Source organism: Melospiza melodia, chromosome Z (genome assembly GCF_035770615.1).
Source record: "Melospiza melodia melodia isolate bMelMel2 chromosome Z, bMelMel2.pri, whole genome shotgun sequence".
Taxonomy (NCBI): Eukaryota; Metazoa; Chordata; class Aves; order Passeriformes; family Passerellidae; genus Melospiza; species Melospiza melodia.
In genome coordinates, this window is record NC_086226.1 from 58,224,160 (window position 1) to 58,368,338 (window position 144,179).

Consider the following 144,179-nt stretch of genomic DNA (forward strand, 5'->3'; position numbering starts at 1 on the left):
AGGAGAGGAGAGGAGAGGAGAGGAGAGGAGAGGAGAGGAGAGGAGAGGAGAGGAGAGGAGAGGAGAGGAGAGGAGAGGAGAGGGAGAGGAGAGGAGAGGAGAGGAGAGGAGAGGAGAGGAGAGGAGAGGAGAGGAGAGGAGAGGAGAGGAGAGGAGAGGAGAGGAGAGGAGAGGAGAGGAGAGGAGAGGAGAGGAGAGGAGAGGAGAGGAGAGGAGAGGAGAGGAGAGGAGAGGAGAGGAGAGGAGAGGAGAGGAGAGGACTGGTTTCAAAGTTTTATTTCCTTTACAAAAAAAAAAAAAAAAAAAAAGTATTTCCTTTGCTCTTTTCTCAACCTCTCCCTTGTTCCCTCAAAATTCCAGGAACATGTATATGTATATTCTTCCTATTCCTCTGTTAGTGCCCTTGGACCATCTAGTCTAGCCCATCAATTCTTTCAGGGAGTTGAGGTGTGAAATTATCTCTGTAGGAGGAAAAATGAGAGGTGGGATAGGAAAGAGGAAAGTGCACTGAGCAGACATCACTGCAGTCTACACTAAAACATATTTCATATAGCTGGAGATACAAATTCATAATCAGCTTGCAAATTTTAAAACACTTACTGTTTGTGAAACCAGTAATAAAAAAAATTTCTATCAGATCTGTTCCAAAGTAAGAGTACATAAAATTTAGTTGTAGGGTATGAAATTACTTCTGCCTTTTACACACATAATAGGATACACACCATAATTGCATGACAACACATTATTTCTCAAATAGCATAAAATGTACTTCTTGACACTATAATCTTAAATAGTCTATATTTTTCTCTGGAGTTTTAATGCACCTATCATGCTGTACTGAATGCTACTATATGCAATCTGGACTTGGAGCCCATTAAAGTAATTTAGACAAAAGGTACACTGTAAATGATTCTTACACAACATAAAGCTGAGTAAAACAGCAAGAGTAGCAGTGGAAATGTTTTGATATACGCACAGTTTTTAGGCTCATTTTAACTGCAAGTTTCTTAACTACTGACAGTTCTTATTGAACTTAAGAAATATTTTGCTGCCTGGTGACAAGAAATATTTTGCTGAGAGTACACACTAAATTAGTAGATTATATCGAACAGCAAGTTTATCACAGATGGAGACAAATTCTGTCTCTTACTAAGATTCATTTAGCAAAGGAAATGAGAGAGGCAACCAATGACCACCCATGATTCCTAAATTCCCCTCGATCTTTCCTATACTTAAGTTAGACCTGCGTCTCATGTGAAATAAGATCCTGTGGCTAACCAGATTTGCTGCACTACTAATCATCTAAAACTTCAGTGTCTAGTCCACATTCATCATCTAGGCTCCAGCCAGTGAAGAAAAAGAGCCCTATACAGCAGACAATTTTTCCAATTTTGAAATGGGGTTCTGAAAGAGATGAGATGAACTACATTCAGAAGGGGTCTAACTTATTACATGAACTGAAGAAGGAGTTGAGTCAAATTCATCTGTTAAATGGCCCCAATTTCAGTCTGATTCAGGTGACACTAATATCAGATTAAATGATCACTGGCACTCGTCTGCCTGTCATAAACCTTCACGGCGCCATTGCAGCACCACCATCCACCACAGTTTTTCCAACCAGGAAGCTGGCATTGGACTTACAGATTAAGCAGCATTACCTGTGAAAAACATCACTCTGCTATTACAGCAGATAAATTATCTATTCAGATAAAAATTAATTCCACAGGCATATACTGAGTGACATCAGGGCATTAGCAATGGCAGTAAAGCATTCAAATAATGATTATACAAAAGGAGTGCAGTTAAATGCTCCATTAATATGGCTCATGTGATCAAGTCCTCTCACAAGACATGTCCCAGCACAAAACCCCTTCATTCAGTTTTCTAACACTCAGTCTCCACAGAATACACAGAACACACTCATTGAGTATCACACACCCGCTCCACACCTACATCTTTAGGTTGTGAAAATACAAAAAAGTGTCTGCTCTCACTCTCTACAGTATGAACTGTTGCAGCCAGAATTGCTGCCAGTAAAGTCCAGGGTAAGGAAGCAAAAAGGGCTTTTGCATAATATCCACAGATGTTTATTTAGCCACCTGGTAAGGTGTTGAGGGTCCCAGGCACACTCACAGGGAGACTCCAGGTTCTCTCTCCTGAGGGACCCTGGGGGTGAACCTGGTCAAGTCCACCTCCATAATGAAAGAACCTTCCAATCCAATAATTCCCACTTCTTCTAATTAAACAATCATACTTACAATGGGGATGAGGGGAATGGCCTTTCCCAATGCCTGTGCCCTCCCTCCCCCCCTCCCACTGTCCCCTTTTCCTTTCCATTGTTTTATTACCCCTTTTTTATATTCCCACAAATTCCGACCTCCTTTTCTCCTTTCCATGGCCTCCCTCCTCCTTTTACCAAGAGTTCCTTTGTAATACAGAGGGAGCATGATTGGGAGGGCAAGAAGGAAAGCTTCCCTAAAGTAACTATCTTTTTTTAAAAGTTAATTTGGATTAAAAGATTTCTATTTGGAGTTTCCAACAGGCACATCACCCCCTACAGTATCTCATACAGAGCTAATCACAGACAACAACACTGCCACAGGTGGCAGAGAACCAGCCCCTGCTGAAGGAGCCTTCTCCTGACTCAGTTTCTTTAGTATAAACCATACTAAGAAAGCCATGCATCCATCCCGCCAGCTCCAAGAAAATCTGTTTGGACACTGGGGACTCAGAGTTGTTTGCATTTTGAAAACTGTCTTATGGGCGCTTTTGATTATTTTTGTCATTTGTGTTGATTCAGTTGATCCTTCAGAGAAGCATTCTTAATAATATCAAAACGGGGAGTTGTGGGGACACAGCAATCTTCCCTGGGGGGCATCCCCCAGGGCTGGGGAGACACAAGAATCTTCCCTCAAAAAGCTGTTAGACCCCATTGGCTCCTTCCCCTGTTCCTGTGTCTGTTCCTATGTCCTTGAGCCACTCCCTCCCTATTCCCTGGCTGGCCCTCACCTTTGTACTGCCCCGAGACCAGGGTCAGCCCAGGGGCCTCAGAGAGAGAAATCTGGACCCTCCATGTACGTGTGCTTTGGATCCTGAACATCTTACCAGGCAGGTGAATAAAACATCTGTGGATACCATGCAAAGGCCCTTCTTTCTTCCTTACCCTGGACTTTACCAGCAGCTATTCTGGCCGCCACAATGAACTATCTTTCAAGTTGTGACAAAATGCTTTCAAACAGTGGCTCATCTTCAAAGGTTATTATTTTTCTTACAACTTCTTTTCCCTTTGATGTGTACTATGTTTTCAAGCATTCTTCTCTTTCATCAGTCCAAAGATTAAAAGGGTCAGGCTGAGACCCACATATTGTCATCATTGCACAGTGTCCAGTAAGAAATGAATGGGTGAATCCTGTTTGAAATCTCTCCAAAGTTTGTATTCACTATGAAGTGTTAATTCAGGTGGGCTAGCTAAGTCTTTTGCCCTCTCATTTTTGTCTCAATTTTTCATGTAATTTTAAACACGACTAGAGTTTGCAGCCTTCTCATTCTTTTCCTCAGCAGCCAGCCACCACATGTAGTATAAATGTCTTCCCAGGTGTTCCACCTGTAAATTAACAGTGTCTCTACTATAGCCTTTGCCACTGGCAACTCAAAATTAGCTATTCCAACAATGCCAGACATGTGACTCTGAGCCACATGCAAGATGTCTACCACAAGATAATCATAGTATTACTTCTTATAATTTATATGTTATCTACCTGTATTTGTTGCAAACTCATGGTTACAACAGCTCTCAAATACAAACTTGCAGTTTGTTCTGCAAGATCTCAACATTACAGAATCATATAATCATAAAAATAACAATTTTTATTAACATTTTAGTGCAAAAGGAAACATAGAGTTTCAAAATTTTACAAATAAAATGGTTGCAAGATTGTTTATGCAGGAAGACCGTTTAAAAATCATTCAGTTCAAGAATGTCCACATTGTTTAATTTCTCATAAGTCTTCTCTCAGTATTGGTATTGTTCACAAGACTTGTGATCCTGGATGTCAAATATTGATAGTATCCTTTGAAATTAAAATTGTCTCCACCATAGAACCTAAATATTTTTTATGCTTCCAGATTTGTACAATCTACAGTAGGATTGGAGGGAAAGAGATCCTCACTGGGGAATTGTTTTGGTGTTTACTTGAGTTCTGAGCTTACTTTAAGTGCAGACTAACTGCCATTGAGACTTTTACCAGTATGTAGAAGCAAAATGTGATAGAGCCCCCAGACACTTTGGCCATACATGGAAACTCTCTTGTAAGCTACCTATCAACCAATATTTCATCTTAGCTATTAGAGTTTCATAGTATAAAAACAAACAAATAAACAAAAAAGCTATTAAAAACTATTATTTGATAGAATAATTAAACAGGGCTAGATCAGTTCTTGGTTTTGTCTGTTGCATATGGAATCAAAAGAACAGAAGTAATGAATCCCTATGTGTTCTTTACCTTGCTTCAATGACTCAACACCTCAGATTCTGGGAAGAGGGATTTTTCTGGCAACAGGTGATGGAAAAGAGAGCTTTGGTTGGTATCCTGAGCCGCATCCTTTTCCCACATGCCATTCAGAGAGGAAGTGGTATCTTGCCGCCAGCTCTCTTTGAAAATGCTCTCCTTTGGAGACAAGTGAAGATATTTTTCCTGTCTTGAACAGATTAGTCCCCTGATACTTCTCAGTTTGATACCTTGGCACTATAGTAACATACAGATCTTGATAAAGGTGAAGACACAATCCTACTGCTGATTTGCAGTTTTACAGTACGGAGTAAAAATTAAACTGGAAAGCATTGATATCATAGTTTATAAGATTGTCTATTTATAAGATTGTTTATCATGGAAGATGAGCCATGTTACAAACATACTTTTAATTTTGATGACACAAGATAAATCTTTATACTGAAGATTAAAGCAACTATAAACAAGGCAGTGAAGGATCTGCTACTTTGCAGATATCGGATATACTAATATTTTCTTCATAACGTATTACTTGCTTTATTGTCTTAATTTACGTCCTTTGACTCCTTGGTATATTTCCTACTTCCTTAAGTTGTTTTTACAAGTACAATCCAAGATGAACACTTGCAACCATTCCCTTTTTATTTCAGGGGAATAAGTTCATTTCTGCAAACCACATTATGACTCAAATAAATAAACAAATAGATACTTACTTCATAAATAGATATTAACACAAATAAATCCAACCTATTCACTTTGCATTAGTTTTAGGTTGTCCTTGCAGCCATAGTTTATTATCATGCAATGTGCCTATTTTACAATGAATTAATTAATTCATTAACCTGGAGAAAGAGTGGAGCACTTGCAAAGACCACTTTGAGTCTTGCTACAAGTGGAGAGAATAAAAAAGGTATTATCAAACAAGCAGACAAACCAAAAAAAAAAAAAACCCAAAAAAAAACACAGCCAAAAAAACCTCCATCAACAGAACGGGCCACTTTTCTCTAAGAATTCTCTTTAGTATCCTGTACAAAACAAACCTGAAACTCTTAGTTCAGTTCAAGCCAAAACTTATGCCTACCCATAAGTAGCATTTAGTACCTCAGATTCATCAGAGCCACCAAGTAGAACAAGTTAATCCTATATGCATACTACAGAGTCATCATTAGTATTATTTTTCTTTCATTAAATGCTTGTCTGCAGTAAAATGACACTTCGCTCAGAGGAAAGCCAGCTTTTCCTAGGACTTTGTGTTTCGAAATGCCTGTAAGCAAAATCAAGTCAAAGAAGATAGGGAATGATCTTTTGTCTTGTGCCTCCAGCACATGTGCTTGTCACAGACAGTGAGCTAATACAGCAATTCCCTCAGAGATACCTGCTGGATAATACACTCTTATGGGGCAGCATGTCAACAAACCTTTTAATTGTCCTGGAAAGCTCATGGTAATTGTGTACTGCAGACAGAAAACGCCAGTCGGAATCATCTGAGCTGCCCAAATTCAGCCAGTTTGTGTGAGGCCATTTTACATATGCCCATAAGTTTGTCCTGGTTGACAAAAAAATCTCTTTTTACAGCAAGGTAACCCACCCAGATGCTCAATGGAGGCCAATTGACGTAATCTTTTTTGGGCTTTGGTTCTCTCAGAATCCTTCTGGACCAAACATCCAGCACACAGCTGGATAAATACATCTTGTGATGGGTGAGCAGCTGGCTCATGGGTCAGGCACAAAGGATTGTAGTGAATGGGGCGACGTAAAACTGGGAACTTGTCACTGGTGGGGTTCCACAGAGTCCCACCCTAGGGCCAGTGTCCTTCAATACTTTCATAAATGACTCAGATGCAGGACTTGAGAAATAGTAAGTTTGCTGATGATAAAAAATTGAGAGTAGCTGTTGACTCCCTCAGAGGCAGAGAGTCTCTGCACAAAGCAGAGGGCTGGCAAATCACCAGCTACATGAAGGTTAACAAAGACAAGTGCTGGACTCTGCACCTGGGATGGGTCAGTTCTGGACACACAGACAGACAGACTGGGGAATGAGATACTGGAAAGTAGTGCGTGGAAGGAAGATGAGGACAATGGTCAATGGAAAGACTACAACTTCCTCATGAGGGGAAGTGGAGGAACAGGCACTGATCTCTTGTCTCTGGCGACCAGTGACAGAACCTGAGGGAATGGCATGAAACTGTGCTGGGGGCATTAGGCTGGGTAGCAGGGGAAGGTTTTTCACCCAGAGGGCAGCTGGTCACTGCAACGGGTTCCCCAGGAAGCGGTCAAGGCACTAAATCTGCCAGAGTTCAAGAGCAGTTCAGGCAATGCTCTCAGGCACATGATGTGATTTTTAGGTTTGTCCTGTACAAGACCAGGAACTCAATGCATTTGATGATTCTTGCAGGTGCCTTGAAATTCAGGACATTCTTTGATTCTATGACCTTTTTATACTCCTTCAGAATTTAACATGGGAACTTTACTATTGGGAATGAAGTTGAAGCTCCAGAGCCCACTGCTCCCTCCTCCCTGTGGAAGTCAGCCGCAAAGGTGGGGCAATACACTCCTGTGAGAACTATCTGAAAAAGGAGACATTAACTCAGAAACAAAAGATGAGGCAATTCAGTGCATTGTCTGAGAGATCTGTGGAGTACCTGATACAGCCTAAAGCCTCTGTTCACTCTGTCTTCCCTTTATGAATTATGAGTCCCATGGGACATACATACTCCCAATAACACATGAGGGGGTAACCTGTACTCTGCACCAACATCAGTGGATCTAGTTTTTTATGAGTTACTCCACAGAGACTAGTAGATATTTCTTCATGCTGCAACTTATTAAAAAACTTTTAAGACATAGCCATTGCCTCAAGGAAGTTACTCTATATGGCAAGCAGACTTACAAATCTAGAGGGAAAATTGAACACCAGATTTGAAATTCTTCTTGAAAATAGTCTTACATTTGCTTTACCATGATGAGTAACAGATATAAACAATATTTTGACAACAAACTATAGCATATATACTTCCTTAACTAATACTATTTTGCATATCTGAATAACAGTTTTACAAGATGAAAGACCAGTTAATTTGCTGTAAAATAATTTTTGTTGCAAAATCATGACCTTTCCTTGTAAAAAAATTACAAAATCCATACTACTGATGCAGTAAGAGCTGTCAAGTCAGTTTGTTCTCAGGCTCTGTGAAACTTCCCAGGTCTGATTTGCAAATATGTGCAACTATATAAAAATGTGGTTTAGGATTTCTTTATCCCACTATATACATATCTTTACTGGATTAAACACATTGAATTTTTGTATCTTGAACTTCCAGTACAAGGAATGACTACTATTTTTGTATCTTGAACTTCCAGTACAAGGAATACTTCAGAAAATAAGAAAATAAATTTTCTATATTCAGAAAAGGGTGATGTTCTCTGTGTTTCAGTTTGAATGTTTTATATTTCTGACTACCAGAAAAGAGACTAATATAGTTAATTTCATTCTATGGAAAAGTCATAAACTTGAAAAATCTAGAAAAAATTTCTAAAAACTGTTACTGTAGTAAAAAAAGTCTTTGTGTGAGTTATACTATTACAACAAGTATTAGGAAATGTAGAGCAAGATTTTTAAAATTTCCATGTTAGTTTGAGAGATATTACACTGACTGGATTAAGGTCTATGCTGTCACTGTCACTGTCATACAAGTGGTATACTTCCAAAATGTCCGAGGCAAGCAGAGCTTAGATGCAAACACATGTTGTTCCACGCATTTCCAGCAAAAACATGGGGAGACAAACTGAGTTCGGACTCTCTGCTCAAACATCACCTCAGAAACATCCTAATAATGCTCTGGTGCTGTCTCAGAGACGCAGACAGGAAGGAGGTTCATCTGCTTCTAAATTTTGTGCCATGATTTACCACATCACTTTTTGTGCGCAACGAGTCTGCACTCTGGAATTGGAAACGTGTTTCTACACAATAACTGTAACAGCAAGGAAAATATTTTTCAAAAGGAACTTGTGATTATCATAATCAATGCTATTGACAGCACAGTTGCTACTGTGCTGTTGTAATATGTGCTATTGCACGTGCTGCTGGCAGAGAGGAGGCTGGAATGGTCTCTGTCTTGGACAGCCACAGGGGCTGCTGGCAGCAATGTGCCTGCAGACAGGTTGTAGTGGCAACAGTGCCTGGAGACCTCCCCATGCAGCTCCTCACTGTTCACTGCCTTACTGATTGTATTTCATTTGATTACTGAGGCCCACTTTCTCTTAATTGTCTCCTGCTGTCTTGCCCACTTTACATGCTGGTGTGGGCTGCATACAGCACTTGCCTGGAAGCCTTCAATGCCACGTTAATGGAGGGGCAAGCTGGTCTAGTGGAAGGTGTCCCTGCCTGTGGCAAGAGGGTTACAAACAGATGGTCTTTAGGTGTCTTCCAACACAAGCTGTGATTCTCACAGCACCCAAATAGCAAAAAGCCCCTTGAATGTCAAGGGGAAGTCAAGCCAGAGAAAAAAGCATGGTTCAAGTGCACAGCAAATAAGTGCATAACACAGAAATACCTTATGTAGAGCACAGAGATGCTCGTTGCTGCTGGTTGGCACAGTGGGCTCCAAAGTGCATAGGGCCCCATATTGCAGCCTGACAGCAGTCCCTGACAGACAGACGGACAGACCATCCTGCCTAGGACACCACGGCCCCGGCCAAGCTCCCCAGCATGGCCTGACCCAGGGCTGGGGGAGCCCAGCTGCCAGTGCACCCTGTGTCTGATGGGCCGGACCCTGCATGTCCTGCCTGGCAGGCCCCCTGGCTGGTCACTGCTTGGACCCACCACCTCCCAGTTCCAGGTACAAGGATACAAACATTAACCATTACCCTTCTGTATGATAACAATATCACATATAGATGGCAGATTAGGACACCTGCTTATGCGTTTCTTCACCTTTGTAGTCTTCCACTGCATGTGTGCCAATATGGTAACTTACCCTCTCAACATTTTTAGCCAACTCATGCCACGCAGAAAAGAGAATCTGAAATGTCCACTGAAGAGCTGGAAACTGAATGCAGGCAGCAAACAACAACGATGGCAAATTTGTCTTTTTGTTTATAACTTGTAGTATACTGTTGTTTTCAAATACACATTTCAGCACTGAATGTATTAACATTTACTTAAGCAGGAGTCAAGAACGAAAGTCATCAGTACCCTCTACTGGTCTTCTTTATAGTAGCAGGCAATCTGTCCGTCCTTGTCTTAGTGGCTTCTGTACAACTCATCTTCTTAATAGGATCTATGGCTAATTAAGAGAGATAAATATTCCTGAATAATTTAAAAAAAAGGGAGATGGAATTATAAAAAGAAATTAAAAGTTGGGTACAGTCTGATAGGTGGATTATTCAGAGCAAAGCTCAGCTTGGAGTCTGTTACAAAGTCACGCCAATCCAGCTGGATGTACCATGAGAAAAGCTGCCACAGTCTCTCTGCTGCTTTACAGGAATAATGTTCCAGGAGTTTTAAAACTCCCTGCTTTCTAGCTTTTAATAAAGTGCTTAAACATGATGATCATCATGATTTTTCCATTAACAGCATATTAGCTTTTCTTGCTTTCTATAAAAACCAGTCTCGAGCACATAGAGATAAGGATATCAATGCAAAAGACAGAGATGTGCAGAAAGCAGAGCCTCTAAAGTCACTGCTTATATTGTAAAAACTATCTGCTTCCCACTCCCAGCCAGCCAACCCCCACCAAGGCTTCTGGGTGAACCCATTGTCCAGCTCAATCCCTGCTTCAAGGCCCTAAATTAAAGAATGGTAGCCTTTATTCTGTGAGCCGTGGTACTACTTCAAGCTACAGAGATACATCTCTGAATCAGAATGTCACAGTGGGAAATGGAGGACTGAAGAGAGAGGTGCTAAAAGCTAGTGGGGAAGATACACTGAGCATTTTGTGCTATATTTTCACAGTCTGGAACATAAACAATCACTATTCTCTCCATCACTGACAACAGAGGAAAAGAATTTTCCAACTAACTAAATTATTTCTGGATGGTTTAACATATCTGTGATGATAATCAAAAGGAAAGATTATGTAACAGCCATCATTCCGTAACAAGAAATCATAACTTGTTATGATCCACTGAGCTCCTTTGAAATCTCCTGCTTGAGCCCTTTGCTAAGATGTTATTTACTCCTGGGGACCAACAAGCCAGATCAACAAAAGATTAGGTAATTGAGAAGGAATACAGAAAACTTTGTAACTCCAAACATCCTTCAGCCTTCACAGGTAGTTAGAGTAATTTCCTTCTTTAAGTGCTTAGAAAGAGATGTACAGAGAGGCGAATGAGAATGATATAGTTTATTTAATATCTTAGCAAAAAGCTAATGTGCAGTACCTGCTGACAAAGTTTAGGGTAATGCCACAGGAAATACCAATCTGAAACAACATTTTTAGCTGGTCAAGATCCTTCAATTTCTATAGTAATGCAGCAAAGTTTTCCAAGTTTATTAGAGCAAAAGGCTCTAGGAGACAAGAACACAGTACAGTCCAAGCAAGAGGAGGTGCCTTCTGTCTTTCTAGTCTGTATATTTTATTTTAGAAACAAACCTTAAGCCTGAGTAGATCTCAAATGTATTTTTGCTTTAATGCTATGATTGTGTACTATTTGTGCTAATGACAAAAGTACCTAAAGATTCCAAAGATGATCAGCACACGTAATTCTAGATACTGGGTAAGCACATTTAACTTAAGGCAAGCTGACAAGTCTTAATAATTCATGATGAGTTCATATTTTGATACAAAAATAGTATCAGTGTCCACTGTTACAGAAATATCAGAGGATGCTTTTAGCAAAACTGTGACCTACACCCTAATCTTGTCCTAAACTCGTCCCTTAGTCAAGAGCTACTGTCCCTCTTTAAATGGAGTTGCATTATCTGAGTACTGGCAGGGTAGACCGATATGAAGATGAAATTCTATATAGGATATGTGTTTGTCTATTCAGACATCACCCCACAATCTAAGGAGATCTGAACTGAAAAGCTTTACTTAAGAATATGTGTAGAAAAAGAGATCTGAATGTAAACTGAAATAAGGAAAATTTACTTTCTTTGTAATACAGAACTCATCTTTCATTAACTTATCCTGACTTAAGACTCTTTCTGAATAAAATTCACATCTTCATATTTACTTTGCTCCTGTGAGTCTGCAGAAGAAAACTGCAGAACTGCAGAACTGCATCTCACATCATTTTAAAGTCCCTTAAAAACATCAATAAAATAAATTATTTTCTGAATGTCAAGAACTATAGTGACAGCTTCATCACCTCAGAAGCTGTGGTCACTACTTAAGAATGCAAAGTTCTGTTGGTTTTTCACAAGTATTAAAGGAACTATTTTCGTAGGGATTTTTCACTAGTGCCCATAGCTTCCTTTATCATCTGCTATGCGTGTGATTAAGTGCCTTGCTTGATGGTAAATTACAGAAGGTGAAAAAATGAGAGAAAACAGAGATATAAACATGAATGGAGACAGATTTTTAGCTTGTAGCATGAATTACAGAAAGTAATTTTAATGTGAGAAATACTATTCCCATTTTAAAGAATCCCAATTTAAAGAAATTCCAGTTGTTTTTTTTTTTCCAACCTGAGAGACATCTCTCCTCTTCAGGAAAATCTTCCAATCGTAACAACTTAAAAATGGAATTAGAAGCATGCAAACCAAAATACTCTTCAGCAAGAGAGCTCCACCATTTGCAAGCCTTGCTATACCTATTGAAGCACATCTACATTGAGTAAAATTTCAGCGTGCCAAAACAAGAGGGTATGCATGATACCATCTACAATCTAATGTCATTGCTCTAATAGGCATCTTAACTCATGATGAACACCAGTAAATGTTCCTCCAAAGTGCTAATTTTGATACAAAGGTGGCTTTAGGGTATGAATCTGAATTAAATTTTCTACAAAAGGCTGTGATTGACAAGACTTTTTGGAAGGAAGTGCTCTCTGCCACAATCCAATAGGTCAGAGCATGAATCTGATCCAACACTTGGCCTGATTTGGATCAAGAGCTTGTATAAATTTTCCACATCTCTGGACAATGCCTGAATTGCTTGGTAACATGGACTTCCTTTTTTCTCTATTTCCCTATTTTTCCACCTGAGGCTATTTTGCTTCACACAGCTAAAGAGAATTTCCTAGGAAAATTGGTAGGAAGAAGTAGAAGAGATAATACAGTTGTTAGAGCAGTCATTGAGCCAGTCTAACCCCCAGCTCTATAAAATATTCATAGAAAATTAAATCATTTCACAGAAGGAAAAACACAAGCCTGGAGTATCTAATAAAAGTGTGGTGTATTAGATCTCTTCTCCAGATCAGAAACTAAAGGCACTTTAGAATCTAGCCCATTAAATGCTCTAACCCCTAGTTTAAACAAAATAACTTTTGTATTTTGTTTTTTCTCATTAGACAGGATTGACCCCAGCTTTAGGATAGGGTTTACTGCTGAGTAGCATTAGATGTTTCCTTCTATTTTGGGCTTAACTAGCTAATTAGCTGTGTAGAACAGGAATCACACTTTCATTCATCTCCTTGGCATTCTCTACTCATTAGGAAAGACAGGCCTTTTCTTATATTGCTGGATCCACTGAAGTTCTGCTTTGGATTCAAACTTGCCAATCTCTGCTAGAGAAGGCACTTACTGTTCCAACTAAGCCTAATGGTAGAAAAGACACACACAGGAGGCTGGAATAGTTGGCTATACTGAAGACTTGTCCAGGAACTGGGAATTGTGTCTAAATAACATGTAAAGACTTAATGATCTTAACATCAGTGTTATAACACTTCAAACAAATTTTAATTCCTGAGCAGTTGGAAAATATTTGTATGTCAAATATGCTTCAGTACAATATTTAAGAAGTTGATATGAAATCAAGTCAAGGAAGAATCAATATCACAGCAGACAAATTTTTTTGTAGTTCTGCCCAAATCAAGAAGTCGCATTCTACATTGCTGAAATAGTTGTAATTAGACTTTAATCCAAATTTTAAAAAGATGATAATTTAATTTATATTGCTGTTCATATGCAAAATATTGTGCAACACTGGTGATTGCAAACCCTTTATGATGAGGTGCATATTTGGAATCAGGCTTTTAAGCAAAATCCTGCGGAGAGGTACATTTCAGTTTATATCATAATGAATTTAAGGTAGAACTGAACAAATTCCATGTGAGGCTATCTTCCAAATTGCTTAATTAAAACTGTAAATTGTGGATTTAGTTATACACCTTCTTGCACACCAGAGTAGGAATTTCACACTCAAAGGCTTTCTCATTTTTTGTCATGATAGGAGTTTAGATTGATCTTGCCTAGAAAACCAGATTTAGAAAGTGTGCGCAAACATTTTGGTGACAAACTGTATTCTGTATGCGAAACAGATCAAGGGTTATTTATATACATCAGTGATCCCACCTCACATACCATTTTGAGAGAGCAAACCGCCCTATAGACCCAATAGAAGGGATCCACACTGCATTACATACATTTGAGATATATGAATATTCTGACTCAGGCTGTTTCTGCTGTGTGCAAAAGGAAAATTGTTTGTGAGAGAAGGACTGGGAACTGTATCATTGCAAGAGAATTTGTCTGCTGGCTGTGGGGATAACAAACCAGGCCTGAGGAGCTGAACTCTGAGGTTCAGAAGCAATGACAGAGAAGGGTGCTTGGCAAGAGGAAATATTTGAGGCAGAAAATGAGAACATGAAGAGCCATGCAAACAGCTTAAATGGCTCTGTTCAAATAAGAAGCAGTGCAGCACAAGTTCAGCTTTTAAGCCACTACTTTTGCGTAACGTGAAGAATTCTGACAGCAGCTCTCTGACACCCTGCCAGCACCAGCTGGGCATAAAAGCAGGAAGAAAATGAGTGATTGCACAACTGGAATCATACTGAAACATAGAGTGCAGCCTCTATGGCTGCCTGGCAGCAAAGTTGCACAAAGACAGGTAAAATTCTGAAAAACTGGTAATTTAGGACCTGAGCCTTCAGTAGCTGGCTAGGAAATTAAGAGTTGAAAATAAACAAATACAATAAAAAGTAAAATCTCATAGAACACATTTAATCTGTGTTTTAGGTATTGGAGATAAGCTTGGGAAAACCAGCTAATTGAGCTGTATAAAATGCAAGTTTCAACTTTGCATGTTGGAGGAGCTGGTTGGATGTACTCACTTTGGAAAGAGTCATTTCATTCCACTAGGCCCCACATACGCAGTCTAGCTGCATGCACTGGCATTCATTCCTCTCTAACCATTACTAAATCCAGGGAATTATATTAGCATGCTCAATAAAGGGCTGAACACGTTCCATAAAGAGCATATTGAAGATCTCAGATAGAATGAGTTTTAGTGCAGGTGGCATTACCTACATTACTTGCAGAGTACAAGTGGCAGTGACAGGTAGGGTACAAAGAAATTGACTTGCTATCCAGGATAAACACCACATCTTTTTACTTGCAAATTGAAAGTGTTAGATATGGAAATTAGGAATAAACAAGAAATTCCAGCTGTGTCTTTTAGGAGTAGATTTGTTCTTTGTTGTTTTGTTTGTTTTTTTTCAATATTTTCTTCTCTCATATATCTAGCCTGTCTTAAATCCACAAAAATATCTGCATAAGAAAAATCTCCAATAGGAGGTCTTGCTTTGCACCTGATTATTTTTTCTCATGTCTGTAATTTTCATATCACTTTGAGGCGTCTTGGCAAGTAAAAGTGAGAACAGCAAAACTTTCTACATTCTATGTAGCATTTAAAATAGGAAGGTTTGGAGTCTTTCTCTGACTAGTTTTCATTTTTCTCTTCTGTTCTGCCTAACACAGGTGTTCTGCCTAACAGATGTTCTGCCTAGGTTTTACTCAGTCACATTAATTCCGAATCCATTCTCTCCGTATAGGAGACTTTCACACTGCTGATCACATGTTTTTTTTTCTCCAGGTCAACAAGCAGAGTTGGAAGGTCAATGTCATCCCCGGCATATACAGTCACTGCACCAGCACATCTGTCAGTGTTGACACCAGTATTTGAATGGGCTTAGCTAATGGTCTGCAAGACCTTTTTGACAAATCATCCCAAGAAAGCATTGCCATCTTGTCAAGACAATTAGTTGCAATATTTAATAAACCAAGAGGTGGTTTTCATAAAATGGAGAAAAGCTAAGCAGTTAATCCTCACTCATGGAGATATTCTATGCCTCCTTTCACTACTGTGAGAAACTCAAGGCAAAAACTTTTCCATTTATAGGGCAATGTAAGCATAATGGAATGGGTCACCAAACATTTTTTTTTTCCTTTCTCATACACTCAATTACAATTTTCCTTTCTCATACACTCAATTATAGTCATCAAGCTTGTGAGATCCATGCATGTAAACCTTAACAAGTTGAGCAGGGCCAAGTGTAGGATCCTACACCTGGGTTGGGGCAATTCCCAACACAAACACAGGCTGGATGGAGAAGGGATTGAGAGCAGCCCTGCCCAGAAGGGCTTGGGGGTGCTGGTGGGTGAGAGGCTGGACATGACCCAGCCATGGGCACTCCCAGCCCACAGAGCCAAACGTGTCCTGGGCTGCATCCAGAGCAGCGTGGGCAGCAGGGGAGGGAGGGGATTCTGCCCCTCTGCTCTGCTCTGCTCTGCTCTGGGGAGAGCCCACCTGGAACCTGCATCCAGCTCTGGGCTCCCAGCACAGGGAGGACATGGGCTGTGGCAGCAAGTCCAGAGGAGCCATCAAGGGGGAGCACCTCTCCCATGAAGGCCTGCTGGGACAGAGATGGGGTCGTTCAGCCTGGAGAAAAGAAGACTCCAGGAGTACCTCAGAGCCGCCTTTCAGTATCTAGAAGGTACCTATAGGAGATGGATGCTTTACAAGGGCATGGAGCAATACAACAAAGCGTAATGGCTTCAAAGTGAAAGAGATTAAATTTAGATTAGTCATTAGGAAGAAAGTCTTTACTGTGAGGGTGGTGAAGCACTAGCACAGGTTGTGCATGGAAGCTGTCTCCTGCTCATGGCAGGAGGACTGAACTAGATGGTCTTTAAGGCCCCTTCCAACCCAAAATATTCTATGATTTTATTGTCAGGGACTGAAACAAGGGACAGAGTCAATCTTATATTTTGTCTTCTTTTAAACACCCAGACTTCTAACCATAAAAAGACAATACTGCTAGCAGCAGTGTGGTCAGGAGCAACAAGACCTTGTCAGGCATCCAGCACCCACCCAGTCTCCAGATGATGATCGCAGGCCATTAACTTGGCAGCCTGCACTCTCCTGCCCACCCTCTGGCAGCCATTTCCTCCATGACAGTACTAAACCCAGCTGCTGTCATAATGACAAACTGGTCCTTATTCCCTTTCCGTGTCAGCTAACAAATCACAAAATGAAACTTAGGTAGCTGAAGTCTCCAAACCCAAAGAGTAATTATCATATTTTTCACAGAATGAGCTGTCAGAGCATTACCAACCCAGATGCTACTAGATTCCAAATTGCTTAGTATATAATCTAAACTATATTGTTTCTGGAATATCTGCAATACATTCTGCAGTACCTGTATTACATATGACAGCACAGCATTCCTCGTGGACTGTAGAACTCCAGGTAAATTTTGTACACATGGTAAGTTCTTTGCCAAAACATAAACATGGTCAAATGCGGAGCTGTTTGGGAATGGTTTTGCTGTTTTTTCTTGAGGAAATACAAATGGACGTTGCAGACCAAAATACCTCTTAGATGCAAGATGGATTAAGTAATCAAAGCAGTAGTTCCTTGGTCCAGAAAAGGCAGCTGGTCAGAGCATCTACCTGGGCTTGGCAAGACAGGGTATGAATTCCTGGCCTTGGTCAAGAAGAGCAGGGTAACACCTGGGTTTCTCATATGCCACATTAGTCCTCTCTTTCAGACATCTTTTCTTCCATTTTTCTGCAGAAAAAGAAATCTTGGAAGTCCAAGGCTTTATTTCAGTGTAAGTTGTCTATAATCCCAGATTTCAAGATTTTATGGAGTAAAAAAAATCTCTACTGTCTGGGTTTTGTAGAAGATTGTATACTTTCCCTGGGGTAGTATGAAAGTATTTCAGTCTTAGGGCAGAAAAATGGTTTGGAATGTTTTGTAGGATCAGTTTATTGTTTTATACTGGCTAGAGAACTCCCAGATTTATTGGTCTGAATTGCTTTCACACTGATGAGTCAGTCTTTTCAATGCTTCACCTCGAGACTGGAGTTTAGAGAACAATTTGTAGTTCCTTTCAAGGTGGCAAGTGTCCCAAGGAATGACAGTTGAGAGTTCACTGGAAATAAAATAATTTTAATTATTCAAAACAATTCCAGTCAGTTTCAACCACTCCAGATTTTCAAACTTGTTCCATACACATGCTTTTATATGCAGAAAGTAAATACATTATTTGTATGTGCATAACTTTGGCTCAGAGTAAAAAACCTCAGGGATCGTATGCAGCTCTGAATACATAGGTTACAAAAAAATTTAATTTCTAAGCTTTTAAGGCTGTATTAACTCCATATTAGTTTTTTCTGCACTTCTGCCTCTCCAGATGTAGAAGCAGAGGAAACAGTCCAGGAGGAGTTTTGATGTCACCTGTCAGTATTAAGTGATTTGAGCTGCAGCCACAAACTCCACTCCACAGGTAAAAGTCTGAGGACCTCTATTTGTGGGTTTGGGGCCCAAGAAAAAATGGGTTTAGCCTAGACAGTGCAGATATATTCTGCAGTATACATTTCTGCTAAGGTTCAGCACAGCACAAGAAATAAAACCCAAGCAAGATAACATGTAGGATGAACACAGTGAGGTGTAAGAGATGCAACTGTCAGCTGCTTAATGAGATTGTTCCATGTACAGTGATATGAAGGAATAAAACTCTGTCTGAGCAAAACAGGTGGACTCAGTGCATACCAAATACCTGGCTGCATAATCAGTTATCTTGATAGTCTAACGGCCAGAAGGAGTCAAATCCCAAAATGAAATATGAGTAGAACATTTCCAACGCTAATGTTCAAGCATTGAATAATGGAAACTGAGAATTGTTTCGAAACTCACTGTGCCTGAAGACTGAAGATCACAGATTCATTCACAAATCATGGAAGAATGGCAGGCTATATCTGCAGCTGTCCTGCAGATATCAACAGGTCTTTCAGTGAAGAAAATTGTTCAAATATTTCAGTTCCCCCAAGAATACTGGTATTTTTCCTGTATAGTGTGATAAAGGGTTCATTTCTCACACAGGGAATGGACCATTTTTACAAATTCCATACCAAACAAATTTTCAGGAAAACATTTCCCTGATAACAATTCATCTGCTAATTCTGAACTGTGAGATTTGAATTCAAACATTTTTCTGCTCTGTCCTGCAATGAAATAAACAGACCTTTCTAACTTTTTCTTTTAAAACATCCCACATTCCAGCATCTAGAGCAATCATGTGGCCTTTAAGATATTCCCATTTAAGTTTGGTCATCTTTGTTGGTTTCAGCTAGAGTAAAGTTAATTTTCTGCAGAGTGGCCAATGCGGGGCTGTTTTGGATTTGTGTTGAGCACAGGGTTGATAACACAGAGAGGATTTTGCTATTGCTGAGCAGCACTTACTCAGAGCTGAGGCCTTGTCTGCTTTTCACACTGCCTTGCTGGCAAGGACATTGGGGGTGCAAGGGAGGCTGAGGGAAGACACAGCCAGGACAGGTGACCCCAGCTGACCAAGGGGTTTTCCAGACCATATGGATCATGCTCAGGATGTGAAGTGGGGGAAGAAGGAGGAAGGGAGGGACATTTGGTGTGATGGTGTCTGTCTTCCCAAGTAACCATTGCATGTGATGGGGCACTGCTCTGCTGGAGATGGCTGAATAGCTCCCAGCCCATAGGAAGCAGGGAGTTAATTCCATGTTTTGCTTTGGTTGTGTGCAGAGCTTTTGCTTCCCCTATTTAGGTGTCTTTATCTCAACCGATGAGTTTTCTGCCCTTTACCCCTCTGGTTCTCTCCCCAGCCTTGTTGGTGGGGGAGTTAGTGAGTGGCAGCATGGGCCTGGGTTGCTGGCTCCGGTTAAACCATGGCAACTTCAAATTCTCACATGTACTTTCTATCCTGGAGTGAGTTCCATTTAATATTTTCTTATTAGAAGCACTTCACTTGGTACAGATAGTTATTGAATTGAGATGAGATTTGAACTTGAGTGCTGTATAAGAAGTAAGTACTGTTACCTCTTTTCTTGTAATTTTAATACAAGACTACATCCAATGGACTTTCCGAAAGTTCAGCCACACCTGCTAAAGCCCCATTAAAATGCATTTTGTCAAAATGCATTTTGTCAAAAATACTCATAACCAATTCACGCTTTCATTAAGGGGTGCCTCACAAAGGTGTCTAAGATGCATGATGGGAGCCAGACTTGACATGGAGAGACAATACCAGAGGAAAAAAGGACTCTCAGATATTCAGCAAGGTATTCTCTGATTCCTTTAAAGCAATTCCATCTTTTCTATTTTCCACTTAAAAGATGGGGTCAAAAATGTGGAGACTTTTTTTCCCTTCAGTGCCTTGCAGACATACTTAGGTATTGCTGATTGCTTCTTCTTCAGGAGGTAAAGAAATATGGAAGAGTCCTCTGGGAATGAGTCTCTCTATTCCCTTATGAAAGATAACTATTTGAAACTTTTCATGAGGGAGAAACTTATATAAGGTATTTCATGGAGATTTTGAAAAGTCATGCTAAGAAATAACAGTCCATCTGGTATTAGAGATCCATCACCCTAGAAAAGAAGTAAAAAGGGATTCCTGCAGGTCTTTTCCTGATTAGGGTCAAAACCTTTGAAACAAATTAATTATCTAAATCTCTTGCACACACTGCTGAAGTGCAGATTATTTCCTTAGAAATAGTCCATGCTCATTCCCTGAAGTCTTCTTCAAGCTCTAAATTTAGAATATTTTGCAACTATAATGCCACCTTTAAATAAAACTGGAAATTCTAAAAAGAAAATTTGACAGCCAGGAGAGGGAGCATTAGCAGATGTTGAACAGCTCAAAAGCAACATGAAGAATAAATGTGTGATTATACTGGAATTTACACCAAAATATTCCCAAAACAAAAAAAAAATCCAAGGAATTATGAAAGGTGCCATAAAGGCCAGTAAAAGTTCTTAATTCCTTAGAGACTACTGCAATTTTGTTTCTTTCAATAAAACTCAGAAGTCCAGTTGACCAATATTTCTGTCAGAAAACATACACGGAAAAATTAGTGTATGGGAAATATTCTCTTATTTTTTCTTCCTCAGAATTCACATTCCTGCACTTAAATGTTATTTTTTCAGTTCTTCTAAGGCTATTTCAAGGCTGATTCTAGAAAGACTATTTTGGCCGAAAGACACCCATTTCCATACCTATGGGTGACTCTGACTGTAAAAAGAAAAGAGACTGCAGTAAGAAAGACATTTCATTCTTGACTGCACAAGTAAGAAAATGGGGCAAAGAGCTCTGTGTGGATGAACAAGGGACCCCAGTCACTACTCAAGAATTAAGCAGGAAATACACAGGGGATGGAAGCACTCAGGCCACTTGGAATGAATATAGAGAATTTGCAAAGCGGAAAGCAGATGAGGAATGCAGAATTTAATGTCAAGGATGTCAAAGACAACAAGAAAAGCTTCTTCAAACACATCAACAACAAAAGGAAAACAAAAGATAATGTAGTCCTAAATGGAGGGGGAACCCTGGTAACAGAGGGCACAGGAAAGGCAATGCTGAATGCCTTCTTTGCATCAGTCTTCACTGACACGACCAGAGATCAGGAATCTCTGACAGGGGAGATGGCAGGGGCGGGTGGGAGGGAGGAACCCACCCCAGTGAACTTGATATCCATGGGCTCTAAAGGGATGCATCCCCCAGTGCTGAGAGGGCTGGTGAACACAGTAGCAAGGCCATGCACAATCACCTTTGAAAGGTCATGGCAACCACAGGAGGTGCCTGGGGACTGGAAGAAAGCAAATGGCACCCCAGTCTTCAAAAATGGAAGAAGGAGCCACAGGAACTACCAGCCAGTCAGCCTCACTTCAGTCCCTGGAAAGGAGGCAGAGCATCTCATTCCGGAGGCCATCTCTAGCCGCATGCATGACAAGAAGGTGATCAGGAGCAGGCAGCATGGATTCACCAAAGGTAAATCATGCTTGACCAGCCTGATTGCTTCTAAATGAAACAATTACCCATGTGGAGAGCTGTGGATATTCTCTACCTTGACTCCAGCAAGACTTTCAACACTGTCTTCCACAACATCCTCGAAAGGTACACTCAGGAAGTGTGGGCTGGATGAGTGGACAGTGAGGTGGATGGAGGATCACAGAGAGCTGTAACTAGTGGCACAGGATCTAGTTAGGGGTCTGTTATAAGTGGTGTCCCACAGGATGCCACAGTGGGCCCAGCATTGTTTACTTATTCATCAGCGACTTGGATGAAGTGATGCAGTAACATCTCAGTAAGTTCCCTGATGACACTGAGCTGGGAACAGTGGCTGATAATCCAGAGGGATGTGCAGCTCTTCAGAGGGACTGTGACAGGCCAGAGAGCCAGGCAGAGAAGAATTATCTGAAATTCAACAAAGGTAAATGCAGAGTCCTGCACTGGGGAGGAACAACCCCAGGCACCAGCACAGGCTGGGGGTGACCTGCTGGGAAGCAGCTCTGTGGAGAAGCACCTGGGGGTCCTGGTGGACAACAAGCTGTCCATGAGCCAGCAGTGTGCCCTGGGGGCCAAGAAGGCCAATGGCATCCTGGAGGGCATCAGGATGATCTTTGCCAGCAGGTCAAGAGAGGTGATTCTGGCCCTCTGCTGTGCCCTGGTGAGGCACATCTGGAGCGCTGTGTCCAGTTCTGGGCTCCTCAGGACAAGAGAGACAAGGAGGTCCTGGAGGGGGTTCAGCGCAAGGCTAAGAGGATAAATTATTGGACTAGGGAGCATCTCTCTTATGAGGAAAGACTGAGGCAGCTGGGCCTGTTCAGCCTTGAGAAGAGATGACCGAGAGGGGAGCTGATCAGTGTCTGTGAGTATCTGAAGGGAGGGTGTGAAGAGGATGGAGCTGGGTTCTGCTCTGTGGTGCTGTGCAATAGGATGAGAGGCAATGGGCACAAACTGGGCCACAGGAAGTTCCACCTGGAAACAAGGAAGAGCAGGAACATGTTACTGTGCATGTTACCAAGTACAGGTTGGATGTACTGGATGTACTGGTACAGAGAGGATGTGGAGTCTCCCTCACTGCAGATACTCGAGAACAGTCTGGACACAGTCCTGTTCCTTGTGCTCTAGGATGGCCCTGCTTGAGCATGGAGATTGGACCAGATGGCCAACTGTGGTGCCTCTCAGCATGTCTCATTCTGTGATTGTTGTAATCCCAACAAAACCCAGTTCCAGGGTACCAGGTTGAAAGCCTTCCACAAAGGTGATGTGCAACCAAACCATGAGAACCAATGGTATTTCCAAATGAAGGGAAGTATTCAACAACAATGTGCCTAAGGAAATTCACAGTGGGAAAAAAAAATGTTAGATGTGTATGTCCTAATAATTAAAGTAAAACACTAATTAGAAATCACTCCAATTTTCTTACTAATAGGAAGGAAGGGAGGGAGTAAATTATTATCACTAATAGAGGTATTAAGAATTAAGGCTGATCTCCTGTTTTTTCCTTGATGAGAGATAAAGGCTGACTGCTGCTCTTAAGGTCTTACTTGGTTGCCAGAACTGGAATTCATACACACATCATGGATAAGAAAGCAGGCTCTGCCAACAGCTGCTTGGAGTAGGTGTCTCCAGAGACCCAAGTGATCATGATCTATCCCTAACATATATCTGGCTGCCATTGTGGCCATAGAAGGCAACAGTGGGATAGATGTTGCTGGAGAAGCTGGCCAGTTACAACACAATCCATGAGGAAAACCCTTGATCTTGCAGATGCCAATTCCTCCACAGGGAGAAGATAGATCAAGCCCAAAATGCATTTTTCTTGATGACTTCCCAAACCAGCTGCAACTGATTTCCAAACTCATGGGCCTCCAGAAAGAACACACTAATCAAAATTCACTTTTGGCTTAAATTGTTAGAAAGACAGGATTCTCATATTCTGGAAAATAATTTTTTTTAAAAATGTCCCTCTGGATTTGTATGTGTTCTCTGTATGTGAAAAATAACACTGAGTTTACTCAAAGCAGAAAGGAAAACACCAGTTTTGTTGTTTCTCACAGCTACAGTAAAAGCTTATTCCTCTAGAAATCAGACACAAAATAATCAATACAAAAAACTGCTGCAGTCTGGAGAATACTGTAGGTTGATGATTTGGTGAGACATTTATTCACAGGTAAAACAGGCAGTAAAGAAATACCGTTTGAAAAGCTTGCAAATTACTATGTGTAATGCACTGGTCTCTTTGGAAGACAGTATGTTTGGGCCTAGAAAAATCTCAAACATCCCACTGTCATTCTTACAGTGAGTCAAATTACCACTCTTCCTATGCAGCCAGCAAGAGCTATTTTCTCTGCTTTGTTTAATTCTGTAGTCTAGTTAATGCCATACAAAGAGCATCTTGTAGAGAAAGTCTGCCTTGGAAAACAGATGGAAAAATATTTATATGCTTTGTATTAATAGTTAATATCAGTGGCTGACTGTTTCTTAGTTTTATGATAACATACACCTCTAAAATAAAAACTACAATAAATGTAGATCTTATCTTAGCACTGCTATGAGCAGCGTGAGAAAATTTCCATTCATTTTTATTATCTTTTCAGTTAACTTGTCTCACATTATTTTAAAGATCCCAGATTGAGTAGAAGAGCACAAACAATAATTAAGACTCCTAATCTTTGATGATACTCAGGATGAACCAAGCAGACCTTAATGTAGACAAAAAGAGGTATTTTGCAACTTCTGTCATCCTAGAGATTACAAAAATATCTCATATATCTTGTAAATACTACCAGAAAACCTACCTTGTATATTGTTGAACACAGTTTCTAAATTCAACACAAAAATATTTTTTCACTAGAGGAAAGAAAATAATGTTTTCCCTATCTAAATGAGAAAACTGCAAGGGAAAAAGGGACAGGTTATTCTTTATATTGTCGTAAAATTCACATCACTGTGATCAAATTCATTCCTGATTTCACTAAGCTCTCAAGAGGGATGAATGTGGCAAATGTGACAGTTTTAAAAATTATCTTCCAATAGAAATATTAAAAAAATTAATCTTCCCTCTAAAAAAAACTGACAAGATCAAAAGCAAAACAATTACTACTTTTGCATTGCAAAAACAGAGAGTTATTCATAGCTATAATAAAACCCAAAATACATCAATACTTACAAATCTATGAAATTTTATATTTCAAGGTGAATTCTACATTGCTGTCATTTTTCTACATCTCATGCATTAGAAGGAACAATATAGAACATTCATCTGGAACAGATGAAGATGTACACTGACCAGCAGGATCCCTTAATATATATTCACATCTTTGTTCAAGTTAATGACTTTGAGAGTTTAAGAGTTCGATAAAATATTGTTTGCACGAAATTTATACTTCAATAAATAATTAGGCAAATAGGTGTGACCTCTGGTATTCAATTTCAAATGTGAATGCTTGCCTGAATTTTTCCAGGCACAAATGTGAATGCATGCCTGAATTTTTCCAGTAGAGAACTGACCCTCAAAAATAAGTGTACCAAGTATTTTGTAACCATTAATATCATATCTTTTCACAATTACAAACTTAATTGGAATTATGAGAAGTATAAAATATCTCCTCACTTGTTCCCAGATAAATCAGTCCCATTGGCACCACTGACTTGCAAAACACAAATATTAATTTACAACAAGTGCTTCTGAAAACCTAATTTCCACAATAACCCTTAACTAATTACAGAAAATCCTTGCCAGAGCAATAGTGCAAGAAAAAAAAATAACAATACCACCACCAAAAACAACATAAAAAACCCATAAAAACAGGAAACCATTTTCAGTCATAAATTAATTTACTTTTGATCATTTCAATGCATTCAGCAAATAAATTTTAAGCAGTAATACAGGTGCAAACAACTAATAAATATGAAATAAGTGAAGCCCTTCCAGGCCTTCAAAAATTTTGCTGACTAAGTCCACATTTCTAGAGGAGATAAAGGGGGGTTTCCATCCTTATCAATGTATAATTGCATCTTTACCCTAGCTATGTGAAAAAATGTTGAGCCCTCATCCCACCATTTGTTTTTTTTCAGGATTTCACCTCGGGATGGCCAGGAAGCCCAGGTCCCCAGATGGCTTGTCACAACGGAAAAGCTATGAATAGACTAATGTTTTATTAACTTTGGGGTTGTGTTATGCAAGGCTATCAGCCCCTAAAACAGGATGCCTTTGTCACAGAATCCAGCCCAGGAACCAGACTTAAATCAATGCATAGGATCTTATGAATTCAGCAATTTTCTACCCTTGAGGGAGGCCACAGAAGAAAAAGTCCTCTTAGAAGCTGTTATCATCTCTCACATAGGACCCATCATTCAAGCCAAAATGTTGAAAATTCTAAGAGAGAAACTGTTTCCTGGTGTTTCCCCTGCTCTCCACACACTCGGTGGACGCAGCTTCAAGAGAAGCTGTTCCTGCATGCTGCAGGCTTGTGCTCATGCCTTCATCATTACTCACACGTGACGACAGCAAAGGTGCTGGAAATCCTGGCCCTTACATTTAATAATAAAGCTGGTTCACCTGGGCTGTGCAGTCCACACTCTCAGTCTGCTGACACAGACTTCATAATTAAGCTGTGCTATAAAGATTGGCAGATCAGTAAAATACATCCTGTCCGCACACTGCCCAGATGACAGGCTCTCTTCTTTATCCCACATGTTACACTATGTGGAAATGCATGTTTGAAAGTGCAATCAATACCAGTCCTTTAAAATTTAGCCCTAATAGGGAGTGTTATAGCAAAAAAAAAACCAAAAATACAGAAGATAATGACATATTAAATCTCATCTCAGAACTGTAGAGTAGTGGTATTATTCATGAGAAATTTTAGACCAGAAGGGCAGAAGGAAATACTGAAAGTTACTGCTGTGTTCCGAGATCCTATACCATGGTACAGGCCATGAACCTAAGGGCTCACTTTAATTAAACAACATCAAAAAAAAACTTAAATCCCAAACAAATTGAACAGAAAACACACTGTACCACCTACTATCTTGTTCCACAACTTTATTGCCATTGGTGACAATGGCACCAATGGTCTTCATTTTAAATACATCTGAATACATCTAAATTCAACTCCCAAAACTTGGTTCTTCTTTTATAACTTCAGTCTCTTCTTCTCATATATTTCTTAGAAGACATCTGTCCTTTCTCAGATATCTGTAAATTACAATTCCTCCTCTTTCTCTTTTACCTGCCATATATTTTCTGGAATCTCTCAATTTACAGCAAACTTGTTCTTTTCTTGACTCTTCACTGAATTTTCTCAAACCTAACAACTCCTATTTTGAATTTTGCACACTCATAAAAGATCCAACATTCTGAAAAGAATTGCTCTAGAGCTAAATACAAAAGTAACCTATCTTCTGATTTTCTTTTTATATATCTCTGATATACACTGCAGTTTAGTTAAAATAATTAGGGATATACAATCAAAGTTGTCTGTACTAATAAGAGACAGAATCAAGATAAAGTGTACTTCAAGGGCAGTACTAAAATGATGATTTACACTCTAGCCAGTAACTTGTTAATTTTCAAGCATCACAGATATTGGTGAAAAGATAATGGGCCAAGAAAGAAATTTAAAATAATCTCAGTACTTTAGACTCTTTTTTGGGGAGAATGGCTGTGTTTGAAGTTTTTTGGGGTTTTGTAGAATTACTCTTACTAAGGAAAGAATAAATCAGCTATTCTCAAAAGTTCTCTATTTTTAATATGCTATCACTCACAACCTTTTTAAGATACTGATGCACTGTAATAGTGATGAAGAAAAACCTGCTGTATTGCATGCATGTGTGCTCAGCTGCAAGTGAGAAATAAAATAATCCTTAGAAATGCAAATGCACAGAGAAAGTATTAAGTAATCTTAGATTTGAACAGATTATAAAATAAATAAAATGGAAACTGGATAGTCATACCTGAAGACACCATTAAAAATTTCCAATTTTTTTTTAGCTGGTAAGTTTTCTGGATCAAATCAAGAAAATTACATTTTCTAATTCTCATATTTTCATGTTCCAAACTGAAAGAACAAGAAGAAAATTCTTATTTCTTTTGCAGGTACAGCAAACAGTTTAATTGCAAATGAAACTTTTTAAATAAGATTTGATATTGTTAAAATCTACCCAGAAACTGATCAGGTGCAGTGAAGCAGAGTGTGGAAATGATAAGACCATCTGAACCAATTACATTTCACAGAAATGACAACCACTAACATAATTTTGTGCCTTGGAACCAGTTTGCTTACATAACTTATGCCTACTGTTGAGGCCTGTATTTCAATAAAGCAAATGTGCAAATGGCATGATTCCTGTTAGAATAGAGTCCTCCATCAAGTTAAATAGCTGCATAACACACTAAAATCCAGATAGCTATCATTCAACATCATTCTTGCATCTGTCTAAATTCTTGTTGCAGTAAACAAGATAAAAAGGGGAAGTGGTTCAGAAATAAACAACCTTTCTTGTTTTTATTCCATTTGTTGGCCTTTCCAAGACAATGTCTGCAATAAACATCATCATTAATCATCATCATCATCCTTACAGTTAAAAAACCCTGACTAACTCCAGAGACATTATAGAAATAGAACTATACTATAATGTGGACTTCTCTGAGAACAGCATGGGTAGACAACACGCTCTTTCTACAATTTTGATAACTTTTTAAATTAAAAGATCCCTTATTGCCACCCTTCCAGTCTTCTTTTTTTTCTCAAGAAAGCCAGATGAACACCCACAAAATAATGGAGAACTACAATTAATGTCAAAACAGTAATAGACACTTGTTATTAATCAATGCAACAGCATTCAACATTTAATCACCATAAATTCCACCCATTTTGTTGTGCCTGTTGGCCCAGCTCTTTGCCAAAATTGAGCACGTCATTTTTGCTAAGATACTTCCAGCAAATTCCTCATTCTTTCAGGAACCTCTCAGAACAAAATCTTTTCATGAACTCTTGATAAGCTGTCGTGCTACCATTTCAGGGAAGGTGCTGCCTTAGGGACCTGGCAGAGGAGAGAAAATAGAAATTCAAACTATTAATTTAGCATTAGTAATCTATTTTGCAGCTGCAGTGATCTCAGGAGAAGTAAACTAGAAAGCATAGGGTATCAAAGGATGACTAGATTTGCCATTTTATGATGATATAAAATTCCTCTAGCCTGTAATAGCAATTTTTGCCCAGCACACTACTTTAAGAATGTAATTTAGCAACATGTTGTTTAGATTTGATCTCTTCTGTGGTCTGTTCCATGGGAGCAGACTGTTTTAACTTCAAAAACCCTGGAGTATGTGTCTCAGCTTTAAGTGCTGCTATAGTTTGAGATCATTAGCACAGATTTTTTGAACACAGCCAGAAAAAAAATATAAACAAATCCCAGCATCTAGAAATTGAGAAGATTTTTACCTCAGGTGTCCTGGTGTCAGAAAAATCTTTGTAATTACTCTAAGTTAAGCCCATTTTAAATGTTAGAAAACAGAGTTATGTTATATTAGTAAGAAGGCTTTTCTATGACTTCACTAAAAAGCTTCCCTCCTTTTAATGAATGCTTATGCAGGAAGAAAAGCATACTTTTCATCATTTGAGCTCCAACTTCTTCCTTTGTTTCTCAGTGAGGACTACCGAAAATTAATCCAGGACAGAAAGATATGGGCTGATTTAACAGTCTCCTAATTTCCTAATTCCTAAACATTTCATTAACCTTTCTAAAGGGAACAGTTTCTCCTAAGAGAGAAGGCATGTTTCAGATAAAAGATAAAAGGACAGAGGGAGTCCATGATCGAAGAAAGAGTTTTCATATTAAAGACTGGTTGGCAGGTATCAAAATCAGCATGAAAACCCAAGAAATATGGAAGTAATTAAATACCACAACCTCAGTCTTCTTGCTAGCATTCCAATTGTAGCCAAGCTCCACTAGGCAAATCGCTGGGTGGAAGTCACTTTTTATTTTTAGATAAAAGCTCGCTATGTCTAATGTACAGCTGTACATTTTCACATATCTATTCCCCCTGAAGGTAGCAATTTTCCTAAAGCAGGGGAATATTCATGTGTAGAGGAGTCCTTTAGTAGATGACTTCAGTCACTGAGGCCCAGATTTCCCCCTGTATTCAGAGGGTGCTGGGCCACCACTTTGGACTAGCAAAGAATTGCACTCTATGAAATTATTGGCTCTTTATGCTGAACTTATTCCATGCTGAAGCTGAACTTCAAGACATCCTCCTTCTTCACCTCTGCCTTCTAAATGCCTCTGTTTAAATTACTATTATTTTTCCTTTTAACATTTCTTTCTTCACCAGGGCCTTGTTCTTTACTTATTTCTCAAGTTACCAAATGGCAGCAGTGACTACAGTAAAAAAAGGAAATACAAGCCCTGCACAAGACTATTTTCTAACTGGACAAATGACAAACAATATGTTCCAAAATCTTACAGATATAAAAATCTCAAAAAATCTCCACGCAATAAATGTACATGAAATCATTTCTGACACAAGCATGATTTCTCTTCCATAATCCTCTCAGAATTGAAAGCAGGCATTTATGTCACCTTTCTGTTCCCCAGTCTGGCCTTTTCCAGGACAAAATATATGACTTTACAGTGCAAAATACTAAGACCGTTTTTTGTTTGTTTGTTTGTTTGTTTGTTTGTTTTTAAATCCATTTGCCCAAGTGCTTCATTCATTTACATTTTCTTTTCATATTGGGAAATAATAGATTGTGACCACTGCATTTCATACATGTGCGAGACCACCTACTTACGAGAAAGAGATCTGGCAGCAATGAAAGAGCAGAGTGAATAAAGGGTGTGTATCTGGTGCATGAGCACAGAAATGCAGCCAGCTTGTCCTGCCGTTGGTAGCCCCCCTCAGTACACTATTTTGATTGTTTGTCTCCCTTGATTAATAGCCAAAGGAGACATGAAATTATGCCTTAGGAAGCAAAGGGTAGTACATAGGCCTTTGAATGTGGGGGAAAGGCACTTGAAATAAGTGCAATGAAGGACACCTACACTGGGGTTTCAAAGAGCTGACAGCACTGTCCAGGCTATTTGCAGATCATTATATAAGCTTCATTTTCAACACCCTGGATGGTCTGAGGTAAGTGAAAGACATTTAAAATCAAAATTAAAACTAAAAACACTGAATCAGAGAAACAAAAGAAATCCTATAAGAAAAGGTTATTACTTTAGAAACTATTTCTGTCCACTGCCCTTCCTATTTTCTTGCTAATCTGCACTGGAGCCTGAGCAGTGAAATATTCAGAAGTGCCCAGCCCCACTGAAATCCAATTTCTTTTTCTATTTTTAAAATTAAAGGTCTTGAGTCAAACCATGATGTATTATGCAATGAATCTGTAACAGGAAGAGCTGTATAACATTGCCAGCTAGTGGTCACTTGACTTCAGAGCACAATAACTCAATTCTAGCACAGTTTAAATATTTTTTGAAATGTAATAAAACCTTTTATAGTTGTAGCTTAAGGAAATGACAAATAAATTGCAAACATATTTCAGTACCTTAGCCATCAGAACATAAAATTCTGCATGAAGGTAACATTTAGTTCATGAATATGCTAGTTCTTCATTTAGGTTTAGTTTTCTAGTAGAAAATTACATGGAAGTTTTAAGTTCATTTCAGCACTGATTCCAATGGTGCAGGAAACTATATGATATTTTCATTAATGTTGTTTAACTTTACTATGTCATCTCTGAGCTGTATCTTCTAACACCTGGATAATAATATGGTTTTGGGTTTTTTACAATTGTTGCTGCTAAAGACTGTTTATTCATTAGAAGTGAAGCCTTACAAAAGCACAGGCATCAGCAAAACAAACATGTAATGGATACAAAAGAGACTAAGAAAATTCAGGAACCTGCATTTATAACGAGGCATGCATTTATAATAATTATACTTAAAATATTAATGATGCATTTTTCTGAATTCTCTCTGTAATCTAAGGTTTAGATTCAAACAAGCTGTTTTTATGAAGATATAAAGCTACATGAACACCAAGTAATGAATAATACACAGTAAGAGGAGAGAAAGAGTGGATCCTAACATGAATGTTATGTCCTGCAAAAACATATACACTTAAATGTTTCTATAGATATCTTCAATAGCTACAGTACATTTGCAAAAATTAAGTCAGCTGGCATTTGTGTGTCAGTATGTAAAGGTCATAGAGCAGAATATACATTCTGGAAGGCAACATCTCCTTCAGATTAACATAAGAAAAAATGGAAATTTTAGGGAATTATAAAAGAAATTAAAGGCAAGCCTAGGATGGTGTAAACAATTATCACCAAAGTGTTCTTATTAAGACATTGTTGGTCTTAATATGTTAAAGGTTTTACCTATGTCATCATTTGAAGCCAGTTTTAAAATTGCACTTTTCACACTTGGATCACAATTGGGAGCAATCATCCCCTTGCGAGAAATCTGTGTTAATTCATCCTGCCCTGCAGACAGATCTATTGTGTGGATTTCATTCCAGAGCTGGCTGTGGTTATGGGACCCACACAGTTCCGAATGGGAGCACACCATGCTCATACTGGCAGTATGCATCAGCGGGACCAACCTGGTTTTGCCTGTAAAGGACTGGGCAAACATAATCTAAAATCAATCTATTTAAGGTCCTTCTAGCCTCGGGACATCATTCTGCAAAGATTTATATGCCCATTTAATTGTATTCTGACCTCAGCAGGACTAGCCATGGGTAAGTACAAGCATGGCAGGCGGCTTTGCAAATGACTCTGGGAGTTGGGATAATTCTGAGGTGTGACCTGAGATACTGAGTTTGAGGGCCAAGTCCTCATAGTCTGAAAAATTGCACTGCCGTTAAAATGTGAAGACTATCGCTAGAGGAACAGATCTTTCAACAAAGGCAGAGAGCTACCAAAGAGGCCTTACTCAGAATCCTTTAAAATTATCCGCTACAATGGAAGACTTAATTTAGAACATGTTTTTAAAAAGAAAAAAAGAAAGTGAATTTCACCTTTTAATCTGAAAGAGGGGTTAAAAAACGTAAAAGAAAATTGTTCCCTTTAGGCTAAATCCACACCAGCTATTTCAGAGCAGTTTGGAAGCCCTTCCCTTAGCCCGCTCTACTGAAGAGTTTGCTTACACGGGATGGTTTTCCTGTACACTGGACAAATGCCTTGGGCATTGCAATTAGTCCCTCTTTCACAGTAAAGTCTAGTCAGCCTTTAAACATTTCATCTTTAGATATCTCCAAACTACCTGTGTGGTGGAGACTTTTAGCATAGGGGACCAAGCTAGACGTAACTCAGAGTAAATCCCTTGAAAAATAAGTGTAAACAAAACTAGAAGTCCAGAACAAGCTTCCAAATACCAGTCCCTTCCTGATGTACCATATGATCTCCTAATGAAGATATAAAAATAGGTATTGGGTCAACAAAGTCTCCTCCTTCCAGAAATTACTACTATCAAAATGCATACATATGATTTATTATTTTTTAATATACTTAAAATTTTTGTTGATGTATACTTCCCTTTTGTACAGAAAGCAGCATTCCTAAATCTTCTCTAATGCAGTTGCACAGCTGGATCATCTGCCTGAGATAAAGGAAAGACATTAAAACCAAACTCTCAAAGAGCTAGCATTGCCAGCAATGCAAGAAATGGTCCTCTGACAGACTTCCTTCTTGGTAGCACCACTTGCTTTGACAACACAAAGCAAAGTCCTCTGCAGTCATCATCCAATCTGCTAAATTGCCAACAGCCATGGCAAGGCTTTTAACTATATTTATGAGAGGTTAGTGTAGCAAAACTCAATGCAAGATGTTACAGAAGAGGGAGGCGATTTCATTAAAGAAAATTATCTCAAATACACTGTGCATGCAGCTGCATTCTCTGAAGTACCAAGGTATGGTTTCTCTTTTTCTTTTACAGGCTGGGGATGAGCAGATGCAGAGCAGCCCTGCCCAAAAGGGCTTGGGGGTGCTGGTGGGTGAGAGGCTGGACATGACCCAGCCATGGGCACTCCCAGCCCAGAGAGCCAAACGTGTCCTGGGCTGCATCCAGAGCAGCGTGGGCAGCAGGGGAGGGAGGGGATTCTGCCCCTCTGCTCTGCTCTGCTCTGGGGAGAGCCCACCTGGAACCTGCATCCAGCTCTGGGCTCCCAGAGGACAGAACAGGTCTCACAAGAAGGACAGGGACCTGTTGGAGTAAGTCCAGAGCAGGCCATCAAGTTGATCAGAGGGATGGAGCACCTCTCCTGTGAGGAAAGGCTGAGAAAATTTGGATTGTTCAATCTGGAGAGGAGAAGGCTTCAGAGTAACCGACTTGCAGCCTTTCAGTACCTGATGGCAGCCTTAGAAGAAAGATGGAAAGGGACTATTTACAAGGGCATGCAGTGACAGGACAAGGAGGAATGGTTTCAAACTGAAAGACAGTAGGTTTAGATTAAACACTAGGAAGAAATTCGAGGGGAGTGGTGAGCACTGGAACAGGTTGTCCACAAAAGATGTGGATGCCCCATCCTTGGAAGTGTTCAAGGCCCGGTTGGATGAAGCTCTGAGCAATCTGACTCAGTGAAAATGTCCCTGCCCATGGTAGGCAGGTTGGAATTAGATGATCTTTAATGTCCCACTCAAGCCATTCCATGGTTCTACAGTTCTGTGACACCTAAGCAGCCTGGTAAGAATCCCTTGGGTTCACCATGTGTGAGAGTCTTTCCGAATTTTCCCTCATCTGCCTCAAGATCATCATTGGGGGACCACTGAAGAGAAGACCCCACTGTCTAAAATCGCTGGCTCAGAAGGAGAAAGTTACATGCCAACAAGGCCCTGAGACCTGAGAGCATTGCTAAGTTATTGTTTTCACAGGAGTGTTTGCTGTATGCTAAGAAGGGTCACCATGCCCCATTTGCAACAATAGCAGCTCTGGAAGCTGTCCCAGCTCTCAGCGTGGCTGACTTCTCCTGAGTTTCAGGTGGTCTCTCCCACAGAAGATCCTCACCTGTTTTACAACCACCGTGACAGACAGACTGAGATGTAAGAAGCTTCTCCATCAAGGACTGAGACGTGAAACCCCCATATGAAAAGGCCTCTCTCCTCCTTCCAAGGACTGGGACTGAACTCCCCAATCCTGGGAGGTGTGTGTGGGAGAGGCAAGCTGACCAAAACAAGATGGATGTTGCAGGTGTGAGCATTAGACCACGAAGACTGGCTCTCACCCACCACTGAAAACAGACTGTGTGTACCCTTTCCAAATACCATTCCCTCCTTCCCCCATCAAAAAAGAGTATAATTAGAGTCCAGATGGACTACACCTCTGAGATCTCCCAGACGTAACAGGCAGATCCTCAACTGGACTGGACTAAAGGACTATGTCTCTACGTTTGGTAGCTATATCCCTCCCTTTCTCTCTCTCTCTTTCTCTATCTTTTTCTCTTCCTTAATCCTGCTATCACATTTCAATAAAGGCGCATTTGTTTTGATTATTACTGCATATCCCCTGTGCCGTGTTGGTTTTTTGCACCCTGAGATCAAATCCATGAACCATCACGAAACCTGTTAGTAAGGACGGATCGTGACACCACGGAGCACCAACACTGCTCTCTACACAGCTCTCATACATCTCGATTTCTTTTGGATTGACTCCTGCACACTGACTGGGCCATGTGCTAAACATATCCTATTGCTCCACTACTGGAGCAAATGCCCAAGACTTGTTGTTCTTTTCATTTCCTCTAGGAACATTTTGTGGCTCCAGATCTCTCAATTTTCCAGCAATAATATTGCAAGTTTTCCCTTCTTGCTATCTGTGTTGGCTTTGCACAGCCTGTTTTTTCGGTAGCGAGGGAGCCACAGAGGTGGGTACTTTGACAAGCTGCTGGAATGTCCAACAGAGCCAGTCCCTGGTGGCTCCAAAGTTGGGTGTGCTGTTGGCCAAGGCTGAGCCAGTTATAAATGGCAGTAAGGCCTCTGTGATAACACATTTAAGAAGAAATCAAAACACAGTTGATGGAACAGTTTTAGTCGTGAGCAGAAAAAAGCAGAGTGAGAACACGTGAGAGGAACAGCCCTGCAGACCCCAAGGTCACTGAAGAAGAGGCAGGAGGTGCTCCAGGCACAGAGCTGGCATTCCCCTGCCACCTGTAGTGCAGCCCATGGTGAAGTGAAGCAGCTGTGCCCCTGCAGCCCATGGAAGTCCATAGGGATGCTGAGATCCACCCACAGCCCATGGAGGAGCCCCAGGCTGGAGCAGGTGGATGCTAAAGGAAGCTGTGACCCTGTGAGAGAACCGTGGAGAGAGGGGCCCTGCTCCCCTGCTATAGCAGCCTCTCCTTGAGGGACTGCACCCCATGGAAGAGCGCCCCAGGCTGCAGCAGTTTTGGGAGGACTGTGTGTCCATGGGAGGGACTCACATGGCAGCAGGTCACAGAGAGCTGCTGCCCTCGAGAGGGACTCACATCAGAGAAGGTCAAGGAGAACTGTCTCCTGTGGGAGGGACCCCATGGTGCAACTGGGGAATGACTCCCCCTGAGCAGCAGGATAAACCATGGCTGATGAATTTACCATAATCCCCATTCCCTGTCCTCTGGTACCACTGGGGTAAGGAGGTAGAGCTTGGGAAGGAGGGAGGGGTGGGGGGAAGGTGTTTTCAAGAGCCTTTTTACTTCTCATTATCCAGCTCTGATTGTGTTAGTAATAAATTCACTTTATGTTTCTAATTTGAGACTGTTTTGCCCTGATGATATTTGATGAGAGACTTCTCCTGGTCCTTATGTCAATTCATGAACCCTTTGTTACATTTCTCTCCCCTGTCCAGAGGCAGAAGGAGTGAGCAAGCAACTTTTGTGGGTGCCTGGCATCCAGCCAATGTAGACTCATGACACTGTCATGGAATATGAATGAAAAACTATATACAGCATTCTGCAGCAACTAACACATACCATACCCCTGGCTCAGCTGTTTCTAAGGTTTTAATACATTCTTCTGTTAATGCTTCAGTTACACCATTCTTAATATTTTTGGTATAAATATCTATACATTCTCTAAGTTAATTATCTTTGTATCCATTTGTTTTTCAATAATGGGGCATGTGCTAAATATCTAGCCATCTAACCTCACAGAGGCGTGACTCCTTCTGTGCCTGACTACTTTCAGTTGCAAGTTTATTTAACACAACAGCTGACTCTTGCCAAAGGTATTCTGGTATTTACAACATTTAATTATAAAACAGGAGTCTATTCTACTTGCCACCACCTGCTTCAGCAAACACATTTCTACTGCACAGAGGGTGAGTATTTTTGGATATTATTTAATTAAATTCTTTTTCAAGATTGTGCAGGTGAGGATTTTTATTCTATCCACAGGATGCATTAATGACACTGATCTCAGATGTCACAATCTTTCAAAGAGACAACAAGGTGCTTTCAAAGAGACAACAAAGACTTTTCACTTCCTCAGTATGTCTGTCCTGGAGGTTGTCTTATTTAGCATTAGCACCACAGTTTGCTCTCAGTTGGTAAAGGTTTTTGTGGTCCTTCAAGTTTAATGGTGATGCCAGATATAATTTTATCAGATAGTTCAGTATCTTTTTGATATAACACTGCTGTTCTATCGTCTAAAAAAGCTGACAAGGTCTCAGACTAACATCGAAGAGGCATGTATGATGTTTTACCCAAGTATTTGAAGCTCAGTGCCTTAAGGCACTTTCTAACTCAAATACCACTCTGGGGATTGTGGATGGATGTACTACTTCCTCAGCTAAGATTTTCTTCTATGACTAATTTCTCTTAGGAATAAAGTGGTACTATCTTTTTACAATGACACCTGCACCTTACAGTACTCTTGAGACCACAACGTGAAAGCAGACACTGTGAAAACAAAAGCCAAGATTTTCTGGTATTTTTTGCTGCTAACAGTAGGCTTTCTAGACATCTGCAACTAGCAGTGACAGACACTTTCACTCCCTTCTGCCAATGGCATTATCACCGCAACCTTAGGCAGTAAAGAAACAATGCAGTCAAGTCTTAAGTGATCAGCACATTCAATGCTCTAAATAGAACTGCTGCGTCAGCCTTCCCTAAGACTTTAAGGTCTTTTTTTATGCAGGACAAAAACTACACAAGACAGCATCAAACTAACAGTCCTTTGATAACAAGCATGTGAACGCTCCAATTAAAGCATGGGTATTTGCTGCTAAACCTGTCATGTGCCAAAAGCTACAAACCTCAAAATTTGCATGGACAGGAAAGAATTGTCATCTAAGGGTGAAAACAATATTGCATCATGAACAAATAAATAAAAGACATTTTTGAAGTACTGTAGTTAAGAAATTGTATCCTACTGGAATTAGTTGCAAAATGGACACTTGAGACTTGTGGCATCTTCCATCTTAAAGCAGCCTTCCATCTTAAAGAACAAGTTATCTAAAGGTGTAAGTTTTCCTCTGTTTCCTGTAAGTTTGTGGCACACAGTATCAGAGGAAAATGGGTATGTCAGATGGGGATGAATTGTCTTCTTTGAAGGCCATTTCTCAGTTTTCACAGATCAAGTTTGCTGTACAGATTTTCTTATTTGCTTTTGATTCATAGGTATAAATTCAAATGTCTAGGTATATTTCAGATATAACCTTCGCCAAAATCATTGATCAGTGTCATGTCAAAAATATTTCCATTCAAAGCTAGGTCTGCAAGGAAAACACCTTTAATCAAAATGATATTAACAAAACTTTCTGCAACCAATGTTAATCTTTTGCATCACTTTATACAGATAAACCTTGCTTCCCTCATGAGGTTTTTTATCAGGTTTGAAAATTCAGTTGGTTAGAAAGTCATGCTGTCTTCTTTCCCTCTCTTTCTTAAGTAATACCATGCTTTCTCAAATGCACTTTTAATACACTTAATTATCCTATCTGCACTCTGCTCTAGGTAGCTTAGCATTTCGTGTAATCATGCAAGAAATACAATAACATAAGCCAAAACTCTTAGGTTCAGTTTGGAGCCTTTGCAAATAGGGAAAAAATTTAAACAGAATTTTAAACATTTACCTCTAAAGGTATACATCTTCACTGTTCCATTTTTACTGCTCTTTCTCCAAATATGACTATGTTTAACACTGAATAAAGCCAAATAAATTCAAATATATTTACCAAGGGCTCTTTCCATAAACTTAGAGATGAGCTTTTACTTTTGTGTATTTCATAATAAAGTAAAAGACCTCAACCAACTGCTTGAGGCAACTGTGCAGAACTTTTTAATATGATTGCTACATGGTAGCTTGATGTATTTTTCCCCCTAGAGATGGAAGAAATAGGGCAAATGAGTTGTTTTTACTACCTTCAGTTATTACCTGGAGTCATGAGTTGTTTTTCCTTTTGACAGACGCTGTAATGTCAAGGTGGAACCAGCCCACCCTTGGCGAGGCTCTATCCTAGGAAAGTGTTTTGTTCATAATAGGCTGCCTGACAGTCTGACCTTTATCACATTTTTCTTTCCTGTCACCTTCAGGAAGGGCAGCTGTGGTGTTGTTGATGTATTTCATACACAGACAAATAATTTCAGAATTATTCTAAAACTCTAAAAATTAAGTTCTTCTCTTGATCTTGCAACATCATCTGGTTTTTGCAATTTGCACTAAAAATAAGGAAAAAATCTGAATTTATTTTTGATTACTTGGTTCCAGGATCATTAAGAGTTTCTAGTGCTCTGTATTTCCCAAGGTGCTTTCCCAAACATGCCTTCATGTCTGAAAAATGAAAGCTAACTCATTGGTAGGGAGAGCTTACTTCTTGAGGAAAAATTGAAATCTATTGTCCAAGAAGATTAAATCCTTAACCACTCAGTAAGAGTCACAAATTATCAGCTCTGCAAACAGCTTTTTCCTCTAAGGACTGCACAGAGGCCTGCAACATCTCTCCGAGGTCAAAATGTGTGCCTGACAAGGATATGCAGAATGCAATTCACTTCAGGTGGCATAATCTAGTGAATATTTATATTTCTTAATCTTCCCTTCCAGTTTTATTTTTCTTTCAGTGTTAAAAAAATATATAACGTATACCTTTTGAATGCATCTTTAAATATTGTACCTACAATATGCTACTATTCTTAAATACATGTTTTGAACTTTCTGGAACCACTAGATGCACTGAAATAACACAAAGCATAGTAGGAGTAGGTAGCTGGGCAAGTTTGATGTTTCAGCTATTTATAAGCCAATTACAGATGATGGCAATGATGAAAAAATACATTTTGTTTATTATGTAGGCATAAAGAAGTAAGACAGCAACAAAAAGCTACTTTTGGGCTTTAAGCAATAAGGAAGGGTGCTTAGACCTGCACATGTAACTTTTTTCTTCAGTGCTTAACACTTCAGTCTCTAACTGAAACGATTTTGTCATGTTTTGCTTTTTTCCCTTCACTGCTTTTCAGAGGATATTTGAACCACTACACTGAGAAACAGCATTAAGTTACCAAAAATGGCACCTGCATCTGATAAAGCAGATGCCCCCATATATGATTAAGTTTCTCTTACTTAAAGAGAACTCATCAGGACTTCCAGAAAAGAATGCAGTAAAAGACTACATTTTGACTTGCTTCAAAGTGTAAAATATGCTTAAAAATACTCTTCATCAAAACTAGGAGGAGGAGAAGGGAAAAAAAAATAATTGCCTTTAAAACTTCCTTTCAAACAGATTTTCTGGACAAAACAATACAACCACTGCAAAGTTTTCAAGATCAACACTTTCCACATGTGTAGAAAAGTACTTTGTCATGAATAATGTTGCCTGCCTGTTATTCACCAACAGCTTTTCTTCCATCATCACCAAATAAGGTCCTGATTAGCAGATTTTTGCCTACATTCAGATGATCGGAGCTAGCAGCACAGTTTTCTTTACAGCCTGTTTCTTAACACAATTATATTGACACATAAGCATTAAGGTGTACATCAAGCATCAGTCAAGGGACACTTCAGATAGAAGCAATTTTCTGAAATCCATAAGCCTAAGCTCTCACTGGGGTATGCAATCAGAAGTGGCCATTTTTTCATGTCAACAGAAAAAAGGACTATAAAAAATATTGACTTCCAAACTGCTAGCACATAATGCAGTCAATTGCACTTAAATCATGCAGCTCTGTACTTCCCAGAGATTCAGCTGGTGATGCAGCATTTACTTTCAAATTAAGGAAGGATTTTAACACATTTGCTTTAAGGTGCCAGTGCTGAAAATGCAATATGTAAAGGCACTTTTACAGCAACAGAAAATGGACTGCAAGGGCAGCTGAGTAGCAATGCTAGGCCTGGGACTGTACCCTGAACCATGCCTATCTTCCATTCTCTTATTGCAGTGTTCTTTCAGAAAACAGAGCAAGACTACTCTTTTTAGACAATGGGAGAAGACAAACAGCACCTTCTTTTCTGTACGACTTGTTCAAGAAAAATTGTCTAGGAAATAAACTGATTTAATTTAGTTACACATGCTGGATTCAAGATTTTACTCTTAGATCAATCTCACCACTAAGCTCCTGAAATGAAACCCATGAGACAGCATGCCACTAAACAGAGGACTAGAAGTCATGCTCAGTCTCCTCAATCACATAAAAATAGGCTATTCTGCAGATCTATTCATCCTGCTTCACCAACTTTTTCAGGTTGACCAGGAAGGGTCTCAGGTTAGCCATCCTGTGAGTGAAAGCTTTTGGACCAGAACAGAAAAGCATGACCAAAAATTTTAAACAACTCTTAAAATCAAATTGTCTTCTTGTTAGGGGACATAATGATGCTAGTATATATATAACAGATTGCTTTAACATGCCTGTTAAAACAATCTAAGTATTAAGTTTATTTATCACAGGTTTTATGATTATCTTCTAGTTATTATAATCAAAATACAGCAGCATGTTTTCACAATAAATGCACATACACAACAGAGCAAAATCTCTGAGGACAGAAGTTCCCCAAGTATAGTTTGCCAGATCTTTGTACTGTTAATTCATAATGTCTTTCCCTGCTTTTTTGGTTTGTTTTTGTTTTGGTCTTTTTTGGGGTTTTTTGTTTGTTTGGTTGGTTTTTTGTGTTTTTTTGGTTTTTTTTGTGGTGGGGGGAGACTATTTGTTTTCTTCTGAAAAAAATAAAAAAAAAAAAAAGAAAAAACAAAGGTAAATTTTATCAGAACAACTAGAACTTTGTTTCTTTGGATCAAAAGCACGGCCCCACACACAGATCAGCAGCTGCCCCAAAGAAGCATGCCCATTACTACACTGAGGAAGTGAAGAACTCTTATTGCATGTTGTAACATTGCAATAAAATATGCTCTGGAGCAATGGTCTCCCACATAGAAGTTAAGCACACCTCAGGGTGTGCAAAGCAGGGTGTTAAGCACACCTCAGGGGTACAAAGAGGAAAGCTTTAGTTAAAGGTATTTTATTTACCACCTAAAAGTATTAAGAATTACAACTTTACTAATATATAACATATCTTGACACTGCACTCTCATTTGTGTGTATGCCGGACAGTCACACTCAAGGCAGACAGAACACAAGGTACCCTTGGGGAAGACTGGGTGTTTCACAATGCAGAAAGGAGTTGACAGTGATGCCCCCACTCCTTCTTTCATTTTCAGTGTATTGACATTTACATGTGCCCAGTAAAGCACATCGGTAGACTGTATTACCTATCTGCAACTAAACTAACTCTCACAAAATTACCTGGTCTCTCAAAAACAGTCTGGAAAAAAAAAAAAAACAGTGCAGATCGAAGGTAACACAAATGATACAAGCAGAAACAGACAAGTTCCAGAGGTGATACTTCTGCTTCTAGTCCAAGTCCTTCAACAACCACTTTGCATGGTAATATCACCGACAATGTAGTCGATTTGAGAAAAAGTTGGTCAAAAAAACTGAAAACAGTCAAAGTAAGTACTTGAAATACAAATCTACTAGTGCTATTTCTAACAATGAATGTCTTTTTAAGTGTATATTGTACCTTTAGTCATTAGCTAACAATCGTACAGAGCCACAAGGATTAACAGGGCATTTACAAATTAGCCATTCAGGACATGAAGAACAACTTTTGTAAGTTTTTTTCAGCAATGTTTGATGTCCTGTGATATTCAATGCATTATTTCACAGATTTCACAGAAAACACTCTGAAGTTTGAAGAAGAATGCCGAAGGCTTGAAGAAACAAATATTAGAACAAGTTATGGGTTGTGGGAGATTTGAAAGTCGAAGTGCTCCTATCCTGTCTCAGTTTAAGATACTTGCTACCCTTAGAAAAAAGGGATCTAAGGATAAGGTTACAGCAAGAGTGAAATTTATTCACTGGATCACTCATGTGCAAGCAGGTGTGGCAAAAAAACTGGAGACAAAAGCACACAAACTCCTACATTGTCATCAGTGTGGTAATTGTATAAAAACAAGACCTTTCAATATTAGAATCTTTACAGTACTTTGGAAATAGATGGGGAGTTACCATGAAAGTCTTTTATGCTACAGGGGTTCACTGGTTATCCCATGTGAAACTTACATTTTTCTTCCATGGAAAGAAAAGCAGTTGCTCCACATCTCCTGACCTTTTCTGTGACAAAAAAGGCCTGCCAGTACTATGCCAATATTTTTGAAAAATAAAAACATTCAATGTATCTCTTCAAGATAAAGGTATTGTTCTAACAATAAGCAAGGAAAATTTCCTTTTAAAATAAAGGTATTTTATGGAGGGAGCATTTTGAAAACAGAAGTTTGGAAGTGTTTCCATCATCATGCAATTATGTTGCAAAAAGAAGCGCAGAAGTTTCACCCATAAAAACCTCTACTATTTGTATTTGTACACTTCTATAGGGAAGTAACTTTCTAACCCATTTAAAAAAATCTTCCAGAGGGAAGTTTTTTAATCAATTTGTAAACACAAAAATTCAAGACCTTTCAATTAGCTTGCAAATCCAACTGACATCAGGGAAAATGGAAACTTCCTAGTTGAGCATTAACCTGAATATTAATACACCTTTGCATAAGTAGTGGGCAGGACAGAAAAACAAGGATCATGATTTCGTAAGCACAGCCTTCAACACACCTTCCATTTGGATAAATATCTTTGTGAGGTATCTATTTCAGTAATGACAGATACTAGAAACAGATATTAAATACATATTGACGTTTAAAATCAATATAAATTAACTTAGAACTAAATCTTAAAATCTCTGTACCACCGTGTTGAACAAAAATTCCAAAAAACAATGAGGCATCAGTTATTTCTGAGCATCATTAACTAATTTTCTACTGGGAACAGAAAAATACTTTACTCAAACAATTTTCAAATATTTTTATATCTCATCTATAACTTACCTTTTTACATTTTTATTGTGTACTTAATTAGCAGAATAGCACATATAATAATTTATATAGAGTAAGGATGTGTGCTTAAAATATTTTTTTTTGCATCCAGGCCTGGATTCCCCAGCACAGGAAACCATAGAGCTGTTGGAGTGAAGAGGCCACAAAGATGACTGAAGGACTGGAGCACCTCTCCTGTGAAGACATGCTGAGAGCTGGGGTTGTTTGGGATTGTTCAGGGTTGTTCAGGCAGCAGAAAAGAAGGCTCTGGGGTGAGCCCTTCAATATACAAAAAAGACTTTTAGGATAGGAGGCAGCTTTTCACCAAGGTATGTAGCAACAGGACAAAGAGTAAGAGTTTTAAAATGAGAACAGTAAAGTTTAGTTTGAACAAAGGGAAGAAAATCTCTGCAATAAAGGGTGGTGAGGCACTGTCACAGGTTGCCCAGAGAAGCTGTGGATAATTAATTCCTAGAAGTCCTGGATATGTTCAAGGTCAGGTTGGATAGGGTGGCTCTGAGCAACCTGCTCTAGTGAAAGATGTCCCTGTCCCACAACCTTTAAAGGTCCCTTCCGACCATTCTGTGATTTTGAGATTCTACTTCAAAAATCCAATCCATTGCAGGGATACTATAAGCAGTAATAAATTTGACAACTGCTACTTTTAACACTAATATATCTGTATTCTATTCCATAGATCAAGTTTACGACATTCTAAGCTGGGATCATGCAAAACTTACCCAACTGCAGTTTGGCCTGCAGCAAAAAAAGATTATCCTGCATAAAAGCCCAGAAATTCAAGAATACAAGAAAAATTGAATTTTCTACGTAAGCTTCCTCAGAAAAAGCTATTAATTCTGCAGTAGTGTTCAGATCAGAAATTATTCTCAGTGTTTTTTGTACTTTCATTCTCCACTTCTCCACCCCAGTGGATAACATGTCAGGAACCCATGGAACGTCTAAGCAAAGCATGCTTTTCACCACTCTTGATAACACAAACACAACACAACAGAACAGGAATCCAGGTACTAGGATTCATCCAAGACTAGGATAAACCCACTTCTGCTCTGAAGCAGCCAAGGCACAACAGTGAACTTGGAAAAACAGACACGTACTCACAAAACCTAGAAAGCTTGGTATTTATATTTATTATGCATTAGGAAGCTTACTAACTTAAAAACCAACCTGCATAAGTACAAAAGGTTTCTTATCTGTGCTCAACATGGAACAAGTTTCAAAATATATATTTTTAAAATTTGTTCAGTCAATACACAAGCCTTTTAAAAAACTGTATAACTGTCTGTACCCTCATTACATTTATAAATACATGATTTACACAGCACCCCATCTGGAAAAATTAAAACTCCTTACAAATATCTACATATATTGTATACATATAAAACATTCATAGGAGTACTTCATCAAAGTTGGGTTTAATAGTCCATTTACACTGCAGCAAAATACATATAAATCTCTGTGTTCTTCATAAAATGTCTCTAAAAATTAGCACATTTGTTATAATTCATCACTCCTTTGAAGCATCTTTTAGAAAAAAAAGATATTCATATATCTATGATATTCAGCAGGTAAGACAGTGATATGAAGGCTGAATATGATTAATAACTGAACACTAAGAAGCAGTTAAGGCAGCGGTCAAAGGAATTAATAGGAAAAATTAGTTTATATGGCAGATAAAGTGACAAAATGCAGTACATACATATATGTTTTGATGTAAAGTACTCTGGCACCCACTCAGAATTGTCTATTTCTGACACTGCTCATTTTAATATTAAAATATTTTTTTATAAGCAAAATATTAATGGGATCTGGCTCTTCGGTGCCCACTGGATTTGTTTTAACTGCACATAACTGATTATTGCAGAATGTGGCTTTAAGGTTTCTGCATGACCTTCATTTATGGCTAAGTACTATCCTGTGTGATCACACACATTCACAATTCTGCCATCTCATTTACATCACTGCTTTCTGGTAACTACTGGAGTTCTTGCTAGTAAATAATACTTGAGAATTTCATTGAAAACCACTATCTCAGGTACCAAAACTATATAGAGATCAGTGCCTTCCATGCTGTGAAGACTACATGTGGCATAGATGCAGACAAAAAGGCATAAGAAATGTAAAACAACCTATTGTAGTGATGGCTGAAATTGTTCTGACTCAAACCTGTTTATTTTGCATTAATTTGCAATTTTGGGAACTAAACATTCAAACTTTAAAAAAAAATCTGTCTCTGTATTCAGATTTCTACCCAATATCAGAATTTGACACAGCATTTGCAGTCCAATACTGGGTAGAATCACACCAGCTTGTGACCTGCTGTTCTAAAAAACCACTCCTGCATGCATGACATCAACCTCAGGTAGCATACAGCAAGTGACCTCCTGTCACAGCTGCCTTCTCCTGAAAGGCAGGATACTCTGTACCTCCCATCAAGCTTCCAGAGCCACAATTCAGTGCATGAATTTGTTCCATCGGCCCCTCAGAATTTAGCCTTCATACAGTGCTATCCTGCAGCAATGGTTCAATGTCCTCTTCGTTACTTTGGTCTAGGTTGTTACTCTGACTACTGCTGATGCTGTTGTTGTGTTTTTTGGTACTGCTGGCTTTGTTCTCAGGAATAAATAAGGCAACTAGAAAAGCCAGGAGAACAATGCATGCTCCAATCAGGAAGGCGGGACCAGGAACGATCGCTCTCTACAGGAAAACAAGCATAATAAAGAATTCATGTTTCAGACACTGACTTCTGCATTATGAACTACACCACTAATGCAGGAGATCATGAGAGACACATTTATGGGGACTATAAAATTTTTGCAAACAGGTTCATATGTGCACTTTAAAGTGAATTTTCTACATCTAAAATCCCCACAAATTCCTCACCTGATCTCCACACTGATTGAAAAATGAAAAACACATAAAATTTTCAATTGAAAGTATGATTGCCTAGATAATGAAACAGATGTTGACTTGATGCTTTTTTGTAATTTATTTTTTTGCTTTAGGCAACATGCTTGTTAAATCAACAAGACTCCTCTGAACATTAATAGAATAAGATTTCAACATTCACAAGTACAAGTCTCAATAACCTTAGCTTCACTTTTCCATGGCTGAGATATCTAGAATCAAGTTATCGAAATAAACAAGCATCCCAAAAAAAAATCAATATATGGGTGAGCAAAGTAACAGTGAGACTATTCTCACTGCAGACACGTGTTACTCATGTATGACAACTCAGTATTTGGAGTTATTGTCGCTTGCTTCTAAGCAGTTTATTTTAAAGTTCAAAAACAAAACTTATCCTCATTTCCTAACCCCAACTAAAAACAAACACCAGAAAGGTTTTAACACAAATTTTAATCAGCCAGGTTTGATGGCAAACCTCTACAAAAGAAAAATGTCAGCAATCCAGCTTTTTTTTAATCTTTAACAACTTTTCTGTATCTGTGTAAACTAAAACTAGATAAAACCAAAAGTGAAGCTTGTCAATCCTGTGTACTTTTATTCTACCATATTAAATGTAGGAAGTTCTTCTCAAATAAAGTGGGAAAATACCTGAACATAAGTATACAGTAACCGGGTATTTCCCTTGCCTCAATTCTTGTTACAATCAGAGGCCTAAATTTTCAGCTGATGGTCCGCACATATAAACAAATCAAAAATATGTTTTGATGATATTAAATCTTCAAGAGGTGCTACACACACAAATACTCAAAGAAGAAATGAACTTCCACAAATTAATACACCCTCATTTGCAGTATAACAGGTAATTCATCTGAGCAGCTTTTGAGTGTTAACCACATAATTGTGGTTTCACTGAGAGGAGTGAAAATCTTTCAAAAGCTGCCCTTTGTCACTGCATTGCCAAGTGTTACTATTACTCTCCAACACATCCGACAACTCCTCTGTTTGCTGTAATATGTGGAAAATCATAATGATGCAACTTCACTCAAACTTTAGTTCCAGTAAATTTACATCAAAATAAGTTACCTGGCACTGTTACAATACCGAAACCAATGCTGCTACTACTGGAAATCTAAGTATTTACGATCACATTCAAATTATCTTAATCTGAATTATTTAATAAACCTGAAAAGTGAGAATTAAGAACAAGAACATCTTGTTCTTAAACGACTTAATTCTCACTTTCCAGGTTTATTAAATAACTAAGATTTTAAATCAACCAAAAAGACAGATTTCTGGCACAATGAATTCTACACAGGAAACTCCACACCAAATTTTGAACTAACCTTATTACTGGGATACTGCTGTGTTGCAGTTTCAGAAGTGTTATCAGGTAGGAATTCATTGAATTCCACATGGAAGACAAAGAAAATAAGGCCATACAGTGCTGGTCCCAGGCCATTGCACAGTCCTCTTACTCCAGTTATTATTCCTTGGACAACACCTAATGAGGAAAAAAAACAAGTAGGATTATCTTTTTTTAAGCAAGGAAGAAATGCTCAGAGCCAAGAGCTCTGAGTGTATTCTAATAATTGTTCCAAAATAGAGCATATCATAATTATTTCTACATTCTAAGATGTAAGAAGTTTATTGAAGACAAATCTGTTGGATTCAAATAATCCTCTGCACACCATAGTCCTGTCACTATACTTGCAGATTACTGGAAGAATTATTATTTTTATTATTGGATAATATTTCATTATTATGATAAATAAATTTATGTCTAGGTTTAATTTTTAATATTAGAGTTCTTCCACTCTCACCCAAAGTCTGCAATGAATACAGCGAAGATAGCATTTAAATGTGGTTCCCATTAAATTTATTTTCAAGTGAAATTTAGAGTAATGCACCTAAGTGTTAAGAATTGTGATTGGGAAAATAGGCACAAATTGTGACCAGTATTTATTTAAATACCAAGCAACCTATTCAGGGCAGTAAATTAAGTATACAGCAGTAAATTCAAAATACTTGACTGACTGCACTTCTATAATGGATTCTTTTTAAACCTTGATTAATCAAAGTGCTATAGGTACACTTCTGTTTTGATTTCATTAAGTAATTGTGGCAACAGTGCAAAAAAGTGTTTTGATGATATTAATCTCACATAATAAGAGTCCAAAAATGCTATTTGACAATATTAATAATCTGCTTCATCCTTAAGGCGGTAACTTGTAAAATGGGAGGAAAAGAAAACATGCAAAAAAAGTTTTTACTTCATAGGTTGATGATAAGAAAGTTTAAAATCTTCATGCCACTAGGTGGCAAAACCTCACTCTTGAAAGCCTTAGCTATTAACACCAGTTTCCTCTATGTAAAATCAAAGTTCAATTGCTTCTGTCAGCTTAACTAAACCAGTAATTTCCTGATGTAAACAGAAGTCTTTAAAAATCTTTAAATGTCTCAAAAAAATGGGAGAGAGGGGAATAATTACAAAAACCCATGTAGAATACCATCTTTTGCATCCTAAAACAGAAATCCACCTCCTGGAACAGTATCTCCTTGGTAATTCTCAGATTTCCTGCATTTACCTACTTCATGTTGTACAAAGCTAAAGTATAACTGATACTCAAAATTTATATGTAAGCATTTTTTAAAGAGAATACTAAATTCAAGTTCGAGAACAATACAAAGTCTTTTTACCAGTGTTCTAATTTGTGATGACTTCTCATTTCACTTTAAAGGAGGACTAATTTCTGACTGTACATTGCTTTTCATATCAAAAACAGTAAATTATGTGTTTTCTCAGTTTAACTGGTTATGTTGGCATCCTTTTCTACTCCTGGAAAATCTGAAGTATTGTATCAAAAAGGCCCAACTTTTCTACAAAAAAAAAAAAAAAAACTTCTTTCCTTCATTTATTTCAATCTGGTAAAATGTGTAATTAAAAAGGTAGTATTGTTACATTAATCCTCACTGTTTACTTAGAGAATACTGCATATAATAAAAGGAAGAGAAAAAAAGAGAATGTTTTTGTTGCCTTCATAGTACTTTTACAGAAAGAAAGACAAGAAGTAGCTAATCAGAAATTATGTCTTTTACAATGTAAATATGATAAATTTGTGCACTTCCTTCCTCCCTACATGGACTAGCAGACTTCCACAGGTACTACCAAGTGAAAACACACAAAGATAATTTGAACAGTACACCTAAGTAACTCTTCTGCTTTCTAGAGAAAAAAGCAGTCTGATGCAAAACCAGCAATTTATCAAATACTCACCTTGTTGATCTGCCTCTGCATTTCGTGAAACCAGAGCACTTATTGCTGGAAATGTAATGCTTGACATCGCTGCTACAGCTCCCGCTGCCCACATCATCCTGTGTTAAATACATAATTTGAATTTAAAATGACACTGCCCTTATAATTACTCCCCACACTCCCACAAGAGCACCCTTATTTAACATTTCATTCCTTTCAAAATATACATAATAAAACACCTAAAGAACTGGAAATTATCTGGTTATCTTCCTGCTCCCTTCCCATATATTATTCTGAACTTGCTGAAAGAGAAGCACATTGGATTTGATTTTATCCTAGCAGAGAAAAAAAATGGGAATGGGAGGGAAGCAGGCTTTCCTCTCCAAACATTGTACAAAGAAACAATTTCCCAGGGTGTCCCAGAGAGACAATTCTCTAGTTTCTACAACTGACTAGGAAGTACTCTTGATAAATGACAAGCACTCCTCCCTCTCAGCAGGACACACTTTGTAAAGAGTAAGATTTTCTAGCTTATGGTTCCAATTGTCTCTACTTAAAGACAGAAGAAACTCTAGACAGTTTCCAACAGAAGAAACTGTAGATAGTTTCTAAGACCAATGATAGTTGGAGTAAGAAAATATGTTACAAAAACAAGTATAGGTCCAATACCTAATGGGTAAAATAGATCTAGTGGAATTACTAGAGAGAACATGCTACTTATTAGCTTGTGAGTTTAAGAAAAAGTTTTAACCACATTCATAGACTTAGTACTCAGTGGAACAAAATGTTGCAAAGACTCCCTTTTCCAAAGGGCTGTAAGTACACAAAATTCTATCATTCCAACATATGCAAAACACAGACCAAATTTTGGTAGAGTAATGAAAATGGGAATACTTAATTCACAGAACATTCAAATACCCATGACAACAAAAGTAGAATTTGTCGGGGGAAAGAAAAAACCTTTCAGCTCCTTAACAAGTGTCTACATAGCAAAATGCATGCTTACCAAGACTGAGATCCAAAACCATACCAAGCCAGCTGAAAGATCTGAAAGCCAAGACCAAGGAGAACTGTGTTTTTGTTCCCTATAGTTCTCATCAAGATACTGAGAAACAAAGTCTGCAAGAGAAGTAAGTTCAACCAAAAGTTGTTTTAAAAAGTCAGACTTGCTAAAGTAATTTCTCCCATGCAAAGTAATTCAGAGGACCTTTCAAATGATGAGAAAATTCACAACAATTGTCCTCTTTCTCCTCCTGTATTAAGCCCAAAATACAGATAAGTAATTTCAACATTTAATGTACAGATATTCTTAACACTTAAAGGGTTACTACTTTGGGACATCCAGAACCATATGTACTGCCTTCTCTATGTATATTAGATGACAGTGTCTATTTCCAATGCAAACAGGCTTTCATTTTCACCTCTACAAGCCCTAGTGTATTACGGAATAGAGCACTCCACAAAATAAAAGCAGTTACCAAGCAAAGACAGTGCAGGCTGGACACAACTTGAATTTACCAGTATTTACAAATACTAGAGAAAAAAAGACTGCTAGCTCAGAAGAAAGTAAACTCCTTAGGTCAGCTGAATTATTTTGCAAATTTACATTTAAACTTACAAGTAAATCCTGCTGCTTTGTCACCTTCATCACATACACTGAAATTTGGCCAATTCCAAGGCACCATTAATTACATTTTCTACTGACTCTTTACATAACTGACATGACCTTTTCATTTGCACATGAAAGCTAATCCTAATCAAAGATCAGTATTTCCATTTTTTAGAAGTGTTACTGCTGAGGAGAAAGGAGATCCCAATTCAGATACAAGACACTCAGGGCAAGAAGCAGACACTTCCACATGGACAACTTGATTCAGTTAATGGACCACACACTTTTCTTTAACAGGAGAAACTCAGCAATACTTCAGTAAAAATACAGAGAAAAGGAATCAGGACTGCAGAGCAGAATACACTTCCTCTCTTCTCTTCCTGATTGTCTGTCTGAGATGGAGTTGATTTTCCCACAGCAGCTCTGACTGGTCTCACTGGTTGGTAGCTGGAAAGGTGTTGTTAACACACCAGTGCTCTGGCTACTGCTGAGCAGTGCTGGCACAGCATCAGCGCTGTCTCTCAACAATCCCCCCATATCAGCAGACTGGGAATGGGTAAGATCCTGGGAGGGGACAAAACTTGGCCCACTGACCCAAACTGACCAAAGGGATAACTCATCCCATATGGTATCAGCTCAGATACCAAAGCTAGAAAAGGAGGAGGAATGGGGCATTTGTTATTTATGATGTTTAATTTTCAGGGCAACTGCTACGTGTGTGGAAGTCCTTCTTCCCAGGAAGTGGCTCAACACTGCTAGCTCATGGGAGGCAGAAAATAAACCTTTTTTCCCCCCCTGTTTGTGCAACTAAACTTTTGCTTTTGCTTTAATAAGCTACCTTATCTCCTAAGAGTTGTTTTTTACTTTAAGTTTTCTTCCCTGTCTGTCTGGAAAGGGGAGTGCTGGAGCAGCTTGGTGGGTATTTGTCATCCAGCCAAGGACAACTGCTCACCCTAGCTTTCTTGTTTTTCATTTCTAGTTTGAATGCTACATAGAAAAAATACGGTAATTCTATCTTCAGTTCTTTCTTACCCAACATGCCAACACAAATCAGTATTTATGAAGCAAAGATTATGTCAATAAGCCTAGATTACTAAGCTGTACTCTTCAAAAAGCTCAAAAATCAAAAGATTTTCCTCATTTTAACACTGAAAATTATAAACCAGAAGGAAAACCATCTTAGAGATTTTTAGAAAAATACTGGTCAGCATAAAGTATGACTGGCAGATGTGAGGGCACACAATAGCCTCAGAAAAAACCACAGCACAAAGATTAAAATAATTTCTTGAATTGCTAAGGAAGGCCACAACTGACACTAGGAAAACCAGTAAACATTGATGAATGTGTTGTTTACATCAAAACAGTAAGACCTTCGTTCAGCTAAGAATGGCAGCAAGGGTACAACATACTCCATATGCCATTCCTCCTCTTGTCATCAGAACAGGAAGACAAACTGCATCCATAAAGATACCAAAGATCGCATAATAAAAACCTGGATTTACAAAAGACATAAAATCAGCTCACTGTTGCCAATTAAGAAATATGACAAGAAGATAACAAGGCCTCACAGCTCCTCAGCCTCCAAGCGGAGCCTAAGTCACCCTGGAAAGACTGCCTGTATGCAAGTTTGATAGCACAAACCAACTGAGCAGGTGCAAGTAGCATGACTTTTATTTAAAATAAGGCACTTCCCTTTCAGAATGCCTTGCATTTAGTAACAAATTTCCTGTATTGTTTTAATAATTTTAAGTCAGAGTTCCAATGAATTTACTGATCCAAGTCAAGCAAATTTTATCTTTCTGATATCCAGATCCAGTATTACCACGGAAAGCTTATACAAAGTAAGAAATTTACATGGACTGTATCACGAATACAACATTTAGTGAATGCAAGATACACTGACATTAGAGCAGGTAAAAAGTTTTTAGATGAGCTTAAATGAAGCATTAAGAAACAGAGCTTACCTGAGCTATTATGGACAGAATGCCCACCACAGCTATAAATGCCGCAATGCTAGCAGATCCAAAGCCTATAACCTGTAGAGAAGCAGAAATTGTGTGAAACAAATGCCAAACACAATGCAGGACAATTAGTAGCAGGGAATATCTTTTCAATGAAAACACTCATCCCTGCTTATACTCTAGATTTATACAGGATCCATTCAGGAAGTGTCCACTTTCAAGAATGATCCCTACTTGACTCTTTGCCAAGAAAAGTATAAAGGGGAAAAAAAAACCTGCCTTAAAAAAAGGAGACAAAAGAAGTCATAGATCTGGAAACTAAAGTTCTCTATCCCTCCCCAAAACACGGCTGGTCTTTGACAGGCAAGATCCCACTTCAAGACAGACTCAGAAACTGCTGTACTAAATGAGAACAAAGGCCTGCTTAAGGTAAACACGTGCTTAAAATACTGCAGGGTTTATGCATCAGGAGTCAAGTGTTACTCAGTTTTTGGCTTAGCAAATCACCCTGCTTTTAATCTTAAAGTTTTACTTTGGCAGAAAGCAGGCCTCCAAGCAAAGCCTATAACAACAAAGAAGTCATAGGGAATACTTATTTAAACATCCTTAGTAAGATGCGAAGAGATCAACATTTACCTGTCTTAAGTACAGAAAGAAACTAGAATACTGGCCAGCCTCAGGCAGATATGAGAATAACACTGTAATGCAGATTGGGAGAACTGTAGGGTCTTTTCTAACCTTTTTCAGAGACTGTAAAACAAAAGAACAAGGCAGGTATTAAAACATAGTACAAAGCCTATGAAAGCGTAAAGAAAGAAGGTATATTCCCTTTTATTTGTATGCATATACATCAAAACAATTACACATGGACACAGTTAAGCTGAACATTAAGTCACAAACAATCTCTTTATATACAGTTTGGGGAACTCAATTCTTCAGTAAAGTTTCCATCGAGATTTTTGAAGCTACTGTTCAGTACCAAGTCAAAACTACTCCCCAAAAACAGCATTACATAATTGTAATAACTAATGTCTTCTAATGGACCTCCACAGTAATTATTTGTTTTGAAAGATACTAGCAAATAATATACATTTCTTACACTTGTTCACCGATTATAATTATAATTAATTACTTTAAAGAACAAATAAATTGCGGAAAACAAATTCTGTAACTGCAGTCTTTCAAGCATGCCATTCATCTCTCAATATTCAGAACCAGTTCCCAGCAGGACAGATCTTGAGAAGAAAAATCACTTCTTCCTTTCTTAAGATATCAAGGTGTAATGAAAACATAAAATAACTGAGTACGTGTGAGTGAGTGAAGTTACTACAAAGACTGCATGGTATGTTTTAGCCCTTCCTATATATGCCCACAAAAAGATCAGGCTTTATAGATCCAATCTCTATTAGAAATAAATCATACACAACCAAAAGTGGAAATCAAGAGTGCCGAGAGATACTGCCAAAAGTACAGTCATAAATTGAGTATGTAAAAACCTAAAATATTGGTGCATAAGAATTCAGCATTTCTGTTCGCAATAAAATAGAGCACCTAAGTTAGAAAGTTAAAGTATTGTACCGTTGGATTTCACACCAAACATTATTTTCAAATCTAGAATTATTTCATCCACAAAGTTTGGTTTGATTTTGCTTTTCAAATGTAGTTAGATCTTTATGGGCAAGAGCAGAGAACGGAAACTACGGCATACCCAACAGTGAAGCTACCAGTAAGGCTGAAGACTTCTCAAGCTTACAAACTGAAACGAATAATTATTACTTATCAATCACCAAATATTTAGTAACAACTTATTGAAGTGCATCTTACTGCAAAAGGATCTGCCTGTTCCCATGATATAGAAGATCCCCATGAAGCAGGTCTTATTTTTTCTGGCAGAGATTCTGGTACAGCTAGCAGGATGAAAAAGATGTCCACGACGGCCACCAACGTGGCCACCAGTACAACCAGACTATCCCCGTAGCTGGCAGACAGGTATGCTCCAAGGGCAGGACTAGTCACCAAGCTTGCCGCAAAGGTGGCAGATACCTATGCACAACAGTTTACAAACCCATCAAAAAGTGGTTATTCTCCCATTACAGAAAAAGGAAGTAACTTGCTCACCACCCCTCCCTAGAAGTGTCATTGAAAAAACACCCCAGTAAAAATTCAAGTAAAAAACCCAAACCAAACAAAAAAGTAAATAAACCACATACTATTTACAACAATAAGTATGGGTCCCAAATACAGTCTCTACTGCCTTCTCAACAGCACACCATACTAGACAGGATTTGCACTCCAAGATCAGGTTTGGCTCAAAGGAAAATGGCTCTTACCTTCAAATAGACTAAAATCTTTATTTTGTTTTCTAATTAGGAATTTGAAGTGATTTCACTGAAAAAGTTGTCAGTACATTTAAATGCCTGCCTAAAAGAAGTTTAAAAGCTAAGGACATCTATCAATAGACCTCCAAAACATAAAGTAATATAGATATTAGGGAAGCACACTAAGCAGGAATTATATTACCTCTGAATGGACTAGTTTGTACTAACCAAGTTATTTTCCTCATCTTTTGATCGTGAAGAAGGATCATATCTAAGTTATTAAAAATACTGTTTTATGCATTTTCATCCCTTCTTACCATGCTAACGTTAGAAAAGGCCATTTTATACCAAAAAGAAGTCATATGAACTATATATGCAACATAGAGGTGATGGAAAACTATTGCTAAATTATATTACTTGCATTGTCTTTAACATTTAATGTTCTGTTTGCAAAAGTTAAAGACATTCTTTCTTACACATGCCCTGTACGCAAGTTGTCAAATTTTAATTCTGCTCCCATGAGCACACAGCACTCTGTTCACTGTGTGAACACTAATCCAGCGTTCTGAACTGTGGTACACTTCTTTATCAAACTCTTTAATCGGGAAACAATCTGTACATCAAAACACAACTTCAATATGAAGGTCATAATCTGACCTTTTGCCCCAAACTGAGCATATCTTACCAGTCCGTAGGCTGTAGTTCTTTTATGCTCTTCTGTTACATCAGCTACATAGGCAAATATTACAGAAAAGGTAACAGAAAATATTCCACATACTGAAATCATAGCGAAGTACCACCTAATAATTTAAAAGCAACAATTACAAAATTTGAACTAAGATCTCTTGCTTTTTATCTTACTAATAAGCAAGTTTGTGTTTAAGTCTAGGAGGAGGGTTCCTTGAAAACTAACACAGAACTTTACTAGAGATGAATGAATGACTGTACAGTCTCACTTAAATACTGGAAAACAGCATTCAAATTATTTTATATTCTTCTGTTTACTATACATCAGCCTAAAAGAAGAAGTCGTCCTTTGAGGACATGGTATGCATAGATTTTTACCCTCTTGAGTTCAAGCTACGAAAAATTAACTATCTTAGAAGTTATTTCATCAGCCAGTTAAGGAATAAACTATCAGACATATAATACTGTGGAACCTGAATCTGAATGCATTCAGACTGTAAACAAAATTCTTTTATAATTCTTCCAAGTTTCACAATTAACGTAAATGCAACTAAAGTAGTAACTGAGCAGTACTAACTTGGTTTCAAAGTACTAATCAAACAGGTAAAAGATCTCACTAGCAACAATTATACTTTTCTTTAGCAAATAAATGATAAGGTTCATTTAGCTTTAAAAAAATTTATTACTGTCAGTCATTAAGGGAAAAAATTAACAGCTGGTCTTAAAATAGAGTTAGATGGGATTGTCAAATCCTTGAAAGAAATGCTTTATACTTGTATGAATATAGTTCATATTCCATTATTTCTACTTTTAGGACACACAGTTTGAATACATCTTGAACAGAAAATCTCCAGAATAATGCAATCATGTCTTGAAAGGAAAGCTGCTTTCTTCTTATCTTATTGTCCCCTTCCCATTTCCCCAGACATCTCCTCTGAATATCTGCTGTCCTGACAAGACTGCTACTCCAGTTTGTACCACTTACCATGGGCTTATTCGCATTAATGGAATTGGGACACAGGTGAAGAAAACTGTAAGAAGAAGAAAATATTTTCTTCCCCAAGCATCTGAGAGAGCACCTATTAGTGGAGCACTGAGAAATGACAAAAAACCCTGTGACAGAAGAAAAACAATTAGTATGTCTGCAGCTACATTTCCAAGGCTCATTTTACAATATAAGAAGAGAATAAAACAGATAACTGAAAACTGACATTATTTGTTCTACAGTCTAGTTTTCTGATTCTGATGTTTTATGCTTCAAATCAAACTTGAGTGAATTTTAAAAATAAGAAAAAAGAGATAGCATATGTTTTTTCAAGCGCCATTTGATTCAATATAGAAGTAATACAGACTGCAAAATCTTTAACATCTCCAAAATACAGTCTAGTTCCACAAAAGACATTATCTTAACCTCTATCAAGACACTCAGTGCTAGATTTCAAACCCAAGTTGCCCTCTAATTTGAACTGTCCTAGGAGAGAGCTTTGGGTAACATAACTGCTCTCTGAACAAATTCAACAGCTTAAATTAAACACTTACTGCTTTATACTACATATTCATCCTGTACAGTACATCTGTAAATAGCAAGAACTATTAAGATCATTTGAGCAGGCCTGGCAACTTGAGATCATGGACACCATAATGAGATTCCTGTGGTAAAGGTCAGACTCACATGTACAGTAAAAACAGAAAAAATTAACTAAGCATCAAATACTAGATTTTTCCAGAATTTCATGAAGTCCTAGAATCTAGGCCTCATATCCGTTTTATTACTCAGGAGAATTAAAATAGGAAAGGATTTCACAGGTTTGTTAATTGGGGAACAGTTCCTCCTAATTAGTACATTCTTCATTTATCAATCCAATTGCGCCGTAAGTCCAAACATTAGTAAATGCATGGTTCTGTAAGCACCTTAATACCCTGGAAGCCTACTCTGGCTAACTTTAGCTTACCTCTCTTATTCAAATGTAGTCACACAAGTTTAACATATGCATACAGACTTGCTATACTAAGAAACTGTTCTGTCAAATCCTTACAAACAAACCTGATTTTCAACATTTTCAGTAAGTAGACTGAGAGCAAAAGCTGTAAAGCCAGACTACCAGATCCTTGGAAAGTTACATGTCTTACTCAATTGAAATTACATTTTCTGTTCCTTAGAATCAGATTTCAGTGCCACATGAACTAACATGTTTTGCTGTCAAAAACATTTCCAACATTTCACAAACAAAGTTTTAAAGAAAAAAGACACAGAAGTATAAGATCTCCCCAGCCTTTGATCTCCAGTTTATTAGACCTATTCATTACATTACAGCACTTTTCTACAGGCATGCTCTGCACAAAATCTATGGGGAACCCTCTATTTACTACTTTTAATACATAGTTACATTGCAGTGCGAGAGAAAAACTCAAAACAGGAAGAGGAACATGAGCTTTGTTTGCCTATGAGAACAATGAGAAGATAACTTCCTCTTTCAGTCTGAGACAAACATCCCAAGTGCACTGTGTTCTGCCAGTTCACCATGAAAGACAGCAAGACCAGCAAGCTGATCCTAAGGATGTTATGTTCTTACAGCTAAAAGCAGTGCTTTAGATTTGTTACATGACATAGAGAAAAATAATTTCTGAGCGCTACAAATTATCTTAGTCATAAGTTTGAGCAAGGGCTTTGCAGCCTCTCAGCACAAGAGTTATGAAAGATAAGACTTTACATTAGTTATGCTATAAAACTCTTGCAAGCTTTTTTGCGGCCACAATTCAGCATAATCACTGTGGGAATGCAGTGGTCTAAGTAAGCTATAAATTGCCCTGAATATCTTGAATATCACAGAATGTTCAAGAGCTGATTAAAAAAATAAGACCAGAAAATAAACAAACCTGATGAAAATTAGCTCTTATGCAGCATTTTAAGACAAAATCACAATGATCAAATGCTTCATTTTCTATCTCAATGGTATGATCATGATTGCATTCATTTTCCTCTGACATAAATCATTTAACATTAGGAAGCAGACAACAAAAACGTAGCTTTATTTTCAGACAGATCCTTATCAAAATTGCAAATAGCTACAAGTGGAACCTATTCAAATGAGAGGAATTTAAATTTCTGAGAAACATTCCACTTCTCTCAAGATACTGCCACTTCCGCAGTAAAACTTGAATTCAGCCCAAGAAACAACCACTACAGTAAAAAAATGATTTAAGAATTAACTACATTCTCATTGTTTTGTTATGTTCTTATGGAAAATGTAGTTGAGACAAGTCAAACACACAGAATACTTAGGTCAGAGGTTTAAAAAACATCTTACCTTAACACCTTGAATAAGTCCATTCATTAAAAATGTATGACTGGGAAATGTTTCATGTAAGACCTGAAGGAAGGGGGGAAAAAAAGCACCATTTTAATTATGAGAGACAGGAGAGAGTTAATTCCAAGTTTAAACTTGATTTGTAAAACAGGATAGCTCTATGAAAACTTGTTAGAAAAAAAGGATCTTATCCCAAAAAAAAAAAAAAAAAAAAAAAAAAACAACCAAAAAAACCTGGAACAACAAGAATCAAAGCATCTTCTACCTCTTTTTTGTTTTCACAAGAAAATGTAAACAAGATTTAATATGTATTTATCAGCATAAGTTCCTATGCTGGCAAAGACTGTAATGCACAGATAGTTGGTTTGGGACACTGCTCAAAAAGAGGATCAATGTAAGCAAAAACCATCTCCAGGCAGTACAAATTATAAAATTTTTATGTAGCTGCTTCATTTAAAAGGTTGACTGACAATATTTAAGAGTTAAAATATTCAAGAGTGAAAATATGACTGTCAATATTTAAGAGTGAAAATGAGATTCTGCTAAATTACATTGACACAGAAAAAATAGTGCTATATTCACAACTGAACACACTATGGCTATTAAATAGCCATACAGTAAGAAACACTTCCAATTAGTAAGTAGATGCTTACAAATACCAGCAAGAGTTCTGAGTGTTTAAATACAGCTACGAATTCATGTAAGGTGCTTTATCAGCAGTCCTAATTCAAGGACAAGAATGTTAATCTATGCTAAACAGATTTACCATAAATATGCAAGAGAGTTAAGGGGCCTCACAGGTGCTATCACATTGACTAAAAAAAAATTATTGTGATGTTCAAAACATATATGCACAAAAATTCAGATTCAAACAAAACTCACATTCATTTGCACCTGATATTTATAGCTAAGTGCCACCAATTACAAAAATTACTTATATGTATACTGAGAAAGGGTCACTGAAAAGTATTAGCATCATTTTTATAGGAAGACTCAGATTCTCAAATCATAGGTTTAATCAAAGTGGTGGTTCTCTTACTAATTACTGGTCAGATAATTCTCCTTATTTACATCACTTTTCCCTCCTGCCATCATCCTTTGATTAGGTATTTAAAACAATTTTTCACCTGTTAGAACACTGATTTTATAAACTGAGGAAAAAAAAGATCAGAACTCAAATTACAGATCTAAAAGTAGATGCCTTCAAAGTTAAAGAAAAACAAAACAAAACAAACAAAAATAGGAAACTCAGAGAGTCAAATCTAATTACCTGTGAGCTGTTTTCTAGTATTTTTTCCTGAGAGGTAACCCTTGCTGATACTAAGTTCAAGTTTTTTGATATTAATTTGTTACTTTATAGACAAGAGAAGTTGACAAACTGGTAGAGGGAACTGCTTTATTCCAGTTCTACCAATAGATACATATTCAAAATATATATATACATATTGAAGAGAGAACATGTCATTAAGTAATTAATATTGCTTATGGTAACTTACTAACACTGGTTACAAGTCCATAAATTAAAAAAAAATGTCCATAACCTCTGGGTAGTCTTTGACTAGAATAGCCTTTGTGTGCTTTACAAAGACTTTAAATCTTTTCTTCTCCAAGTATAGTGTCATGAAACTAACAGTACAGTTTTGCTGGCATATGTCAAAAGAAGTGAAAAAGCAATTTAAAATTTAACTTTAAATAATCTCAGCCATCAAACAATTTATTTTCATAGTATGCAACATTTTATTAGACTAAAAATGAACAATGACCTACAGAATCATGGAAAAAAACCACAAAAAATTGAATAACCATGAGCTTTGATCAACAGGCCAGACATTATCATTTCTGCCCTTCCTACCTGACAAACCTGCTTGAGCAGAAGTAGGCAGCTGGCAGAACAAAGGCTGAACATTGCTGATATCACTCTCTACATGATATCTAGTACTGCTAGCTCATAATGTAAGCTACCAGAGGTACATCACAAGACAGGTGCAAAGTATCAAACCAGACTTGAAATTATATAAACCACACAGCAGCCATTCAGTGTTTACAAAGCTGATTACAAAAAAAGATGATTACCTTCAACTATGGACCTATTCCAGTTGGAGCATACTACTGGGCAACTATTGAATAGACAGTTCTGTTAAAATTTGTGGAGGTTTACACATCTGTAAGAATCATGATTTGCATATTTATCCTTTTAAATGAGAAGTGCCAAACTTGGACAAGTTGAAATTGAGCACTTTGGTTAAGAAAAAAAAGCAAAGAAAAAGGAAATACAAGAAAGACCACCCAGTAAGCTTCCCTATATTTTGACAGCAGCAAGACAGGATGAGAGGACAGTCATTTTGTGAGACAACTGCTTTATGGAAATGTGTCAACTGTTTATGTGAACTTCTTTATTACTAAGTAATGTTACGAAGTTCAGCAACAGCCTTTAGAAAAGTTAGGCAAATACATTCCAAGAGTTATGTACATTATCTTACTTGGAGTTTGGAGAAGGAAAAAAATTAACTCTTTCAATCATACAAAACTTTTTTTGCCATGTTTTCAAAGTGGTCTCAAGTAATGAAAACCTGGACTAGTAGAGGTAGACCTTCTGCAATTGCCCACAGGCAGGCCCCACTAAAATGAACGAGATCCATGCTTTCAAATTAAATGCTTCATATCCTATTACCAAACACTCAAATTATCTGTTCACCTAGAAAATAACCAGAACATAATAAATACTTATGAAATCCATTTCTTACATGAATGCCTTTGCACTTGAAGTTACATGCTGACTAAACAGTCAGCCCATGGGAATATACATAGTTAATGAAGGGTTGCATAGTTTATTCAGTTGTTACAAGAGGAAGATTAACTAAACTACGAAGTCTTGAAAAAGCCAGAATTTCCAGAGATACTTTAATCAATAGACTAAACTGGTGTTAGTCTAAAAGGCAAATAAGAGTTAAAGAGCAGTACAGCAGAATTAATTTATTTTTCTTTATCTTCTAGTCTTTCAGCAGTCCAGATCTCAGCTGCTTAGACTTCTGGAATTGAGGTACTGAGATATGCATTACTATAAAGCAAATTAAATCCAAAATCCCTAGAAATTAGCAAATTAACATTTGTCAATACCAAGGCAACAGCTGATGAAATGCATGGTTCTGTAAGCATACTTATATACTTACCGCTAGCATTGGGGTTGTCAAGAGCCCCCAGGCAAAGAATTCCAGGAATATGACCACCACTGCATGGTAAACACTCGGCCGACCAATACCTTGTTGCTAAAAAAAAAAATACAGAACAAATGCAGTGGTTGTACACATCCACTTCATTACATGTGCAAATATCTCTTACAAACATGTTTTGAGCATAACCACTTTTTCAGCATGACCTACTAACCAAGCCCTTGGGAACAACAATAAGCCAAACAAGGGAGGAGAAATTGTTTTGTATTACAAAACAATTAAAGATCTCCAGGGAACTTCAAGTTTGTTCCCTTGAACACCTGCTGACTGAAAAGAATTATTGGCCCTATTCCTGACATTGTCCTGTACTGCTCTCACCTCCAACATGTCTTTAGGCTTTCTCCCACTTGAGCATTATTCACAACCCTTCCACGACAAGGTGACAAATGGTCTACCTCTCCCTGCTTCGTCCACAAGTGACAAGACACATCCACTTCATTAAAATCACAGCACTGCTTCAACAAAACCATGACAACGTACATAATCAGAACAGCAACAATTTTTGTATTTGAAAATGCCAAAGTATGAGACAATAAGGAGCTGCTTATGTCATCTGTACAACTGTTTTCTATTGATTGCTGACCAACTGATTCTATGCTTGTGTCTCCAAATACAGACTTCAGACTGTGGAACTATTCTACTGGTCAACAAGCAACTCCAGAAAGAATTAGCAAACTATCAAAGTACTCATGACTTTGTGAAACTGCTGCCATTCAAGATCAAAGGACTTGATCCCAGATGAGATTAACAAAACCTTTTTATTTAGATAAAATGGGCAGAACCCTTGGGAAAGGTGCATTTAACCAGAACTGCTGTTTGCTTGCTTTCTTCCTGAAAGAGATTTAAGCAGAGGTGCTGAACAATTGAGTGGGCTTCACTGCAGTGACAGCAATTGTTGACAAGAGGAGACTGACAGACATCATTTAGCTAGAGTTCTGAAAGCCTTCAACACAGCTCCATATGACAGACACCCTTACCTCCAAATAGGAGACACATGGATTTGAAGTGTGAACCATCTGGTGGATAAGGAACTGGCTGGATGGATGCAGCCAGAGAGTTGCGGCTCTGTGTTCAGGTGGAGGCTGGTGACGAGTGATGTCCCTCAGGGCTCTAATGTGGGACGAGTGGTCCTCAATACCTTCACTCCTGACACAGACAGTGGGATAGAGTGCAGCTCCAGCAAGACTGCAGATGACACAAAGCTGTGCAGTACAGCTGACACAATGAAAGGGCAGGCTGCCATCCACAGAGAGTGGGACGAACCTCAGAATTGGGCCCACAAGAATCTCATTAAGTAAAACAGGTCTGGGTGCCAGGCGCTACACCTAGGTCAGGGCAATCCCAGACATGAACACAGACTGGGAGAAGAATGAGAGAGGAGCCCTGAGGTGGACTTGGGGGTTATTGTGGATGAAAAGTTGGACATAAGCCAGCAAAATGCAGTCACAGCCTAGAGGGCCAACCACATTCTGGGCTGCATTAAAACAGGAGTAGCCAGCAAGTGAAGGGAGAGGATTTTTGATCTACTCTGCTCTCACAAGACCCCACCTGTAACACTGTGTCCAGCTCTGGAGCCATCGATACAGGAAGGACATGGATCTGTTACAGTGGGTCAGAGGAGGCCACAAAGGTATCAGAAGGCTGGAGCATCTCTCCTATGAGGACAGGCTGGGAGTGCTGGGGTTGCTTAGCCTCCAAGAAGAGAAGAGAAGAGAAGGCTCCAGGGAGACCTCTGTGGCCTCTCACTGCTTGAAGGGGTCTTTTGAAAAAGAGTGACTTTTAAAAAAGGAACAGTGACTTCTTATTGGGGAGAATGTGATAGGAGAAGGGGGATGGTTTAAAAAGAAAAAAGGAGAGATTTAGATTAGATTGAGGAAGAAATTCTTCACTCAACAAACAGTGAGGCACTGCATCAAGTTCTTGGAAGAGTTAAAAGCTAGCTGGATGGAACCCTGAATAACTTCCCTAGTGGATGGAATCTTCTCCACTGGTGGAGGGGTTGGAATTAGACGATCTTCAAGGTTCCTTCCAATCAAAAACATTCCATGATGTTTTAATCTCTGACTACCCCTTGGCACAGTAACTGTTTTACATAGTTTTTGTGTTCCAAAATTATTCTTTGCCTTTCTCCTAGCAACTGTCCTGCAGAAGACTGTTTTTCAGTGTTTCCAGCGAATCCAAGGCCATTTCACTCCAACAGAAGAGTGCAATTTAATAATGCAGAATTCAGTTAAAGGGACACTACCCAATGATAAATATAAAATAAAATATGATAAATATCTGACTCATTTCAGCCAGTGGACACCAGGGTGAGCATGAAACTCAGGATCTTACACCGAACACAAAAAAAAGTCAAGACAACCTATGATGAAGGTAGAGTACAGACAACTTTGGTGTTTCTCCCCTGCTCAAAAACTTTTGGTAGAAATCACATGTTTTGAAAATGCTTGCATTACAAGATTCATTTAACCTAACTATAATAAAAACTGTGAAGAAATTCCTAGTGTTTAAACAGTAAATGCATAGATCTGTAATAATTTTTAGATCCATCAGTTTATCAAAACCTGCAGCAGCAGTGTATTCTAGCTAGTAAGATTCAATGTATTTTCTACATTGCAGCTTGCTTCCAAGCATGACAAATTAAAGAAAACAATTCTCTTTCTCCTGGGAAACAATATCATAGATCAAAGCCTCTGGAAGGATTTCAAGAGTTATTAATATGCAATTTTTAATTTCTAAATAGCAGAGATTCCAAAGGTTATGGGGGTAAAAAAAAAATCCTCCTCATATAAGAAGTCTTTAAGTACTCCTATATAAGGTAATAGGATAACAATTTCATGAATATTTTTTTTGCCAAGATGTCTGCCTGTCAGACTAGCACTTAACACTACAATCAAGTCTGAAGACCCCTTCCACAGCAGTTTCCTCTGAAAAAAGCAAATTTTACAGCAGAGTAGGTAAGGGATGCCCCTGCCTCCACTTTACTTCCCTCTCAACTTTATACTGCTAAGTATGTTGCTGCATCATTAATATCTGGTCTGCATTTGCCAAACATTTTTAATGCCATGAAAAATGAAGTTTTGGAGTGTTTGGAGTTTTTTAATGGTGTTTTTGTTACACACAAATTTGACCTTATATATTTTAGTAGAAAAATGATGTACATACACAGTCAAAGACAAGCATGGAGATTAAAACAGTCTGCAAATCATTTCTGGCAGCATCACACAGCTTACAGTTAGCTGCACCGACCTACTAAAAAAACAGAAAACACCACAGCCTTTTGGATTCAAGCCATGACCTGAAAAACTAAAATTCAGATCTTGAAAGGAACATGTACCTGTTCAAAATAAGATAAGCATTCTATGTCAAATATACTAGCACTACCAATATATGATCCACTTTAACTATAGTTGATTATTTTATTTCCATTTTCTTTACAGCATCCTAAATATGTAGATTAATTAAAAATCTTGTGCCTATAGTTGACTATTTTCTTTGAGTTTTCTTTACAGTGTCCTAAATATGTAGATTAATTAAAAATCTTGTGCTAAGGGCTGCACTGGAAAATTAAGATCATGAAACCAGGAAAGTTTACTGACATTATCAAATGGACTGATGAAGACAAGTTACTTCTGAATGTTCATCTTTACTGTAGCTCCTCTATCACAGAGGCTTCCAATTTTTAATCAAGCATCAACTTATTTTTTAAGAAACCAAAATAGTTTATGATTGATCATGTACACAGCCTGGTCCACACATTTAAAAAAAAATCAATGAAAACTCTTTACTCAGTTCAAAATCAAAGAGTTTTCTAAAAACATTTCACACTTGCCTTTTTCATAAAGCTGTATCAGAACTACTGGGTGAGGTTCATTTCTGCATTAAGAAAACACCCTGCAACAAAACTTCATTAAATTTACACAAAGAACTTTTGAGTATGTAAAAAATGGTTATAAACCTTGAAGCACAGGACCTTTAGGTTTCTTGAATAAACAGCATTGGAATAACCTACTGAACTCCTTATGATTAAAAGGATTTTTAAAGGATTTGAGAAATAGTGCAGATATGGTCAACATAGAAGTTGCATGCCTCATTCACTGCCCTCAAAACTGGAAGTGTTTTAAGTGTCCTCAGAAAAGCCTTAAAATTGTTAAGGGCTTATTTTTTACTCACATGAGTAGAAAATACTTTTCTACTTAATGTGACGGAACTGTGTGTGGGCTGTGAAACTATGTATCAACATTATAACAGCCTTCAAATGCAGCTGTTTGTCAAGGTTTTACACTTGCACAATCATTAATGAGCAAAACATTACTTCATCTCAAATGCTTAACAATACAAGTTTTAGGCCATCACTGTAAAATCTGAAGCTCTGAAAGTTCTAACAAAACATCTGTTATTTCTCCAGTTTTACATTTTGCTCCTTCAATGCCTCTTTTCACTGCCCAATTCTAAAAAAATCATTTTTTTCTTCTGCCTTTCTTGGAGTCAGAGTAAATCTGAAACTTAATTTGAAGGAAGCTGGGATAACTACTGGGAGGCAGTACAATCTTTTTGCAAAGCTAAACAGCTGTTGAACATTCATAAATCCATGAAAGAATGTCAAAATGATACATCCAGTTGGTAATAATTGCTCATAGACAAGGAGGAGGAAAATGCATTCTAGTATTAGTAACAATACCTTATCTAAGACATTCTGAAGAACGGCTAATACAATTCACCCTAAAATACTCTGCAGCAAAATGCAAGCTTATAGCCAGTCCTAGATCTGCAGAGCAAACTAAGAACAGGCAATATTTATTATTCATACAGTTTTTACACAACTACTTATCTGTTAATTCAAATCTATAACGTAATAATTAAAATTACTTGAATGCCTCCTAAAGCATCTTAACATCAATTTAAAAAATGCCTCTTTATTTTTCTGAAGAAATATGCTTTTTTCAGAACAAAATCACTTGTCACTATTCAAATCCTGAAGTCATCCAGAGCACCTTTTCAAATTTTTTCTATTTTGATGAGGGCCTCACAGTGCTGCTAGGCAAATTAAGCAAAAGTTTCGACTGGATAAATAGGCTTTTTTTCCTCTCATAAGGGTGAAGCGGCAGAGCTGGACATGAAAGGTTTGTTTCAATATACACCTGGAAAAGCCCTGGGCAACCTTCTCAGGTCTCACTGCTGATCCTGTCCTGAAGAGGAAGGTATCTCCCTAAAGTACCTTTCCAGTAACATAATCCTATTATCTTTCAGGCAGATAACAACCAAACTCAAACTGAACTTCTGAATTGCCAACCACAGGAACTTGCTTTTGTCCCCCTACACCACCCCCTGGGAAATCCCTTCCCACCAAGCGCTAGGGTCCCTCAGGAGAGCCCACTAGTTGCTTGTTCTATTTGCAGTACAGACAAACTTTTGCAAAGAGCACTCACTGTCCTACAATAGGTAAAACAACATTCAAATTAATCTGTATGAGTTTAATTAATTTTTTTTCTAAGTGCCTACAGAAACATTTTCCAATACAAAAATTAACTGATTCAAACAGTCATTTTTCATACTTCCATCTGCACTGCAGTCCACTATGTCAATTCTGGTATCTTCAAGAGGAAAAGAACTGAATTAACAGAATCAGTAAAATACTCCAAGAAACATGCTTTCATGTATCAATCATTTAGATTTTGAAGTTCATGACAAATTATAAAATTCATTCCCTTTACACACTTATCTTCATTACTATTTCATTAGTTTCCCCCAAAATACAACCATTTCAAACGCAAACTTCTCCTGGTACGTCTCACTACAAGACTATTTAATCATTTTAGCTTATTCTTGAACAAGTATTATGCCACCAATCCATCTCACTTCACGATGGATTCTCCTTCTTCCACACGTTACCCAGATAGAGACAAACATGCAATATCCCCAGAAAACTTTCTAGTGACTCTTTTCTTTAATTTTCAAACAGAAGCATTTTGGATCCACCTTAATTCCAACTGTTCACCAGAAATGCTCTACTTGCTGGAATTTTTGTTGGCAAAAATTCAATGCAAAAATACACAGAATACAAATGAAAGTACTTTCCAATCCAGTACAGCATTTTAGGTACATCTTGTGAGCTGCAATATAAATCATAACTAATTCAGATTATACACTGTCCAAACTTGTATTTCAGTTGCAAAACAAACACTTTAAGCAGATCTGTATCTGGACTGGAAGATCATAACAGACTTTCTTAACAGAAAGCTAGACTAGATCATATTGCACAGGTCTAGACTATCAGAACAACAATTCATTCAAAATGGACAAGCCAGTGAAGATTTTGCAAAGAGAAATTGTGTCTTAAAGATTCCTGGAGTTCTCAAAAGCACATGTATAGATAAGGCAGATCACACCAATAAGCTTTCCAAAAATTCAGTAAGAACACTCAAAGATACTCACTAAAGACTCTTCAAGCAAGCAAACTTTCCACAGGAATCAAAAAGAAAAGAAAAGCAAACACACACATAGGGAAAACAAACAAACAAACAAAAAAAAAAACCCTCCAATCCACAAAAAACTCCAAAACACGCACAAAAAAAAAAAAAAAAAAACCAGGACAACCCAAAAAAAAAAAAATAAATAAACTGACTGCAATCTGTTCATACAGCACAGTGACATTACCGGATGACTCCTACTGCTCTGTCCTAGTGCCTACATTGGTCAACTCATTCAGAAGTGAGCTGTAAAAAAGGATGAAAGTGAAGTGACAAAGGTCACTGACAAAAAGCAATTCAAAGCAATTCACTTTGGAAGAGTTATAGGGCAATGAGGGCAATGGCAAAGAACAACAAAAGTTTGTGGAATGTATAGAACAAATTAAATGGCAGATGGAAATTAATGTATATTACTTTAAGCAATGCAAACAAGAAGAAACAATTTTAATTCCACATATAAGATGATTACAACATAGGAATGTGATCCTGGAAAAAAAGAATTCAATGAAAGAAATGAATCTAGCATTCAGAAGTGGCTTACTATCACATGTTCAAAAGAACTTCCTCTGTTAGGAAAAAGATTATCACTATATTACTGCATTAACATGTGACGTGCCTGCCTAGCTAATCCTCTTCTTCTGATGTTCTGACCATTTTTAATAGCTCCATATAAAGATCCTCCTCTTATCCTATGACTGTTTCGTTCAGAAGCTTTAAGCAATATTCATTGTTGAATAATCTATTTTACAGAAGCACAAGAGGCCCACAGAAAGAAAAGGAACACTACCAAAGATATGGTGGAATACTGAAGCAGCTTCCTCCAAACTGCAATAAAAATATTTGCAGAAAGGTTAAATGTGATTCATTGAACTGGGACCGACATGATACGAAGGGTGTTAAAAAAATTTGCCACCACCTCCCTACACTAAAATACAAGAAAATAAGTGGCACTTCACACAATCTATTCTTAAGGTCTAAAATGTCATGCCATACTGTATTTCCTGCTGGGAACACATTCCTGTTTCAGTTTAGACTGGACAAGTTTAGAAGCAGGAATATTTTAAGGCATGTAAAGCATGAAGATCATTTCTGGTTCAGCCTTCATTGCTGAAGCCACTGAGGTAGGAAGATCACCCAAGAAAACAACTGCCATACATCCTGCCACATTCTGAAAGCTCCGCTCTCGACAGTGCCTCATTGCTTCATTAAAATACTTCATACACAAGTAACATATAACTAGCATATTACACTACAGCAAGCTGGAAGCCAGTTTATCTGTTTAAGTTTTCTTTGTAAAACTTAGAAATATGTACAATACTGAGAAATTCCTCTAAAAAGCCCTGGCTGCTTAGTTAATACACATGCTTCTCCATAGTGCAGATAGTTACTCAAAGTCCTTGTGCAGCAGGCGAGGTTAGGATCTTTATGACTAATTATATAACTATTACTTGATAATTTAAGTTTTTACTGATCTAGCCTACAGTGCTTTTCTTGGAATGCAACAACATCCAAACTGATAGAATCCAGAGCATCACTAACAGTAGACTTGTAACAGCAGAAGCGCCCTCTCAGCAAAAATATAAACCAGAATAATTTGTTTTTAAACAGAACAGCTAAACATTCCTGGTAACAGTTCAGACTTTATGTCAATCTGACAGGATGGGAAGATTCAGAATTACACTGGCAATCTTGAGAATGTAATATCGTTCATCTCTAATCATTCACATTTAACAGTAAAAAATAACCTGTGTGGGAGAAAACAGTGCTCCACAAAGGACTTAACACACAAACTCACAAATGAACTAATAAAAACTATGTTTTTACCACCAGCAATATAATTTAAATTCTACAAGCAAGAAATTTAAGAAACCAGCTTACTGAGTTCAGACCTGTTTCAGTAAAGTCTCATAATATTAAATCATGATGCCTTAGTTTTACTGTGCTGTATTTTTTATGCAGTATAAAAAAGAAAACTGCTAACACTAAGGGCAAGAATATATAATTCTTTGGGCACATATAGCTGTGCTTCACTGTGTAAAGCAATAAAAAAATTTATATAATAAAGGCTGGCAAAATTCCAAGATGTACAGTTCATAATGTTTATATTATCTTTCCAAAATATATAAAGGTCTTGGGCTTCATAATAGTTGTGACATTTTGCAGTGTCCAAGAACATGAAACTAACATCTGATTAATTCTCAAAGAGGTACAGATGTGTGGCTTTTTATTTCATACTCTATTTAGGATTTCTTCCACAAAAGCACTTTATTTAGACAGAATGACACTATTTTGCTGAAAAGTTTCCTTAGTGTGACATTTTACCGGCAATAGGTTGCCCAGATATGAAGTGTGCAGTGCAATTATTCTGAATGCCGTGCTAAGCTTTATACTACCAGCATTCATAATTCATATATAACAAGATTGCACAAGAGATAACAAAATGTCCCATGGCATCATCTACTTAAATTTCTGAGGCTCACTGAAGTCATGGTAATACAGCCAAGAAAAATTATTTCATTCCACTGGAATTTAGTTAAACATACTGTTGTTTAACTATTATTAATTTTTAGGTAGTAACTCAATTCATAAGTCATTTGTTCAGCATTTGTATTTCAGCTCTTCAATTCAGTGAAGCCAATGCATTCAGCAAGGTGAGGTTAGTTACAGCTACATCCAAAACCAGAAGCTTCTTACACCCAAGATGAAGAGATAAAAGGAGAAAAACTTGCACAATCTGACAGACTTTGTCTTACTGATCTGATACGAAAAAAGAGTAAAAATAAAAATGCAAAATTAAGACATTCTTCGGAGACCAAAGAAGCACCTCACAAAAATTCACGTCTGGATTTATTTCTTCAGCAGCAGTCCAAGTGGCAAGTTTCCTCTTCCAAATGCCTGGGATGCACTCCCACTGAAATCAAGCAGATCTCTGCACCTACATCTGAAGTCATGACCCAACCCCTCATATTTTACTGTGAATACGCTCTTTCAATAAAGTCTAGGCAGACAGAGTTGTAGCAATATGACAACCATGTGAGAATCACAGGGAGGTGCAGGAACTGCAATTACAAAACAGACTGTTCAGTCAGTAACAGATGCAGACCCTAGCATGATATAACTGCACTACCAAGATAAGGCTAGAGCCCCATACGGTCTGTATCTAATGAGATGCTTTACAGGATCACAAAGTCTTCCAAGGACACAATTAAGAGGGATGGGACAAAAAACACACTCAGAAAACCAAATCTCAGATCATTTTACAAAATTAAGAATTTATGTCATTTTGAAGCTAAATTTTCAAACTTACAGAAGAGCATATATTAAGTACTCAAAAGCATTTTTTAACACTTAATCCAACTTTATCAGATCCATCCATTAATTTAAAAATGGGTTAGTGCCTTTGTCAGTTATAGATTTCATTTCCATTTGAGTTTTACTTTTCAAAATTAGAGAAAAAAAAATCACTTCTTTAATTTCTTTTTAAATTTCCCTACCTGTACCTTCCATTTTCAAGCCTCTGTTCATACATCAAAAAATTCAACTATTTTTCTTCTATATAGTTAGGAGATCAATCCTCTGTTTCTTTCACCACATCTTCTGAGCTAATAAAACTGAAACTTTCTGTTTCTTAACTAAAACATTAACTTTTCAAAACTCTTTCAGACATAGTTGTGTAGTCTAACTTCAGATTCCATATACACTAGACTCTTTAATGACACAAATCTGAACTGCAATTCTACCATACAGCAGACACCAGCTGCACTTCTTGAAGAGTCCAACCTACTTTTTGAAGGGCATAACCACTTCTAAAAGACAACTGAAAGACTCAAATACAGAAGTGGTACACCATAAAAAGTGTGAAGCTATCATTTTGGAATTAACTTACATAAAAGAGATTACTTTACTAATGAATTCCACAGAACATTTTTCTACATCTTCATTGATCATCTACTAAAAGCACCTTAAGCTCTTCATCAAATACAAGTAAGGCAGAAAGAATGCATGTGTATCAAACAGATGGTTTCAAGATTTTTTTTTAATCATCTTCAGCTGTAACTACAATATCACATTAATGCTACACTGTTAATGTACTAAATATAACAGCTAAAAATACTTCTTCACCTTCACATAAAACAGCCCACTATCTTCTCTCTGACAGCACAGATGCTTATCTGTGGGAGGACAGGTAACACACAAAGGAGATGCTGACTCCCTGACACAAACCTAACACTGTTTTATAACTTTTGGCACATGCAAAGCTTTCAGCACACCCAACTTTGTGAGCAAACTAATACCAAATTATTCAGGTACACATGAACATAAATATACCTCAAGAAAAATTATTAACAGCTTGCAATTCAGATGCAAAAAAAAATGTATGTGATTTCAATTTGCTGAAAAAGATTCACCATGGTAAGGCATTGCCTTGTTTTGCACCGGTACCCTTTTAAAAACTGTTCGCCAGAATCACCTGTTTTATTACTTTGCGCCTTCCCCTGAGTTCTCCTACTCCATCTTGACCGCTGGGTTAACTCCAACAAAACAGGATGAGTTCTATCGCCTCAGCCAGTTCCATCCTGCCTGAAACAAGTCACCTGTCATCTACTGCAGAAAGCTCAAGGTCTGTGACCTCTGAGCTGGTTTTAAGGCACCTTGTGAGCACACTGACGTACTTAGAGAAAGGCCTAAGCCTTTTTCTTCAGAAAGCAATTAGGCACGGCTACCACACGTACAAACGCAACTTTGCAGCGAGGGCGCGGATCAGTCACTCCCTCCCAGCTCCTCTTGTCGCACAAGATCTCAGCGCCCAGTGTGAAGAGACGAAACAGAAAGCACAGCCACCTACAGAAACTGCATACGGTAACCCCGTGGGTAAGGTTCAGTACGGAGCACCTTCAAGAGCTCTTAAGGAAAACTGAAGTTTTACCTTCCTGGCACCTCGGATTCATACATTTTAAAAGAAAACTTATTTACAGCCACCTTCTCACAGGTGCTGTTACGCAGGTTACTCCGCCCGGGATAAAGCTCCTAAAGAATGTAGCGAGGCTGTCAGGGTCGGGCAGGGCAAGGTAGGACAGGGCCGACTCGAAGAACCCGCCGCACCTCAACTTCCACAAGGCATCCAGGGGCGGGACGCTCCAGGAAACACCTCGGCAGGCAGCTGAAGGGGAGCTGTCCCTCACGGCCGGGCCGGGCGCTGATACCCAGGGGCCGCCCGGCCCAGCCCGTAACGCACGGCCGCGCTCAGCGCCGGCAGGAACCGCACGCAGCCGCAGCCCCCGCCAGCGCGGCGGAGCCCCCGCTCCCATCGTGCACTCACCGCGCCACCGCCGCCCGCCGTCAGGCCGACCCTCTTGCCCAGCATGATGCAGCCGCCCCACCTGGCGCCGTCGCCGCCCTCCCACGACGGCAGCTGCGACGACGACGCCGGTGGCGGCGGCTCCTCCTCCTCCTTCTTCTTCTTTGCCGCCCGGTCCCGGGCTGGCGGCGGCTCCGGCTCCGGCTCGGGGCTCATGTCGCTCCCACCATGGCCCCTCCCGGAGCGGCCGGGCCGGGCCGGCGGCGGCTGCAGCAGCGGCCGCCTCCGCCGGGCTCACGTGACCGCGCGCCCCGCCCCTCGCGCCGAACCGCCCCCGCCCCTGAGGCGGATTCGAACGGCGGCGCGCGCGGCAGCCAGCTTCCCCCGGGAATCCGGGTGGGCGGGCCGGGAAGGGAAGGGGCTCCCGAGGCCATCGAGCCCGAGCCACGACCGACCTCCACCCTGTCACCTAGACCATGGCACTGAGTGCCACATCCAGCCTTCCCTTAAACCCCCTCAGGCTCCGTGACTCCACCACTTCCCTGGCAGCCCATTCCAATGCCCAGTCACTCGTTTCTGTGAAGAATTCTTCCCAATGTCCAGCCTAAATGTCCCGGCACAGCTTAAGCCCGTGTCCTCTTGGCCTGTCACTGGCTGCGGGGGGAGATAGGCCGGTCCCCACTTGGCTACACGCTCCTTCCAGGTGGTTATGGAGAGTGATAAGGTCACCCCTGAGCCTCCTTTCCTCCAGGCTAAACACTCTCACTCAGCCAGTAACAGGTATCTGTGAACTAAATGGATACACGAAATTATTTCTGTTATTATACAGAGATTAGTAAATCAACATATTTTCTTTACATTTCCTTGCCAGCCCAAGCCAACTGTGTGTAGAATTTGATGCTTGCTTTCCACTTTTTTTTTAGTAGCCTAGAAGCTCTTACAAAACTTTTCATTTCTTCAAAAATAGTCACCATGAAATATAACAATATTTTTGCTCTTTTCAAGACTTAACCATTTTTCTACTGGCTTGAAAGGCAAGGGATTTTTCCCTGTACAGTTTTCAGTGTTTGTTTTTGTTGTTGGTTTTTGTATTGAGGCTTCCAAGGGATGAGAAGCTTTTAAATTCAGATTCCTCAGTCAGAAAGGTATGAATTTATAAGCTTGATGTATCAGCAAGAAACCTGTCTACCATGTAAGGTTCATGTAAAATAAATTACTTAAATTCATAATTGTATTTTGAAAAATTCACCATTAAAATATTTACATATATAAGTGAAGTATTTAATCCACTTTATATACAAACCACTATTAAATGAACAGCTGTAATGACTTTTGATCTGGGTTCAACTGACCCGTCAACTACTTTATGTCCTTATTGCATACAGAATGTAAAGTTAGAACAGTTTTGTTCACACGCTGAGCTACATATATAATCCTTATTAGGAGCTGGTTATCCAAATAAGTGGAAACAAGGCAAAGAATAAATACTGAGTTTATGAAGAGATGTTAGAAGTACAGTTCCTCCCAGTTCTGTGCTCTATGCTTTTTAGAGTATTCTTAGCAATATTTTTAAGCTATGTGGAGGGGCATTAATAACAAAGACATAGAGTTTATTAGAGAATGCTATTCAGATTAATCAAAACTATAAAATAGAAATACATTATAGAAATACAATGAACATGAGTGATTGTTGAAATGTCAGCTGAAAGTGTTGGTAAGTGAAAATAGGTCCTCCTGGGGAAAAGAATTCTGAGTAGTCATTGGGTTTGTAGATTTCTAAGTCTATTTCTACTTCAAAAAGGTACTAGAAACTGCACAGATAGTTTTCTGAGATAATTCTTATATCTGGCAGTAGCTAGTCGATTGCTAAGAGAAAATAAAAAATATTCTCTCAAATTTAAAACTCTATCTCAGGTACCTGCAAGTTTTTTGTATTTTAATCTATTTTTTTGGAGTTAATGGAGTTAAATTGCCTGTTTTATTGAAGAAAAAATATGAACCAGATCTAATGGAGCTTTTTCACATAGTTTAGTGAGGTTTTGTGAAGTGTGAAACACCTGTAACACTGTTTGAACAAAGTATCTCTAAGCCGAAGAATGAAGTCCCAGATTAACAACATTGATTGAAGGTGAATCATATGTTGATCTCAATAAATCATGGCCAAGAGTATCCCAAGGAGGATGCCCTTGGGATGGCTGGATGCCTGAGATGCTATCCCTGCATTCATCCATGCCATGCCACCCTGTGCTGCTCTCTCCCACTGGCACTGCTGGTGCTCGGAGCAGTCATCTCCAGGCTCTGGCACAGAGCTGGCAGCCAGGCACTGCTGCTCTCGTGGACCTCAGGTGCCAACAAACACCCTGCACACAGCCCGAGTGCCCTCCTGACCAGGGAGCACTGCTACTGTCATGGCAGCAGGGCCTCAACTCCGAGGGGCTGGATGGCACTGAGGGCTCTGCCCGAGGAGTGGTAGAGATGGTGTATAGCCAGCGTTGGAATGCACGATGCTGCTGGCCTGAGCTGGATGCTGCTCTGTGGGACAGCTGGGCCAGGCTTCCCCTTGCTGGGGCAATGCTCAACTCCTGGATGTGGCTGGGTCATCCTTTGTGTCCTTGTGACCACCCACAGCAGGGATATGCTCTGAGGGTTGCTACTGCCTCTCTGTGGGAGACAGAACTGAATTGACGCCACTGGGTAATGACTCAAAACATTCCCCATTTGTGGAAACCTGGGAGCTTTGTTGAAGACCAGCTTGAAGATGGAAGAGTTGAGCTTTTGACTGTGTAGTAGCTAACCTCTGATGTGGTAAGACAGAGAGTGACTGAGAGGTTGTGAGTGAGATGGGAAATAATCCTGCCAGGGATGGGGCCTCTTGTCATGCTAAGTTGTCCTCCCTTGCACAAACCACCATCCCCCTTTTACCCCCTGCCTCTCCCCTTACTTTTCCCTCCCCTCCTTCCTCTCTCACCACCCCCACCCACACCTCCCCAAGCACCAGGGACATTCATATGTGGCCTAAGGCTCATATGGCTAATGGGCCATAATGGGCCATAATTGGCTCAACTGCCCTGGCGTGGACACCCACTTGTCTTGGGCAACTATGTTTTCTCTGAAGGTGTCAAGGGCACCCAAAGTGTCCAGTGATCCACAAAATGACATGAAGCTCCCTGCCCCCAGAGGCAGGCAGCTGGGCACCTGGACATCCCACCTGAACCTGACTATAAACGAAATAGATTTTGTGTTCAGCAGATTTTCCTGGGGATTTTTCCCCATCAGTTTTTTGGTACTTCTCCCAGCATCCAACAGACCACTTCTGCAACTATCACTTTGACTGAGATTGCTCAGCAACCAAGTCTTGGTGAAAGGCCTATGGGCGGTGAGAGCTTCACACTCTTGTGCTTTCTCTTTCTTTTCCCTTGTGCATGTCCTTGGGTGATGTCACATTTTCATATTGCAATGCTTCCTTGTTGTTGTATTACTACAGATAATACTAACCAAAACTGCTACGTACCTGTTTTTCTTTAAAACCAAATTGCTCTATGTTATAAATGGGTAATGAGATGGTTCACTCTCACAATTAAGAGATGAATATTATATGTATGTTAAAAAAAAATTCTACAAATGTGTAGTTATGTTATTTGTTTATGTTCTCCCCACAGTCCTCTTTCCCTTCCCACCTTGTGTTGACACTAATCGAGGCATTTAGGAGAGGGAGAGCTTGTTACTAGGAGGCACAGCATGCCAACACCAGACCTCCAGTCAAATTGTAAGAAAGTGATCTCCACCAATGGATGGCAGAGAAAGAGTTGACTGACAAGACTTTGGGAGGGACCAAGGGTATTAAAAAGCAGAGCATTAATTTTGTCGATGAGCACATGGCTGCTGATCATGTGGTGTTAGGGTTTAATAAATCTTTGAAATTTTAAAAGTGAATATAGTTTCTCACATTCTGTAATAAACCCTACATGAGTGTATTTACAAACACCAATTATTCAGTGGCATTTCACCACAAAGAATCTTCTAACAAGAACTTGGGTTGCCCTTGCCTTCTGCAGCACTTATAACTCTCTCCTAAGGCTTCTGTGCCCTCATCATCTTCATGTTGAAGCACGTCTTGGCCACTGTGGTCTTCCAACACATCTCAGGACACCTGGCTTTTGCTGTAGTCTTTCCATCTCTTCAAGGGCACTGGACATTCTTGGTTCTCTTCAGACCTCTCATAGGACAGCTCTTTGTCAATATTGCATTCCAAATCCTCCTCCTCAGCCAAGGTCCCTGGCCCACTTAGAGACATGGGCTTCAACCTGCTTCAGCACCTTCTGCATACTCTGGATGGTCTCTGTCCCCTCCAGGCCCGTCAGCTCCAGCTGCCGAAGGTCAAGAAATATATTCACCGGGTAGATGAGAATCAAGAGAGGGAGGAATTCTCCAAGAGTTCATCCTGATGTTCTTTACATTGAGGCTGGAAGAGCACTTGTAATAGCCTGCCCAGAGAGGTCATAGTGTCTCCCTCTCAGGAGACATTCCAAATCCACCTGTACACATTCCTCCATAACCTTCTCTATGTGGCCCTGCCTTTGCAGGGCATTTGGACTAGTTGACCTCCAGAGGTCATTTCCAACTATTTTGTGATTCCATGATTTGTATGGTTTGCCTAGCTCCCGCCAGCAAATGTGTGCTGGGGACCTGGCAGTGGTGGCCTCTGGGACAGGAGATGATGGGACTGCAGCCACGTGGCACTGCAACTGGCCCCAGGAATTGAAAGGCTCATTATCCTTTCCCATGCCATCCCATCTTGTCCTTGGCACTCACCTGCCTGGGTGTGTCATTGAGCTACCAAGACTGTGTCAGGGAGGCAGGCTGTCCTCACCCTCGTGCTTCAGTAGCTCATTCTCCAGACTGTCCTGCTGCCACTGCAGGGTAACTTTGCTCTACTGAGCCCTCTGCCTGGGCCAGGCCCAGCTGCTCCTCTGCAGAGCCTTCATCTGCAGGCTGGGCGATCCTCTGGGAGGCTGGAAACTGCTGTTCTTGTTTCCAAAAGGATCTCCATTATATCTTTGTCACGCACGGCCACAGACCTGCCAGGGGCATCCAGGGAAGATGCTGTCTGCTGAAGGAACAGCTTTCCCGAGAGGGGGCATCCAAGGGCTCTGGGTTCCTTCAATGTGACAAGCCCGGTCAAGGCCCTAGAGCATCACAGTGGTCTCTGGGCATTGCAGAGCCCTGGCAGCTGACCCCAGCAGCCACTCCCAGTGCAGGTGTTCAGCGGCACTGAATCCCAGACACAGTGTCTGAACAGCACCCAATCCACCAAAACCACCAAAGTTTCATATTTGTCATTTTCACAGTATGGGAGATAATCTCAAATAGGAAATCATGCTGCCAGCTACTTTTAGAAGTACAGAGGATCAAGGTGAGCATGACCTTTTGCAGTAGAGTGCAGCAGCTGTGCAAATTGGCTGCTGCCATCTTACTTTATGGAGGGGTTTTACCAAACTTATTTGGAGCACCTTTTAAAAAGGTTGGAGTTTTTGTAATGAAATCCTCCATTCTTACATATATTAATCATGAATATCATTAGTTTTAGGCATTGAATTGTTTTGGTTTCAGAAAAAAATTTAACATATATGTAGCCTCCTAAGTGAGAAGACAGGAAATAGAAATCTACAGACCTTGCACTCTTTGAAGAAGGATAGGAAAGCTGATTTACCTGTGATTAGTGGAAATTGGAGCCCACGTAAAATAAGCTTTGCTCTCTCAAAGATTTTCATGCTTGTTTGAGGTACACAGTGCAACTGTGGTCATAGCCAAGTTGAAGATGCTGAGTATGGCCTGTAACTAAGCATGTCCAATTCTTTTGGCATTCATTGAGAGCTATGTGCCTGGCTTCGGCAGACATAAAGTTGCACTGTGATTGGATTCACTGCAGTTGTTTTAGTGAGGTTAAAAGGAGATTCAGATCAAATATTCTCCACTTGAAAGTAGTATTTTTTGGAGGTAGAAATTGGTAACTGTCATGTAGAGCACAATGCTTTATATGTAAAGAGAAATATGACTTTTTTATTATTTCAATGACATGTTTCTAAAACTTTGTTGGTGGTATGTGTAATATTCATGGAAGAGTCTACAGAACTTTAATACCTGTATTTGGACATTTGCTTGTTGTCACACATCTTTCCTCTTATTTTAATACATAAAAGAGAGAGAAATCTCCCTTATAATTCAGTTTTTACATTTACATCGGAAACTTCTTACAGTATCTTAATCTTCTGCTTTCAGAGATCTTATGGTGTTACAGGGATCAAAGTAAAGTTGCTGCCTTCAACCTGTGAAATGTCCAAGCAAGAGCAGAGAGAATAAAGCAAGGGCGGCACAAGCACCAGGTCAGATTGACCTCTCTCCTCCAGATAAGGACACTAGAACAACAATTTACTCACTCAAAATGAATAGTAGAACAGTACAACCTTTACTCTTATCAAGGATCCCAGAACACAACTGCTTAGCTTTGGAGAAGTCATGCAAAATGCTAGCAGGATGCCAGCTTAGCTCTGTAAGTCTGACAAAGTAGAAGTTATGCAAAACAAAGCATGTGCTTAAAAGCAGGCAATAGAGAAACAGCCACCTGAGAAGGACACTGGATGTTGAAGACAGATCCCAGAGAATCATATAAGAACATCCAATAATAGGTGTGACTACTATGTCAAATACAGTCAAGGAGGTGAGGATAGCTAATGAATATGTAATCAGTCTGTGTGGTAAAAACTCTGCTCATCCAACACTTGAATGGAGGAAGGATCCCACAGGTGAGCAACATGCTGCAATAAAAAAATTCTTGCTTTCTGGTATTTAAAACTGTATTGAAAAATTTCTATCTGGCTGATTTCAGCATCACTGGGAAACTCCTTGTGAGTAGGTGAGGCAATGATGCTATGGCAGCAGGGTGAGCTGTGCTGCTTCAGAGCTGCTGATTCATCCCATCCCATCCCATCCCATCCCATCCCATCCCATCCCATCCCATCCCATCCCATCCCATCCCATCCCATCCCATCCCATCCCATCCCATCCCATCCCATCCCATCCCATCCCATCCCATCCCATCCCATCCCATCCCATCCCACCCCATCCCATCCCAGCCCATCCCATCCCATCCCATTCTTTCTATCCCAGGAGGCTGTGCATAGCTCCTACTGCTGTTTGAGGTGTCCTATGTAAGATGAGCTTATAGTCAGCAAGGGCACAGCCACTGAACTCTTGCAGGCTGGAAGCTGACATGTCTCTGTGTGTGGTTTTCTCTTGGGTTAGATTTTTCAGGTAGGGTTTGGTTGCTGTTGTTTTTTTTTTAATATTGCAGACTAGTCATAAATATACCGATTTACAGTTGTGTTATTAGGAATCTAAGAACTGCATGGATCATTGAGGGGAAACTGTGTTTGACCAAATCTGATAGTCTTCTATGATGACATGGCAGATGGGTTTACAAAGGGAAAGCAGTGGATGTAGTCTGCCTTGACTTCAGCAAAGATTTTTACAGTGTCTTCTAACATCCTCATAGGTAAGGCCTTAGACAAAAAATCCAAGAAGTGTCACCTCAACATGAGGAAGAAATTCTTTACATTGAAGCTGGCAGAGCGCTTGGAATAAGTGCTGCCTAAAGGATCATAGTCTCCCTCTCTGGAAACATTCCAAATACAAGAAATACTTGGACGTATTCCTCTGTAACCTTCTCTAGGTGACCCTGCCTCAGGGCATTTGGACTAGATAACATCCAAAGGTCACTTCCAACCCTAACAATTCCATGATTCTGTGCTCAAAAGTGTTTGAAAATGAAAATAGACCTTTTTAAAATAATAGGAATTAGCTAGATAAGAAAGAAGTTGAAAATACTACAGTATGTCATGAATCCATGAAGTCTTTATGCTGTTGTATCCCCATCTCAAAAAAGAAGTAATTAACAAAAGAGTCAGGGAATGGCTTTCATATATGAGAGATAACAGAGGGAAGGGAATGATACAACAGCAGTTATAAAATCCAGACTGGCATGGAGGAAGTGCTGTCATTGCTCGATATTCTGTTAGGAAGGAAAAGGAGGCATTAAATGGGATTATCAAGAAACAAGTTTAAAACCAACAGAAGCAAGTGTTTTTCTAGTCAAATTGCACAGGATATTTTGGTTAAAAATCTACAAATGGTTTAAAAGATAATTATACAAGTTGATAGAGTAAAACTCTTTTAAGAGCTGTTAACCAGCACAAAGTCTTCCAAGCTGGTGGCTGCAGAAAGGTGGGGGAGTTTGTCAGAGTTCCTTTGCTGTTGATTGTGTTTTCCACTATTTGCGTAAGTATACGCTGTCTCTGAACAAGGATAGGTGGAAATTTGATGTAGCTCTACATATCTGCTCTTCAGTTTTAAGTCTCAAGTCTTGACAGTTTTACAGACTCAAAAGCCTTTGAAACAGAAACCATAATTGCACTGTCTGACCAGCTTTCCAAGTATGCAGTGGCTGGTCTAAGTAAAGTATAATTGCCCCATTTGTTTCACTGGATGTTCTCTTTTGAAAATTGGTGAGAAATTGTATGTCAGTGCTGATAACCATAATTACTGATCAAATGAATACCAAAGGTTACAGAATCATTTGAATGCAGAAGATGATGTTGTTGGGTCAGCAGAGTTTGTGAAAGCAACCTCTGCAGCTTGTGAGAGTGCTCTGTCTTGGCAGGGTGCTGATGAAGATGGCCTTACTCATTGAACTGTCAATAAAACAACAGGAAGGCTTCTATCAATGGCAAAGTAGAGTGTGCAGGAGTTGGGCCAGCTTATTCTACAGCACAGGCACTTGTCATGGTTTCTGCCCTGAGTCTGAGCTACATGTTACAGTAATGTGATAAACTATAAGTACTAGGGACCAGAAACATGCTCCACACTCTCCGTTCTCTATATGTCATCATTCCCAGGGAGAGAAGAGTTTAGAACCCATGAGCCATCTTACTCCTCAATTTCTTTGTGTCATTAAAGACATGGAACAAAACCAGTAGAGTATGTTCATACTGCAATTTAGCTGTGAACGCTGCAAGAATTCATTACTGTTTTGGTTAAATTCATCATATCCTAGTCCCCAGCATTCACTACAGTACCATTATGTTCTTTTATGGTTTTGGGTCCCCTTGTGGTTCATTTATTTCAATGAGGGAAGACAACTTTGAAATTCATGCAGGTGAGGTACTCTGAGGACCATTGACCAACAATGTTCCTACTTTGTACTTTTCTACTAATAATCAAATATCTCATAAACCATGTTTTTTCCACAGTGTTGCACTAAAATTTTTTTAGAGCTTATCCAAATAATACAGTAGATATCTTCCTTCCTGTGCCAACCCTTTGTAATTGATGAGGTAATCATAAAAGTAGCAAAGACAGAATCCTTTAAGGAGAAATCTTGAGAAGTCAAAACCTGAGAATCTCCCACTTTCATTTGGTAGTCCTTGCTAACACAAAATACTCAGAGTAATGGAAAGATCAAATCCTATCAGCTATTAAAAAAAAGTCCCACTAGATGGGGTTACAGCTTCAGAAGAAGACTATTTTCTCATCTAGTTTGAGGAGGAACAATTTTTCTTTGCTTCCTAATTGTTCAAATTGGCAGCATGACCTTGTAAACTTAGAATATATTGTCTTTTTGTTTCCCGTTCACTGGTAGATTGGTTTTGACCTTTCTACATTCAGCACAAATTATAGTAGCTTTATATGAGTAAATTATTGATGTGTTTGGAGCAGTGTTGCCATTGTTCATATATTTAAGTGCCTGAAATTTGTTTCTTTCTTTTCTGTCCTTAACACTACTTCATTGTCATTTTATCTGCTGCTGTACATCAGTTACAGAAGAAAAAAAATAGCACAAATCATCTTAATTTGGCATTAGGAATGTCATTGGTGCCATAACCTATGAAATGTTTGGAACAGAGGTGTGTTTATTTATTAATTTTTGTGAAAGAAAACTGGTTATCACAGGGATACTGGATATAATTGGGTTTGAATTCTCCTGAAGTCAACATTAAATAATTACACTGAATATAAGTAATAATTATTCTAATAATTGTTCTTACATCCTTTTTACTATTCAGTTTTAAAACAAGTTTCACAAAAGAGTATTCATCAAATATAGTAATAACCAAAAGAAAAAAATGCATGCACAAAAATCCAGTGAAAACAAATTGAGGGTAAAAGACAAAATTAATTTTTGACATTGTCTGGTTTGTGATTATTTAAAAACTTACATTAATACTCTTGTACCATATATTTGTTGTTGTTATGCTTAGAACACTTTAATTCCTACATCAGTTTAATTAATATTTATAGGAATGCTTTGCATTTTACACTTTAAGAATTATATAGGAATGTCAAGGGTTATCCTTGTTCTAATGAATTTAATTGAATTAGATTAGTACTACATCATTTCTAGCTACAATTTTTGATACAAAAGATGACAAGTGAAATTTATCTTTTAAAACCACCGGAAGTTAAAAAAGAAGGGGGAAATGGGCAAGGACAGAAATGCAGGGAAATTAAGAGTAACCTATTGCTAATATCAAATGTTGAGAATTCCAGTAAGGGGCATTGGAAAATCAAGCACCTTTAAAAATTATCTAAAACTTACCAAAACTCTATTTTTGGAAATGATGTAACATCTCCCTTCCTTAGCCATAGTATGAGTTTTAATTTAGTTCAAATTCTGAGAATGGAATTTCTGACTTTATATTGAACCCATAGTTAGTCAGTCATTACAACAGGAGTGCGAACAACAGGTGTGACAAATGAGAAAGCTATGGGATGAAAAAAAGAAGAAATAACAGAGCATGGGGCTTTTTACTTCAGTTTTGCCTCAATGACTCTCAATATTTGAGCACTCTCTTTTTCTCCAGCAAAAGAGATTTCCAGCTTGGTAGCTGTCAGGAGTACTGTCATTTACTGTATGAAACCAAAAAAAGCATAATGATAATAGAGTGATAATTTGTTTTCTTCTGAGTTCTTTAGGTGAGATAATTGAGTTCATTAATATAATTCTGAATATTCTTGCCAAACTTAAAAATACTTTTTTCCCCAGGATATTCAAAGATGGCATTAGTAAGTGAAAACTGTATTATGGGCTATTAGAGATTGTTGAATACTGAGATACATTATGTTAATTTGTATGGTGCTTGCCAGATATCTTCCAATTTCATGTATGCACTGCACCATAATTCAGCTGTGATGAAACTTTCATATGTGTTGCTAATTTATTTAACTCATGAATAAGTAATTCAGCTTTTGCTTATATGTTACATTTTTTTCTTCTCTGTGCCTAATCTTGGAATTATTTAGAAGTCCCTTTGCAGTTGTTTTGGGGTTTTTTTTACTACAGTTATGGCACAATTAAGGAGTGTGGTTTGTTTAAAACTTTGTTTTGTATCCAAAAATTTACTTGCTTTTACCATTACTCAATTTCACTTGCATTGTGAAATGTGTATATATACACATCCAGAATAAATGTATAAAGTGTTTGTATGGTGGTTTCTGTCTTTTTTGAATGAAGAATCCCACAGCCGTATAATATTTTACATTTTTGGTTGCAGCAGAATAGATTTACTAGACTTCAGCGAAACTATGTTCAAGAAAAATAGCTTACTGAGTCAGAAAATTCGTGTTTAAAAACTTTTTTTCACTCTGTGAAAGAAAAAAGAATGTGGGTGCTGGAGAATTGCTTCTGTCCACAGCTCTGGGGAACTTCTAGCTACTTGTAAGACCATGATGCTATCTATCTTAGGATACTAGGTGAGATGTTGAGGGGCAGGAGAGGATGCTTCTTTATATTTAGGTAACTATCTCTGCAGAAAGTTGCAACACTCCTTTGCTGAGAGGCAAACAAAGAAGAGGGCAGAAGATGTGCTCATGTTCCTGTACAGGGCTTCAGCTGTCAGAGACAGGAGAGCCTCTAAATGAAGGCACCACCGTGTGACGCTGCCAGCAGCCCCTGCCGCTGTGCCCACAGCTCTCCCAGCCCCACCGCAAAGCTGTCCATTGCGTGCCTCCATGATGACCAAGAGAGCCAGCCTTGCGGGAGCTGTGCTGCCTGCCCCCAGCACTCACCCGCTCTGACACGGCCACCCCTCCCTAGAGGCGGCGCCAGCAGCTCAGCCCCAGGCCGCCCAGTGAAACAAAGGTGCAGAGGTCTCTTTGCCCAAGGATTTAGAGATCTGCAGCTCCCGGTGAGACCACTACTGGTAAGAGTTGCTGCCTTCTTATGTGTCCTGTAGATTATTGGCAACAGTGGCAGACGAATGAGAAGACAGGAGTGTGCTCTGGTCTGGTGGCTTCCCTGACTGCAGTCCAAAGCAGCCACCCTCCATTACCATGGGCAGCCCCTGCCCCCTTATGCTTCCTTTCATCATTTCACCTGGCAGCTCATCTGCCAGATTGGACTGGGACAGCCCTTTTCATGCCAATCCTGCACTGCCATTGTCACCAAATGCTACTGCCCATGTTCTGCATACAACAGCATCACCGCCACTTCTCCAGGGCTGGTGCCAGAAAAGGGAGGCTGCCTTCTGGGACAGCACCAGAGCAGGCACGCTGACTTAGTTCTGCAGCACTATGACATGGCTGTTGCCTTCCGCGTGTCCAGGTAGAAGGAACAATTAAATAATTCATATTTCAAGAAATGGTGATGCTGGATATGGAAAATAATTAGCTGCAGTGGCATTTTGAAGAACAGCACATTCAAAAAAGTTTGAAAGAGACTTAAAAGCATCAAATCCTACTCACTACATGATATTAAATATTTGTGATACCTGACACTAAGACTTTTCTATTTGAAGTCTAAATTTTGGAAGAAAAAAGCTTTTTGTTTTGGCTAGAGGCAATATTTCACACCCTTGGAATTAAAGACATGTAAAACGACAACCTCTTCATCAAGAGTGGTTGACACTACTGATAATTTTTCAGCTGCAGCATATTGATAATTTCTTACTTTTTGCTCACAGTTTTGGAAACAATTTTCAATTTTATTAGTGTTTACTTTGTATACACCCATAAGAGTGATACCCATGAGTATTTAAAAGGTTTGTAATGGGTTTGCTTCAGATTTATCAGTGCAATGATGTTGTGCTCTCCATCATTTCTATCAATATTTTTCAAGTAGATTATATGAAAATACAATAGCCAGTTGTCATTCAAGATCAAGGTTTTATTCTTTGTGAATTGAAAAAGGTGATATGCACTTATTACCCCTTTTGTATAGCAGTACATCAAGGAGTAGACATTAATTTAGGTTTTCTGCTCAAAGTAGTCTTGGGATGCTTCATCACAAGGTTCTTTATTTTTAAGTATATGAAAATATTTGTGCTAATGTAATCTAATTTAAGTAAATGCCACATGGCTGGGTCATGTCCAGCCTCTCACCCCCCAGCACCCCCAAATCCTACACCTCAGGGCTGCTCTTGATCTGTTCATTCCCCAGCCTGTGCTAATACAGGGTTGCCCCATCCCAGGTGCAGCACCTTGAACGTGGTCTTGTTAAATCTTGTGACGTTCTTATGGACCCATTTCCCCAGCTTCTCCAGATCCCTCTGGGTGGCTTCTCATTCCTCAGTAGTGGCAACTGCGCCACACCACTCAGTGTCATCTGCAAATTTGCTGAGAGCGTACTTGATCCTCCTTTCTCTGTCACTGATAGAGACATTATCCAATTAAAACATTAATAATTCCAACCATCTTTTTATTGATTTAATTAAAACAGTAGTTACTTTCTGCAAAGTCTCAAACAATTCATTTAATCACAAAATGCAAGGATTAGCTGAATATTCCTATTATTAATGAACTGATCAGATAAATGAATCAGATTGATTCAGATCATAGCCTACAGTCTGGCAATCTGTGGGACAATATTGAAAATTATCTCATTATAATGGTGTCAGGCTAATTAATGAGGAGGATTAAGGGAGCCAGTAAACCTGTTTGTATATCAAAATGATATATGCTTTCAGTCCAAAGAGGGATGTTGACATCCAGGAGAACGCACACAGTGGCCACATGGTAAACCTTGCTGGATCACAGCAGTACTTAAAAAAAATTGAACCACTATTTAGAGGTTCAGAAGGTCATTTAGCTGATTTCTGATGGGAAATTAGTTAGAAAAAAGTTCTTCTAGGTTCTTGTTTCTCTGCTTAGTCTGCAAGGGAAAAACGCCTTCAGTGATGCTTCAGGCATGCAGTGAGGTTGACACTGTTGCCATATTTTAAAGACACTTATATATCAGTGTGCTAGAGTTTAGATCTTGAGAACACTTGTTAGTCAAAGGACAAGAATTGTAATGAAAATTACATTATTAAAATATGGTTTCATCAAGTGAGATCCAGTTTGCAACAAATATAGAACATTTTTTATTTTCGTTGTTCTTTATTTTAAAAGTATATCTACTAAATACATGCTTCTCTCCTGTGTTGTTTATGGCATTTAGTAGTAGAAATAAATTATTAAAAAATCCTACCAGATTAAAATGCTGAAGAATCCTTGTCAGCAGAAAAAGGCAGGATAGTTATAGTGCCAGTGCTAAAAACTCAAATGCAAGACTTCAGACTTAAACAGAAAAAGGGAGATGGTGTTTTACCTTTATCACCACAGACCCTACTTCATTTAAGCTGAGTCAAATAATTTTAGATTCATTTACTGTGGGGGTTGGAAATCAAAGATCAACCATAACCGTAGTGGGTGTTGCTTGCTTGCTTTATATTAAAAGAGTTTAACAGTTTGCAGCATCTTGTACAATATAAAAGATCAACTAAAGAATATAGGACAGTCAATTTGAAGTAAATGAAAAATGCCAAGATGGCAGAACATACTTACTTAAGCCAGACTTTGTTCAAGAAACAGAAATTGTGAATACCAAAATTCCAATGTATATAACTGCATACCAGATATTTCCTCTATTGAAATTTCAGCTGGCATTACTCTTAGCCACTTAACTAGACCTTTTGATGACACTGCTGTTCCTCTGCTTCTCTGGTGTGAAGCAAAAGTTTCCTCTACTCATATTATGTAGTAGAAAAGCCATTGTTAATGTTTTGACTTGTCTATGTCCCCAACCCTCCATAGATGTCACTGATGAAAAAGAAGATTTAAGTTCTCACCTTTTGTCCTTTTTACTAAAATAATGAAATATTAACTATAACAGGCATTTAATTTCTTTGTTAAGGCCTAGAAGTTGAAGCATTTACAGCATTTCACTTTGAATGTCAGATTCATATATCCCCAGGCACCGTAGAGCAGCGTTTGGTAGCTTCCCACAAGAGGAATTATCATAGCAGCTACTGCTGCTCACGCCTTCACTCCAATGTCCCATTCAGAAAATAACTGTCTCCAGTTTTCAGTTTCTAGTGCATGATCCTATAAATACGTTGCAATAGCACATCTTCAGCTTTTCAAACTTTTTCAGGCATTTTAAGACCATCCTTTAAATTACTGATTATTTTGAAACCATTCTTTCACTTGGAAGAAAATTGCTCTCAAAATACTCACCAGACAAAAATTATCACTAGCAGACAGTGACTAACAAGTAGCATTCTAAAGAATCAAGGTAATTAATAAAAATTGGTGGGTGAATTCACAGCACACTTAGCAAGTACAGCTATATAAGTTCCAGATACAGGGAAATTGTGAATTCTAGTGGTATAACCTATTATAGCACTTTCTGAGAAACTCAGTAGTTGAGAATATGTGCGTCCAGTACAGGGAATGTTAAGCTTTAGTAGAGTCAGTTATTTCCCTTGCAGCTCTATTTACACCTGTATCAGATCTCAGAATCCCCCCTTGTATGAACGTTGTTTCTCTTTCACATTCTTTTAAAGTTTTTTGTTATTTTGAATAGTCTTGGGTCTTGCCTTCTGAGCTTCAGAAAGGACAAAAACCAAAGCAGTCATAGAACTGCTTAAGTATGTGTATATTTTAGAGTCAGTTCAGAAGCGTTTTCATGTTTGCACAGAATTTGAGTCCTCTCTACTTTTGCACAGGTACAATGGAAGTGAAAGAAAAAGCAGGTATTTTGCTCATGTTCCCCTTTCCCACTTGCAGTTCACAGAGTCATGTAATCAATGATACAGCAGCTCGAGTTTGCTCCATGCTGCTTCTTCTTCAAATAACAAATGAATAATGCTAATTCTTTTTCCCAGGAATAAAACTGCTGTTTCAAGGCTTTGTTTCTAAGTATTCTTCCTCACAGTCCTCCATAGCAAGAAATGCAGGGGAGCAAACAAAACCAGGCATTTGTAACCATTTTCAAGCAGCAAATGTAGAAGCAGTCTATACCCAAAGTTATAGCATTTATGACTTATTTCCTTCCCAAAAAGGAAGCAAAAAGGGAACAACATTACAGAAGCTGCTTTTATAAGTAGAGTCAGGGAGTCTGATACCATACAAAAATTTACAAAGGATACCCTTTCCACATAGATATTTCAAATGTGTGCTCTCTCTGCTAACATGGCAGATGTATGCTGTATGTCACAATGTACACTTTATGTCACAGTAGACCTGACTCGCCTCCAAGATCCCTAAGAATCCCAAGAACTGAACCTGGCATTTTGTACAAACTAGTATGATTTATAGGCTGCAGCCTCAGGAATTCCCCTAGGGACACTAATTCTTCATCTTGGTGGAAGCACAAGCCAACATGTCCTGAAAACTATGGAGGCTTAGTGCCGTCAGCTGAACAACTCAATGACTGCAGGACATGAGTATGGACCTCCCTCAAGCAAACACATTTTGTTTATAATTGTCTCCTGTGCCCCCATCCCTCCAACAGGCTCTCCCCACTCCCACCTGATTCCAGATGCTATCTGTATTTTCTTTCTCTCACGGGAAGCTCATTAGTACATCTACAGTGTTATATATCACATTTCTATAAATCAAAGGCTAATAGTAAGGCAGGAGAAGATAATCTATAAAAATATTGCAATCAGAGAAACAACAAGTGCCCTGAAGGAAAGTTGAGAGTTAACAATTGCTGTGGGTATCCCCTTGCATCCCAGACCAGCTGCCATCTTTTTGTTTGTTTGTTTGTTTTGTTGTTGTTGTTGTAGTTAAATTGTAAACTTAGTTTCCCTTTACATTGATATAAAATGCGCTTTAATACAGTAATAACTTTCTGTTTACATGGTACACAAAGCAGTGCTCAGGTCTCTTGCCTGCAGCATAAGAGTAGAGATACACAGCTATGAATGTGTATTTCAGAAAGGTCAGGTGATCTGTCATTAAAAATGTTGAAGAACAATAGTGGAAGGAAATAAAATGTAGATGATGTGGCGTGAGGTTTCAGCTATGAGGAAGTCAGAGAGAGTTGTTCTTGTACAGTCATGTTGATGTATTCCTGAGCAAATTTCTAGTGCAATGTACCGTATAAGGTGAAGAGGAGCATTTGCTGGTGCAACTGTTTCTAAGCTAAACAAAGCTCTGCTCTCAGCATTGGCTTCTAAGGAAACGCACATCAAGAGAGCTGCAAATGTCTGGACGTAGTACACAATCTGTGTGCTAAGTGGAAACACATCACAGAAAATGTCTTGCAGCAAAAGATCACATTTCTTAACAATTTTGGAATGATTTGTAAAGGTCCATAACATTACCCTTGATTTATGCCATTGTCTTCAGTGCCTCTTGCACAGGCTTTTCCCATATGGAGGCAATTAGTCTGCTGGAGAGTCAGACATTCTTAAAGAAGAAAATTGAAATTTTAATCTTAAAAGAAATAATAACATTTTGTCAGTTCTAAGAATATTAAAACTCTTTAGTGTATCAGGTAACTAAAACTTGCAGTATTCCTATGAAGTTGCTTACTATTACTTGCTTTTAAAAGAGCAGAAGAGTGAGAAACAAAACTTGTTTAGTGTTTTTGAAAGATTATGGTTATATAAGGCCCAGAATCTTTGACTCTTGATTCTCAGAACTCCCTTCTGGACTCTGCATTTACTTGTCATTGTTAATGTGTTTTCTTGTAAATAGCAGAGTTGTAATAAAAACATTAAACTCACAACTGTTTTCTGCTTTCAGAAATATTTTATTTTGTTGCTTGGAATTGATTTTAAGTGGTGCAGCCACAAAAACAAATGAAAAACACGAGAGCTAAACAGTTTCATGGAAGGGAGTCCTTAACTGTGAGAGACATACAAAAGGAGACTGTCAGGAAGAAAACTGTCATCACTCTATTTTGAAATCATGTCTTCCTGAAGCACATATTTATAATCAAAATAATCACTATACCAGAGAGCCACTAGGCCTGTTGCAATAGTCTTTAAGAGTTCCATTCCTTGCAAAGACTTCAGGTTTCTATTGGAGATAGAAAAGACGTAAGATGACTCTTGTGGATTAAACCTTCTATTCTCAAAAGAAGGAACTACCTGGATTTTTGGTCTTTCCAATAGTGTACTATTGTTTTAAATAATACACTAGTATTATTTAAATACAGGTGCTTTAGTCAGAAAACTGTATAAAGTATCATACCTACTATTTTTCAAATATTAATATTATTAATATTATTAATATATTAGTATATTAAAATGGCGTGTGCATTTTTTAAACAATATATCTATGTGGAAGTGTGCAATGTTTAATCATGAAAAAGGTATCCAATGCTTAGATATGTGTAATACATAACACTGAAGAGTAGCATAAACTTCCAAAGTAAGAAAAGCTTGCTGAAAGTCTCCATGAATGTACTTAAATGTATCAATTGCTACAAAGCAGCAAATATAAAATCTTGGTGCCAGGAAGATGGTGTCAAACATTCAAATAGATATCCATTCAAAAAAATGAAAAATATTGAAATCAATATAAAAATCAAACTAGAACAAAACCTGGAGAAATGCAGCTAGAATTGAAATCTCCACATTAGTTAAAAAGGAGGGGAAATAACACAATTTCAACAGCAGTGATCAATTGCAGGTAAAGAAGCTTGCATTGATGTACTTTGCTTTCCAGGTTTTCAATCTATACTATTTTTCTTTAAATGCACTGACAGATTTATACTTTTTTGAGGTAAGAGGCACTGCTTCTCCTTTGCTTGATTTAGAAATACTTTTCATTTTATGCAGTGCTTTTTTGGAAAGTTGACAAGACAATGCACTTTGTGTCTTTCATTACAGACACTGTCATATGTGCACTGGGGATACACATTGCTTAAAGATGGTTCAAAACAACACTTTCTTTTTAGTTAATAATGAGTTGAAATGCATTTTAGTTCTAAAAAATCAAAGTAGATACTTTTCTGTTAGACTTCTGAAGTTTGTAAAATTATTTTAGATCCTTTTAACACAACAAAGAGTAAACTGAAGATTTAGATTCAAGCAATGTTAGTGTTCCAGTTTTCATCAGATTATTATGCCTGAATCCAATACATGTTCTGCATATTTGACATACTATAAAGAACAAATCTGCAAACGTGCTGGATTTTATAGATATACTGCTTATTAACTGAGGAACTGCACCAAGAATCAGTCATTCAACAGTCCCCACGCCCCCTACTCAACAGGACAGATGAACACCGTACCAAGAAAAAGACCATGGGTTGACATAAGGACAGGGAGATCAGTCACCAAATACCAGCATGGCCAAAACTGAATCACCTTCCAGAAAATTAATTGAATGTATTGCCAATTAAGAATAGGGTAACAAAAAATAAAAACAAGATTACAACCACCTTCCCCCCATGCTCCTCTTCTTTGGGGGCTCATCTCCATTCCTTCATTCCTGGCTCCTCTACTCCTGCACATGCACACACACAGATGCACAAAAGCCATGTAGAGAATAACAGGGGCTGTGGTCTGCTCATTATGATTTGTCTCTGCCACTTCTTTCTCACCTTGCTCTTTTCTCACTCTTTTCTTGCTTCCATGTAATACAGTCCTTCACAAACCTCCCCAAGGTGGATCAAAGACTGGTGAAAGGGATATTCCATACAACAGAACATCATGCCCAGTACACCAGCCTGGTGGAGCTGGCTGGAGTCATTCAATCCTTATTTTACATTTCAGAGTAGTAGAAGAAAAGTTACATTTATTTGCAGGTTATGCAGTGCAGGATGGTGAGGGTTGTCAGGAATCTACAGCTATCATCCTAGAAAAGAAAAGTTCAAAGTGAACACTATTTAACAAAGGTAATGTCAAATGGAAAGGGTGGGCCTCTTTTTTTTTTTTTTTTACAAAGATATAATTTTGTTCAGTGGTGATTTTTTAATATAAGCTGGTGATAAAGACTGTCATTTATTCAGCTTGTCCCCTAGTAGAACTCCTTGTATCCTTATCACCTCCACAGTCATCAAAGGCATATTATTAATATTATATTGGTACATCTTAGAATATCCTATATAAAATAAAATATTAAATACTTACAATGCATGTTATGCCACATGGCAAAAAAAAAGTCTACCAATTTCCTTCGAATATCATTGCTTTACAAATACAAAAATTTTTTTTAAGTTATTTTGGGTTCAGAAAATAATGCACTTGTGGAAGTTTTTTTCCATAAAATGAATGCTTTCAGGCAAGTTTGCTATCAGACTTTAGACAGATCTACAGAGATAATGTGTTTCCTGGTGTTATAATTGAGTGTAGATGGATATCCTAACAGGTTAGCTTTCTTTACAAATGTAGCAGCGTCTTTAACTCTAGAGTTTATTTCTCAAGAAGCAGAGAGACCCACCTGGCAGGCATCTTGGGAATGCCTCTTTTACCTATATCCCTACTTCATTCTCTGAAGGCAGCTTGGCTCAGTGGTTGAGGTTTCTTGTTGTAAGTTTTATGAATGAGCAACTAATTCTGTCCCAAAGTTAGTTCTCAGTGTACAGCATTTTAGGTCCCACTTCAGACTTCTCAGCTCCATAGAGGAGCTTTGCTTGAAGCAGTGAGCAAAATGCAGGCTCAACACATTTCCTTTAGCAGTGGAAATCATTCTCAATAGTCATATAAAAACAGGAACTTTAATAAATACACTTTGAAAAGCGTTTCCAGACATTCTGTGTAGACATTAGTAGAAGAAATATGTTAATTTCTAAAGTATTGCCTCAACATCAGGGGAAACAATATATTTTGAAGTTTCCCTTGCCTTCAACAGATCCCCTGAAAAAAACCCCAACAACCTAAGGAGCTAAGAAAATGGGACAGGATATTTATTTCCATGGGATATCTTGGAAGAACAAGAATGTGAACCTGAGTGATCCATAGCTGAGGTACCCATCCACCCACTAGACTATTTATTCACTCTTTCTCTAATTCCCTGTGCATAAGTTTAGGAAAATTACTGTAAATTGAACAAGTCTGGCAGGAAATATTAAGAAATCTATGTTAGATCTATCCTAGAGATCTGTCTTTCTCTGTGAGAAAGGCACATACAAACCAAACACAAAAACCTGACACTTTTTTGTATTTCCTGATGTAGTGGGAAACAGAAAGGTAAAACTACTCCAACAGGTAAAGTGTCACTGAATCAGATAACTTCTTATCTGAAAAGATGTGTGCGCATCTTGGACTGCTTCATCCATGGAGCAGCTATGGGTAAGCTCCAGCTCCCAGGAATGCTTCAGCAGCCCCCACGGGTCTGGCTTGAGACAGGAAGAGAAAGGTCACTGCAGATGGGTGCTCTGAGTGGCCAGTCACAAGACAGGCAGCAGGATGGTCACCGCTGAAGAAACTGAGAAGAAGAAATGGCAAGAGAAGGGCCAGAGGGCAAAATCAGAACTGTTATATGATTGCTTTTGTAAATGAATGGGTGAAGCATGGGAACTTTGGAACAAATCTAAGGCTAATCCGTAAAAGAACGCTTTTTCTTTTCAACTTTCCTGTTTTCTTAAAAGATGAATGACTTATTATTACACATATCAGGATAAGACCTATTAAGTCTAGGTTGCTTCCTGTTACCATGGCTATTACAAACAGTGGATGTTTACTCCCCTGATCATGAGCAGCATTAAAATTTTCCATCTTGTCTTGGCATTTATTTTATATTAGTTGAGCAATATGAGAATGCATTTTTCAGCAAAAGAACAGCATGAATGCTTAGGCTGACAGAGAACCTTTCTTACATTGGAAATTTAATGATACTGTGAATGCAACTTAAAAGCTTCTGATACTGCAGAAAGGGCTGTGCAAACTTTTTTGCTCACCATGTTTGTGATTTCTAGTGGGATGAACAACCCACAGAGTGTTAGGCCAGCAACTTAATTGGGTCAGCTGGAATTCGCTCCAAATTTTATTTTCTCTAATTATGAGACAGATTAGAATTGGTGCTTCAGACTAATGAGAGAGAATGTATTGGCTCACTTTGCTTTCTGGGGGAAATAAGGAGGTAGAACACGCATGTAAATTCAGGGGCTTGCATTTTTTTTCTTACTACTTAAGCTATAACTGCTTTCAGGTTTTTACATCAGACTCTGAGAATAAGAGAAGAATTTCATTGGCTTTGTTCATGCAAGGTGATATTTTACACATTTTTGCTTATATCACTTGCTATGTTGTTCTTGATTTTTTAAATTAATTGTTATTCTGAGACCAAACAACGTGTGTCAAACCAATCATTTCCAAAGAGGTGACATAAAATTATGAGGTTAAATAAACTTGATGTGTGATATGTCATTCCAGTTGTTTATTAAGATGAAATACAGGATTAAATTCGTGTTTCAGTCTCTTTAGACATATGTTCAAAAATCTGCACTTCTGGAGAAGGAAAGATAGACAGGTCAGTACTCTACAGTCATTTGCTGGGATCCCAAAAATGCCATTCTTATTAAAACATCATGCACTCTGCTTGTCCAGATGAAATACAGACTCGTCTTTTTATTTTTAGTTTGTGTCTAATTAAATGTTTCTGTCTGATGAAATAAAAATGAATTGTGAGGATTATTTAATTAACTATGGGATTTAGAAAGTAGTGGTAGGCATATGGGAAGTCACTGGCTTTGCTTGATACAAGCTTACTGACTGCGTTGTTTAAGAGCACTGCATGGTTTTGAAAATAATCTCCATTTTTCTTGCAGGCTCCCTTCAGTTACCAAAAGGACAGTTAGGTCACGCTGAAGCCTTCTCTTTTCCTGGCCGAACAATCCAAATTTTCTCAGCCTTTCCTTACAGGAGAGGCGCTCCATCTCTAATCAATCACCTTGGTGGCTCCTCTGGGCCCCTCCTCTGGACCAACTCCAACAGTTCCATGTCCTCCCTGTGCTGGGAGCCCAGAGCTGGATGCAGGTTCCAGGTGGGCTCTCCCCAGAGCAGAGCAGAGCAGAGGGGCAGAATCCCCTCCCTCCCCTGCTGCCCACGCTGCTCTGGATGCAGCCCAGGACACGTTTGGCTCTGTGGGCTGGGAGTGCCCATGGCTGGGTCATGTCCAGCCTCTCACCCACCAGCACCCCCAAGTCCTTCTGAGCAGGGCTGCTCTCTATCTGCTCATCCCCAGCCTGTGTTGACCACATGACATTCCCATGTCATTCCCAGGTACTTCCTGCCTTATTTTCTTTTTTTTTTATCCCAACATGCCAGAAGATAAATGCTATAAAAATGCTATTAGCATCACACCTCAGGCACCAAAGACACAACTCAGCTGTAATAGCAAAAAGTATCTCTCTGTATCATGGTCTTAATTATGATGAAAGAGTTCGCTTGATGTGTATGATTTCAGTCAAGTAAAAAAGTAATCCTACACAGTCTCTGTGATAAGGAAATTCGTCTCACAGTTCAAAACAATATATATGACCTTCAAAGTTTGTGCAGTTTCAGGGAAAATTATGATTAGAAAGTGGAAAGCTCTGTTTGCACATGCAGCATTGCATTGGACAAAAAATGATTAAACATTGCACTTACAAACCTTCATGCATATGCTATATAAACCTGAATTACTCAATGGGTTTCTTATTGCTTCCTCTGAGATCAGTATAATATAAGACTTAGGGACCTACATCTAACACACCAGCTTTCTGCTCATATACTTTACTAAACCTTATAGTTATGCCCCTAAGAAAATAACCTAGCTCTAAATGTAGTGGACACTCACAGGTTACATTTAGTCAGCTGGAAATATTTTTGTTATCATGACATATAAAAAGACGAGTTACACAGCTGGATAACTTTAGGCATATTTTTTGGTCTTGGCAAAATATGGGATTATATTGCATATTGCTTTCTTAAGGCTGCTAAAGTAATGAATGACAATATTTTTGGGTATTGTAAGATCCTTTCTGTACTGTTATATAGAGTTCTCATTCTTCAGTACAATTTAAAACTCCTTCAGAGGGTATGAGTTATATATAATCAATTACCTTGGTGTTACTATGACTTCAAGTTTAAAATTCCACACTGTATGTCACAATCTTTTAATTGGACCCCTGCTAAAACCACTAGTTCAGCACATGATAGCAGATTAATGATGAATTTTTGTAAGACTACCACAGTTGGGAATCAAGAATTATTTGATTCAAATGTTTGAAGTAAAGTTAGCTCATTAATAAAGGATTTAGCAACTAATTTCAGCTTCAAGTTGAAATTCAAGCACTGAGCAGCCTGCATATTTCCATTCAATTTTATACTTTATCAAAGTTGTCCCTGGAAAATGTATCTTTTTTAACATGTGAGCACCCAGAAACAATGCATTCTAATTTTTAGACTGAGACACGGTACTGCAAGATGCATAACTGAGAAGCACTTCTTTGGAAACAAGTAGGATACAACTCTGCTATTAAATGTTTTTCCTTTGAAAACTCAGTTAACTGGCTTGATCATTTTATATTTGGGACAAACAGACGAAGCAAACTGAGGACAAAACCGCAATTTCTTTGGGAGAACTATCACACTGGTGTAGTTCCTTTGAAATAAGGAAAATAATCTTCTGCAAGTATTTATTCAAGGAACACAAAATATTCATATGTCTTTATGTCCTCAAAAAAAAAAAAACCCAAAAAAAGAATGTTGAAGTCAGAACTCTGAAAGAATAAATTTTCAGTACTTCTTCAAATGTAAATCTGTGCTGCCTCGATAAGTATGTTCATATATATCATTTTGGAATGCTGCAAAAATTATTATTCTCACAGAATAAGAGACAATATATTAAATATTAACATTCTGCAATGCACATTTTAGCAAAAGAAATATGTTAGTGTCAAATGTGCAGCCAGTGCAACAATCATTAGAAGTGACAGTACAACAAAACACAAAATGACAAATTAAAGGTTACTGTTTATGGCATTGCAAAAGGTAAAAGTTTTCATTCATTTCTCAAATAGCATCATTGTTAGTTTACTTTCAGAGTGAGGCTTTTATACAGTTTCAAATTAAAACTAAATACTGTTAAGCATGTCAAAATATGTACAATTTAATGCTGCTAACCCTGCAATTCACTTCATGAAATGCTGGAAAAACTATCTTTTATCACCTACTGCCATGGGAAAATGCTTGAAGAGCAGAGCAAGACTCTTCAAGCTCTAAAGTAAATTTGGTATAACATGGAAATCTTTAGGTTTCGTTAGTGTCTTTTCAAAGCCACATCATGATCTTTTGAGTTTTTATTTGAGTCTCTTGGTGTGCCAATAACTGTAGGAACATATATGACAACAACATTTAAAGTTTCATCAGACATAAGTCTTTTAAACTTTGTTTAATGGAATTTGGAAATTTGAAAGTATTGTGATTTTTTCATTTTTCTAGTATGGGCAGTATTTGGATATTAGTATAGGTAAGTGTATTCCATTAGTGGTTAAACTCTTGGCAAGCTCCATCCTTGGCACAGTCTGTGAACCCGTGCTAGGAACTTGGCTTGTCCAGAGCAGGGTGTAGTAAAAAGGTGAATAACTGTCAGGAAGGGATGGCCAGCCATGAAAAATAGGAATAACTGAGTGATTGCCTGTAATGAAAGGCAGGTCCTTGGCTGACAAATGCTTGCTATCAATCACTATGGTCTTTTCTCACTTTCCCACCTCAAGCTGAGCTTCTGGACACCTCACAGGCACATAAACTGCTCCTTATACTGCTTTCTGTCTTCTACCCTCTTAGACCTCATGCCTTGCTTGAAGGTCTTGACCAGTCATCTCAGGATTGTAACTCTATAGAAACAAGTTAAGAATCATTGTGATTATTTAATCTACAGCATCTGAAATGTTTGTTTCTTTCAGTGAACTATACAAGTATTAAAACATTTTCAAACACACACACACACATACACACACATAGATATTTCAGGCAGGTCCACTAGTATTAGATCAATTAACACTTCTCAATATAACGTCTTACAAGTGTGACAAACAAAAACATTGTAACTAACTTCAGTTTTACTAGTCTTACATCTCTCCACTGATGAAGGCTATTTTGTTTTGCCCAAGGTTCAAAATTCTGCAACCTTCTAGCAAACATTTTCTTAGAAAGCTTAGGTTTGGAACATAACTGGAAATTTTGCCACAAGTCCTGCCCTTGGGTGACACCAGCCTTATGAAAAACTACAGGCTTGGGATAGACTGCTTGGAAAGGTGCCTGGTGGGAAAGAATCTGCAAGTCCTGGTTGGCATGCTGAACATGAGCCAGCTGTGCCCAGGTGGCCAGGAGGGCCCATGGCATCCTGGCCACTATCAGAAGCAGCATGGCCAACAAGGGCAGGGCAGGGATTGCGCCCTGAACTTGGCACTGGTGAGGCTGCACCAAAGAGCAGCTGCAGTTTAAATCCTGTGTACAGTTGAAGAATGACATTGAGGTGCTGGAAAATGTCCAGAGGAGGGAAATGGGAGCTGGTGAAAGGTCTGGAGCACAAGTCACATGAGGAGCAGCTGAGGGAGGTGAGGTTGTTTAGTCCGGAGAAACGGAGGCTCAGGGTGACTTTATTGCTCCCTACAACTGCCTGAAAGGAGATTGTAGCCAGGTGGGGGTCAGCCTCCAGTCCCAGGTTACAAGCAATAGCACATGGGAAATGTCCTCAAAATATGCCAGGGGAGGTTTTGACTGGATAATAGGAAAAATTCTTTGCCATAAGGCTTGTAAAACATTGGAACAGGCTCACCGGAGAAGTGGTTGTGTCACCATCCCTAGAGGTATTTAAATGACGTAGATGTGGCACTCAGGCACATGGTTTAAGGGTAGACTTGGCATGGTTAGATTTATAATTGGAGTCAATGATCTTAAGGGTCTTTTCCAGCATAAATAATTCTATGATTTAAGTTTTATCTAATTTATCTGTGTTCTTAGTCTCCCCCTTTCTTCTCTGGCATTTTGAGTCATGAAGGAGAAAGGCACCTCAAAGTAAATGCATTTCTGCAGGTTCATTGTTTACTTGACACTAAAAACCACATCAGTCGCTTCCTTTAGGGCTTGTCCAAACAGGCTGGCAAAATGTCACAGCATTACTGCACTAGTTCCAGCATGAAGGTCTGTTCAGAGAATTTTCTTATTACTTCAGTAGATGACATTATGGCTTTGTGCAATGGTATTTTTGGTTTCCCATTTTTTTCCCTGCACCATGAGATATAATGAATAATGTTTATACTGTGCACTGAAAGAAACAAAAATCTTGAGAATAAAAAAATAGGCAAACATGAAGTTACAGAATACATCAAAGTATGTGCTCAAGAGTGATAAATTAATCCCATTTATTTTCTGACTTTCCAACTAGGGTGGAATGGGAACATATTTACCTTCACCTCAGTTTCTGAAGGCAGTAATAAGCAGATCTACAATGATTTGGGCGACTGGGTGTGGGGATGTTAACAATTTTCTTAAAACTTTTTCCTTTGTGTAGTTTCTCCAAAGATTCAAAATCAAACACATCATACAATCTATTAGCTGCTCTCAGCCCAAATAAACTTTTATTTTCCTTTTCCTTTCTTTACAATAATTTAGCTTGCAGGAAACTACCAGAATCACATGAGTTGAAATAGAATATCAGACTTTCACTTCTGCTTTCCTGTCTTATGTTAGCAATGGCCACAGTGCGTTTTATAACACAATTGTGGGGAACATATTTGAGGGTTTCTGTTCTTTTTTCAGCAGACAAAAATCACCTTTCTTAACAGTTCTCGTTGCAGAAGCAGAAAACTGTGTGGAAATACTGACTGACCAATTTTCTCATTCAAGCTCGCATTTTCTCGTCATATGTTGAAGATTCTGCTAAGGCCTTTTGGTGTAAAAATACACGACACAGCCACATATGTACCTGTAACAAAGCTGTCAGGGGCGGGGGCTGGTTGCTTTCACTAGGCTCTGGTTTGCAAATTGCACACTTCTGAGCAGTTCAGCATTTAATAAATGCAACGTCATACTTGAGAAGAGCATTTGGGCTTAGCCAGCTTACCAGCAAGCGGCTGCTGCCCCCCGGTGTCCGGCGGACACACGGGCCCGTCCGCAGCCACGGGAGCCGGGCAGGGCTGCGACAGTGACCTGCCGCTGAGGCAACTCCACGGTCTGCTCGCATCTCCGGCTCCACATCGTAAAAACCAGCAGGACTTTCTCACTCAGTTAACTCATTAATAGGAGGAATAGTCATGCATTAACCCGGTCCCTCAATTCCTTTTAAAAGCCGCCTGAGTGCACTACCTCTTCCAGTCTTCCCAATTAAAAAGGGATAGCAACTATAACAGTGTTTTGAAATACAGCTGGGATACAAAATCTCAATTAGTTTTTGCAATGACCCTTAAGGAATTACTTTGTTCCATAGTTTGGATTATTCTGGACAAAGAACTTGCTTGCACAGATGCTAAAATTCTGACTCATTTTTAGTTCCTTTTAATCCATTACTCAGTTCATTTCTTGATATGTAAATTCTGAAAAAAAAAATAATTTCAGAGTTTAAAAGTGCTAAACATCTGGGGAAGATATGTTGAGTTTCATATATGTGTTTGAATCTCAGCTTCATAAAACCTCTGAACACAATTGAGGATTTACCAGCATCTTTGTAATGGATTATGCCCTAAAGAACAAATTTGTTTCTGCATAGTGCCCAACAAGAAAAGGCAATTGTTTATAGATCTTACAGGACCTTCAGGAATGTTAAAATGCATCTTGACCCAAAACTGATCCAGTATGTAATATATGGCAGGAATAATTCATGCTATTAACGTTTGGTGTAAAATAGTGTGAAATCCAAAAGCATATCTTTGACCGTCCGGCCGGGAGCAGCTGTCTATTTAGGTTCAACAAGTTCCCGGACACAAGTTAAGATAACGATCGATGCCTTAACTTAAGAATAAAGGCTTCCAGGGTGATGATCACCGGTTTCCCCGGGGAGCCGCCCTGCCGATTGCATCTACCAAGATATCAGCGGTGCCAAACTGATACATCTGAATGCACGGCTTCTCCAGGTGTGCCATTCATTGACACCAATGGCACACCTGGACTCGGCTGTAAGAGGGTCTGTAGGAGTGACGGGGGTCTCGCACGGTCGGGACGGACGGAGACGAGAGATCTCTGCAGCCAGGTCGTGGAACTATCGGTTTATTGCAAAGGGCCTGGGCGCAGGGCCCTGCTGGGAGCTGCCAGCCGCAGCTCGGAGCAGGCCCGAGAGGAGAGAGGCTTAAAGTGTAAGAGTTAAAGACAAAGGTTTAAGAGCGGAGAGCATGTAGAAAGGAGGAGGTGAAGAAGTGCAGAGGAGAAGATGAAGAAGCGAGCAAGAAAAGAGAAAGAGAGTGAAGTTCCCGTTACAATACAATAAATCATCTTCAGTGTTGAATATTCAGATTCTCATCAACCAATCGACTACAGCATGCATATACTATAACATTTCCATACAACCTATAAGAATCACTACATTACCATACTGTGTTACATTTTAAACCCTAAATCTTACTCTTTGGGCCCTATCTGCCAAGCTGCAGGGTCTGCTCTGACCCTTGGACCTGCCTGCTTGCAGATGGCATTGTTTCATCAAGAGGGGATTACCTTCGGCTGGCCACACCATTGTTTTCCCGTTGTTCAGTAACTAAGGTGTCTCAAAACTTGCTTTCATTTCAATCTCACTTATAGTTTCTATATTCTCAAAATCTTTTGCCAGGCAATCATATTTATAAGGCTTTCCTGTTCCATCCTCCCCAACACTCGGCCTTTGTCCAGCTCTGCACGTGGAAAGCAACATCAATGCATGTGAAGAGACACAAAGAAAATTCGGTCATCTTTGCCTCGGGCAGAACAAACTGTATAAAACCTCGCTGCAAGAGGCAGCATTTGTGTAAGAAGGGGGACACTCTGACGCTCGGAGGTCAGATCCAGGCTCACCCGGCACTGATCCCAGGCTTGACACTGTCTCTTTGGCTGTGGCGGTTTCGAAGGCCGAACTTTGGTCTCGCAGACAAATTAATAACTCTTTGCTGAATTTTTGATAATTTTGGCTCACGACTTGATCTTTTATAACAAGTAGGACATAGCTTAAATCATGATGGCTAAAATCTGCAAACTCAAAGTTCCTATCTCTTACTAGAAACAAAAAAAAATAGGAACAAAAATATGGACATAAATAAAATATAATAAATAGTTTGACTTTAAAAATCCTAAAATTTGCCACAGAAGTAAAATCCACTCTGAGGTGGATAATAAGGTAATCTATCTAGGCAAGTTTTCTAAATGTTTAGACAGCTTGGAAAATACTACAGACAACTACCAGTGTAGTAGTTTCTTACCAAAAATAAATGTTTAAATGGTTCCTAGCATTGCAAGTTTAATTTATTATGTACATCATCATAGTCATAAAAGAAGCAAATGAGGGTACAGGTAAATAAAAGTCCTTTTCTTATTCTCATGCAATAATCTATGACAAGAATTGTATTTGAGAAACAGTCGTGTTAAAAATTAAGAGGTGTTTAATGGGAAGGTCTAGACTCTTTGAAAAATAGAGTTCACTGAAACTCCTTGAGGTTGGAAAGGCAAACATCTTTAGTATTCCAAAAAACATCTTGGTTGAGGATATTTTTCAATTGAGTATTTTCTAGTACAAGTAAAATGAAATTATGTAAGGTGCACAAAGGTGATATGAAGAGCAGATACCTCTATTTCCTTGGATTTTTGCTTGTAGAATCAAGAGAGTTTAGTAATTAAGTTATTTTCATAACAATCTGTCATCCTTTGTCCTTTGCTTCTGTTTCAAATGTTAAATGTTAAATGTCAAATGTTAAATGTTAAATGTTAAATGTTAAGTAAGAGTTGTCAGAATCATAGGTAGAAGGAATCTTAGAAAGATGCAGCCCTGTTAATAGTACACTAAGATTTTTCTTAGCCATCCTCCTTTTACATTTCAGTTTAATTTGTTATCTAATGAATAGGCATGAATGTGTTTATACTATCCTGGTTAATACAAGAAGCAAGCATGATTGTTAAAACCAGGAATAATTACACTTTATTTATAAATAGTAGATAATAGCTTTAGGTCATCTTTACATATGTCAGCAACAAAACAGTCCTTGTAGCTCCCCAATTACACCACGACAGAATTTAAACATTTTGCACATGCATTACTGAAGGAATTTGAATTCATAAGGAATGCAGAATTTAAGAACATTGTGACTGGAGTTGTTGACGACCATGATTCCAGCTGTCTAATCAAAACACTGATCAGCTATTCTGGTTTCTGCAGCTTATTGGAGTTGTAATTGTCATGGAAAAATATTTCTCATGCCTCCACCTTTACCATTAAAAGCTTTTCAGCAAAAATCACAAGGTCTGGTTCATGAAAGAACAGCTTGTCCTATGGAGTGCATTCTGACCTTGGCTGCAGATTTACATTTCCATTATGAAGTACTACTCACTGCAAATAAAACACAGCTGGTATGTAGATCTAAATCCTCTCACCTTGATTAAACAGACTTTGAAGAAAGCAGCTATGCAGGTGAGCAGCACCCCACTCTGAAAGTACAGAGAACCAACAACAGAGCTTTCCCAAGGCTGTTGCTGTTGTACCAGGACCAGGCAAGTGTGACAGCTGGATGTACACATTCACTTACATGAAGTGAGTGGAGTTAGTGAACCTGCTGTGCTACAGACTGCAACATTGAGGGATAAGCATTGTCTTTTCATTCTGGGCTTATGTGTTATCCAGCACAACATGGTTTTGGTTTATAAAAAAAGATCTTAAGTGATAACCCACAATACAAAGGAGAAGTAATCATTATGATAGCACCATAATGGATTCTCCCAATTCCATTATGGAGGTGAAAACACATACTTCTGACTAATAGATTTGTTATAAACACAGATATAGGACAGACCTTCAGGTCGTTTAATGAATTTTGTTGGAAAATTAGAACCCCAGGTTATTAAAAAAAGGTCCTGCGTGGTCCTATTATGTTACTACTTCAGACGTGAAAAGTTCTTTTGAAGTCTTACATATGTTAAATAGATGTTCAAATGGATGAGTGGTCTGCCTATTTTATAAAATGTGTTTTCTTCTGGGTTTTTTAATGTTGTGTGGAAATTGATTTCCTTCAATTCAAGATGATTCAGAGGAGTATGCCTTCATACACATACTTCATACAAAGGAGTACGCTTTCGTGTTTGATTCAAGGAGGAATCACATGACCTCTTTTAATCCCAAGCCGAGCATGAATCACAGTACTTTCCACCCTCAAAACAATCATTTTGTATATCTGGATATTTATTTGTCATAGATGCAGAAATGTGGATTAAGGAAACTCCATGGTAAGAAGAATCAATACTTCAGTGATAATTGAAAAAACTGAAAATATGAAAATAAAGTTCAGAACCTCTTCAGAAAAGGGAAAAAACTCCTATGACAACAGTATAAACAGAATATATTTTCTGCTCTATTATTTTCAACTGCATCTAAAGCTACTCTAATTTCCTTCAATGTAATAATGATGTTAATTTAATTAACTCTACAGATATTCTTGGATTCAGCACTTATTTCATTCTTTTCAGATCATGTTTTTACTACAGTGTGACATATTTTGTTTGGGAGCTTTTTGGATGAAAGACATATTCTACTGATGAGTATGCATTGAATTTGGGTGCTTAGGTTAAAGAAGTGTTTTCTTGACAACTCCTAATTATGGAATCATTAAGGCTGGAAAAGACCTCCCAGATAATCCTTTGAGCTCAACCTTTGACCAAACATCTCCTCAACTAAACCACAGCACTAGGTGCCATGTTCAACAGCTGGGCCCAACCCCTGGCTGTCCTGTGAGTGCTGCCCGATGTCACTCAGGATGATCCATTACAGAAATCTCCCCAGCACTGAGGTCAGGCTGACAGGCCTGTATCCCCTGGATCCTGCTTCCAACCCTTCCTGCAGATGGGCATCACACTGACCAGCCTCCAGGTGTCTGGGGCCTCCCTGGTTAACCAGGACAGAAGGTGAGCGATGGTGAGTGGCTGGGCGAGCTCCTCCTCCCTTCCCTCAGTGCTTGGAGAATCCCATCCAGTCCCGTTCACTGTGAGTGTCCAAGGGGCACAGCAGGCCATTGACTGCTTCCTCCTGGACTGCAGGGGTCTGTTCTGCTCCCCATCCCTGTCTGCCAGCTCAGGGGCCTGGCTGCCCTGGGGATAACTGGGCTTTCTGTTAGTAACTGAGACAAAGAGGGCATCAAGCAACCTGGCCTTTTCCTCATCCTTGGTGACAATAATCCTCCTGCACTCCTGTGTCCAATAAATGATGATTTTCCTTGTACCTTTCTCTTTGTTAATGTGTTTTTAAACACACTTTTATTATCTTTCACAGCAGAAGTCAAACTGAGTTCTAGCTAAGCCTTCACCTGTCTAATTTTCTCTCTACATGACCTAGCAATATCCTTATACTCACTCTGAGTTGCTTGCCCCATCTTCCAGACTTCATAAAAACTCTTTTTATCCCCCTGAATTGCATTGAAAGCTTCCTGTTCAGCCAGGATCTTCCTCACTGACATATCTATTGGCAAATAGGGATGGCCTGCTCTTGAACCTTTAAGTTTTCCTTCCTAAGTATGTCCAACCTTCCTGAAGCCTTTTGTTATTAAATGCTCTTTCCCAGGGGACTCTCTGAAGCAGTGCCCTAAACAGGTCAAGATCCAACCCCTGGCAGTCCAAGGTCTAAGCCTTTTTCTGACCCTCTTGCTCACTTCAAGAATCAAAAATTGATTGATTCCATGGTCAGTGTGCCCAAGGTGGTCTCTGACCACCACACGTCCCACAGCCCTTCCCTGTTTGTGAGCAGCAGGTCTGGCAGGGCATGCCCTGGTAGGCTCCCTTATAGGCTGTGTCTGGAATTTATCTTCCACACACTGCAGGAACCTCCTAGAATGTCTCCTCTCCACTGTGCTGAGTTTCCAGCAGAGATTTGGCAAGTTAAAGTCTCCCACAAGAACAAGGGCCAGTGACCACGAAACATCCACTGATGGAATATTTCACTTCATCCTGGCTGGGTGGTCTGTGACAGACTCCCAGCAGGATCTCTGCCTTGTGGGCCTTCCCTCTGCCTGTCACCCACAGGCCCTCAGCCTTATCCCCACTGTCCCTGAGCTCTGTACAGCCAAAACCCTCCCCAGTGCACGCAGCCACCCTACAGCCCCTCCTTCCTCACCTGTCCCTCTGAGGAGCTTGTAGCCATCCACTGCAGCACTCCAGTGATCCCACCACATTCCCAGGGTGATAGCCACGCCACAGCTGCCTGCTGCCAATGGCTTCCATTGTTTGTTACCCACGCTGGGTGCATTGGTGCAGATGCACTTCAGCTGGGCTGTCCATGCCACCCCAACACAGGCGTGTCCCCCAGGCTCATCTCTAGTGGGACTGGTCTTGTCTCTTTCCCTTTTCAAACCTGGCTTAAAGCCCTCTCAATCAGCCCTGCTAACTCAGCAACCCCAGAGATGTAAAAGAATTTTGCAAGCAACACTTATCCTACGGTGTGCTATGCTCCTCCTATGAAATGTTGTCCTTTGAGGACTATTACTGAAAATTTTTTTCCCCCCACTTTTCCTGCTTCTGCCCCAGCTTCCATTTCAAGTGGTTTGCGTGGAAATGAGTCATTTTTTTCCTGAGATGTTTGCATTTTTACAGTGAATCAAGCTTGCTCTGACAAAAAAAATTGTCTATTGCAAAAAAAAAAAAAATTACACTATTGGGTGTCGGTCAAAGGGTCACAGCAGAATCTCAATGTGTTCCTTGCATTTCAGACAGCCTGTCTTAATCTTTCTCAGAAGGCAGGAGTCTAAGAAAGAAGTAGAGGGAGATCATTCTCTATTTTTCACCAATCCCTAGACTAGAGACAGTACCGTTTCTTATTTATGGTTATCTTTCTCTTGATAGCTGCATTTCAAAGAATTGAGATTTGTTGGGGAGAAGGAAGACTTTTAAACAGAGTTGTCAGACAGGGAAGGAAGTAATGGAAATTACATACTTATTCTAAGCCATTTTCCCTCAGGTGATGAGGCAGCACTGCAAAGTCAAAGGAGAAACACCCATTGCAAGGACACATCATTACATTCACAGCACACCATGACAAGGTAACGACTGATTTCATCTCTCTGTTCAAAATTATTTTCCTTATGGTGTGTACAATACTACATTATCAGTCCATTTGCAGAGTCCTAACCTAGACAGCATCAATGAGGGTGTCTGTAGAGGCTGCCATTCTCTGGCCTGCTGAACAGAGAACAGTGTACTCGAGCAGCCTGAGTGGGGAAGAGAAAGACACCATGTCCTGCACTCTGATCCTGACTCTGACATTCCTGCAGGTACATCCCTAGGTACAACTCCTGGACCTAGATTTCCAAAAGGGGTCTCCAAACTTTGTCATTCACAGAACTTCAAGAAGATGATGACTGAGTAGCATTATTTTTAGTGGCTCTTTGACTTTTAAAAATGATCAGACAAGTCAGCCATTGTCCACATAAATAAATAACCAGCATTTGGAAGTCCTATCGATGTCTTCAAGCAGAATTCTCTACATTTTAATTAGAATTCTCTGCATTTCTAAGCTCTGAGTTTTTAAGCAGAATTCACTGTCTGTCCCTTCTTTTGATCTCTGTTGCAGATGGAACCAGATGGTATCATTCTCACCTTTAACCTCTCTGTTGAATGTAAAAAGATGCTATCAGGTGTATTAAGCAGATGTTGCTCAATGTTTATGGAAAGCTTTTGTATTTTACAACCTGTTTTGCCTTTGTCTTAGAAGACATGGTGCAGAGTTACAGATCACATCTTCTTTGGCACTCAACCTGGAGCTCTGTGCATACTGAACTGAATTCTGGTCCAAACCGAGTAGGGGGCACCTCCCCAAACCAGAAACCACCACAGACCCCCTAAGAGGCCCACACAAGCACAGCCACTCATATTTTATAAAGTGTCACAAGCTAAGAAATTACACAATATGTAGATGTAACTATGTACAAGATAGGTGAGCTGATATAGATTTCAATGCACAAATTCTCCTGCTTTTTACTCCTTGACATGTGTGCTCTGTAGAAAATGTCCACCTAGTACTCTGCACGGAATAAAAATATTTCCTTTCTAAGACTCTTTCTTTGTATTTAGAGAGTTCCTAAAATCACCAACATAATGGGACAGCCAGAAGACATAACAGAAGGACTTAAGACTGTTCTCATCCATACAGTGGGACATGTCCAGCACTAAGGTGAGGTCCTGAGCAACACAACATAGACATTTCTTGGATCTTACTACTTTTCAGGGCTATATAAGGGAGATATTATTTTCCAAGAGTGCAGTGTTGCAAGCACTAAGTTCACATCAGAAGAAAATAAACCATGATTTGCTCATTTGTTTGCTTTGTGATTTCTTTTTTTGCCACACCTCCAATCACCCTGCAGAGGTGTTTCTGAGAGTGCTGACTGGCAGATGTGTTCCTCTGAAAATATAGACACATCAGGTAATCCATGTGCCAAAATGGATTACTGTTTTTAGCTGCAGTTCCAAATGCTCCTCACTTCCCAAGAGCTAGAGGTTTCTTCTTCTTTCACTAGAACATGAGAAATATGGGAAACATCTAGGATGCCTAAGGACATACTGAAATTGACTTGGGATATTAGATTGGTGTGTTAGATTGTACCCATGGAGTTCCCTACTAAATGAGATCTACTTAAAGAGTTCATAGTAGATTTCATCATTTACCTTATGTCCATAATAAGAAGCAGTAAATGATGAGTTCTTTCATTATTCCACCCACTTTTTTTTCTTTTTTTCTGCATAAGAGAAAGGTGAATTTTTATGATACTACAAGAACTGGTTTCTGTAAGACTTTGTGTAACATGCTGATCTGTGTATGGGGACATGCTTACTTTATATGCTGACTGTTTGGAGGCCTATATAGGTCCCAAGATTCAGTTAAGTACCAGGGAATTATATAAGAAATCTGAATCTAGATGAATAAATTACAATGATGGATTAGTCAGAAAGCATGTTTTTAATTACTGGATAGAATGACACACCCCTCAGAAGTATCCTAGATAAACATCCACTCAGGCAACAAAACAAGGTTGTACTCCTCTCTGCATCTGTTTGGAACTATATCAAAGAACATCCAAACAGCACTAGCAATTTGTGATCCTTCATTTAGAAGCTAGTTTCAAGTCTTAGAGGTAACAATAACCAGGCTTTTGATTTAGTGGCATTATCATCACTTCTGAAATTCTGCTGTCAGGTTCCAAATATTCCATCTTTTACATCTGCAGACAGAAACTGAGCACTTGGAAGGGTCCGCAATATAAAGGCTGTGTTTGATCTTCTCTCCAGATCCCAGCAATGTCTATTTTTAATGCCCATCCAGTGCAAGAGATTTTTAATAATGATATTCAAGTGTACATTATCTTTTCCTCTCATCTCTGGTGCTGTTTTTAGATTACAAAAATATTTTACCAGGGCACTTCTACGGATTTTTCCAGTACTTAATCTTAAGAGGTCTTTTTCTGTACTGTTCTGCTTGCTTGATGCCTTGTACTGCCCAGAGAATGCAAAATCTGTTGTAGATGGTTTCTTTCCCACAGTGCTGCCTGTGAAGTCTGATCACTTTTCCTTGGCTGTTTGGCTATCACTTTCCTTGGAACTGACATCCCTTTTTGGCACTGAGTTGTTACTTTAGTGTTTCACTGCTCCGAACACACCAAGTACTGAAGGTGCTCCTTCACATATAAAACTACTTTTAACCTTCAAGCTGAGTACAAGAACACTGTATGACCAAATGGGACATGAGGTAGAAAGACTGGAGACACCTTCCACACCTCCATTTACACTTCCTGGACAGGATAGATGCTGCATCAGTTTTAAGAATTCCTCTCTCTGTTCAAAGGCTGCAGCATAAGCACGACTTGAGTAATTTTCATATGGGTTTCATCCAAAAAACTTTGAAGAGATCTTGTATCAGCAGGGTACAATGAATACAGAGATTATCAACAAACTCTAACTCACTCTTTTTTTTTGTAATTAGGTATTCAACATATGCTGATCTTGTTAGGTAGTCTTGACAAATGCTCTCATTTTGATTCAATTTCCCACCTTTTAATGTTTGGCAGAGCAACAGGAGAAAGCACAATAACATAATGGATGACAGTAATGTATCCTTCTGATGGACAGCTAGTGAATTCCCAAAATAAAGTTGAACTAGTTAGTCAAAATCTTTGCATTCTCCTTGCTCTCATCTAAAACTAATTCCCTTCCTCTTTCCTCCAGCATTTCTTTCCTGTTCAGAATTCATTCACTCATTTCCTACCACTTACACCCTGTAGCTGAGTGGGGAAAGACCAACTCAGCCTCTGCCTTAAAGCCAGAAATGGATGTCCTCATATAGAAAGTAAAGAACTCCAGAGCTCGTCTTGAGAGAATGTTCTTGAACCCCGTCATAAAAACCACAACAACCATAAAGAGGAAAAAATAATTAGTTTCAGGAGGTAGGACCCAAGGCATTTATACAGATTTCCATGTAAAAGTGCAGAATACTCATAGACTGAGCTGAGTGCTTGAACAAGTCAACATTATTTAGTGATGCAAATTACATGCATGAGGATAATAAATTCATTCTTGATTAGAAAAAAAAAATCTATAAGTGTCTTCTAAGGCTTTCTCATTTACTATCTTCCAGAAAAAAAGAAAGAAAAAACTGCTAGTTTCAGTTTCTTCTCCAGGTAGAAAACTTAGCAATGTTCCAGCTATCTGTAGCAGTGAAAGAAAAGCAAATACATCTTTGCCCATTTTTTAGTCTCTACAAATCCATTTAAATGCTTGTCTTGTGACAAGATCTGCTGTAGAGGACAACTGAAGCCTCGAGTTCTTCCACCATATAATGTGGGAAATAGTAAAGGTAAAAAGATTTCCAGAAAGCTGTAAAGGCAGGCCTTAGAAATGGAAAGAACAGAAAAAGCTTCAGCTGCGAAGTCTGAAAGTAGAAAAAGTTACAATAGTACAGATAGCAAGGACATGAAATAACATCTTGAATTTTAGGCTTGGCTAAGGTAGACCTTAAGACTGAAGAAAAATATCCTTAGCAAGTTAGTGGAAGGTTTTAAGCTTAATAATGAAGTATTGTGTATTGTTAATAGAGAGCAAACAAGCAAGCATTGTGTGAAGCAGGTGAACATGTACTTCTAGTAATTGGCTAGAACAATTGTCTGTAAGCTTTAGCAATACTATATTGGCTAAAAAGTTTCCTAAACGCTCTGTAACAAAGAAATCTTTGGCTGCTGCTGGCAGAATGTGAGCTGTTGCTATCTTTCTATTCTCTCAACCATGCAATGAAACTGATGCTGCAATAAAGCTCAAGGAACATAACAAACTGTCCCGTCCTGTTTGTGAAAAAACACCCACACAATATCCGACATTTGATTTAAAAGAGCAGAAAAGAACACCACTGAATCTCTCAGTAAAATTTGGCAAGTTCTCCAAACAAAGGTTGTGAAGGAAACCTAGAAAGTGTGGCTTTGCCTTTACATACTCAACTGTAAGTCAAGGGAACCTTAAGAATATCCCATATATCCCATACAACAATATTTCTGTGTAGAACACTAAAACTGGTAGTATAACAATATCTAAGTCTAGTGAAAAACAAATATTTGTTCATATTTGCACACAGTCTTCCAGTGAGTGCCTGAAGAAGTTGTAAAGTAAGGAGAAACAGAGGATTACTTTTTAACTGACAAGTATGAGAACTACCACATCAAATGTGTCAGGGTTTCAAACATTCTGTCATCTTTGCAACGTTCCATTCAAGGTTGCAACACTAGTTTTGGGCCCTAACAAGAGCAGATCATCACTACTAATGATACAAACCACCTCAAATTTAAGCTAACGGGGGCACTGACCCTGTGTTACAGCAGTAGCCCCACAGAAACTCTGGCTGTGCCTGAGGTTCTAAGTCAGCCCGGGACAAATGAAGAATCCTCTGCCTACTGCAGCCCAGTCAGCAGTGCACAGAAATGTTGGAAAGGTGGAATACTTTGTCTTCTGGCTGTTGTCTTCTCTTGCTTTAAACAGCCACATCTTTTCAGTGCTCCAGGCAGCCTAAAGCTTACTGACAGCCCTCCTTCCATTTGGCAGGCTTTGTAAACATGTGTTTTGGCCCTGTTGTATGTGTGTGAGTCTTAAGAACACTGCTAAGTTTAAGTCCAGTGTTTGCATTTGAGAGTGTTCTGCTTAGTTCTGGCCTGCAAGACCCATGGCATGTGGTCTTACTGATTACAGTGATTATTTCTGGGGAGAAGATTCTTCCTGCCTACAGAAAATTCATTGTAGTAAAGCAGGATTGATTTCACCTTTTAAAATGGTAGCACAGCAATTTAACAAGACACAATTGTTTTCAACTAGTCAAGTAGTTCCAATAAAGGTAAAGTAGCAAAAATTAGTCCTTCTTCTAGTTTTGGGCTGAGAAAAAGCCTGTTTATCTCCAAATACAGGAAAGATCAAAAAAGGGCTATTAAAATGCCTTTGTAGTATTAACTTTTTTAAATCATTAGATTTTTTTTTTTAAGCATAAACTTTAGTCACTGGAATCTCTTTGTTTTCAGATCTTCTTCTACTGCTAAACTCCAAGTCTATACAGGTAGACTTCTTCTTCAATTAAAAGTACAGCATTAATAAATCAGTTTCTGCTCACTCCTCAAGACATTGATTGTCCCTGATCCACATGGCACAGTATGTATTTAATGCAAATGTCACCAGCCTTTAAAAATCACTTTCTCTACATTGAAGTAATGCCTAAGTTGCATACAATATTAGTACTTATGTCTGTAAACACGCAGAAACACACACATATAATTAATGGCTTTGGCTCACTTGCAATGGTGGAATGATTCTAACTCATTATAAAGACCACTACAATATCTTAGAGGTTAAGTTCTGTGTCTCATCCATACACGGCTGGATGGACCATAAAAGTACATCTCCCTTTTTTGTCAATTACAGACCTTAATCACCAACACCTCAGGAATACAGTACATACAGTATCTACTGTACTTCTAGCCTGAAACTGCATTTTAAGGAGTAAGCAATTTTCTCAGTTCTAATGGAATGTCATCACATTATGCCACTCCTTAGATATCAGCATGGAAACATCTCCAGCTGCCCTTGCCCTCTGCTTTTATAGGCCATTTTACTGGCATGCACTCCACAATTCTGCTTTAGAGTCAGCAATAACATTAGCAAGCACATCAGCACTGTGTGAGCTGAAACTCTGAGCTCTGGGCCACTTATACCTGCTCACCACTTACCTCTGAACAAGCTGCAATTCTGCTTTCCCTTGTCACAAATCACTGCCACCCATTAGACATGTCCTCTTCTATCCAAAGGTGACAGTTTTCTGGTGATGTGACCAACTCTCCCATTTTGGTGTCAGTTCTTTTTTCTTGAGGACAAGGACACCTGCACATGAGTGCATTGTACTGAAGGGTGCTTCTTATTATGGTCTTGTAATTTTTAGAGATGTATAACCCCTAAATTAAGAACCCTGTGACTCACAAGAGGAAGCAGCTAGATGGGTCTTAAGGTATGCACACCCATTTCCTGGTAGCATCTCTTCAACCCCATGTGATTTTCTCTGCTTTTCATCTACAGAGCATTTTCATACATCTTTCTGAAGTCAGGGATCAAGTGCAATCTCACATTTGATGCATTCCAAGAGTCAAAGAGGGGTAAGTCCCATCAAAGTTGTGTTTAGTCCTGCAGCTGGAGAGAAGACTCTTAGCCTTTGATATGGGCAAGCTGTCAAGCTGAAGGAGTGCAGGGAGGGCAGCAACAAAATGTTTGTATCAAGTGTGACTTCATTACTCTCTGTCTTCTTTTTCAAACTAGGTTTTTTGCAACAAGAGATTGAACTGAGGCACATGGAGCAGATAAACTCAGCTAATCTTCATTACGCCTTCATACAGAAAAGAAGCTTGCTTAAAACCATGAGATGTATTGAGATTTTAAAGAGTAGGGTTTATTATATTATGTCAAGTAACTATGATGCCTTCAAAACAGATGGAAAATAACTAAAAACTAGCACTTATCCAGATCAAGGGAGTAAATATTTTTCTTTGCCACAGAAGTCAATGTGACTGCACAAATGGATCATGTGAGTTTTCCAGAGGTAAAACAGCACTGAAGTAAATAGAAGGATTTTGTTCAATGCAAACAGAGGGAAATACAAATTACAGGCAGAATGGTGATATAATATGCTACAAAACCACCTTCATTGTGCTTCATTTACACAATGTTCAATTTCCAAATGGAAACTTGGCAAAACACTCTCAAATATAACTTAGCTGTGCTCTTAGGTGTTACACACTTACATGAGGCTAAAACATTTACAATGTTTACAATGTGCATTTTTACAAAATGTACCAAATTGAAGGACTCTATTTTTTTGCTCAAGAGATCTCTATCTGTAGCAAGATTGCCCTTCAGCTGTTCGAATGTTAAGACAATTTTGAGTGTGTATTAAGACAAACCAGCTTTTCAGTGCGTTAATGAGGCAGACAATGAGAGAGCAGCTCATTTATTTGTCCTGTCAGACTTAGATGTAGCCAAATTGGTGACTTTAGTCAAAAACCTACCCAGAGATCTCAGATGAATTCTATGAACAGGGATCATATAGCAAAGCACTATTCCTCCAGCTGGAATATTAAACCAGGAAAGTGAAAAAAAGATGATGTTCTACTCCTTGGTCCACAGAAATGTTTTTAAGGTGTTATCACATATTTAAAATTTAAACTGACCTGGTCTTTTTCTTCATTTTTAAAGTAGAATTATTGTTTTATTTTAATTATTAATGTATAGATCTGTAACAGATACTTTTATGTATCCAGATATATTAATGCAACCGATTTACATTCCTACATACAAAGTTCTGTAATTTGAGCACATGGTCAATCTTCAGGGACAGTCAGTTTTCAAATTTCCAAAGTTTTCAGTACTTGGGAACTTAAAATATCTTTAATAAATCCTGCTTTCCTGTCTATAGCCTCTTCTGATGCAATATTAGTGGTTAGGTGAAATGAGGAGGGTTTACCCAAAGGTAATATCTACTGGTATTAGTAATTAAGGGCACAATGATGATATAAAATACAAACCAGGCACACTGATAATAATAATTCTGTTGATACGAACAGATGGGCTTCCATTCACTAAACTAGATTTCCAGATGAAATGAAGGGAAAAATCAGTGTTCATTTATTCATTTCCTACAGAGAATTTTCTTGTTCTTTGAAATCTGTCCAGTTGCAGAATGTGTGTGTGGGGGCGGGTGGGTGTGTGGGTGGGTGGGTGTGTGTGCCTGTGTCTGTGTGTCTGTGTGTGTGGGTCTGTGTCTGTGTGTCTGTGTCTGTGTGTGAGGAGGTTTACTCTATCTAAAATCCCAAAACAAAACCAGAAATTAACAGATTCACCACTGCACACCAGGATGGACACCTCCCTGGAGTACAATAAGCATCTCAATTCCTTAACAGCAAAGCTAGATTCTCATTTCTTTTCTCTTAGCAGATCTATAGGTTTGTTTGATGCATTCAGGAAGTGGATATTTACCTGACAGTAAAGCAGGAAGAGATGAAGTATTGCATGTGTTTCATTCTCCATGACATTAACCCTCAGGTTTATTGCAAGGAAGAAAGACAGATGTCCTGAATCCACTGGGCATGATTTGTATCTTATGCCTCTGACCAAATGCAAAACGGCTTCTCTACAGATATACTTTCCTACTTGTTTACATTTTCAAAGCTGGGTTTTATTTTTTTGTTTTTAAGTGCATGTTTTATATAGACCTCTCTGCATGAGAGGGAAATAATCACAGGATAAACACTTCTGCCTCAAAACTTGCATGCCACTCAGAGAGGACAGGAGGAAATGGTGATTCTTCTTTACAATATATTTATTGAGAAGCAGAATTGTCCTGCAAAAGTGGCTGTTCCTTTTCTGCTTCCCTAGCCTCTGGCAATTTGATTTCCAGAGCACTTGAACTGCTAGTGGCTGATGCCCACCTACGCTCTTCAGTAGCAGCTGCAGAGGTGACTCAGAGACAGTTAATATATTTTGTTAAGTCATAAAAATATATTTTTTTTTAAGTTCATGTCTTTAACTGTGCTCCCAGACAGCTAGATGTCTGCTAGGCAGACCTGAGACTGGCAAAGCTCTGGGGCCAAGACACCAGCCCACCCACTCCTCTGTTCTCAGACGTTGCACAAGGAGCCAGACAGAGCTGAATGAGAAGCAGCCTGAAGTCCCACAGATAAGCATCTATGATCAGCAAGGAGGGGTAACGTTGCAAAGGGAAAGAATATTCTTTTTTTGTCCCAGTGAGTGCCACATGTCAAAATTGGTAATATTAAATATTGAAATGACTCTGTAAACATACCTGGACAGGTGAACGACTTTAGCAAGCTGGAAAAAACTCCAGTGTTGCTTCTCAAAACTCTAGTGTTGCTTCTCCACACCTACCTCTGAATCTGTGGGCTGGATAGATCTATCAGTACTTGATAAACCAGAACCAATAACAAGACAACGAAGGCCCATTCTAAGACAGTAAATGTGCTTAGGCTGAACCCAGCACTGAGCTAAGACTCTGTTTTAGCAAAAATTTGTTTCCAAAGCACGGAATAGACACGTTTTGGTATCTTTTTTAGATGCAGACTTCCCCAATAATGCCAATATATGCTTTTGACTGGGGTAAAACATGAGCAGTCTCCATTCTACATGAAACAAGGGTGACAGGGTGGCATTTAGATTACTTGTCTTTAAGACGAGTTTCATGTTTTGCTGGTTAAGATTCCAGTTCTACGAAGCATTCACTCAGCTGCAGAAGGGCTTTTTTGACTGGATAGCAAAGGACAGCAAAAATGGAGCATATGGCATTTTTCCATCATTATTGTCAAATACAGGGAAATTTGAGCAACAACTTTCAAATTGTATACTTATAAACTCCTTATTTGGTAAAAAACATTCAGGTCAATATCATATATTTTTATGGTATCTCAAGAAAATTTGAGTTTGCAGGCTAAATGTACCATCTGCATGGGGTCTTCTGGGAATATAATTTCAAAACTTTTGCTACAGTATAATTACTATATAAATTATTTGCCAGAGGGAACAATTTAAATGGGTCACACAGATCACCAGTTACTTGCTTGGGGAGACTTTCCAGATTATCCAGTAACAAGAGTAGTGAACAGGTAAACTACCAAGTACTTAATTTACTTAGTAAAATATGTAATAGGCAATCAAGTATTAAACAAAAACATTGCTCAGTAAAGAAATTAATTCATCCTGTATGGCTTGCAATTGCTAAAAAATCCTCTATGAGGTATTAGCAGAATGGGTGCATTATTTTATTGCTATTAACAATTCAAATGAAGAGTCATCTCCTTTAGGGAAGACTGCAGATGATTCAAGTCTGAACTTGAGCAGAGTTCAACCCTGCCTCCAGGACCAATAGTAGATGCCTGTTCTACTTGAGACACTGGAATTTAATAACAAAAGCTGTAAAAGGGAATAAACAAGGAAAACTCATGTTACAATAAATCTCTTTTGGGAACAGAGAAAACGAAGTGCATATGCAGTGAGATGGGGTGAAAAAACTTGAAAGTAATTGATTTGAATAAGGTACAGGTTCTGAGGTGAGTGGCTATTGTGGAATAATGACCAACACAGGTGAGTGCAGCAGTCAAACCTGCCTCCACTTGTCACCAAAGGGTAAAAATGGGTTATCTAAACAGTGGATCTTGACAAGAAAATTTGGATTGATATTGACATAACATAGTAGAGATAAACAGAAGCTCATAATAATTAAATTATTTCTCCTCTTCTGTGGTAGCTCAAGCTGTGTTTACTAATGTTTTTCTACACAGCCAAAACGATTTTTTTCTACACAGGCAAATCTGGCCAGTTCAGTTACAGCTGATGTGACAGAGGTTGAAGAAGTGCTGAAAGAATTCCCTTGAAGTCCTGACAAAAGAAGGATTTGGCCTGACTCATCTCAAGGAGCCTTATATCATGGGGCCAAATCATGTAATTGCTCCTTCAAAAGAAGGCAGGTTCCTCAAGACTGAGGAGCTGAGCTGGGTGCCATGTGCTCTGCCACATCACAACTTTTGTTAAACAGTGCTGGCAACTACGAGTGGAAGAATGTGCTTCATTCTGTCCAGAGATGGTTGCCCAGCATCCAAGCATCTTCCTGAAGGTATGGCCCTCTCTAGACAACTTAATCCATGGGGGCTATCAAAATTTACTTATCTTTTCTAGCTTGTGATATTTGCTTGATTTGACAGACTTCTCTCTGCATCCAAACTCCAGTATGGGCCATGGTTTTAGAAAAGTTAATCCTTGGTTGAAGTGGTGTCAGGAGGCTCTGAGATGCCGGGAACCACAGGACAAAAGAACTTTGGCAAGATGTGTTGAGGAATACATATGGTGCAGATAGCTTGGCTTGCAAAATGCAGATTGAGATGCAGATTGAACTCTAGATGGGAGCTCAGACAAAAGGCCATGAACTGCTGGCTCTTTGCACAACAAAGGGCACAAAGTCTGGTGTTGGCCAGACTGGGGAAAGGGGAGCTGTGAAGTGCCAACCTTTTGGATGACAAAGGGGAGTCACCAGGTACCGGTGCTGCCGACCAGGCAAATGGACACTGGGAAGCACAGCAGGAGCTGAGGACTCTGGAGCAAGAGTGAGACTTGAGCTCACTTGGACTGTGAGAATATAAAAGCCCAAGGGTTCCTTTGCTCAGGGTCCTCCTCAGAGGCACCAGCTCAGGCTGTTTCTGTGTTACTGCACTGTGAATAAACTGTTCTGTGGAATGAGACATCTGAGACTCTGCCCTGGGAAGCCTCCTCTGACTGTGAGAGTGGGGTGAGCAGGGACTCAAGCAAGGTTCCCAGTGTGTCACTGGAGCCACCTGCTGTGAAGGGGCTTCAGTCCCAGCAGTGAGTCTCTGGTGGTGGCAGTGTGACTGCCAGAGTTTCACGAATGGTCAGGCTGAGAAGCCTCCTTAATAGGCATCTGCAAAGCCCCTGAGACATCTGAGTTCCTACTTTGCCAAAATTCTTCTGTATATATCACCAGTATGTACTGATACGCAACTAAACCTATTCTTCTAAATTTGTTAAGAATAAATTCATCAGATGGGGATGTGCTATGCATCATCGTGGTCTCTAATACTCATCTTGAATTGCACTTTCACAGCCAGCTCAGGCTATGCTGCTTGAGTCTTCTTCAGGTACGTCCTTGGTACTATGAAAAGAGTTGTGTTGCTATTGCACCTCTTCTGTACGTGCCCACTTCTTAGAAAGAAAAGAAGTGGGTTATGGTTACTACATTCTCAAAAAATTAGACCGGGCTGTAAGCTGACCATGTTTCACAAGATGTCTTATCCTATTTTGGGTTGCTCCATCCTGCATGTGCATCCACTAAAACACTGATATCCCACATAAAGTTTCTGAAAATAGGTATCCACTTCAAATGATAGTATGTCTTTTGTCACAGAAATACAAAAACATTAACATCTTTGCATTAGGAATTACAAAACTTCAATAGAAGTAGTATTCTGTTTTTTTATTTCGTAGAACTTTTAGGAAGAAAATTTGAAGCATTTCAACCCACCATTAATTTTCACTAGGAAATGAAGCTTGAAAATTACAGAGAAAAGAGCAGCAGGTAGGTTTCCAGGCAAGGCTAATGTAATGAAAATGGTAATGCTCCATATTTATAGACAGCATTTACTCTTTGGCTCATTGCCATGTGGAGGTGAACAGGAATCTCCTGTGGTGTATGAGACTCACATCTACAGTTACACCTCCTAATCATTGACTGAAGAAAACTTTTGGGAAATGAGAATCCTGGAGGTACCATCATACACCACCATGTGAATTGTATGGCCACACATTCCTTCCTCTGTACTTACCATGCTCCCTGCATGATGGAATGACCTTCCTGGTGTGATTCTGTATATTTATGTGCCTACAGTGTGTTTTCTGCATTTCCTCACAAATTGAAAATGCTGCCTTTAAATAAGGGCCACATGAAGAAAGTTTCTTGGGCAACAGGCATCTAGGTGCAGTTTTTCTCCTCAACCCTGGGATAAAAAAAAAGATAGGCAAAGAATTAATAAATTCAATTGAGTATTAAGTTTACATGGATTGCATTCCTCATTTTCCCAGCTGAAATAAACAAATGAATAAACAAACAAATAAATAAATAAATTGCATATGGATACTATGTAAGTTTTTATTTCAATTAATTACAATGCAATGACAAATTTACAACATGACTCTTCATCCAGAGTCTTGAGGTGGCATATAAGAATCTGCCATGAGTCTTCAAGAAGAAATAGTCAGTATCCAGGAAGGAACAGGATTAAATCAACTAAAATTATATATATAACTTATCCTGTGCATACCTAAATACCCTTTAATGGAAAATTTTGCATTAGCAAACTCCTTTGAGAACTTTTTATCAGTCCTATTGCGTTGGAGTTTGTTTTCTCTGACTTTTCCTTAGAACCAGAAGTCCTGCTCTGTGCTGCACCTTTTGTTGAATGGGGTGAAATGATTCCTTGGCCTGCATATGAATTTACCAGTGCAAAAGACAAGATGGAAAATGTGGCAACACTTTCCCACAGTGTGTTATTTCTAACCCTAACAAACATTGCAATATGTCTCTATATAACTTAACCAGCTGTTATGTCTTTTGGTTACCCAGTTCCAAAGCAGCCTGATGTTCTGAAAAATTAAACTTCTGGGTTTGTTTCTGTAATACATAACCTCTTTTCACCAGATTTTTATTCTATGGTAGCAACTTGGAGGTAGCAGACTTGGCTCTCTATGTTTTGTACTGATCTTAAAGAATATACATATATATTTTTACTTATATAAACCATTGATTCTGTAGCCTTCTAAAAATGCTTTTGCTTTACCACTACAAGTTTTGGAACTAGGTTTTAAGTGCTATTATACTGTGGGCCTTGTGTAGAAACAAATTTTCTGAAGACTAGGTGGTACTGAAAGAAATCCTGCAAATATTAATTCCATCTTAACAACTGAAGTGTTTAAGAATTTTCTAATCGCTCAAATAAATAGAGATCACTCACTTGCCATTTTCATGCTCTGAAAACTTCATCCTTTCCGGTGCTGTGATAGATAGCCACTGTGCATTTGAATTTGAGTTTCGGCTACATTACTTTCTCAGTTTTCACTCTTCAGTTTTTCAGTATATCATAGCAATTTTGTCATCCATGCCCTCTCTGGGGCAACCCTAGGTCAAACAATGAATTATACTGTTTTTTCATTGCGGTACTATAAATAGTTAAGTGTAACCTTCCTTTTAGTAAACCCAGCCTTCTCTATAGTAGTGTTGATTCCTGACATCTTTTGTCTCCTGCAGCTACTCTTTCATTCAGCGCTGAGCTGACTTAAATTTGGGTGTGGGAGCAGGGGAAGGAAAAATCTTTGTGAAGATAACCTTAAATAGGAAGGTTCTTTCTGTATAATTGCCTCCTTCTTTCTGAGCTTCTAGTTGAGCTGCTACTTGCTATTAATATTAAACTAATAACCTGGTCAGCAAAATAATTCTCTCTCTCAAAAAGCTTGCAAATCTTAATGATCTAGATGACTTTCTTACAGACTGCCTGTGCAATTCATTAAAAATGTTATGGTAGCAACTAATTCGCTGTACACTCCTGTATTTTGAACAAAACTAATGCACCCAGAATTGTATTGTCCCTGATGCTATCTCTTTCTTTTTCCTTCTCTTTCACATTATGTTTTTATTAGTAGCAGTGGCACTGTGATGGTTTTCATGTTGTAATAAAGACACTCAGAGGTGCTTGTAATGAAAGGAGTTATTTTCTTCAACAAGAATATCAGCAACATGTGCTAAGGTTTTGTCATCCTGGGGTATGTTTTCCCTATTCTTTACACCTCTTTGTTTGGGTCTTTTCCTTTCATTGTGCTCTCTTGGAGAACACTTGGTTGCTTGAGTCTAACCATATAGAGTCCTTTTAAATTTCACTATAACATAAAAAATAGCCTGACAATACTCCTGCTCTCAATAGATCCTTTTCTTTTCACCAGTGTCAGTCAGGATGAATTTTTTTTAACCTGCCTCACCACAGCTGTAAATTTCTCATGCAGTGGTTTGTGGCTCCAAAACCAATGCACAAAGTCCTCACATTATATTTCAGCAGGTCTTTCTTCTCCTTTCCTTTTTTGGGATCCCCTTTTATTCCTTAAAGACGATGGGGTTTTGTCTTTGCTACCATATTCAATGGCCCATCCATGTTCAAAGCCATCTCAGAACAGCTATTGTGTAATAGCTCTTTTCTACAAGGTATTCACTAGGTCTTCCCACTCTTATTTCTGTTTACCTACATCTAAAGCACTGATAGAAAGACATAGAAGCTAAAAACATCCTACTTGTCCAATGACTGCTTTAGCTCTTAACTAGAAACTAAATCCCTCCTTAGAGGGAAGAATCGAGGCATCTGTGGAAACCATGGAGGATTGTCTTAAATTGATCATGATAGAGAGTTAGGTGGGAGTCCAGACTTCATATTGAATAGCAGAAACACATTCTTTTTCTGGTTTTGCAACCTCTACTCTGAACATGTGTACACTGGAAACCTTCAGTAGAGTGATCAGAGCAAACTGTTAAAGCTTGAATGGCCACAGTTGTTTTGCAATGCCAAGAGAAGGAGTCCTACTCATTCCTCCTACACAAGTATTTGTGCAGCCATGCAGTGAAGTCCATCATGGAACTAGGTGACAGGAAGAAATGAGTAGAATTGTTATTTTTGATATGCAAAAGTTCCTTATATAGTTCCTTGTAGTTAACTCAGACAACTGTGCTGGAGCAGGGGAGTGGGTGCCAGTTGTGGGTAACTGCGAGTGGTACCGATTCTTCTGACAGAAAGACTGGCATACATCAGCTTAAAGTATTAACTAAACAGAAACTGAAGTGAATGGATTGATTCAGCCCTTTTTGGAAGAGTCTTCAGCTGAAATACAGATAAGTATTTGATAAAAATAATTATGTGAATTGAGCCGGAATATTGAAGAAGTAATCATTGTAAAATGAGCTGATAAAGCACATATTCCTCATGCAAACAGTTCTTGAGTTGGGGCTGAAGAGATTTCCTGTTAAAGGCTGAGTGATGTTTAATGAGTGTTGTTCAAATGGGTTGTTGCAGCTCTTGAGAATAGATTATCTGAATTTCCACTGAAAGATTTCTGCTGTTTATGGAAGAAGTTTGAAATTTATTTATTGTCAATATGTCCTCTCCTAATTGCCTTGGTTCCAATAATGTGTTGCCAGATACATTCAATGTTTTACCACTCCAATGAGGTGTTGCATTTCCCAGTACTTATTCTCTTAATTGCTTATTCACTTATTCCAACAATATCTGGAATCAAATGATAGCATTAGAATCAACAAAGCTTTTGTACAGAACATTGTCCACCGACTACAGAAACTTAAAAACCAGTCCTCTTTCCTTCATTGTTTTGAGCTCAGCTGTTTAACCTCTTTTCTAGTGCTCTTGCATGTTTCTTCTCTATTCTTCTTTTAACCACACAAACCACTGCCAGGTAAAGGATGGGCCTTCATACTTTTGCCTGAATGACTCCACCAATAAAGGCCAAATAAGAATGCATACAGAGTTTGTAAGAAGAAAAAGAAAAAGTTATCTTTCACTAGCTGCAGGGTCACAATAATTATCCAAAGATTTAACTGTATTTGTACATGAATCACAGTCAAATTCAGCTTAGCTCCTCTTAGCTGTATTAAGTCTGTAAAATTTATAACAATAAACAGTAGATGACCTGGTTACATGGACAAGCTCAAGGCTCGTTTTCGTACTAGAAGAGGATATCCAATTAGAAATTTAATCTGGTTTTACTTAAGTTCTTTGACTACTTAGGTTTAGTTGATTCTTTCATCTTTTCCTGACCTTTTCAGCTTGGAGGTGTGTCTTAGTGAATGTTGCAAGTTACATACATTTTCTAAGACGCCATTTTATATAACTGCTCAACACACATTAAAGATTCCAAACTGCCTCCCAGTGGTCAGGAAAAAAAATTAGTTTTAAGAACTGCAAGCAAATCCTTGTAATACTCTATTCATATCTCACTCATTAACAGCTATTTCAGAATAGCAAATTGAGTAATTTCCAGGGTAAATATGGACTTTAGCAAACGATGTAAACAGCTCCAATGCAGAGATTTCAAAAAGTATTAAAATTCATATTTTTAAAACTTGGTATATTTGAAGATAGCACAACATCTATAATCATATACTTGTGATATGATATCATTCACAGATTCTGTCTGTATGGTTCCTTAACTTAACATCAGCCAGTACAATGCTATCATTTCCATGGCCGTATACCCTTCTTGTGGATTTTTTTAGCCCATATATTGCTGTATAATTTCTAACTACTTTTCCCATATCCTAACTTGCTAGTTTGGGGGTTTTTAATTTCTCATTTGCAATTTTTCTATTAATTTGTGAACAACTTCTTTCAAGCAACATTGTTAGGCCATTAGCTATACAATCATCAATGCTGGAGTTCAATTTCCAAACCAAAGTTACATGAATAATCCTTATTTGTGCAGCTTCAGACTTGCGTTGGATCTGTTCTGGGAATCCCCTGCCAATGATCTCATATGTTGTTATGTCTCTTCCTTGGGATATTGAAAGATGTTCAGCACAGCTACAGAAGAAAGAGGTCTTAGATTTCACTCACAAGTTCAACCCTTCAGGTACAAACATTCACTGATTACCGTACATCACGAAAGCAAAACTTAGCCAAATGGGTGTGGGCTGGGATATTTAGGACCAGACATTCAGATAGTGAATGCCTACATTTGCAGTGTTTCTTGTTGCCTACTAAACAGAAAAGTAAGTGAAATACAATACAGAGAAAGACATCAACTTGAATGGGAATCTGCTTCCAAGAAATTTTATCGTAAAAGTGACATCTCTCAGACACTGGATTATGCTAAATCATGGACAGACATATTAAACTAAATAGATACTAGGCTGTTTATTCATTTTTGCAATCTTTTATTTTTAAAACATGAACTGCAGAGGATCCTCAGAAAGAAAAAATACCAAAACAAAGCCTGGCTCAAAGCCAAGTTGGAGAATGACAAGGAAACAAGAGAGTGACAGAGATCCATAAACTAAGGGTAAACTTTTTCCAAATGAGGTTGTACAGCTGTGGGTATAAAACACATTCCACTGCAATCCTTCTCATATGTGTTTTGAACGCAGTTCTTACTGCAAAACAATTTTCTTTTTTTTCCTTCATACTGCATACCAACATGATACACTGCCTCTATTATCTAAATACTCCAGGGAATTGTTAGAACAATTTAACTGCTTGTTCTGAGTAACAGTTTTAATTGTTTTCAAATATTATACTTGGGTTTTTATTCAACTTCTCAGTTATGTTTTGTGGACATGGAGGAATGGAACAGTTGCATAAATACTAAGCAAATTTTTTCACCACAGCTCTACTTGAGCCCTAATTTATTATTATGAAACTCCCACATTAGGAACTGCACCAAAAAAAGTTTGTTTTGTAGGAAGATAACAAACCCCTTTTTCTTTTATTGCTTTATTAGCCCCACATATTTAAAATATCATGATCGGTCCATGTGAAGCGACGCTTCCTTATCATTACTAAGACACCTTTCTTTTATCACAGTAAAGGCAGGCACTTCAAAGCCTTCTGCAGTTATAATGAGGGGAGGCACTTCAGGATGAGATGTGGCTTTGGGTCTCTTTTTCAGACAGAGGCAGAACTTGGGCTGGAGCAGGGGGGTGGCAGTGCCGTCACACCTGCTGTCCCTCACCACTCCCTGATGGGTCTCAGATGCTACACCACCCACCTGCAGATTTTTGCAAACCCTTCTTCAGCCTTTTGGGTTTTGGCATGACAGGTATCTGGTGAAAGAAAAAAGCTTCCTGGGAGTGAAGTGCATTCTGAAGGAGCATCCTCTCTTTGGCAGCGGTTTAGTTTTACACACGGGAACTTAAACTGAGATAGTACTGTTCCCATCACCAGGATGTCATATTGATCCATTAATAAGTTAGTCTCTTCCTGAGTTTCTTCAGATGTGACTGACTTACTGGACCTGTAATTCAACAGAAAACAAGAACTGACAAGATGGCAAGGACAGTCACACATTATAAACTCATATTCTAGCATAAACAGAGAGAATCTTTAGGTCAGCTGTCCTGGATTACAAAAACCGTGTATGGGACAAACAATCACATGCCTACTGTCTTGAATTTTTCCTAGTCTCCCTCACACAGTCTTTCAACACTGGGAAATGAGGACCCTCCCCCAGGAAGCAGCAGTGGAGGAGTAAAGACTTGCTGTGTTTGAGTCCCACGACCTGGCACGGGCCTGTACTTTCTGATTACAGGATTTCTCCCATCCCGTAACCACAGCTGTCCCTTCATGGTGTTGCCTCCTCTACTACTGAGGATGAGGAGGGGCTTTTTCTTGGCAAGGCTGAATGTACCTCTGGGGCTGAGGGGCGCTGGACAGAAGAGGAGCTGTCTGTACGTGTATTGTCCCATTATGGTATGTGATCTGGAGCACTGGGCAGCACTAGTAGGGAAAGAAAAAGACTGTCATCTTCTCAGCTAAATCCACTCTCAGTCCTGGTGGCCACCCTGAGGTAAACATCCTCTGTCTTGCAAAGGCATCACATGATGAAAGACTGGACCTCTGCAAAACCGAACTAATTATTCATTCTTTTATGTTTCCTTGCACAGGGCATGCTCAACATTGCAACTCTGCCACTTGACTGCATAGGTTTATTTTGTGAAGTTCTGTCTCTGGGTATTTTTGTGGATTTCTCTTTGGGTTTGTTGCAGTGCAGGGGGCACTCTGCATGCACTTCAGCTTACCAGAGCAAGAGCTCTCTAGAATTTGTAATGATAGAGTGGAAGATGACTGGATAGTGAGTTACAAGTAAATCTCCACGTTAATTGCTCTATCTGAATGCTTCATCTAAGGCTTCACAAGGCGTTTCCCTGCAGGAGGAGATTCTCCATGCTAAGGAGAGGCTAGAAGAAGAACACCAGAGTATTCAGCAGCGTGCTCAGCAACTGCTTTCTATTGTGCAAGAGTTTAAAGGAATGTGAACAGTCTGCCGAAATCCTCCTCATGTGACCAAGATCACAGCAACAACCCGGAGCCAAATGAACAACCCAGCTCTTATGTGCCAGCACAAAGACCCAGCTAGAAAAACATGGTGGAACTCCAGTTGCAAATGCGATGAATAGCATTTTAATCTCAGCAGGTTGCTCGGATGGCTGCTTTTCCACTACGGAGCACTATTTTAATTAAATTTCCACATCACCATATTTAGCGCATTTTCCCTTTTCACTCAGTATTTTTTGTCAGATCCTTGAAAATTCATCTCTTTGTCCTCTGTGAGCTTTAAAAGGCAGAAGGGGAAAAAAATTTCTTATCTGCCCTGTGAAATCTGTGACTGTTGGTTGTTAATTGTATGTTAGTTCTTTGATTTTGTGTTGCAGGGTTAGGATAGGAATGGGACTCATATCCAACAAAACAGGTGGGTATTTAAGCTGAATCATCATAAAAATAAAAAACACAGCAGTTGCCTGGAATGCAGAGATTTTGGAAAGGCTAAGAAAGTAATTATAGCATCATATAGAAAGGTCCAGATACAAATTATGTTGCAATATTTTGGTAACAAGTGAATAATTTCTGTTTCTTTTGTGGAGAAGAAGTGGTATCCTGTTTCAGGGCCTCTTCATTTTCCACATTCAAATTGATATGGAGAAGCATTTCAGTCATCTCTTTCTCTGACATAAGCAATGTCTCCCTTTTGGATATAAAAATATTGCCTTATACCATCAGGTGTCAAGCCAACTCAGTACTGTTTAAAATCTGGCCTTGAAAATAAATGGCGTGTGGTGTACCCCTATTAATTAAAAATGTATTTCAGTAGAGAGTTTCCAGTGTCTGTAATGGGGAAGTTATTTATTATGTTATGTGTTTGCCATCTGTCATGAAGGGGGAAATCCTGTTTATGAATTAAACATTTTGATTGTTCTTTAAAGTTTTTAATATGTGTATTTTATGCAGGTATTTATTTGCACACCAATATAACATAGTATAATATAGTATTTTTATACTTAACTATGGTAGATATGCAAAAATAGAACAAAAATCTTCTGTGTTGGGCATAGTAGAGATTTAAACTACATCCAATAGTCTGAAGATCACAAGGACTTAAGGGGACTATATCTGTACACCCTCTTCTATGAAGTGCATAATTACAATGTACCATCTTGCCTTTGAGAATTAAAAGCTTGTTTCTGATACCCCTACCATCTGGTCAGTACAAATAATGAGCAAAAACGGTAAACAGTATCCTTAAATAAGACAGATAAAGTATGTACAAATTGTTAAAGTAAAAAGCACCTTTTTCAAGGAAAATGTTCACAAAGTTCTTTACGCTTCACAGTTTGTTGCAACCAAAATGACACTTTTCTCGAAGCCAAGGAAAAACTCCATCTCACTTTGTTGCAGAAAGGAGTTCCTGAACTTTTTAAGTGATCGATGTCAGCACAGGATAGCAAGAAATTTCCTGGGCAATGTTAGAACAAGTAAACTGGGAACCGAAAGATCAAATTGCCAGAAGTGTCTTTTGTTACTGGCTGCCTGCCTTTGGAATTCAGATTTTATATGTCGTCAGACTGTGCTGTGTTCAATAAGGCAGAAACAAAACACAAAAGAGGAGAGGACTACAAATCAAAGAAATCAAAGAATAGATATTTAAATTAAGATTTTAAATGTTATCTTGCTGCAGGAAAAGCAAATTACTTAGTTCCTTTTAGGAAAAGGGTTGTACCTTACTCTGAGATGATAAAACAAGTTTAAGTGTCTTTTCAGCAACTGATCACAAAGCAGTAAAATATAATCCTAACAGGACAGTAACTAACCAGCTATCGAAAGAACTGCTTACCATTTTAAACAAATTGCTCTGTAAAAACCATGTAAGAGGTGAGATAAGACTGTAGAAAACCTTATTACAGGGCTGTTTTTTTTTCCAACAAACATGGACTTTTAATAAAATATTGCTCTCTGTTTCCATAAAAGTATAATTTTTTGGACTGAGCAGGCCAGAAAGCTGCCCTCCCAGGTATGAGTGGGAGGGCAGCCTTCCCACTTTTAAAATCCAACAGCAATTTTAAAAGTTATCATGGGTTCAAAGAGGAAATTTCAGATAACTGTGATTTTCATACTCTTGTTTACGCCACATACAAAGGTAATTTTAAAGTTTAACTACCCTTTGTAAGGTGGTGTTGTTTTAATTATCATTATTGTTCCCTGGGACAAAGCATAATGGTAGATGAAAACCGGAGGCTAGCTGATGTGTAGGGCTCCTCTTAAATCTGGCCTGGTGACCACTAAGTTTTGCTTCAGGTCAGTACAATCACATTTAATAATTTCTTCCTTGTGTTATAAATAATAAATGATAAAGCCAAATCAATAATCAATAAAAAAGGGGTTTGATTTCATGACTGAGATTCAGTCTCCGACAGCCACAATCAAAGGGGCAGCGTCGAGCCCGGGATCGGCGCTGGGTGAACACTGATCTGAACTCCACCACTTTGGATCCCCTCTGTTCACAAATGCTGTCTCTGCCGGGCTGGTTTTATACCGTTTTTTCCACCTGGGGCACAGTTTCTCCCATTCTTCTCCTTGCTTCACATATTCATGTAGTTTCCTTTTCTCTGTGCTGGGCTGAACAAAACCCTTTCTGGGAAGTGATGAATGCTGATGTTGAGTTACAGGAACCTGGCACTGGGATGCACACCCTTGAGGACTCTGGCTATCTTGATCATAGATACTTATAAGTATTCATCTCTTGGGTGTCCTGTCCCGGGAAAAGGCCCATCTCCCAGGGAGCCACATCTTTTCGTTTGCTAATTAGGTTTTTTCTCTTCCTTGCTGTCTGTAATTTCACAATTTGTGAAGCAATCTCTTTCTGCGGTTTGTGGTTTTAAATATTTAAGAATTTTTCATACAAGCACAACTTATTTCATGTATATTTTACACAGGCATTAATTATTCCATAACATATATCGCACTTGTTTTGTGGGTCTGGTCAGCCTGATGATTCAGAAATTAACAAACACATGCCTGTGCTTCACCTCCTTTCTCACTGTTTTTTGTAAGCTTTCTGCTTCCAGGGCAGCCATACAAAAAAATTTTAAGCATCTGATCACAGCTATGAAAAAGTAGGTTTTTATATAATAAAAAATAAGTAGGAATGGTGTGGGGGGGGAAAGTTTGGTACTTTCAATCTTGTAGCTAAGGGTGTTCTCAGTAGCATGGGAATTAGCAGTATATCTCTAGCAGGACCTGACCTCAACTAACTACAATAAAGCAGGTAAAACAGCATCTTTTTACTAGAATTGTCTGTTGCAATAGCTACTTTCATGGTAGTGCAAGCTTTTAAAAATCAATTTGCAGCTACAAACTATTTTCTTCTCAGAAAAATAGTGCATTCATAGCTAGGCTACTTCTGTCTTCTACAGAAAACTTGTATTTCTAATATGCCTAACCTGAAATGCACTTGGCTTTTTATCATGCTGGAAGCACTGTGGTCCCACTGGTGTTAGTGAGAATAACAGAGCAAGGCTGTGTGAGACAGTGTGAGAGGCTGACCTTGACTGCCAGCCTCTCATCTGTCTCCCACTCCCCCTACTCAACAGGACAGATGAACACTGCACCAAGAAAAAGACCATGGGTACAGGGAGATCAGTCACCAAATACCAGCATGGCCAAAACTGAATCAGCTTGCAAATTAATTGAATGTATTGCCAATTAAGAGTAGGGTAACAAGAAATAAAAACAAGACTACAACCACCTTTCCCCTGCCTTCCTCTGTTTTGGGGGCTCATCTCCATTCCTTCAGTCATGCTCCTACACAAGCACACACTGACAAAAGCCATGTAGAGAATAACAGGGGCTGTGGTCTGCTCATTTTGATTTGTCTCTGCCACTTCTTTCTCATCCTGCTCTTTTCTTGCTACAAGAAGTGGTTCCTTCACAAATTTCTCCAAGGTGGATCAAAGACTGGTGAAAGTTTACTGGTATTCCATACAATTGAACATCATGCCCAGCATATGCTAGAGGTGCTGATTGCTTCTGGGGGACAGTCTGGGCATACTTAGATTTTATTTTCTTTTAATTATTAAACCATTTTTATCTGAACTAATGGGTTTTAGTGTTCTCCTGACCATCCCACAGAGAGTGCAGGGGAGGGTAAAGCAAAGAAATAGCTGCATAAGCTGCCAGCAAGGCCAAACCATGACAGATGTCCCAAGGTCTGCAGCATGAATATCTGCTCCTGCAGGCTCCTCGGTGAGCTGCAGGGGAAGAACCTGCACCACCACAGTCCCATGCTTGAGGTATCAGCAGAGCCTCACGTTTTTCACAATCTTCTCTCTCAGAGCTGCTGTGTGTCATTTCTAACTCCATAAATAACTATAAACTCTGTAATAAGCATGACATCACAGAGGTGCCAGCCACCAGTGCTGTTGATTGTCTCAGCTTTGGGCAGCTGAGGGCCTGTTTTGGAGCCAGTTGATGCTTGCTCTGTCCAACACCTGGGCACTTGCTGCTCTTTTCTCACAAAGACCACTCCTAAATTCTCCCTGCTCCCAACACCTTCCCATGAAAACCCAATACAGATCACCTCTTCTGGCTTCAGCCACTGAAACTACCAGGCGCCACCAAAGTTGCTCCAGGAAAGTTCTTGAAAACTATCAGAATAGCTGAGGACTTTAACTCCCTACATAAAAACTAGTAGCATGTTTCTTAACGTCTCTAGTAATAATGAGAACAATAACCCTTGCAATAGCAATGACCAGAGGGATGTTGATGACTTCTTAAGGCAAAAACAATAAAAATCAATGTAACTACACAGCAAGGGAGTTAATCTGATCTTTAAAATCAATATCTTTTACCCAAGTGGTTATCTACAGTCTACAGTCTAAACGGTTGCATACAGCTATGTGATATTCCTCCCGCTTTTAGATTTCCTTTATATTTTTTTCTTTCTTTCACTAGGGTGTATAGGAGATCAATAAATCAGACAAGTTTTAGTCTTCATAACAAAACTGCAATATACCAACACTAACTAAAAATACACTTTGCCAATGGCTAGCTTTTATTTGCTCTCCATCAATACCACTGCATCTTCAAAATTAGTTCTTAATAATCTTGTCTGAAATCAGCTGCTTATGGAGACTTGATGCCATGGTTCCAACTAACCAAGGTTCAGCTGCTCAGGTTTGAAAGCCCTTTGGTGAAGAGAAGCTGAAATCAAAAGGAGACAACATGCTTCAGATTTATTTCAACACCTTTGGTGCTGTTGTGCTCCTTGATCCCTCCAGCACAACAACAATAAAAAGCTGAGGAATCTCATCGTCACCCAGGATTGTTTATCTGATTTCGGGAGCTGGGTCTCACCAGGCAGGTTTCCTCTTTACAGAATTTTTCTGTTTTCCCTGTGTTTGGTGTCCAGGTGCTCATCTCCCAGGTTTTCTACCTGAACTACTGTTCAGGTGTATTCCTGCATCTTGGCTGTATAGGAAGTCTCTATTGCAAGTTTCTTTGTAGCTTAGTATTGCTTATGAATTGATGCTTTGTGCTTGGTACCACTTATGCCATTAGAAGTATTACAGTGCCAGAAAATTCTTACATATTGCTATAATTTTCCTTATTTTGATGAACTTATGACAAAGCTCAAGGCATGCAAATACTAATTACATTCTTTTTAGTGTAATTCTACTTCACAGGAAGCAACAGCCTTCTTCTTTTGCTAAAATTCATCTCCTATTAAAGATTTGGCTTTCTTATACTCAAAAATTGCCAAAGGCAAAAGAACTCTTCGCTGATTTCCACATGAATTTAACTCCCAAGGATAATGAATCCTTCAACATACCATTTGCCAGAGAAATGCTGTCAGACAATGCACTCTAAATGTTAATTTGGGATCTTTAACATTAAGATGATCTTCATGATCAACAGCATAATTTTGCTGTGTTAAAGCCTATTTCATTAAAATCGACGTTTTCCATGGGGTCGGTGGCTGGAGACAGCGACGACACACACCCCAGAGCCCCATGGGACAAACAGCCTGTCCTTCTTACAGAGGGAGTTCAACACTGCCAGGTCTCCACAGCTCACTGCTCTGATCCTCTCACAGCCCAGCTCCTGACCAGGGAGATGCCAGCAGCTCAGGATGGAATGTGATAAGGGAAGGTCCCTGTCTCTCAATCCAGGGACCCCAGTGCCACAAAAGCCCTTGCTCATGGCTGAAAGCCATCCAAAGCTGCAGCATTTGATTTACTGGCTGTTGTTACCATGTTGTTATAGATACATCTTATACTTTTGGCTTTTCGCAAATATTAAAATGGATTCTATACATGTGGTGTTAAAGTAACTTTGCTATAAGGATATAGTTTTTATTTCTGTTGTTAACTAAAACTTAGAAATAGCTGATAAAATGCCTGTTAAAACGCCTGCTTGGATGGGGTAATATCCAAGGAATATATGATAAGGACTCTGCTACTGATTAGGCTAACTATCAGCACTCACTTTCTGAAGACAGTATGAACCAAGGCCCAAAACTGGAAGTGATTCTAAGAATGAGCTAAAACCACAGCCAAGGAATAGAAATGCTCTAAAAAGGCAGACCCAAGGAGGGGCCATGCTAAACAATTCTTGGAACATGTAAACTATTTTGGGGGAAAAGTTTACTGTGTAATTGTTTATGAATATGTAACAGGCTGATGAAGTGGAAATGGTATTTAAAGGGTGTTTCCAAAATAGCAGGTGCACTCTTGGCTGAATGCCTAGAGGCACCTGGCCGTAAATCTTTATCTTATTGTCTTTGTCTCCTATTGTTCTTATAAACTTTGAAATTTTTTACAGGAGAGTGAACCTCTCACAATGCAGTGTAAGGGAATGTAAATAGCAAACCCAACCAGTATAAAACAGGACAGTATCTATCTACACTGCCTTCTCCAGCAACTCTTTTTCAATTTCTTTTATTTTAAAATATTATTTGTATTCACTTGGGTTTCCATTATGCATGTTTATTTTAACAGCACTTTGATTATTCTCTGTGATTACCAGGACATTTACACCCAAAGTATTTTACTGAAAGTAGTTTCATACCATCTATCAGTTATGTGATATTCCTTCAGACTTCAGATTTCCTTTAAATTTCCTTTATACTGTAAGGATGTATAGAAGACCAACTAACTTCAGAGTTTCTACCATTAGAATTGACCTACTTCCAAACATAAAAGTCTGTCTTTTTTATCTATTTATTTGTATAACCAGCATCTTGTCTTGAAACTCAAAGTTCTTGGCAACTGCTTTGTTGTACGTTTCATAGTAGGCAGAGCATGTAATTTTGTACATCTCTTAATCAACTGCATAGGATATGTGGCCTTCTGCATTTTTTAGTGAGACCAAAGAGCCCCTCCTACTAAAGCATTAAGCATTATCAAAGAATATCAAAACACACTGAGTTGGAAGGGTCACACAAGGATCATCAAGTCCAACTTCTGGTCCTGCACAGGACAACCCCAAGAGTTACACCATCACCAAAACAGCAAGTAAAACAGGAACTCTCCAACATCTTCTCAGTGTTAGAGAATTCAGGCATTAATTTATTCTGGCCAGGATGTTATTCTGGCCAAGGTGTGCCAGAGAAATTATTTCTTTCACACATGCCCGGATTGTGCAGAAAATTATTGAATCACACAGGGTTCTTTAACCCGATTTTTCACATATTTATACATACAAAACCCAAAGAAATTCTCCTTCATTGTTCCAAATTACACAATTTTTAGTGTTGGATCTCCTGCTGGTTATTGATCCCTTCTGCTTCCATGCTAATTTGATCCTCATTCTTTGGTTCTCTGATCAGTCTTTTCCCAGACCAGGTGACTGCTCCAGGGGCCAATGTTCCCTAATGTTCACTTATCTCCTGTATATCTTCTGCCTACTCCCAATCTGTTGATTTCAAACTAGTCAGTGATACTAAAATAGGAGGAGCCATGGACTCTCTCCAGGGCAGAGAGGCTGCACAGAGAGATCTGGAGAGCTGGGAAATTGCCAACCATTTGAAACTGAACAGGAGCTAGTGCCAGATTCTCCCCCTGGGGCAAGGTAATTGTGCTTATACATACAAATTATGGGATGGGACCCTGGAGGGCAGCCCTGCAGAAAGAGATGGGGTGGAGGGACTGATGGCAAATCCAATCTGAGCAAGCAGTGCCCTGGCAGCCAGGAGGGCCAACCCTGTCCTGGGGTGCATCAGGCACAGCATCACAGCTGGGCAAGGGAGGGATTGTCCTGCTCTGCCCTGAGCAGGGGCAGCCTCACTTCATGTGCTGGGGGCTGGTTTGGTTGCCACAGTATGAGAAGGATATTCAGCTATTCAGGAGTGCAGAGGAGGGTTTTCCCAAGGTGGTGGGAGGTCTCAAGGGCAAGATTTTACAAGGAGCAGCTGAGGTCACTTGATTAGCCCGGAGAACAGAAGACTGAGGGGTGATCCCTCAGCTTCCTTCAGGTGGGCAGTGCAGGGCTGTGCTGATCTCCCCTCTCTGGTGAGCAGCAGTAGAACATGAGGAAATGGAACAAAGCTGCATATATGTTCTAGTGTTTCATAGTCCTGCAGGGAGTTGGACTTAATGAGGTTTATGGGTCCATTCTACTGAGATTCTCTGTGACTCTAGCGTTCTATGAGCTTCTCGTAGGTTGTTCAAACTTAAACTCTGGAAGACTAATGCGGCGAGGGTGTATCTGGCCTGGGTGGTCAGTGTCCGACTAGCAGAGGGTAGGCCGACACCCTGCTGCAATCCAATGCGAGCACCCCTCGGCGTCTGAGGGCCTCGGGCTGTGCTCGCCTGCAGACCGATCTAGCTGCCAATGCGACTGGAATAAGGAGCTGGACTCTCGATGGGGTCAAGTCAGGTTTAATGCGAAACCCAACAGGACAGCCAGGGAGAGACCCCGAAATGGGGGTGAAAAGAGGTTATAAAGGGGGTGGGTGTACAAAGGAGGGGTTTACACTGAGCCAATAAGGAAGGGTGGAGGGATGAACTTAACATAACTGACATAAAGGGGAAATCAATAAATACAAAGTAAAGGAGGGGCCCGGGAACCACAGCCAACTACAACCCCCAGAGAGAAGAAAATTCTGGAAAGCTAGGAGGAGTGGGGGGTGATTGACTGGGCCCAGGGAGGAGGAAAAGTTTACTTATAAGGAGGTAAGGGGGAGGAGAAATTATATAACTTAGGTAACAGACATTACCAAGGGCAGGGGTAACCATAGTAACATAAGGGACAGTAGAGCTACGGCGGGAAAACTGGGGAGGGCAGAACCATTTACATTAAACAGCGAGAAACAATACATAAAATGGGGGAGTAATACAGTAAACTTAACAACACACTAAAACAGACTAACACTTCTTTCTAAACTCAATGCCAGTTTTGAAAAAACAGGATGTGTCTCGACTCTTACTAATTTAAGCCCTCTTAAATTTGACCTCATGTATATATCACTGTTGCAAACAGTGCTGTTTCAGAAAATACACTAGTCTGATAAATCACACTGCCACATTTAAACATGCTTCTATGTTCCTACCTACATATCAAACAAGAGCTTCTTACAAAAAGTCTGAGAAAGCTGCTCCAGGTGGTAACAGCCACAAAAATGCAAGTGACAAATCTTTTGAACTGAGAGGCAAGAATTTTATCAAGTGATCTCCTAGTGTTTCTCCGCTAAAGATCCATTGTTTCTCAAAGAAGACTCCAATGCTAAGGAATAAGTTTGAACACAAACGAAAAATTATAATTTCACAACATTCAAATACTATGCATCAACTCATTTCTCTTGTCAATTTTGTCCCCACATCAAGTCTGAAGGTTACAGCAAGAGCTGGCTGATTCTTTTTTTCAGAAGAATATTTCTCGAATAAATGAGCGTTTTTTTCAGCTGATTTTTTTTCCATAGGAAAAAAAGAGATCACCTGAGGTGATTTTTTTATGATTACCGATGGAAACAACACTTATCTATTAGTCTGCATGCTTTTTTATAAGCCCATCTGTCTATCTTGTTATCCCAAACAAATTTTGGATCTGGTGGCTTATTCCAATTAAATTACTATTTAAAATATTAAAATTAATTTTTTAAAAACTTTGTGAAAGCTATGATTGAAAACAACAGAAGCAGCAGAAAAAGTTCATTAATACTTCTTGGACTAGATAACACTAACATGATAAAGAAAAAGAATCTCAATGATCACAGCTTTCTTTCTGTTATGACAATGAGAGAAACTTGAGTCAGAGCTCCTGATTAGCTGCAGTTGCAAATAAAATCCACACATCTATTCCTCAGATGCAATTCTTCTAAGCAGTAAAAAAAAAAAAGCTGCTTTTTTGTTGGTTTTTTTTTGTTTGTTTGTTTTGTTTTGTGTTTTGTTTTGTGTGGGTTTTCTTAAGCTGATTTTAATTTTTGGAAGAGAAAAAGGTTAAACTTTCCCTTTTTTAAAAAAGTAAAGAGAAAAAAATTGAAGCACAGGATGTAAAAGGCTATGGGGTTTGTTTCTAATGTTTTTATTTAATAAGTATTTTGAAGTAGATAGGTTTTTTCCTAATTTCAGAACTGTAATTTGGAAATCTTATTTCTGTATTTCTTATGAACACTGAGACGTATAATGAGCTTATGATTCTGCCAGTTAACAAGGGGCTTTAACACAGTCAACATAAAGACTAATTTAGTTCTCACAAGATTAATTAAGCTGATTTGAAGGAGCAGAAAATTTTGTTTTGTTTAACTTAGATTGCTAAAATGATGCTAATAATTTAAATGAGGATTCTCCTCACTCTTTAATTAGTTTATTTTCTTATGAAAGGAAAAAAAAACAGAAGATGGAAAAAGGAAGTTCAGAACTACAGCCTCCTTGTCAAATAGTGAAAAATTTACATGATGAACATACATAAATTCAGCACAGTGGAGTACCACCAGTTATATGTCATTAAGTTAGGCAGTAATTTTGTTTCTGTCACATCACTCCATTCCTCCTGGGTCAGCAGCCTACTGATTTACTCAATTCTGTTTGCATGGGTCAAACATTTTGCTTAAAATAAAAGCAGCAACAGAAAACAAAAAATGGAGAACAAAAGGGGAGAACAAAACAAAAGCAAAATACAGCATGGAAGAGGAAGAGATAGAGCAAAGGTTTCTAGAGGTGAGACCAGAAGTCTCACATTTGGATGAAGTGCCTGTTCCCTAGAAGGAACCTATCACTTTGGGTGTTAAGTGGCAGCCAAATAAACTCCACCAATCTTTTGTCCCTAACATTGATAGAGTCCTTCAATATACACCTTTGGCTACAAACATTGCTTGAAACATCAACACTTTTGATAACTTGAAAACTTGCAAAATGGTGACGGTCTCACAAAGCACAGTTCTAGGAAGCTATTTGTAAGAGATTATTTGCTGTTAGAGTAATCCTTCTGCCTGTGTCTAGTCAAATAGGCTCAGCTGATGATCCTCCAGGCCATGGCACTGCTCCTCCCTTTGCCACTGCCCTTTGCTGAACGCTGCTCCTTACCCCAACCTGCCTTTGGTACTTTGGTTGATCAGACTGCTGCGGACTCCTCAGACCCACAAACCACTCACAAAGAATATCAGGATGTGGGGGAAAAAAAAAAAATAAAAGGGTGGGGTGGGAAGGGGAAGTTTCTGGGGAGATCAGAAGTAGATTTACTGTTTTTTAAATTTGATCAGAAAGATTGCAAAGCAAAAACATCCTCCAGATAATATCTGCACTTGCATCTTTGCATTTGTGTAAAGTTATGGTTTAAGTTGAAAATACAAGAGGCCTCAAACAAAGTCTCCAATCCAGAAAAACGAAATCTGTTTCAGAGCTAGAACTGTGTAGACAGCAAGTTTCATTGGTCACAAAATCAGATGAAACACAATCTTGAGGAAAAAAAATCTTACAGAGTGATCTGATCACCCAGTAAGTTTGATAAGCTTTAAAAGAACAACCTCCTCATAGCATTTAATTTCTCATAGTCAGAGAAAGATATTTTAGTCAGCATTTTCAAATAAATAATTTTGTATTAAAGTTACCTTATTGTGTCTTCAGTCTCTGACATAATTTTGCCCAAAACTTGTGAAGACTTGAATATCTGACCAGCTACTTCAGTCAAAATGGATCATAGAGTGGTTAGGAATACTGTACATTGCCAGTTTCTGAGCAAGAACCATTTTCTTCTTTTTCTATTTACACTGATATGCTTTGAAATTAATCACATTCCATGTATTGTCTCTCAAAACTTCAAGGTAAATGTTTGCTCATCCTAAACATTTAGGCATGTGTCAGTTTCCAAATTCTTCACCTAGGAACTGCAATATGTTTAGAGAAACTTTTGATAAAGGTAGTTGCCACAGGTTTGCCCTCACTTTACAGTCCCAGAAAGATGACAATGATTGGACTGATAAATCTCCCCTTGGCTATCGTGGTACAGGACTTGGTACTAGCTGAAAATGTTAGCTCGGTTTAATTTTGTGAATATAAGTGTGAAATTTTGTCATGTATAATTTTGAAATTCTCTTTAATCCTGGAACTGTATGCCAAACTGCTATAATACTCATATATGTATCAGTAGTTGTCAGCTGTGTTTAGCTCTTTTTACTTCTGTTCACACTGATCCTTAAAGTCACATTTCATCCATGAATTAGAAGATAAAGAGAAGGAATGTATGTGTCTTTGCACCAGAGCATACACTGCTATCACTTTTCAGATAACAGTCATGATCTCCCTTTATTTCACAAATGGAAAAGCAGGAGACCCTTCCCTGAATTGGAGTGTGACTAATCAGGGAAGAATTCTCAGGAATTAAGTGGGATTATGTTGGCCTGTCATCTCTCCCCATCCCCCAGCAGAAAATCATGAAACAAAACATCCTTTCCAGAAATCTTTAACCTTACGTTTCCCATCTTAAAATAAAAATCCTCTAGATCCTGCTTGATCACTCTTTCTCAGGAGGCGTTGTCAGTTTGGGACAGGGATTTAGTACAAAGTGGATCCACGTGGTTTGAAAACTCCACCCCGATATTTTTGGGCTGATGGTAGTAACTTCACTGGAATCTTCTTTCCATTGAAAGCCCAGAATATGATTAAAATTTTCTGTTAAGAGCCAAAATTTCTGTATTTCCTCTAATTTAAATGCATTTGTTTTGGAAACATTTCCAAAGTAGAGTGGCCAGTGTCTTGTCCATGAAAACCTCTCCCTTGGGTCACAGCGACAGAAAGCCATCTCAGCTGTGGTCAGGATGCAAGGCTCAGTATGGCCCATGAATCAACAAACCTCAAAACAAACCAACCAAACCACTGGGGGGTACAGGAATGATGATGCACTGTCTTTGGAATCTCAGCTTCCCTGGTGGTCTCCACTTGGTTTACAGTTCTCTTTCTGAGGCTCACCAATGTGTGCCAGATAGGCACAGCGCACGCAGACAGGATTCAGCTCCCTGATTTACATATTTTTAGCAAACATTTTCTGC

The 144,179-nt window shown here is 38.9% G+C and overlaps 1 protein-coding gene across 2 annotated transcripts; it reads right to left on the reverse strand.

The window, feature by feature from the left end:
- Positions 1-27,727: 27,727 nt before the first annotated feature.
- Positions 27,728-75,342, reverse strand: LOC134431655 (hippocampus abundant transcript-like protein 1). Of its 2 annotated transcripts, none has more exons than XM_063179755.1 (12): positions 75,133-75,342; positions 63,283-63,378; positions 60,113-60,175; positions 57,790-57,917; positions 56,803-56,917; positions 55,624-55,842; positions 54,436-54,549; positions 53,803-53,874; positions 51,236-51,348; positions 50,251-50,348; positions 48,320-48,477; positions 27,728-28,760 (listed from the first exon to the last, which is right to left on the reverse strand). In XM_063179755.1, the coding sequence occupies exons 1-12, from the start codon at positions 75,325-75,327 to the stop codon at positions 28,728-28,730; spliced, it is 1,404 nt and encodes a 467-aa protein (XP_063035825.1). In that variant the 5' UTR covers positions 75,328-75,342; the 3' UTR covers positions 27,728-28,727. The 2 variants fall into 2 exon arrangements, with proteins under 2 accessions (XP_063035825.1, XP_063035824.1); XM_063179754.1 differs by lacking the exon at positions 27,728-28,760 and adding an exon at positions 45,177-46,766.
- Between the last annotated feature and the right edge of the window lie 68,837 nt (positions 75,343-144,179).

Coding starts and splice junctions, on each gene's coding strand:
- LOC134431655 (XM_063179754.1), bottom strand. CDS start 75,327: ATGAGCCCCGAGCCGGAGCCGGAGCCGCCGCCAGCCCGGGACCGGGCG. Junction 56,918..57,789: donor TTAATGCGAATAAGCCCATG/GTAAGTGGTACA, acceptor TTAAATTATTAG/GTGGTACTTCGCTATGATTT. Junction 50,349..51,235: donor GGTTTTGGATCTCAGTCTTG/GTAAGCATGCAT, acceptor TATTTAACACAG/GATGATGTGGGCAGCGGGAG.